General features: G+C 43.5%; 1 protein-coding gene and 1 long non-coding RNA gene across 5 annotated transcripts; one reads left to right on the top strand and one right to left on the bottom strand.

The window, feature by feature from the left end:
* Positions 1-32,063: 32,063 nt before the first annotated feature.
* LOC128145284 (uncharacterized) lies at positions 32,064-41,337 on the bottom strand. The gene is made up of 2 exons (XR_008236411.1): positions 41,204-41,337; positions 32,064-32,917 (listed from the first exon to the last, which is right to left on the bottom strand). It is a non-coding gene; the product is annotated as an uncharacterized LOC128145284 (long non-coding RNA).
* A 443-nt stretch (positions 41,338-41,780) lies between these two features.
* On the top strand, positions 41,781-88,965 carry WARS2 (tryptophanyl tRNA synthetase 2, mitochondrial). Of its 4 annotated transcripts, none has more exons than XM_052794671.1 (6): positions 41,781-41,872; positions 63,063-63,320; positions 75,160-75,240; positions 76,981-77,066; positions 79,712-79,830; positions 81,917-88,965. In XM_052794671.1, exons 1-6 carry the CDS (start codon positions 41,819-41,821, stop codon positions 82,363-82,365), a joined length of 1,047 nt encoding a protein of 348 aa, XP_052650631.1. In that variant the 5' UTR covers positions 41,781-41,818; the 3' UTR covers positions 82,366-88,965. The 4 variants fall into 4 exon arrangements, with proteins under 4 accessions (XP_052650631.1, XP_052650633.1, XP_052650634.1 ...); XM_052794673.1 differs by lacking the exon at positions 41,781-41,872 and adding an exon at positions 42,184-42,584; XM_052794674.1 differs by lacking the exon at positions 41,781-41,872 and adding an exon at positions 42,622-42,920.
* The last annotated feature ends 13,848 nt before the right edge of the window (positions 88,966-102,813 follow it).

The raw sequence follows: 102,813 nt of genomic DNA, 5'->3' as shown, positions 1-102,813 counted from the left end.
GTTTTAAGCTTCAGTGGAGACAGGAGTTTCTAGATTTTATTCACAGAATGCCAAGGTCCCATCTCCACTGGAAAGCCAGCCAGTCACTGGGAAAATTTCATCTCCTGCTCTGATCCATTGCTTTCAAGTCTGACAGTTTCATAATGCTTCCTGTAAAATAATATAGAAACTATACACCATATCATTCAATCCCTGAAAGCATATAATTTCACCTTTGTTTATCACTTAGTTTATTTCTTTATCAATGTATTATTGCTCTTGCAAACTATTTGGCAGCACATACTGTCACTCAACTGGAAAGAATGACCATCTTAGCAAAGAGCTGAAAGGTAAGGAAGATCCTTGTCTGCATGTACCCTGAGGTTCAGTTTTCTCTGGACCAAAGCTATTATAAATACATTTCCTGCAAATCAGCAGCGGCTGGTTTTGGCCAGACCAAGGTCTTCTGCAGCATGATTTTTTCCTTAATAGTGACTTTTACTCTCAGATACGTTCACTTCAGCTTTGCAGTTTAAAGAGTGTTTGACTCCTGAATTCTGTTCTTGACTATTAGTGGTTCTTTCTCTGAATGTGTTAATTAAATCTTTGCGTTTCCTCCCGCAGAATAAGTATACTGTGTTTCCATTTTCCTGTCTAGAAAATGACACTGATAATGCAAGAAATAAAAAATAACGTAAGAAGTTACCCATTATTTGAAATCATCTATATTCCTGGGCAGCCATCCTTCCAAGGGCTAGACTTTCTGAGATCTAGTTCAACAGCTCATGCTCCCTGAATGGTTTGCCCTTCTTTCTTCCTTCCTTCCCCTTTGAAAAACAGATTTTAAAGAATCTAGGTTAAGCATTAACTCATTCTTCTTCCTCTGATGCTCTTCCCCTCTCCCTTTGAGTCTCAGGTAACTCTTCCTTTGACGCTCTCTATCCCAACATTTTCCTTTACGGATCAGCTGCAGTTCAAACCTCCCATCTCAGAACAGCCCCTCGTTACATATGCTGCCTGCTTCTTGTTCTCTGAAAATGTTTTTTTCATAAAGGAATGCTTGCTCTTTGTGCTGTAATTACAATGGCTCTGCAAGAGAAGACTCTGGGGAAAGCCAAACTCTGTGAGGATGTCTTCATGGTGACTTCTTAGGAGGGCTATGGGAAGGACGCAGCTCTCCCAGCAAGGAAAACGGTTCCTCTCTTAGAGCACATGAATCCTCAGGGATATACTGAAGGCCATCTGTGGAAAAGCTCTGGATTTCCCTGCTCCTACACATTTAACACTAATGGGAGGGTGTAAAAGTGAAGACACTGATGGCAAGAACGAGCTTTTTGTCGGCCTCACTATGTCCATTCAGAAAAGGATGATATGAATGCACATGGCTGCCCTTCCTCTTCCACTGAGGATCCATTTTTTTGGTGCTTGTTCTCTCATCTGCTAGAATCAAAATTTCAATGGCCCAATTCCACTTTACTGTGGTTTTATTCCTATAAATTCCCATGGAAGTCAAATGGAGCCAACTTGAGTAAAAAAACAATGAACATGGGATTGAGGGCTTGGTACTACATTTCCTAATCTTCTTTTATCCTCTCCATTTTTTTCTTTTTTCTTCTCTTTCTTTTACTTCTTCACTACACTAGTGAATTCAGTAATTCGCTCCATGTCCTCTGTCGGCAGAACCTCCTGGGTCCTGGTGCCAAACTACTCTCTGCCTCCCTCATCCTCTCCAGCCCTCTCAGATGGCAAAGCAGATACCAGACAGTGTCTTCACTGACTAGACTCCCTCCCTTCTGAAAAATAAATTTATTTTTCCCATTCAGATTAGGAAACTATTTTGTGCTTCTTTGACTAAAGGAAATTTCTGACAGTTATCAACATACATAAAGCTTACACTCCTCCCTAAACTTGGCATTTTGTGGCCTTTGCTGGTTTGAGAACATTTTGTTCTTATTCTCTTCTGCCTTGGCGGTTAGCAGCAAACACACATTTACATTTGTTTGTTCCCTTTTCTTGTGTCCTCACTTAAAATGAATCGGTACACTTTTCATTGCTGAGTTGTAGCCAGTTAAAACTGCCTCTACCCTCTTCTGTTCTGTATAGTTTGTACGCCTCATGCTGTCCTTCCAGTTTTAAGTATCGCTTTATTAAATTTCAAGATTTGTTTACTCCATTATAATATACATCCATTAGCACAGCCTTATCCTCAGAACTACTTATCTGATTCACAAGCTCCCTGTACATTAGTACATTCAGATGTTCCTATTTTTAATGTTTAAAATAACTCCATCTTTCAGCTTTTGTTTATCTTCTGATGTTAGGAGAACCCACCAGACTATTTGTGTTAAGCAAAAACTTGTGCTTCTTATCAGGTTTAGACATATACTGGAGGAGCAAACTCATCCATCATGAATCATTTACACCTGTACATGTCACCAATTCATGATCATTCACGGTGCTTTGGTAACACGTGTACATAATGCCAAAATGAGGTAATCTCTTACATGTTGTTTCCACACATGTGAAGTCCCTACATGTGAAAAAAGAAATGCAACTATTAGTTACAATTGTAATTTTGCAAAATTGAACAGAGGAATTAACACTAGCCTGACAATCAGACCCAAATCTTCTCTTTGAGTCATCGCTGACAGGAATATTTTGCTGAAATCCCCAAAGTCAAAGCTCAGCTATACAAATAAATACTGTAGCAGATCCTGACAGGAAGACGTTCAGCCCAATCTTTTCCAGATGGCAGTGATGGATGGCTGTGTGCTTCTATTTATTTGGTTTCCCAGGCAATGGTGTCCTGCTTTCACTGGCCATCACTTGAAGTGCTTTGGCTTACAAACCAGCACAATGGTTGTGTACACTGCCAGACAGGTATTCTGGTGGGCTTACTCACTGCTTGGATGTCATGACTGCAGAAAAGAAGCTAAATTTTACCACCTTGCTGGGATTAGCTTTTCTAAAAACTGCATGTCTTAAACTTGTGACAAACTCTTGGCACAGGACTCAAGGAGCTCCCAGGTAAAGCAGAGACCAATCATAAGTAACTTGCTGATTGCTGAGATATGCCAGTTCTGAAAACAATACAGTGACCTAAAGAGAAGAGAGACAGAGGAAAGACATCCAAATCCCAAACCACATTGACTGAAAATGTGGCTGTGACTATTGTTCTGTTCTGTAAAACACATGGTACTTTACATAGGGCTATAAAACAAACGTCCATAGATCAGGGACTTACGTTACAGAATAATGTGTGGGGAAGAGTGGAGCTGGGGTACAAAGGCTTCGGAATCCAGACCATTCATTTTGCCTGCCCATGCTTGAACAGTGAACCAAAGTTATTAGCAACAAACACACATGTTTGGTGGCCTAGGTAAAATGATCCATTGCCTCCAGATGATGTTCATTTTGCAGGCATCCATACCAGGGATAAAATGAGAAGAGAACTGCTTGCTGCAGGGGTATGAGTTGTGTGGTGCTAGCACATTGTAAGCAATTTGGGGAAGAGGCTGTATTTTCATGCGTTCATATAACATCAAGCATAACACGGCCATCTTGATGACTGGGGCTTTTGATGCTACTGCTAACATAGCAACGGATAAATGCAAATTCTTGATACAAGAACTTCCTGGTGAAACCAGGTGCCAGCTGAAATGTGCAGACACCCAGGATTGAATGCATAGTGGGAACAGACACAAAGAAATGCATGCCTTTCCCATGGTCTCGAGTCACAAACTTACACAGTCATTTTTCGGAGGGCAATACAGCCAATACAGTGCAATTATGATAAAGCCTCCTTCTAAATGAAAGCACACACATTAACATCAGTAAGTGGACAGATTAGGGGAAGGTTTCTTAAAAAAAAAGCTTTATCTGGAATCCAAAGACAGCAGGAAGTGAATGAAATTGGTTGAGGCTGTGGGGATGTGGTCACGCTTCTCTGTGTAGATGAACAGATGGGCAGCAGAATTCGGCATGTGCTGGTTTGGACAGCTGGGACTCAGGGAAGCCATAGGAAGGGCATGATAAGAGTACAAGAAAATGAAGGCAGACTGAGGATTTCAGCAGAGGCTGAGTTGCAACACCAGCATGCTCAGGTGCAAGTCTTGCAAAAAGCAGTCACTACCTACTAGATTCTAGACTGAAGTTACCTGCGGAGCTGAACCATACTATTCAACAAACAGAAGAACAAAGTTATAAAAACAGTAGTAGTCATTGTAATGACAGAAGTCAGAAATAAACTAGTGTGCCTGGTTTTTATGATGCCTACATTAATTAGGCTCTCCTGTGGATGCACACTATGGTTCTACCTTTAATTACATGACCATATGACACTTTTTCTTTAAAAGTTTCACCTTCACACTGAAAAAGTAGGACGACAAAAATATGGCACACTAGTGGCACATGTATGGCTCACCAACAGGATAAGTGATTTTTTCAACCAACCCAGCTCGAAGTTGTGTTATCAAATACCTGACAGCAAGATTAGATTGTCAGCTTCTTTAATCCTACACATAGAGATTAAGCCCTCTCACAGTATTATTCACAGGTAAGTGAATAAAAAAGGAATTTGTGATTCTCAGTTTCCGAGCCAGAGCCTGGAAAGGAATGAAGACTTCCTTTTCCTTCCATTTCAGCCCTTTCAACCCATCCTACTATGTGTCTCTGTCTTGCTTCTTTCTCACCTTGGTCCTGCTCCCCTCATCCAGCTGTTCACAGCTGCCTGCCTCAGAAAAATTACCTTGGCCCCACACCACGACAGAGCAAAATCTAGCCTCAGCCTTTCAGCTAGCCCCTTCTGATTCCTTCTCTCGCCCTCCTGCCGTCACGTGCCAAGTTGCAGTCTCCTGCCCAGGTACACCCAGTCCCTGCCAGCCTGCCAGCGATGGGCGAGCTGTCTAAGGAGATGCCATAGCTAAGGAAAGTGAGGATTTAGAAATGGATCGTGGCAGTAATTTATTTTATACATACTCTTGGCAATAAATTCATTGCTCGCACACAATATGCTGCTGAGTTCCAGATCATTATTTTCTTAGCCACTCAGCACCAACACAACAGCTGCAGCTGGCCCAAAGAAACTGAGGAATGAGGTGAAGACACAAGCAGCAGCAGCAGCAAGATCCCAGTTATTTGCCAAACGTGACATTTTCATACAAGAACAAAACTGAAATAAGCATAGGCAAGCTTCTTTGTTTATGATGAGAATTTGAAAAATGATCCCAGTGACTTTAATTCACTCTTCCTGTACATTCTGAGTAGAAAACTATCTCAGCTTTCAGGATTGTGCTCAAAGCCCACCACAAGGGAGACTACGCAATCCCACATGCCAAAGAAGCAGATGAGCAGGTAGGCATATAGATTTTATGGCTAAAAAAAGAAAACTGGGAGGTTATCTTGACTTCCAGTGCAATCCAAGACACAGAAAGCCTATATAAATCCCAAAAACTTCTTGCTGAGCTGGAAGATGTCTCACAGGCAAACAGCCAGCCATAATGTAAATTTACTCAGTCACTTCAAGTAGAGAGGAATACACTGCATTTGCTGATGAGTTTTCTCCAGCAGCTCTTTGGCCTCACCATAAGTGTCTGAACTTGATTTTCAGTGTGAATTTGTCTATCTCGCAATGTGTAAATTTGCAGTCTCTTGGTCATTTCTGCCTTTGTCTGAGCTGTTTGATCAAAATCTTCGGTCCGTATAGTTACCTACAGACCATCGTTGAGCTTTCATCTAACTTCCATTTGAGTTGCTCTGTCATTATGAAGGCTCCCTTTGCGGTCATATTTGTAATTGTTTCTAAACCCTCGTCATTTTCTCATCACCTTTTTGAAGCGTAGACAGCAGAACAGGGCACACATCTAGTGCCAGATACATATCACCAGTGCTGTTTGCAGAGGAAATATGATCTCTTTATTCAGTGTTGTCTGTTTATACACCCAGTGGTTACCCAGCCATCACTCACTGGGCTCACTCAGCCATAGCACTGCACCAAAAGGTCATATTCAGTCATTCACCACAAGCTGGACTTCCCTTTCCAAGTTACTGCTTCCCAACCAATAGACTTCATCACACCAAGGCTACCTACTTTCTTTGTCCTGTTAGTGTATAGCATTCCATTAACTCCAAACGGCTGAAAAAAAAAGACTTTATTCCAGCAGGGTAGGAGTACTCTGTGTCAGCCTCATGCGGAACTTCACAATAAGAGCACTTTGACAACTCACTCCTACAGAACGGCACTAACTGTGGGATTTAACAGATCTAGCCGGTTCCTTTTCAGACCATATATTTAAGTTGCATTTCCTGCTATCTAAGGAATATCTTTTATGTGAGAGGTCAACAAGAATTCTGCAGGCTGCACCATTTACATCCTAAGAGAGAGGGAAACTGGACATGAACCTAAAAGGAAGAAACCTAATAGGTAAGGAGGAGTCTAGGAGAGATCCCAGTATGAGTTATTTCTAGATACAGAATCCTACCTGAGTGCTCAGCTACATGCAGAAAAAAATAAATTGATGACATTCCATGCAGTCATGCTATTCATTGTCTATGGGTTATGTTTGTCATGGAAATTATGTTTATTCACCTGACTTTTGGCCAACTACAAATGCAACACCTTTCACCACCTAGGGATTTCTACTTCTACTGACATTCCAGCTGGGGATTGTGGAATTTCACTCAAAGAGCTCACCACAAAGGGCATGCTCTGTCAAAACAGGAGCAAAAGCATAAATAAGCTGCCTTCCAAATACCCTATTTAACCTTAGTGTAAGGTGATGCAATTCATCTGAAGACAATGTGTTACTAGCTGATGTTAAGGCCAGCATCGGCTTTGACTGTCCATTCTCAGCACATCTGAACAGGCTTGTAGGCACTGGCTGAATATATATTGGGATTCTATGATTGATGTTCTATTATTTCTGCCAATACACTGTAGAAAAACATTTTTATTTCATTCAACTTGAGATATTTTAAGGGGGAAATATACAGAAAAAAGGCCAAATCCCTAGAGACCGAAATCAACAGTTCCAGGAATGGAGAATCAATATCTCCCTATTTCAGAATTTATTGGACCAGAGAGGAGGTGCTCAAATTTGCACAAGTTTTGTGCAAAGGGACATAAACTTAGGGAACTCTATGCTGCTGACACTCTCAGCAGGGGCTGAAGACTGTTTCTGGCTGAAGTCCACACTGATTTACAATGCTCAGCATCCTATCAAGACAGCAGCATATGTTATTCCTATTATCTTGCATTCTTTCTTTCCACTCAGTTGTGGAGTATCAACTCCAACACCATATAGTCCAGTGCTAGGAGAGATGGCAGTCACTAAGAGTTGTAATTATATTAATCTAACAGTGCGAAGGACTCTCTGCTGCAGACACATTTTCCTGACCAGAACTGTGGACTAGAGTTTTACCCATGTAAAGCCCAATTACTTGAACTGCTCTCAAAACGCCATGCTGCTGGTTGTATGAAAACTATGCTGCATATACTTAGAGCCTTTTTAACTAGAAAACTAACAACACCTTTGACCAACCATTAAAGCCATTTTATCTATGAGACAAGAGAAATTGACTGTGTTCACCACTGCTATTCTAAAAATAAGTTAGGAGATTTTGTTCTGACTTTGAAAGAAGGAAATGAAGAGACAAGCTTTCTCCCTTTTGATTTCTCCTGTTCACAGGATTCTACTTCAAATAAACAATCAAACATTTAGTGGGCCAGAATGGGAGTCAAAGTGACTCCCATTGACTCCAAATGACTCACTATGCAAATTAGAAGAGATGGCACTTGTCCGGTGCAGGTGAAACCAAGGTTCAAGTCCCTGCTCCAATTAATACTTAATCATAGAAAGTGGCATTTGCCACATGAACTGTTGGATTTCTAGAAAAGACCCGACAGCTCTCTGGCCTGAGTTCTCATGGGAATACATGACATAAGGACTGCAAGTGTGGATCAGGCAGCATGGGGACTTTAAGCAGAGTTTCCCCCAGTGTGGTTGAATCACTTAGCCTACAGGTCTTCTAGAGAAGGTGAAGATACATCTCTCTGGTTTGCAGAACAAGTCTCTTTTGGAGACCTGTTCTCAGCTGAGTGTTTCATTTAACCTAATCTAATACTGGCCCAAACTGAAAGCATAGCATCTGTTTTCTATTAAGAGAAGAGAAGAGAAGAGAAGAGAAGAGAAGAGAAGAGAAGAGAAGAGAAGAGATCATGCTCTTGACTCCCTTTCACACAAAATGAGACCAACAGCCTAAGAAAAAACTCAATGAACACACACTACCCGTATTCCCTGGAAATGGGTTGAATCTTGCAGGCAAAGCTCCTCTGTGAGCTCCTGCAAGCTCGAGAGCTCATATTGGCTCTAGACGGTGATCAATTTAGGTAGAAAAATCTATTTCCTGATAGAAAATGTTTTTTTTCACATGGGCTAGTTCAAGCAGAATTCAAGCACATAGGAAAGATACTTACAGAGCATTTTGTACAGAATAAAATTTCATCTAAACAATGAGCCAAATTTCTAACTACCCCTACAGTATTTTCAGTTTAATAGCTGTCAGGGCCCTGACTGCACTAATAGGCCTTATTTGTCCTGACCAGCCTTACCTGTAGGCCTCTCCCACACACTCTGCCCATGGGCCCAGGAGCATCCAGTAAGTTCAGCTCTGGGCTAACTTCAGCCCTTGCTTGAGTGTTGTTTTAGGACTACTGGTGTCCAGAGCAGCCACAGTCTTGCTTGTGCCTGATCTTGAACCCCATCGTTTTGGACATTGACCTTTCTTGTCACTACAGACCTTCCCCACGATCACTGGACTGTCTGACCCTGGTTACCCTCACCAGACCCAACCTTGACTTGTGGATTGACTTCCTGGCTTGACCTTGTACTTGCTTCATCATCACAAGCTTATCAGATGATCTGGACTCTTGGTTGAACATCGCCCTGGTGTGCTCTGCTCACCTCATTTGGGTATGGTGGAACTAGACCTTGCTTGGTAAAGCTGTTGCCCTGCCGGGCATGTTATTGTCCTCAGCTCCCAGGTCCCCATCCCTTAGGGTGCAGCTGGCCCTCACTGCTCCCTGACAATACTCAGCTACTAAGAACTCCTTAAAGATGTGCTTCCCAAATTTTAGGTAAATTAATCCAATTGCCCCTACACATACTGTTGAAAGACTCTTCATTGTAATGGCACATATTTAGTACATCTCCCACCTTGACCTTCGTCTCTGAATCAGGAACTCGCAGTCTAGGCGATGGGAAATGCCAGCGTAGCTCTTTACAAGGACATTCTTCCTTTGTGGTCATAAACACTGTAATTCTTAAATATTATTACTGGAGTCTAGTACGTCCCACCAATACAAACAGAGCATCCATATTGTATGGCTTCTTATTATTACAGATGGTCTACAAAATCAGGAAGATGTATCTTAAATTCACCTTGTACTTTTGAAGGCCTTCTTCAAAACTTTAATAATAAAAAATAAAAAAACTTTCAGACTCCCCTAAATATAAGACAATTTGTGGGATGGCAGAAGAAAGAGTTTCAGAAAATACACTCTGAACTCCCACTCCACATTAGTGTCTCGTTCTATATTGAATGCTTATAGACTCCCCTCCCTGACAGAGGAGGGCAGGCATGACCCCTGCTTACAGCCAGCTTCCCAAGGAGGCATGCTTCCCAGCAGAGAGACAGAAGCAGTTCAAAGTAGCGAGCTTGCTGTGCTGGAAGACTGGACAATCCTGACCTAGTTTGTAATCTGAATATAGGGAAACACCTTACTTTTTGTCTTGTGTGCAAAGTTAAACATCCCATTTCCAAAATTCACACACAGAAAAGAAAATAATGACCATCTTCCATTCAAAGTTGCCTCATGTTTGGGTAAATGCATTACTTACAATTTAAATGAAAGGTAAGACTAGGGAACACTCATCAAATCTGCCTCATTTTCCTGTCTTACCTCTGTTCCAGACAACTACTTCCAATGCTGCCTAGTCCCCGCTGCCTGAAATGGCCTTGTTTTGGGAATCAGCAGCCTAGAACTAGCAGAAAGTCTGGTGAATGTTTTCCATATGCATGAGCAGCCCAGAATAGACTCCAAACAAAGCTGTAACATTTTGAGTCCATAAGGAAAAATATTCTGTAATTCTGGAAAGTCTTTCAAAGGCAGAAGAACTGGTCTACAGGGAGTGGATGTGCTAAAACTCACCATGCCCCATATGATACTGGACACACATAAAAATCTATATCTTCATTGTGCGTAGACATTGGGTTGATCAAAGCAATATTTCTTCAAACACTGAAAGCGCCAGAACTGTGATGGCCCCTGCAAGCCCCTGACCACTGAGAAGAATGCACTAAAAAGCTGAATGTAAAAACCAAATCATGTGAATATGAACAACCTGAACAGCTATTTGGTACAGAAAAACTATTTCAGATAGTACCTCGTGACAGTAGTAGCTTCTGAATTGTATTATTTCTTAGAATGGTGACTGGGATAAAGATAAATCTTCCCCCTTAAGCAGGGACACTAGACAGGTAGAGGTGCACAAGGTGACTGTGAGACAGCAAAAAGGCCACTGGTTATTTTCAAGCTTTCTGAAATACGATAATGAAGAAAAGCTTTCCCAAAGTAAATGAAAGAGAAGGAGGAGGTAACTTTGGCTATTATGTCTCAGATACAGGGAGACTAGATAAGAACATGAATCCATCAGGTATCCATGACTGCTGAATAAATGCATGAATTAAAGTGTCCCAATATATACCAGAGCCTGCCCTGAGCGCATCACCATGCTCTGTGACCTACCTCTTCCTTCCCCATCCAAGGGGCTTGGCCACCTGGATCAAGACCAGTTCTGGAATGGCACAGCTGTGGAACTTGGATCAGATGCCGTGCAAAGAGCTGTAAGACGCCTTGTCGGAGGCCTCCCAGCTTTGCTCAGGGACTGCACCAAGGCTTATGGCTTCACCTTTGGTCCCTGCCTGTGCCTGGCCTTGTACCACATTAATCCAGAGCCTGACTCACTGACTTGACCTCCTGGCTTGACCTTGCACCTGTCCTGTCCCTATGGACTTGTGTGGCAATTACTGGATTCTTGGCTGAGCCCTGTTACCTTCACTGGACCTGCCCTGCTCACCCTGTTTGGGTGCTGTGGGACTGTGCTGCTTTGTCGGTGAGGTCCCAGCCCCTGCCTGCCTTGCTGTCACCCTCAGCTCCCACTTCATCTTTCCTTGCAGGGCAAACCACTCTTGCTGAGACAGTACACAAAAAAAGTCTCAATACTTTGAAACATCTCGTTGGTGAGATACAAATACTAGGTTTCCTAAATATAAGCATTATGATTAGAGTAAACTGTGATGAAAGAAAACGTCTTTCTTTGAGTCTACGGAAAATTACATGCAAAGGAGCCCAGAGTTACTGCTCCATGCAGAAAGCAGCCCATGTAATGAACATTCCTGCTGGCTGAAGCACTGTACGTCGTGTAGGTGGCAGGCTTACTTCAACAGAAAGTGCCAGCCTACGGCCCACAACTCCCTTCTGAGGAATTCCCTAAGCAGAGTAACTGGGCTACTTGCACAAGATCTGAGTCATGGCATTGCCCCACCAGTACCACGGCACAGGGGCTCTGCTTTTTTTTTTACAAGCTCCAGGAGAGGGCCCATGTGAATCTCATGAGGTTCAAACAAGGCCAAGTGCAAGGTCCTGCACCTGGGTCAGGGCAACCCCCAGTATCAATACCGGCTGGGGGATGAAGGGATTGGGAGCAGCCCTGCTGAGAAGGACTTGGGGGTACTGGTGGATGAAAAGCTGGACATGAGCCAGCAACGTGCACTCACAGCCCAGAAAGCCAACTGTATCCTGGGCTGCATCAAAAGCAGGGTGGCCAGCAGGTCGAGGGAGGGGATTCTGCCCCTCTACTCCACTCTGGTGAGACCCCGCCTGCAGTTCTGCATCCAGCTCTGGGGTTCTCAGCACAGGACAGACACGGACCTGTTGGAGCAGGTCCAGAGGAGGCCACAAAAATGGTCAGAGGGATGGAACACCTCTCCTGTGAGGACAGGCTGAGAGAGTTGGGGTTGTTCAGCCTGGAGAAGGCTCCAGGGAGACCTTATTGTGGCCTTTCAGTACTTAAAGGGGACTTATGAGAAAGACGGGGACAAACATTTTAGTAGGGCCTGTTGCGATAGGACAAGGGGTAATGGTTTTAAACAAAAAAGGGTAGATTTAAACTACATGTAAGGAAGAAATGTTTTATAATGAGGGTGGTGAAACACTGGAACAGGTTGCCCAGAGAAGCTGTGGATGTCCCATCCCTGGAAACATTCAAGGTCAGGTTGGACAGGGCTCTGAGCAACCTGATCGAGTTGAAGATGTCCCTGCTCATTGCAGGGGGTTGGACTAGATGATCTTTGGAGGTCCCTTCCAACCCAAACTATTCTATTATTGTATGATTCTATGATTTTATGATTCTAAGATCAGCATCAAATGGATTCGCAGAACAGTGGAGGAGGCACAAGAGGGTATGTATATGAATACATATACATATGCATATACATATGAATGCAAACTAGCCCCAGCCAAAATCACACAGTCCTGTTGTGAAAATGTTAACATCTGAGGCCAAATACAGTTCTGGCACACTGTGAAGAGCACTGCTGTCATATAGCTGCAAACAACAACAAATGCAAACGATATGCTACACAGCTATAAATCACAGTTTATATGGTAAAGCAATACCAGAAGGTTATAACAGCTCAGTCACATCTGTACTGCTACTGCCTAAAGCGCAGTGTCCGAGACGTCCAAGGATCTGGGATTCCAGGAAATACAAAATTACACTGAGAGATGACTCTGCCCACTAACACTTAGGCCATATGATAATAACAGTGTAACAATAAACATCTCCCAATTAAGTATTGTAATACAAAATGGAAATTCTTATGCTTCCCTAAGAAAGTAAGTTACAGCACAAATGAGGCTATGTTTTGATCTGCTCAAACCAGTGGAAATGTAGAGTAATTCCAGTGACTTCAGCAGAGCTCCAGAGGATTGACACACCAGCGCAGGTGACATCAGAAACTGGTTAATTGCCCTTTCCATCACTTTGCTTGTTAAGTCTCCATGCAATATACAAAATTATCAGACTGTGGCAGAAAAGACTGTTCCGTGGTTTTGCTGCTCAGAGGGTAAACTAAAACACTTCCTGAGGAAGCAAGGCTTGTAAGGACATGTGGGCTGTCGAAGGGGAATGTGGAAGATTGTGATGTTAATTTGCTTACAATTTCCTTTCTATTCTCTTTCTTCTCACAATGTTGCTTGAACAGGTTAGCCAGTTTCAACTATACCTGACACAAGTGACAATATTTCAGAGATATTAACTCCAGATAGTTAACATGACAATCACTAGCTGTTGAGGAGAGCCCTTACCAGTGCTTCCCTGCTGATGGGGAGATGGCAAGGCAAGCTTAGCTCTTCACTGACCCCAGAGAATCCATTCAGGAAGCCATTCTTGAAGCCAATTAGAGGAAGAGCCTCAGTTCTTTGGTGTCATTACTAGACACCAAAGTTAAACTACCACAGGATGCCAACCATGTTCCCTTAATTCCAGAATTCATGGAGTTATTTGTCTTCTATTGTGTTTACTGCTATTCAGACTATATTCTTCTGTAATCATTGACCCATGATAGGCTTTAGCAGGGGATTAGCCAATTCAGACAATAGGTCTGCAAACTGGAACTGAGAAAATAACAGCCTCTATTCAGGGAATGCATTTCCAGAATTAGCACTAGACTGTAAACTCTTAGATCTCATGAAATACAACACAATGCTCTCCAGGGACCCCATGGAGAAGATGTCTCTTCCTCTACCAACAGCGACAATTTCCTGGCTTTCTTGATGCCTGAGTGGATTGTAGTGATAGTTTCATGTTAGTGAGAGAGAAGGAAAAAAATGGTGGGAATATGTTTAACAGATTGTTGGACAACAGTTTGAACAGCCTATGCATCTCAGACTCCAGCTGCTGAGATGCAGTTCCAGGTGTCCATCTTGCCTTAATCTAGGCACAGGTACCCTTTGCCTAGGTTGTCTACAGATCCTACCTGCTCTGAAGGCCCTTCTGGGAAAGTCCATGGATTGAATGTACTGGGTTCTTGATGTTGTTGAAGGGCCCAAATAATACATGGAAACAGCCGATCAGACAGGAAATACTAAGTACATTCATACCCCAGGCAAGTGTATACTTGAATGTATTTCAAAGCGCAATAAACGCCTAAGACTTTTCCTTGGCTGTAACAACTGAGTGAGGCCTCAGCCAGGTATTTCTGAGCTCACTTCCATAAAGAGGGTGGACAAATGCTGGAATCAAGCTTTGAGTCTCAAAGCTGTTCTTAAAATGTAGAGTATGTAGAAGTTCACCCACAAAGTTGAGAGAGGCAGGAACCAGGAACTTGCAACAACAATGACCAGCTTGTGAAGGTAAAAACACTGTGGGCCTTGGACTAGGAGTATGACACAGGACCCTCTCATGACGCTAGGAACTCTGAGGTATATACGGAGTTTGAATCTTTTTTTCTGCCAATTAGTGGTAGGTTTTATTTATTTATGGCTTTTTATGTGTTAGAGACCTTGGACTCTACTTCAGAATGCCATGTCCTGACAATCAGCTGCGGTTACCTCGCTCTTCAAAGGATTTGTGTGTAATGGCAAGAAAGCTGAATGCTGCAATCTGACGACATGAGTACAGGGACTGGGCTATTGGTTCTGCAAACTTCACCTTTCGACTCCAGCCATAAACTGAGCTAGATGGAGACACTTGCCTGACAGGTGACTGTGGGTACTTTATACTAAACCCAACAATTAATTCGGATTCTGGATCACTCAGCTCTGGCTGAGCTACCCTGCTCAGTGACTTACGCTAATAAAACTTTAATATTATGTCAGAAGCTAGTTAATTTATCCCTGCTGTAGAAAAAATACATAAGATCTTGTGGAATGAGTTTGCTGGTTAAATGGCAGGCAGAAAAATGGTACAATGGCAGCTGAGAGAAGCTTGAAAAAATCCCATATCTGAATAAATTTACCAGTACAAGATTGATTAATAGAAGCTAGACTGAAAAAAAAAAAAAAACAAACCAAACCCCTCATAGTTTTGAGAACAGTTAAATCTGCACAATATTTAGAGGTCAAGTCCATGAAGAAAATTAAAAAAGATATGCAGCCACTCATACTGTCTGTGTGCTCGACTATAGCAGCTAAATTTTATTTCTTATAGTCTTTCATCAAATTCCTGAGCATTCCTCTTTAGCATGAAAAAACAACAGACAGTTTTCACACTTCTTGTTCAGAAACATGCTGAATACGTTTCACTTCTTTGTTCAAAGATTGACTTCACATGACCTCTTCTGCCCTACTGCCAGAGTCTGGGGATAATATGGTAAGTGCTTTCTGGAATGAAAGGTGAGCAGAAAGATTGGGCTTGGATGGGTTAAGCGAGCTAATGGCTGGGTTATAGTTCTCCAGAAATTGATCAGAACAATGCTCAGCCTTGTTTCTAAGTATAAAATAATGCAACAAACCACCTTGGAGATGATGATTGCCACAATGAAATCAAAATCTGATTGAATAAGGCCCAGATTTCTAGATACTTGCAGCTAAGAAACGGAGTTATTAGTACCTATGTTTTAGGAGCTGTTCTGGAAGAGAAAGGAATGCAGAAGAACTGAGCATGCCTACTTACATGATAATTTGAAGTTGGATACCATTAGATGAAGGAGTACATTCTGTTCTGGAGAAGATGAGGTTTTTCAAGGCAGAAGTTCCCCCGCAGATTTCCTCTGTCCTGACAGGCTCTGCCTGACTGTTCTTTGTCCGGATGCTGATGTTTTCCAGGTGCTGAAAACAGAGAGATGACACTATTTGCATACGAGGTAAAAAGATGTAGAGCTGAGACTTGCCCGTCCTGCTTATAGCTCCATCCGTGGTGCTTCAGCCTTGTTCAGTTGCATCAAACATGGTGTTGGCAGAGAGCGCAAAAATTAGGGGGATGCAGGAAGAGTCACAGACTTCTTCAGTTTAAGGGCACCAGGCAGAGGACTCTTGACCTTTCAGGAGTCACTTCAATATAAACGTCTTTCACCTTGCTTTTGTCAATAGTACAGCACCTGCTTTACAGGTACTTCACAGAATCATAGAATTGTTTATGTTGGAAAAGACCTTTAAGATCATCGAGTCCAACTGTTAAGCTAGCACTGAACATATGGTCACCTTCACCATTATCCCATGTAAAATACATTAGTATAAAAGCATGGGCCATGTCTGGGCCTCTTGCTTGGCTCCAAAACCATGCTTTACTTGTGTGGACTTTGTTTCAAATCAGGAGTATTCTGGGGTCTGGGACTGGTTTTGTTTTGTGTCTTGTTCAACACAGAGCATGCTGAGACTGCTTAACACATAATAAAATAAATAATAACCCTAAATGAAGAGGAAGCCTTGAACTATGGAAAGAATAAAAGCATTTTCAAAGGTGTCCTGACAATGTTTTACAGGTTTCAAGCAGCAGTTCGATGGCTCACGATCAAGGTCTGCTCTTTCAGACTCGGCATCTCTCACCCCAACACTTTGAAGTGCATCTGAGCCGAAGAAAGCGTTTTGTTTGTTTGCTGCCAGCGCTCGCGGTCACAACAGCAGCATCCCCTTTCCGAGGACAAGAGCCCTTTGTCTCGCAGCACATTCAGCCACAGTAAGCGCAGGGGTGAGACCGCACCTCACCTTTTATCCCAATTTCACACATTGGCTTCACAGCATTAATAAATTGGTTTCGTTTGCCACACATTTGGCAGGAGAATTTTCTAATAACATTTTTATCCCCTTTGAGAACATGAATCACTCACACGCTGAGTATAAAATTACTTCCCTCCCTCTCCTTATTAAAGGCACCGCGCGTTAGCAGGGGTCAGGCACTCAGCCTTGCCAGTGGCAAAGTCAAAACCAAGGGCACGGCTGGGAGGCACGGTTGTAAAGCTCACTGCTTTTCTTTCTTACGGATGGCGGACAACCTATTTAGCGCTCAGAATATATGGTTTTCTCCAGCTGTCAATCCTACCTGCTTGGGGGACAGATTGAGAAAACGTGTCAGATTTACCGCGCCACTCACACGGCCGTTCCAAACAAGAAATAAATCAAACGTGTGCAGCAGATGTCCGCCGCTCCCGCCCTCGCAGGGGCCACCAGAAGCTTCCCTGTTCCCCCCTCCCCTCACGCCGGCCCCGGCCGCCATCACCGTCTGGGGAAGGGCCGGCGGCTTCCCGCCACCAGGGGGCGGCCGGGGGCAAACCAATCAATCCCCCCCGCCTGGGGAAATGGTGCCTTCCCCGCAGTGGGCACGCCGGGCTGCCCTCGGGTTTCACCTGAAAGCGGGGGGGGGGGGGGTGTTGGGTGACGAGCAGCAAATGACAGTATTCACGAATTTATAAATGCATCTGGCTTTGATTTCAGGTTTAAAAAGGGAAAAAAAAAACCCCACCCACCCACTTTTTCTGATTTTTAAAATAATTTTTTTTTTTTTTTTAAAGGGACGTCCTTGTTTCAAAACACACTTTAGCCACCAGAGCCGATTAAGTACAGGACTGGAGGAGCATGGTATTGCGAGCGCCATTTTGTTCCAAACCCACACCTCGGTCAAAATGCACCCCTTGAAAACACGGAAGATCTGTCCTCAGATTACCTTTTCTCCCAAGTTTTTTCCAGACCCTCCCTGTGACAGATGAAGCTGGAGGAAAAGACAAGTAAGGAAACGGCAAGAACTAGCGTGGACGGGGAACTACGAACTAACCTGTGGGGCCAGGTGGGATCACCGGGGGGGGAGAAGATGGGACAAGCACGCCCGTAACCTGCCTGAATCCCAGGGACAGATTTCTGTGGTATCACAAAAACCTGAGGGGGTGCGCAGGGGAATGAATTCCGCTCACGCCACTCCGGTTTTCCTCGATCACAAGGAGCTTTGCTGGCAAAGGTACAGCCCTGTGAGGAATTTAGACATCTTCAGGTTTGGCGGCAGCTTTGCCGGCGTTTTGGCATATCCTCGAGCGATCTAGATGTTGATTCCGGGTGGTGGGGTTTTTTTCTGTTTAATGCGGCCTTTGCTTTTCATTTCTGAATTTTTCATAGGAATATTCACGCAGGAGTGTTACATGGGTATAGCTTGAAGCTGTTATTTCAGTGATGACGTCATGCATCCCCCGTGTTACACAACAACACTGTGACACCAAATGTCAGCACATTTTTCACCATTTTGTCCTAATATCCTACTTGTTGTTGCATGGAACTTGCCAACAGTTCTTTTAATGATTTTGAATCAACTTGGGGGGGGAGGGGGGTGGAGTTCATACCCAGCACAGCATGCAAGTTGTTCCCTATCAACATATTCATATTTAAATACATAAATGAAAGGCCAAATTTAGTGAATACCACCAATAGGCAGTTGTTCGGTAAGTGCCAGTCTTAGTGGGCTCTTTCACTTTTCATATTTGACCCTTCAAGGCAGGTTTGTGCTTTTTCTAGCTTCTGAGTCATCAGCAAGAAGAGCCGAATGACCAGCTCACAACAAAAATACAATCATCTGAAGCATCTAGCCTCTTCTCCTGCCGGCATGGAAATAGCAGCCAGCAGGAGAGCCTGCGCTGCAGCTGTCTGGGTTAGGTTTGATTGGTCAGATAAATCACATTGTATTGTTTCCATTCCTTTGGCTGAGGGAATGTGTAAGCACTTCAAAACTGAATGCTTATGCATGAGAACTTAAAACTAGTTTACTTAAATGCACACATATGTATCTTTGACATTGACTTTTTACAGATTTTCTTGTCAATAAAAGTAAATTGCTTGACTGTTCACAGAAAGTTAAACATAGTCAAAGCGAATTCATATTTTAAAATTGTATTTTAGCATGTGACTGCGTTCAGTGACAACTTTGTCAAAAGAAATGATAAAGTCTTTACTGCTGTGACTCTATGCCAACTGCTGCACTGAAGTAATTTCTCTGACTGAGAGCCCTGAACTTTAAGGAATAGCAGAGCAAACACCGAATGCCTATTTTGGAGCAGAAGACCTGCTGATTTACAGCCAGTTGTGGGTAATGGAATTGTCTCAGCTCATCAGAGGACGCAGACACTGTCCAGTTACTTCCCAACTGTGCGAACGCTTTTGTTTTGGGGCTGACAACTCTATACCTTTTCACCACTTCTTAGGTCCTTCTTCAGGTTGATGGAGAAAGCCTTTCGGCATACAGCAAAAAATCATGCCTCGCTATCTTTCCCAACTCTTGCGCATCCTCGGGAAGCAATCACAGCTGCTCCACAGAAGGGGTCCCAGCACCTCCTGCCTACCCACCCCCTCAGCACCATGAAGACATTAAAGGAACAGGGGAAGAGAATCAAAAACCTGAACATTTAGGAGAGTGGCTGGTACAAAACAAGCAAAAGATAGGGGACCATAAGTGGTGTTGGAGTTTTTAGGACAATTATTGATAAGGCATGTATGGGAGTACTGATGAATTAACTCAGGACAGAATACTTGGTGTGTTTCTAGTTTCTCTGTCTTTGCTATGAGTCCCACTTACATGAAGTCCACATGGCAACTCCTCCTCCAGCAGACTGAGCCCAAGGGCACCATCAGCTCCCCATCTGCCCAGTCCTCCCATATGGCCACTGCTAAGTGAGCAGCTCCAGTGCAGTGTCACTCTGCACTGCTAGCATCAGACCCTGCTTGGTCCCCCATGGGTTAACCATGACAGGCAGCTTTTCTGGATGCGTCAGTATTGCTATGACAGTGGCCACTAAAGGGACAAAGGTAGGCAGGGGCTAATTCAATTTGTGACATTTAAGATCAATTCTTTTTGCCTGGAGACTCTCGCAGACCTGACTGATGGATGGGGTCTAATTCGTGTAGCTATTGTAAGGTTACCTCAGTCATGATCTATCCTTGATCAACATGGCTGCTTCAGTCTCTGCTTCCCTTCATGTGTGAAGCAGCTGCCCTTGTTTTCTGAGGATGTGGGGTGGAACTGACACAATTAAAGGTCATCCTCCATCTGGGAAGAGAAAGTTCTGGTCTACAGTGAAGCACGGGGGCTGGTTTCCATTTTGTCAGAGTTATGTAATCTCTAAATAAAAAATAATTCCACTGTTCACTACAAGATCTTGTTGCTTAATGCTCCCTAGAAATGGCTGCCAGATTCCTGTGCGAATGGAGCGTGTACACAGTGTTTTAAAACCTGCATAGATTGGAAGTTCTTTAAATTGTAAATGCAAAGCGTTATTTTATAGAAGGGAATCTGTTCTTCCAACTGAAAAACATTAGTGCCTGATTTTCAGAGGTGCTGAATTCCAGTTGAAGCCAAAGGCAGCTGCTTCTGGTTTTGTGCTGCCCCTCTGAAAATTAAGTCTACAGTATTAACAGTACATGTTAATAACAGGCATGTTACGTGCAGGTGAGAGACGTGGAAATAAAGTAGGGACACACAGGGTACACACAGAAGGAAAACTAGACAAAAGGGGAAGCAGTCAAGCCTTTAAAGAAAAGCATCTACAACAACCATTTGCCATTCAGATTTCATAATTCCCGATTCATAATCCAACTGAACTATGTTGTAAAACCTCAACCCAAAAGCTTTGGGTTTTCTAATTTAAAAACATATGCTCAAGACCCAGTGACAAAAACTACATTTCTGCCCAGGACTAGGTGAGTGTACCCTTGCTTATTTTAGGGAACAAAGTTTAATCAGCTATTTTTTCCCCTATCCTTACGTATGTCAAAATGCACTATTGTTCAACAAAATGACTAGGCTGCGATGTTACCTCTTCATTCTTCATATTTGTATTTCAATCTTCAACCCAGATTCATCTCTTGAGGATTCATTTTTTTCCTTTACTCAGAAAAGTATCTTTTAACTCCTACTGATTTCTTTCTGATTGTGCTGAACCAGCATAGTGTAAAGTAGGGGGGACCCATGTACAAAACCAAAGGCTGTGAGTCACTGTGGCCTCTGTACCAGGACTGGAAGAGCGGCAGAACTGAGTTGGAAATCCCCAGGACACAGAGGAGTTTCCATGGCACTGCTCACCTGGGCCATCCTGCTTGCTTGAAGGATCTGGCATAAGGGCATGGACAATGTGCTGGAGAAGGCACAAGGTATAGCTGGAGTGCATTACGCCTGGGAAAGCACTGACTCCCCACCTCTCTGCTGAGGGCCCTAGGGGACATTTTGGGGTTCTCTTTAGCTTGAGCCTTTCTGTTAAGCTCCCAGATATGTATCTGTTATGTGATCAATAGCTGGATTTCCATCACCTGATGTGTCCTATCACGTGGCATCATGTCACTTACATGTGTCTTTGGGAATGAGGACTGCAGGGATTACCTGGTGGCACTGCCCATGAGAACACGCCACAAAGCCTATCACCTGCCTTCTGTACACACGCCTTCAGAAGAGGATGGCAAGAAATGGTCTGCATGCTGGACTAACCGTGTGTCAGAAAATATTTATCTTGCAAGTTTGCACAGTTTGGCCATTCTTACGTGTTAAAGAGAGGAAGCTAATGGTTCTCCAGAATCCATCAGGTGAAGTGCAAAGCTAGCAAAAAGAAATATGTTACTGCACTGAGCTCTGCTTGTCCAGAGTAGGACCTAAATATATAACAAGTATGTGCAAGCCAGAAAACAAACCAGCTATTGTGTGGTTCCATTTCAATTTGTTGATCTAAACTCAACTATTGTGCTTAACTGATGTGTGTTAATATAAACTAGTGTGCTGTGGCATCATTGAAGGACAAACTTGACCCCATCAGGGATATTTTTAATTAGCTTCCAGTTTATAACTATACCTTAGTTTCATTCTGTGCATACACACCATCCAGTATCTGTGGATATCCAGCATTAGTTAAGGTATCTAAAGTCATAAACCTACAAAATTATGAGTATGTATTTATGTGGAGAATCAGTTAGGTGCATCACATGGTATACATGTCATAATACCTGACTGCAGAAAATCACAAGGTGTTTTGGGAAGGAAACAAAACCAAAAGGAGATCTGTCAAAGAACCCAGAGGTCTGCTATTTTGAAAAAATACTTTAATATGCCTCTAATCTCATTACCAAACTTCATTTTTCCTAGGCCTAAGCCATGGATCAATGACAGTAAGATCGTAAACCTGCACTACATAGGTAGGTTGTCTGTGTGGTCAGCTTCCTTAATTGGTGAGGATTCACTGGTAGGAGGCAAACCACAAAGTCTGTTTCTCCTTCTGCAGCGATGGAGATAACTAAGCTAAGTGGAGTTTACAGAGGTTTGCAAGGAAAAGTTAAGATCTTCCTACAGGTAATGGTGCATGAAAGCTTTTATTACATCCATTGTGCCTGGCTGTCACTTATTTTGTACTGAATGCATAAACAGCAAAAGAAGCTGTTTCTAGAATACAGCTGCCAGAAACAGATGCAATCACAAGCCCTGAAGAAAAGGGGCTTAGGGGTGCTGAGCAAAGCTAGGATCAAATGTTAACATGGTGGCTGAACAGACCATAGTAGCACTTTGACCAAGAGACAGGGTGGAAGAAAGAAAACACAATGGAGTGTCCTTCAAAGGGATTAAATAGGATCTGAATTAGAGCCCAAACATAACTGATTTACAGTAATTTGCACAGGGTCAAAAAAATTTCATCTCCAAATCCAGGACATGTTTGTATCTGTGCCTGCTCTTGTCAAGGAGGTAACTTTCACTCTTCAATGTCAGCATCTTTCCTGTGCACAGATGTCATGTCCAAGATGGCCTCACACAGGAATTTGGGCCAGGTACAGCCTACTTCAGTTGCAGGGAACCAACGTATTCCAATCTAATGTGAGCACCCCTTGTACTGTGCATCCTTTCTTTCTGCATGTACAGGACACTCCTGAGAGGTTCCATCAACCCACAAAGTACCAGCCACCACGCCCCTCTTGAAACAGAGAACTGAAGGAACCTAAAGATTAGAAAACTGCCACAAATTTAAGATTTCAATCCCCTGCTTCTTTCCATGAGAAAAACCTTTCATCTTACTTTCCTGCCTGCCCCAGTGGGCACGCAGACACGCTATCTTCTTTAGAAATTTCACATACACGGATTACAGCACAGCACACATAAATTGCTTTTCTTTCATAGACTCTTTAGAAGCAGTCCCCTGATTTCCAGAAATCTGTGGATCACAAGTTGAAAGCCACTGGCATAAGGACACTGCGCCTCATGGGGAAAGATGAGAAAAGCAGTGGATTAAAGATAGAGAAAAGAAAGTTAACAGTGGGCCAGTCATGTAACAGACTGGTAATCATCAAGTTGGCTTTTAAATCAAGGTTTGCTTTGTTTCTACGTATGTGCTCTTATTCAAACAGGAATTAGCTTGGGAGATCCCAGTTGTGTAAGTCAGCCCTCAGGTAAGACTCAGTGGTCCAGTTACTCCCTCTTCAGGCATGGAAGCCCATTAGAGTGATGATACCTGTGCCCAGTATTTGCATGCTTGTAACATTTTGCCCCGTTACACCTAACGCTCAGCAAGGCTAGATAATAAAATGCTTAGGGGCCTTTGGTTTGGCCTTCTTATACTTAGAACTGTAAGTTGATGTGCACCTATAAGCACCCTGAAGGTGCTCTATATGCACCATCGCAAAGAGAGCTCCACTCTTGCAGCCCTTTGACACGAGACATTCTCAGCAGCTAACACACATAGCCAGGAAAGCGGTTTTCCTTTTCCTTGCAGTACCGTCCCATCACTGGCATCCACTGTACACATATTGAACCCCTCGCCCTCTTTACTCCTATTTACTGGGAAGGTTATGCTTAAAGGAGCTTTACTGGGGGAACGAAAGCATGTGGCTCTCCACAAAGAGATTACGAAGACAGTAAACATCCAGCAGTGTAGAGGGAAATCTCAACAGTCTTTAGACAGCTGTACAGCTGTCATTAATGAAAAGGAGAGGAAATCTTTTCAAAGTGAAAATATGCCTAGATCTGCCCCTGTACATTAGGGAGGCAGGAGATCTAAGCATTGGTTTTTAATGAGGTAGAGCCTGAAAAGAATTCCATATATGTTAGGTGATGTAAGAAGCATTCTGTCACAGAACAGAAAGTGTTGCAACCATGCCTCACTGCATGAATTGAATTACTAGAAAAACAGCCAGAATCCAAATGTGGAAGATACCTCATCATTTAAGACTGTTAAACCAAAACATGCACTGTTGCACGTAATCTTGCACTGGCAATCAAGAAGTGGACTAAATTATCTGATGCTTGGGTTCTCATTCATATGCATTTGTATTTGCAGAGACAGCATACTCATAGAGACTGAATCTGAAAGGGCACCCTCATATTGCAACTTCTTAGCATGCCTAATGTCAATGTCACTAAGCAAGAGATCAGTGTGATTCACTTATCCGTGCTGCAAGTATGATGTTTCTAAAGTGAGTAAAGAACCTACGATCTGATCTAACCGACACCGCTTTGCTGCAGGCATTCCAGATATCCTGTACTCCAGCCTGCTGCACCCTTTCAAAACTGCCACCTTTGGTTTACTGGATTCAAAGTGAGATAATTCATCTTAAAAAAAAACAATGGAGAGTGTGGGGACAAGAGAAACAATTCACGCTATTTAAACATGGACATTTTGTTTCTCCATTCTGACAAAGGATGAAGGATCCGGTATCTTGCATTGCCAGTGAGGGCTCACTAGAAAAGCCTGCCCTGTGTGGCTAAGAGCATAGGTGACTGTACTGCTTGCAACAGATATAAGTCTCCAGCATGGACTTAAATCCAAAGGGATCCTCTGGAGGAACCATACTAGGAATCAGAGGTATTGAAGCCATGACCCCTGGCTCAAATGCAGCCTGCTCAAAGTGTCGTAGCATCCCTGCGAATAGCTGACAGTAGATCTGCCTCACCATCACTTACTGAAAAGCCTCGAATCTCTCCTAAAGCACAGTATTGGAGTAGGGCAATCAAAGACCTAATTAGCAGTGGCTGCATCAGGGAGCAGAAGGTGGAAATGGGGCTGAGCACAGCGCAGGGACACATTTCTCTTTCACACATACCCCGTACACTGACTCCCAGTAGCCACCCAGAGTTCACCTTCAGCATCCGACCCAGACCTCCAGTCTTAACCCAGGTCTCAGAGGGAAGGCTGGACACAAAGCTCTGTGTTGTTGCTCCATCTCTGATAGATGTGCTGCTGTACATAGCTGAAAGCCTGACAGTCGTGTTCCCCAGGGGCATGCAGGCTTCCAGCATCAGCGAGGTGAAAGGCAGCTGCCATTCGCCCCAGCACCAGCTGGAGAAGCCACAGCAATGTGTAAAGAGTGCCAGCAGTGAAAGCCTCAGGGGCGAAGAGGGAAAGAAACGACGTCACTGTAATGGAACCCTTCCCTGCCTGTCTGTCTGTCTGTCTGTCTGTCAGCAAGGACTTCTGAGTCAATAAATACCAGTCAGAACGCACAATTCCTGCTGACCTGCAGTCCCCCCTTCATCTCTGGAGAAAATAAACATGGGCTGTGGGTGCTGAGCCGCTCTGCCTTCTTCAGAGCCTCCATTGTATTTGTGTTAGCAGCGTTTCAGCCAGCAACACTGGGCAACGTTTACTCGGTACTCCCAGGAACTTGGAGAAACTCCCTGGTTATTATGAGATTACCCCTTCACTGCAAAATAAACGGTTCTTTACAGATACCCTCTCAGGGTGTTCCCTCACAGATGTCCGGGAGTCAGGAGGGGTCAGGACAGGAGGGATTTGACGTTGTGTATAAACCCTCTCGGTGCAAGCTGCAGCCCCTGGAACAATGCCACTCACTGTCCAAAGCGTCCCCGGGAACAGGAGCTGTCTCTGGAAAGCCTAAAGGCGGCTCTCTGTCCCACCCCTCAGCCCGCAGCAGCACCTTACGCATCTGCAGGCAGCTCAATATCGGATGCGGAAGGGAGCTCCTGATCACTTCTGTCTGAACAGAAACACCAGTTGCCATATCCCAGTTTGCCCTGTTCCTAGGGGAAAGTGTTTTGATCTGGGATTCTCTCACTATCTTATTCCACATCTTTAATAGAGCCATTTGTCTTTGCTATCAGTCAATGTTCACAGTACAGTTGTGGATCTACTGATTTAATAACAAAAGGCCCGGCATTCCTCATGCTTGCTATTTGCTTGGGGGGGGGGGGGGAATGAAGGGACAGAAATGTCCCTGTTTCTCAATTTGCCCGTGGGCTTCACGGGTACTTGATGACAAGGGAGTGATTCAAACGCTGTCTGGATTGTGTTCCACCTTCTCCAAATTGGACCCGGGTGGTAATAGATCCCTCCAGCCCTATTATCCAGGACCATGATGCTGCTTGCTACTAGCCTCATCCCATTCCCAATTTTCAGTTCCAGATTTTCTGTGCCCTTTTCTTTGAGACTGTAAGCACATTAAGGCAGGGGCTGGTTTACACAATGCCTGGAAAACACCTGATACACTGAGATGCTCCATCAGCAACTTACTCAAGCTGCTTTTCCTCCTTCTTCCCCCCACTCCCTCCAAACACTCAGTTAAAAGAGAAAAAGATTTAAAGATATTTCAATCTGGCAGGGAAGGTGCAGGATTATTTGTTTGCTTCTTTGAATTTAAAAAGAAAGATTATTACTGCCAATTTTTGACAACAGAGAACAGAGGGGATTTTCTTCAGAAAAAACAGAGTATACAAATATTCTAGCAGGTTTCAGGTCACTTTCACCCCCCCACTAATTGGGGTCATTCCAAAAGCCAAGGCTGCTTCACAGTTTGCAGAATTTGCTTTCTGTGTTTTCACCTAGAGCACTGTTGTTTACAAGGCAGTCCTGCAAGCCTGAGAAACCATCCGAACATCACACCAGTGTCCTGAGGCTGAGCTAGTATGAAGGCGAGACATGCTTCACCAAACGTCCGACAGAAGAGTGGCCCAACAGGACACAAGGGTGGAGAACTGGTCTCGCAGGTGACGTGCACAAGAGTGCGTGGCAAAAGGCGTTCAACAGAAAGCTCTCGGAGGAAAGGGCAGAACAGCGATCATGAGTGGCGTGAGCTGGTCCGGGGGGCACAGTCTGTTCTGCTGTGCAGTCGGAGCCCCTGCTTCCCACAGCTCTGCGGCCCATACAGAACTTACTTACTATAAATCACACTATAGAAGTCATAGCTTCTATTTTTAAAAGCTTCTGACAACTGCAGTTATGGAAATAACTGTGAGAACCTGAGCTAGGGGTAAAACACTGCAGTGATGTAGAGCTGCCTCAGAGCTGGAAACAACAGTTCTCGCAACACCTTCTCGAAGCATTTCAGTCACAGCTTCATTAACTCATTTATTCTGCAGCAATGGAATTTGGGACTTTCCCATAATGCGTAAATACGGTGTTTTACCGATATCTGTAGTCAGGTACCTGACATCGGTTTCTGGCCAGCTTGCAAGCCAAATGCACACAAAGCCAGGGAATAGGCTCTTCGCGGCAAGGGAGGCAGTCCTGGCACATGGCAGCAGCAAGGCTGAGGACTGTGATCTGATAAGCTGCTGAAGCCATCTACAAGTTAACTCCTTCCCGGGCACATACTGGAAAAAAAGTCCTGGGCTATGCTTCTTGAAACAATACTTCACTAAACAAAGGCCCGGAGATAGATTGCCTGGAGACATTGTGAGGCCAAGAAAAGATAAAAGCTTTCTTAAAAGAATGGTTGAAAATATTCATTGCCATATTGTGGTGATGACTATTTTCAGCAGATATGGGCCACAGCTGCACATGTTTGTGTGAAGAAAGGAAGACAAGAATGAAAGGATTTTTTTAATATCATTACTGTTTGGTCCCATCTCATTACAGAATACACAGAAGCTGGCTTTGCAAAGGATGCATTCTTTTGAATCCTTGTGGCTTGGAGCCAGAGCTAAGGTAACTAGTTGTTAATTAATTTAAGGCATTCATGAGATACAGAATCTAACTCACTTTACAGCAGTGTAGGTCCTGGCCTATATGCTATACCAGGTCTATGTACTGTATAAATAGCATTAAGTTAAGAAACTGTTAACATGGCAAAAAGTCAAACATTCGGATGTTAAGGATCATCAGCAATAAGCCTGACCTTATTTCAGCCCTACCTATGGGCTACCTTACTGTCTTTAATTATATAACCACATAACAATTTTCCACTGGATCTCTGTTGAAGATCCTGTATATTTTAGGTCTTCTTTTATACTCATTGTTCAATAGGTGGTTCATGTCTTATTTACTGCACATCATCCAAACTCTGCTCTGAAGCCTGAATCATTAATTTTCTAGTTGGGTTTTTTTTTTCTGTTATATTTAATTTTTTAATTTCCAATGTGCGGAAATTCCTGTTCTCTTTCTGGAGACAAGCATCTGAGGTCCATGCCTCTCCCCCATCATGTTTCCAGTCCTACCTGTAAGCACCCCACCCTTTCTCAAAACATCAGGATATTGAGGCCAGCAGCTGTTTGTCCCAATGTCTTCGTTCCCAGTACTTCGGTCCCAGCTCCCTACCTTCTGCAGTCTTGTCAGAAAGGTTCCTTCTCTCCCATGCTCTGTCAGACAAACACTGAAACCACAGCAGAGGCAGCAACACCGTTCATCTCCTGTGCCCTGAGACACACAACCACACCACGTACCCCACTGCTCCGGTGGGAGAGAAGGTTGCCGTCCACACCTGGGCTTGAGAACGGGCAGATATCCCTCAGAGAACATGCATTTCTAATGTCTTTGTGCGAAGCGGGACTTTCTGAGGCTCATAACTTGAGTAAATGTGGGAAAATTTTCACGGAAATAGGCAAGTATACATTCCTGACATCAGAGGGATCCTCCGCCCCAACTGCTGATCAAAAGACAAGCCTTTCATCCAGATTAGGTAGGGATTATTAATTCTTACTGGTATCCCTTTCAGGTTTTTTTTTAGCATATACATGAGAATAAAGTCTCCCTGATTTTTTCCTGAAAATTCAATTAATTATTTTTCCTCCCTTTTTCAAAGAAAGGGGAGAAGAAGGATGTAAGGTACAGAGATTAATCCCTGACATGGGAAATTTCAGCTAGTTTATTTCAAATGTAGCAAAGTTCATACACAACTGAAAACAAGGCATTATAATGATGTGGCATAAATTTTCAGCATACTTAATCATAAACGTTTCCTTATACATTGCCTATAATAATCAGTTTCCAGGAATATTTCTGTTAAACAGAAAACAAAACTCTGTTTTGCGCTCATATTGATTAAAAGGTGTGCTAAGATCTTGCAAATATTTAGTCAAAAACTTGTTAATAATCCTTCCTATGTTGTATTGAAAATGTTCGGCGCAGTCTGAGCAACCTCTTCAACTGAATTCCCACAGCCATCATAATGCAGAGTTTTACCTTCCTGTCCCAATATACATGACACGGATAAAACCAGAGCAGTACAGCAGGGTGCCCAATACAAATTAACCAGGGGATCATTAAAGACTCCAAGCTATCAGCTTGGGGACTCGCCTTCCTCTCCTTCTCCTGCCAGCAGCCCATCCACCTTCCCAAGCCCCACGGCCGCTCTCCTTCAGCCCCTTGTCCGCACCACCATGGCACACCTTGGTTTCTGCCTGGGGTGGGCAGTTGGCCAGGGTCCATGCCAAGCAGGTCACCTGGAAAATAGGCTGGAGAAAGTCAGGAAACCATCGTTTCTTGTGCTAAAGAAAGGAGTGATGAGAAGTGAACGAGCAAAATGCTTACGTCCCTGAATCCTGTGACACTATGGTCAGGGTGAGCTCCAGCTCATTTTTTTATCAGTCTTAGCATCAGGGTTGAGGACTGATTAGAAATTTGAATTGCCTTCTCCCCAGTAAGGCCGGAGGAGAAGGTGATTTTTCTGGCCTGGGTGAGGTGCTTTGAAAGGGGACCCCACGGCATGTTGATAGGGGCCTGGCAGTTCTGCTGTTTCAGTGGTACCTGTTTTGTGGACAAACAAATGACTTCAGTTTCCAATGCCGTCAATCTGGAACTCCTCATCACCACCAAATTAATAAAAACATCTTTAAAAAGTGAATAAAAAACATGTAAAAAGCGCTAAGTAGCCAGCAGTCTGGCCCTTGAAGCCCAAGATCGGATGGTAGAGAGGGAGCAGGGGGTCTCTTTCTCACCTAGGTAATGATTATACGAGCCCCATAAGGACATAGTTAAATCAAGTTTTAAGAAGACTGCACTTAAGAGGGGGAAAATATGTCAATCACACTTTGCCTTTGACAAAAGGAAATTCCTTGAAACTGAGAATGGGGAGAGAGCGGGAGGGAGAGTGTCTCGTCATGTGGGTGGCCAGGAAACTGGAGGCCAGAAAAGTACGAGAGAGAGAAAGAGTAAGAGACAGGGGGGAAAAAAAACCCACCAGACTGAATTCTAATCCAAATGCTGTGAGGCGTTCACACCAGGCCTTGTGAGAATATTAACAAGGTTACAGGAGAGGGGCCTTTAGCCTCGGGAATTATTAGTGAATATGGAATTATATTTGCGCAAACACAACCAGATGCAAGCAGCTAAATGCTCTGCAGATGTGAAAGGAGACGGAGTGTGTTCCAAATGGGCAGCAGCTTCGTGTGTTTTAACCCTCCATCGCGGTGCCTGGTTGCCTGAGAGGGCTGCTTTTCTGAAATGGCAATGGGACAGGAGGGACAGGGTCTTCTTTTCTATCAGAAATTCAAACATGGGTACACTTTAAGGATTATTCTTCCCCAGAGCCACTAGCATCTCCCAGCTGACTGAGTACCACGCTGCAGAATATGTCCTGACTACATTCTTTTTTCTCTCTGTGCCTTAGATTAATTTCCTGCAAGTTTTCATTTTTCTTCCATTTTGCCATGTCTTTTTCTAAAATCTCCCTCTGTCCTCCTTCCCTGTTTTTCCTCATCGTTTGCTCTCTCTGGTTGCATTGTCTAACTCCATCATGGCCTGAGCAGTTAGCCCGTACGCACGACATAGCAGGCTGTTTCCATTAGAATGAGAAATTGATTACAAGAGCCAGGTATTTCTTTGAAGTAATCCTTTTTTACTACAAACAAAGTCCCGCTTCTTGAAATATAGTAAGATTGAACAAGAATCCGTTGCTTTGCTCATGATCCCAGATCTGCTTGCAGTCAGGGCTCTGCTCAAAAAGCTCCTTCCTTTGGCTTGCTTTCAAGGCCATTGTGTATTCACTTCATTTCTCGTACCATGATTTTTGGGTTTGCTCCCTGCCTGTTTCCCTCTCGCTTTCCACTGTTTCATTCACTCAAATCGATCCTCTGACCCTGCATTCAATGTTTACTTTGGGCAGTAGCCTCCATTGTTTGTTATTACTAAACACAGGGTGTTCCCTCTTTTAGCCAGCGTGGAAGGCAGCGAGCACACCTAGCACCCTGAGTGGGATGTATGGACGATTCGAAACCAAAAAGCTGCCTCTCAGCTCCCAAAGTCCCATTATTAGGTGCATAATACCAGTAACTCAGTGTCTCAGTTGAGAATGCAGCTTCATCGTTCTAGATGAATCGCTACTTCCAAAGTTAATTACAGTCCCTACTCTGAAGAGGAGAGAACATATACTGCATCTTTAAAGATCGACTTTATCGATTTAAGTACAGAGCCACTGAAATGGCCGTAGGCATAATTATAAAGGCTTTTAGTGGCGCTCTGTGGCAGGGTTAAGACTTCTGCTGAAGAGGAAATTTTCTGCTATGAAGAATAATGGCAGCAAATGACTGTTCATCCTATAGAATTGTAAATGTAAAAGTATGGAGATCTGGAGCCTTATGTACGTGGGATTTTAACAGATGACAGTTTGACTTGGGTGAGTATGCTAATTGCGATTTAAATTACCTGAATGGTTTGAATTCCTATTAAGATCTTGCCCATTTATTTCCTTGAATTACAATGCTTGTTTTCGAAAATAATCACAGCATTCCTACAGTATGGCTTGTGCAAAATTATTGATGATGTATGCCCTTAAATTTCATCATCCTTTAAAGTATTTTCTATCACTGAATGCGTGTTTTAGAGGCAATTAAAGACTCTAGAGTCAGAGCAGAATCTTCAAACTCAGGCATGCTTTACTGATTATTCTTTAGTCTGTATGAAAAACACAGTGTACTCTCCTTAACAGTACAATATGTGTGGTTGGATTACAAAACAAATTTTTTGGTAATTTCAAAGATGTATTTGAATATATTAATTTGCTTAGAGATTAAAAATCAGGCATTTATAAAAATGGACCACCCATTATTAGATCTCTTTTTGTCTCCTATCTTGGTAAAAAGAACACAGACTCCAGCGACTCAAGAGTGTATGAGGTAGGAGGCTGCCCAGTGAAAACAGAGGGTGGAAAAATATCACATCTTCATAGACGAAACGCTTATTATTCTGTGACAAAAATTGCTTCCTGTTAAAGCTGTCAAATAAGGATTTGGGTCTCTTAGTATTTAAGGGGAAGTCAAGGCATCAACGGGAGAGAGCAGCAAAAAGGACTTCAACCTCCCCTACAAAACTGGCTAAAAGCTCTGCTAGCTCCCACATAAGTGGAACTCACTGTAACCTTGCACGAAGACTTTACTTCACTTCCTTCTTGTAATTAAGCTGGTTTTGTTTGGGTAGTTTTCCTGTTGCATGTAATCTTGTTTTCCCCTCAGGCAGGGCCCAGAGGCTGCTCGGTGGACCACCGCCTCCCCTCAACGTGGCTGCCGCTCCCCCGTGCTCCGGACGGGCTGAGAGCGGTGGCGGGCCTCAGCTGGTGGCCACGTTGAGAAGGCTTTTCCCCATTGTTCCCAACGGGGTCTGTGTTTTATGATGCCTCACAGTATAGGCAGCCACCATCTCCCCCGAGGGCAATGGCAGTTTCTGTTTCATGGAGAACAATGGATGATGGTGGCCAGTCCAAAAGGGAACAATTCTGCATGGGGGAAAAAACAACAACAACAACAAAACAACTTTTAGTTACAAAAAATAACAGCAAGTATGGCCATTCATACTAAGCATCTGGGAGGAAAGCACCTATTGTGCCAGCTCCTCTTTATAGACAAGCTGAGAGGGAGGTGGGAGGCAGCGTGCTCGTTTTCTGCACTGAAGGGGAAGCCAGGAGCACCCTCCCTGGAGGAGTGATGGAGACGAAAGCGGACATGTGGAGACAGCTGGCTCCAGGCTTGTAAGCAGTGTGGGCAAAATCGTATTTTGCTGCCCGGAGGAGAAGGGGCAGGGTCACTTCTGCCATGAGATGGAGGAAAGAAAGACGAGGAGCTGAGGCAGAGGGCTCGGGGAAAAGTCGTGAAGAGCTGATCAGTCGCTGCCGCCATCACCAAGAGGCCAGAAGAGCTGGAGACGTGGACCGATGCTGCTCGGCGGTGCCGCTCTCCTGCCCAGCCCAGCCAGGGCTGGTGCCCATGCAATCCCCTCGCTCCCTCAGCAGCGGCGGTCGGCCTGGCTCTCCGAGTCTGTGGCATAAGAAAAGCAAAGTGGCAGAGCAGGCAGGTTTTTCTGTCACCCCCAACCAACCTGATGCTCTGGGCTGCTGGTGACTCTGCCTGAATTAAGTGCCAGTTTGGCACGCAAGGGGAGCGGGATGATGTAAGCCTGGGGAATTTCATACATTCACAGGATAATGCCAGGCTAAGGGAACGCAAACGAGGGGGCTGTGTTTGAAGAATAATTAATGGTGGGAGGTGACAAATCAGCAGGGATTTGGAGTGCAGAAAGTAAAGGGTGCTAGAGTCTATTTTAGCAACTTTTCATTGCTCTGGTGAAACAAAGCAGCTGCAAACCCAAAGTATCCCATAAACCATTGGTGTTCTGCGTTCCCCAGATGGGAACACAATGGTCAGAGCATAGCGATGAATGTGCATATAAATGGTAAAATAAAAAAATTAACATTGGAAATCTTTATCTGGGAGTGTTATTTAATATTACATTAACTCACGTGAGTGATTTTTTAGAGGTAATAATAACAACTCTGCATTTTATGTACTTCAATCTTTCTGGTATCTAGAAATACACTTGGCTGTGCCATATCTACATTTTTGTAACGTGTTTAGTTTGGTACTTCGTGACAGTCTTATTTTTTAAATTAACATAAAACAATCAGTGAAGCGTATATTGAACTGTACATTAAATGGATGTTAAATCATTACCAGTTCAACAGGTGTTAAGCCCCTGATCTCATTTTAGCAATTAGTATTTTTATTAAGTACATAGAAGAAAATAGGAAAGCACTGCTAGTAAAGTTTGCAGATGATGCACAGCTTGGTGGAATGATAAACAGGATCACGAAAGAGCCAGTTATATACAGCTGGGTTCTTTGGTAGGAAGGGGAACACATTCAAGCAATGTGTTTGAACACACATAAATGGGGAAGGTCACACACCTGGAAACAAAAAAACTATGTCACTCTTACAAGTTGGGGGACTGTGGAAACCACTGACACTGAAATTGGTAGACAGAGATCAGATGATAGAAAGAATGTGAGCTCTCAGCGCAGTGCAGCAGCTAACACTATTCTCAGATATATAAATGTTATTTATTGTTCTATCAATCTGTGCATCATCTGCAAACTTTCTTAGCATCACTTCTATATTTTTTTAGCAGATGGCTGAGTAGAAGCAGACAAATGATATTGAGAATAGCAACAGTATTGCGGCACATTTTGGTGCTTACCCTGAACAGAAAAGCTTGAAAAACTGAAAAGATTAAGGAGCCACAATTGTAATTTAAAATGTGTAAAGCCTATTTTATGACAGTTTTGAAAAAAAGCAGTCCATGCCATTTCTTTAAGGAAAAAAAAAATTAAAAAAACTTTGATTATAAGAGGTGAGATTTCTGAAAGTAAGACGTGTTGCAGCTTAAAAGGCAATGAGGTTATACAAACTAAGATTGGAAAGTGAAATTAGACTAATTTAGATTGGAAATAGGGCATATTTTTTAGGAATGGAACAATTTATAAAAATAAATCATAGGTTTTACATCAATGACTTTTCAAAAGTGTCTGGTGCCTAATGACCCCTGAATTAAATGAGAATTAGGCAAGCAGATCTCTCTGTACCCTACTCTCAGATCTTCAAGATCCTTATTCCAATAAGCAGGTTGAGGGAATCACTTCATTAGTCTTTGTAGAGTCTCTTCTGAGAACCTTGGACAGATGCGTAAGTCACAGGCAAATGTTCACACTGTAATATATCCTCTAGAGAAAGTGAGAGAGATGTCATGCTAATTACCATTGTAAAAAGGCAGCTGTGAGGTTCTCTTACTAAACTGAACGACCAGAGTTACAAAGCAGAGGTTCAGACCGTGAGAATTCCTACCTATTCCTAAATTTTCCAAATCTGTTTGCTTATGAGATTTTTCCTAATAGACAATTTCTTAACTTTGCCAAGCTTGTTGAAAACTTTTAGGTTTTCTTCATTTTTCTATTAATTCTAGTAATAATATTTGCAGTCTTAAGAATCTTTAATATGTTCACAGGTATGGAAATACCACCATCAGTTGGGTATACCCGAAGGAAGTTTGGCAGATGGGGGAAATGATTAGGAGACAGAAGACCATCCTCACTAATAATGTTGCCCAAAGTAAAACTCTAGTCCATGAACTGTTACTTGAAGACGTGCTTTTACTTCAGAAAAAGGAAGAATCGCTGCTGCATACCAGCAAAAGCCTCCTCGGTGCCCAAGACGATTATGACTGAAGAACCAGTCCAGATCACGATTTTATCAAACTCTTTCCCAGATTTGTTCCAGTTTTGCATACAATTTAACAGATCTTTGGGTACAATGGGGTGAGGGAGTACATGAATCTAGTGAAATATTTTCTGGGTGGTATTTGCACTGATGCATATTAGTATATAGAAGTTTTAAAAGGAGGGCATCTATGTAGGAGATAGGAAGGTCTCAGGGCAGCATCTAAAGCAATAAATTTCCTTCTTTCCAGGGCTAACTTCCTGAAAGAATACCAGAAAGCATGAGAAAGTACTGTATATCTGGCCCCCAGTGCTTCTTACAACATCTTTTCTCTCCTTTTCCAGTCTTGTGTTCTTTAAAAGCAGACAGATATGGATGACACGTCAGCACTAATTTTTTTCTTTGTGAAGTCCATTGACATAGCCATTTTTTTCTGTCTGTGGATTTCATTTAACTTACAGAGGGTAAGTATGTCCATTCACCATTTCTACTGGCAGTCCCTAAGAACACTTATCTGGACAGCAATATTTGCATATACAATTGAATTTCAGATAAAAAAGAGAGGAGTTACTAAAAGCAATGCTTATGTTACACCCAAAAATATGTTAAGCATTTTAGAGATATAGAATAAGAGAGCTCTCTGCTGGGAACAATGATCGAAGGTCTCCTCAGACACCCAAGCTGGATTAACCACCGGAAATAATAGCAGAATTGGGTTTTCTATTTACTGTAGTAAAGCAACCTTGTCTATAAACTCCTTATTGCTGCAAACCAAAGGTGTGTGTCTGGGGAGGGCAAGCTTTTCCCCTTGATGTTCCAGGACATGGAAATACAATCCTTTTTCAGACACAGATGTTTGCAATAGAAAACTTTCACTCCGCTCTCTTCTGTTTTTAATCTGCTCATGACAGGAAACACAGATTCAAAATGAATGTAAAGAACACAGTCACCATAACTGATGATAATACAAAAGAACATGTCGGAAAGATTTCTTTTTCCCTAACATATTATAGGGAGAAAAGGTTTACAGATTTCAGAAGATTCTAGGTGTTTTTATTTCTCAGTGGCTACCAGTACAGTGTTTTTCCCTGAACTTCACAGGATACAGGTCTCTGCAATGCTATGATAGCATCAACAGTTTCAGCATACAAAAGATAATAAAACACTTCATGCTCTCTGCCAGATCTTCAGCACTTTCAAATGACTACCCTGCCACAGCTTCACTGAACAGACAGATGTATAAAAATGGTCAAAGATTCTTCCATAGCACGTGTAAAATGCAAAATGAAACAGGTAAGAGTAATTGATTCACCCTCTTCAGCCAGTCTTGCTGCTAACCTCTAGGCTCTCAAGAATTTCAAAGATGTGCTTTTAAACTATGCCAACTTGCACATCTCAAGTGAAGTTCTTTATGCATGACAATGTGAAGGGTTTGACTGGACTCTTTCCTGTGCTTTCTGGTTGCCTGTTCCAACTTCTCTTACTCTGTTCTTCAGATCCCACCCTACCTGGTGTCCCTTCTCTGCCTTCTCTAGTTCGCCTAAATCCCCCTTCCTTGCTCTTTCATTCAGGTAGTACCTTGCTAATGATATCCTTCACTTAAAAAACAATGGCAGTCACAATATTTACATGGAGATTTCTGCAAATTCATTTATCATGTCATGTGTCATACACTCTTTGATCTGTGTCCATTTTGTGTGTTCAGACTATGAGCTATTTGGAGCAGGGGCTGTCACCTGGTGCGTGCTTGAGCAATGCATAGCACAAAGGGATCCTATTTTAGACAGTACCTGAGCAATACTGAGGCAAACAATAAAAATTGTAATTAGAATTACCCCTCCCCCAAGCTACATTAAAAAACACGATCAAACACTCAGAAATTGAGAAATGACACCATCAGCTCTGTGATGTGATTTTAATTTCTTTCCCTCTCTTCTGCATAAATATTATGATACTGTCTCTAGCTATATGATAGCATACTATTTTTTTCAAGGGTCTTGCTTCATTGATTAGTGTTAATTTTTTAAAATATTTTTTATTCAAAATGGTGTCCTAAAACTTTCTTACTATAGGACTTTCTGTCATAATCCCTCAATTGAGTAGAAAATTACTAATTTCCTTCTACATTATCCTTTGTTACTTTTATCAGAGAATGTGAATGGTTCAAGAGTATTAGTGAAATTATTTTGACAATGCTGACTTGAATAGCTGTTACTCTTACCCTATTTTAAAGATGGGAGCTAAAGCACAAATACGTTAAGCATAGAACATAAATCTTACTTGTTAAATTAATAGACATAGGTTCTAATATTTTAGGCTGTTTCATGTTTTTAGCATGTGGTATATTAGAAGCACAGTAGCAAAAAAAAATAGCTTTTAGCTAAGAGTGCACAGGATTTCTGCTAATTTTTCAGGTGAGGAACACAAAATATTTTAGTACATGTGATTTTTGGCAGTGGTAAGGAATAAAGCCAGGCTTTCAAAATTTATTCAGCTTCTTTAACCATTCTTCCTTTTCACAATCTGCTGCCAACAACCAACCAACAAGATGAACAGGCTGTGCATAAAAACTCTCTACACATCCCTAACTAATTCCCAGGACCCCTTCACATTGTACACCAACCAAGGCTGGGTCCTGTGTAAAGCACTGCCTCTTCAAGGCTTCATGCAAATAGAAGTTTTGTGGGTTGTAGCCCAACTACAGGGGTCTTTCTACCTGGAAAAAAAATCACAGACTTTCTGTTCTGCTCCTAGCACAATCGTGCATTTTCACTAATCACTTATTTGAGCATATGCCTAAGTCTTCTCTTAAATTATTTTATGGCTATTGTCTATAGTTTTTCCTTGATTTTTCAATACCTCTTTTAAGCACAGAAACCCAAAGTGGACTTAGGATTTACTGACTGGTACCCCAGTACTAAAAAATCACTTAATTGACCATTTCAGCAACAGGACTGCACTAGCAAATAGAGTTGCTTGTCCAACACAAACTCTAGATCTTTTGCAGAATCACCGTGTCCCAGGAGAAACACACACACACATCTGAAAGACACGGTCTAGAACTCTTGTTTCTAAGTAAGTCAACAGTCAATTTGGCAGTATTAAAACCAGAGAATTGCACTAGTGATATTTTGACTGAGTTCTGGTTCACGCTCAGCAATTAGTGGTATTTTCCTAATTTGGGCTCAGTAGCAGATTCTGCACATCTAAACAGTCTTGAATGGATTCACAATGTGCATTGGGGTAATATGGGTAGGGGAAAAGTGTAAAGGAATCATACATGAGAAAGGTCAGAAGAGTTTTCGGCAGCAATGGGAGATTTTAGAGGACAATAAATGTGAGCAGTGAATCTTTCTCCTCCCCTAACTTGGCCATCTCTCAGGATGCAAGCTGTCTTGTCTTCTCTGGGATTCTCAAGCCAACCTCCTCCTCTTCTCACTCGCCTTTCACATTCACACCACTCTCCCTCTGCCTGCACCAAGAATACCCCGTGCTTATTCTTCTGCCCCTACTAGATTTCTGTCATAGTAGTGGGCTCTTCTTGTGTTAAAGAGCTATCATAAATATTGTATTGAATTTTTTCTTTCTGTTCAGCTTGAGTTTGGGCTCAACAAAGACTTCAAAGTAATAACTCAGGCTCGGTTCTGGCTAAAGAAAAAAACCCCCAATTTTAATTCAAGTTTTTACTTTGGTTTCAATTTGATTTTAAAACATGCTTTGTTTTAATACACTCCTATTATCTGAATGGTCCGAGTGATCACCATGTTTATAGCATTATTTACAAGTCTGTCAATATTTGTGTCAAGGGCACATTTCAACATAAATTATTCACTATCTATTTCCAGATAACCGGTAACAGTATTGAGTAGGGCAAAGCACGGGTCATCATAGGACTCTGCTAGAAGTCTCCCAATTCAAATTTAACAAGTACTTTTGGAGAGCTGTCAGCTAATCAGCCTTTAGTCATTTAATGTGTGCTTCTCTGGTACGTTTAATTTGAATGCTCTGTGATACAAAAGTATCTTAGACAAAAGTCTAAAAAGTATCACCTTTTACTCTTCCATTTATTAACTCAAATTCTAATAACCTTGAAAATTAACACTAATACTTTTTAAGTAGTATTAACTATACCTTCATTCTTTAGTCTTTTATTACTGAATCCCACATAGCTTTATTCTTCATCATTTTGCCTCAAACCAATGTCTGACTTACTGATTTACAATGACATTGTAATATTTATATTTAGTAGATGCTGAAAGCTTTCTCCTTGGTAATTACACACTGGAAAAGAATTTGTTTTTAAATTCTTTACAACTGAAAAATTGTCTTAACATTTCCTTATCACATTATCTCAACTTTCTTTACAATTTTTGAAGCTGAATTTATATTCCATTTGCCTCTTCAGCATCCCTCTCTTCACCGTGTTAGTTTAAGACAGCTCCACCTGCCCCAATTAGTCTCCAATGGAGAACAGTTCTAGTTGTGAGAAGAGGCTACGGCATCTGTGCATTCCTCCCACCATCAGGGTTGTCACCTGATGCTCCACTCAAAGCACGTCTTCAGTCTCACATTAGCAGAGCAGTCACAGGCTCTTGTCTAATATTTTTTGGCCTTAGGACCAGAAAATCTCAAAAAATATCACCTGGACTTCTCCATTTTTCCACTTCTTCCCTGATGTCTCCTACAATTCAACCAGCTTCGCGTGATTTTTGCCTAGTTATGTTCTCAAAAATGGCTGACACATTTTTGCTGAAACATAACACTGAATAAAAATGTCAGACAAACATGAACATTGCACATCACAGAAGTTTTCAGCTCAAATTTTAAACAATATCTATAGTGTTGATGCAAATGATGAAAAAATTATATGTACAATTTCTAGGTTCAAGTTAAAGTTGTTATTGACTGTGCAAAGTACATTTTTTACAATTTGTATTACAGTAGAGTCTGGGGAACTAAATGAAGATTAGGCTCCAATGTACTAAGCACTGTACATACAGTTTTAAAATTTGAAAATTGTTATTAACCAATGCATCAAACTGAAAATAAATAAACAATTACGTAAACTTACAGTGGTTTTCGCTATTAAAATTACTTTCAGGATTTTAGTTAGGAACATTTTATGGTAATATCCTCAGTGACTAACCTTGCTCAGTACTGAGTTGGCTACTGGAAATGATCACCCGTACAATGCGTAGTGCCACTGATCACAGACCTACAAGTACACCTGCTTTCCCGATTCCTTGTTTCCCCAAATCCTGCAGTAGCAAGTTCCCACAGTCACTGCCGCAGATGTTTCCAGCCCTGCAGTTGAGCCGCAGTTCACCTCCCCTGAACATTGGTAAAAAGCAACGTTGTGGCTTCCCAGCCTGGGAATTGAACTGGGTAGAAATTAACTGGGGAGAAACCCGGCACCATTCCCAAAAGAGCCGGCACACAGGGTTGGTGTACAAGGTCTTCAGGAGCATGTTAAACCTCATTTAGAACTTCAGTGTTACTTGTTTTGGTTCTGTTACCTGGTGCATCAGAAAGGACACCAGAGGCCAGACTCGGGGACGCGCTGTATCAGGGGTGAAAGATGACAAGAGCTGTTTTGGCCTCAGCATTCGGGACAAAGTGCAGCAGTTTCAGGGCAGAGAGCAGCTTTTCAGGGTTTCTGTGGGGATTGGCTTTGGTTTGACCAGCGAAGAGGAATGAGACAGGCAGAAGCGGGACCCTGGCTGTGGACCTCTGAGTGGAAAAACTGCCGGGAGCAGAGTCAGGCGGCCTGAGGGGAACAGGGGCCAGGGAGACCTCGGCGGTTACACAGGGGCGGGGGGGCGAAACACTGCTGAGAAGGGCAATTTCAAGGGCAACCTGCACATGAGGCAGGACCCGTGGGAGGAAAAAAAAAAAAAAAAAAAAAAAAAAAGAGAGAGGCGAAGCGCTGGCGTTTGCACCGCGGGCAACGCCGAGCTGACAGGACCCGCCCGCGCTGCAACCGGCTGCCACTGCGCGACTGCGCATGCGCACTCCGGACTGCGGGGGGGGGGGGCAACACCACTGCTGAGCGCATGCGCTGATCCCTCCGGGCTTCTGCCCTGTTTCCCTTCCCCCTCACCCCCCCCACCCAGCCCCTTCCCGCCTTTGCCATGGCGACACCGAGTGGCCTGATCCGGGCTTTGCACCGCGGGACCCTCGGCCAGGTAACCGGCCGGCGACGCGCGGTCCCCTCCCGGTCTCTCCGGTTGGACCGGCCCAACCGTCAACCCGCCCATCCGTGTGGCGGGCCGGCTCCGCGCATGCGCGGTGGGGCGGCGGGAGGAGAAAGGCGGGCGGGCCGGGCCGGGCGCGGTGGGCTCCCGCCGCCCCTCAGGCCGCCGGTCTCTCGGCCCCGTCGTTCCCGCTGGTTGTTTCGCAGCCGTAGGGGCTTTGGCTCGGCGGGGCACACGGGGTTTAGGGGCACGGGAAGGAGGGAGGTCTGAGCCAGCAAGCGGGGAGGGGGGGGGGGGGGGAGTTCAGCGGCTGGTCCGTGTCTTGGTGGTCGTTCGAGCGCTGAGGTACCAGTGGAGGTTGTTCAGCTTTGGTCTTTAGTTTTTTCCCCTAGAGCATTATCTTCCTATTTTTAATGTAGCTACAGGCTACAAACTTCTGTATTCTCCAAGAGAAAAAAAAAAAAACCAAACTGCATAGGTGTCTGAACATTAGTTAGAGGATGTACGTCAGCCCTCTGCCTTGGTATTTACACAGCTCCGGTGGGGTGTAGTAGTGGTTAAATTTCCTTCACGCATTTGGGATTTTCATTGTCACCATAAGGAACAGGAACTTGCCTTCCCCCAACAAATTCTGTTACAAAATCGAAATAAAGGAGCAATTGATTGTGTTTGGGAAGATACCCTAAGCAATCGGCCAAGTCAGGTAGGAATATATTTGGTGAGCACGTGGTTGTAGGCAACCTCTTTCATAGTGTTTTCTGTCTTTAAATTATTTGTCTCACCAATCTAAATTTTTATGTAGCTTGTAGTCTTGTTTTTAAAATGAGTCGAAGAATTATTTATTAAAACAATCTGATAACAGTAGTACTAATGTCGCATCATTTTAGTGAATGTTTGTTTCCCTTAGCTGGACAATTGGCTTTTTCATGAAAATCATGCTCACATTCGTATATCATCCAAATCCTGAATGGTATGCTATGTTTCTATAATGGAACACTTTATCCAGAATGGGTGTCAGTTGCTTGTGAGCAGAAATAGGGTATGTAGAAGATCAAAGATGGCTTTCGGTTTCTTGGTGTTATCTGTGCTGTCTGTGACCTTGCAGCAACTGAACTCTGTTACCCTCAACCACGGAGTTGTTATTCTGAGGATTTCAAGCTAAAACATACGCTAATACACAAAAAGTTGATGTATGTAGTGGGGAGTCTGGGTAAACTACAAATTTCAGGAATATTTGAGTTACTTCAGAACTAGGATTCTTAAGGTAAACTTAAGAAATTAAGGCATATTTCAGTTAGTTGTCAGGACAGCTAATAGCATGCAAATTACCTTGATTCTGCCCTTTCTCTTGAGGAGGCAGAGTGAGAGGGAAAGAGGGAGAACCTGTTATCCCATATGAAACGTTCATAACCGATATTTTACTTAGTAACTGTCTGCTTCCTACTAGGTGTTACTGTGAGGCAGAGGTAAGGTTTCTGCTTATATTTTTTTGTTTCAGAATTCATTTGTATATAAGACTACCTTGAATTTTAACCATATAGAAGACTTCAGGAGTCTTGACATGGCATACTCAATGAGCTTGTTGGGTGTTTCCATTCCTTCAGGTGCTTTGATTGCATTTCACTTATGTGTACCTAAATCTTGCTAGGTTTTTAAGACTTCAAATCTGAACAGTTACACTGTCCCTGTAATATGTTTGCCAAAGCAAACAACATGCAGATCTTGCAAAGATGCCTCAAACCACTCTTTTTTTTTTTTAGAAAAGAACTACAAAGTTCCTTGAAAAATATTGAGAGGGTTTGTATATGCTTATTCTTCCAGCTGCTCATGGTGGCTCTTTGGGATCTGTTCAATATCCTAGCAGGTACCCACCCTCCCCTGCCTTCATTCCTCTAGCAAAGGGTTCTGGTTTATCTTGCGTAATAGAGAAATCTGCTCTGAGGGAACTTGGCTCTATTATATCTTAATACTCACTCTGACATGAACTTCCTTGCCACCTCTGAGATGCCTGTCAGGTCAAGATTACTCATCAGGTGCTTTGTCACCTGGTTACTGTTACCTGATGTCCTTTAGATGTGATAGGTCTAAGAATGTACTTCCTTCCCATTACTCTTTAAATGTTTTAATTTAAAAAACAAGAAGCCCAAAGTTAGTCCTGGTTATGTAACTTCATACCGCCCACCCCCAGATAACAGTAGTAATTTAAGTTGTTTCTCTGATTTTAAATTTGCAAGTCCAATATGCTGTGAGCTTTTGTCACTTTCCTCTCTCACTGTAAGTGCCCTCTTAGGTCTATCTGAAAAGAACTGCACTGGAATTGAAGTGGTACTTCAGTGCTTCTTCAAAAGAATTGAAGAAAAAAAGCTGTCTTCCTAATTTATGCTGTTCCTGTTGCCAGACTGGACTTCAGAGTAGTTCAGCTATTATGGCAGGCAGCTTGGAGCAGATCATGTATTTGCTGTGTGCTAATGAGGAATATTCAAATTTCAAGCTGGAAATGTGTTTGTCTTCAAGCTTGAGCAGTATATATCTACTGGTACCCTTACAGTTTTGATGTTTAAGCGTTTGATAATGCAGTCATAGTTATTAGAAGGTGTAATTTCTGTGGTTTCAGCTTTGTTTCACTGTAGTGCATAGTTCATCGTTATGCTGGATTTATCATGCTGTGGAAAAGTTCCTCTATAATGCTCATACATATTTCTAGTGCACAACTAGAATATATAGACATGTGGTTAAGAAGAAAGTAGTATTTTGTTGGAGAGATTAATTATGTTTTGGGTATCTTGACTTTTAAGAGCTTATTTTCAAATTCCTTGATTTACTGTTCTTCAGTGGTCTCTAAGCCAGGGTTATAGAAAGTCATTTCATCAAGTCTGTTCCTTTGGTAACACACTCTTAAAAATGGCAACTAACAGGTACTCCAGGGAGTTACTGATAAAATTCTGAGAAATCCAGCTATGGCATAACCTGTCAGTAGGAAAATTTAATCTAAGGTGAGTCAGTCAGCTGTTGGTCTATGACCTGATAAAATATGAATTAGGTTTAGTCCTGTCAGCAAAGCTCTAGAAGTTGTTGCTATCAGTGTAAGTGTTCAGTTATATCTTAAATCTTACTAAATCAGGCCTCACATTGTGTCAGCAAATTTCCTGGGTTAGCTGTTACATCAGTATCTTCAACTGATAATATCTCTGTAGTCTCATTGTTGCAAAGCCAAATCATTTAAGATCAGAAGTGGCCAGTGGTTGAATCCCAGCCTGTGTAAGCTTTTTTTTCTCCAATTCAGACCTTCATTCCTAACTGTAACAGCTGCTGATGAAAAAAAAAAAAAAATCTAAGTGAATGAAGTAAAGACAAGGGACTGTTTGTGCTTAGGTGATTAGGGAAGAAAATCTTACCTATCAGCAGTACTACAAATGCCAGTGACTAACTGTGGAGCATTTCTGTATTGGTGTGAACTCAAGCTCTTGGACAGGGTATCTCTTTTTCTCCTCTATACCCCATAATGGACTTCTAATTTGTTCAGAGAGGAGCCTAGTTAGCATTGCACATACCCCCTTCAGACTCTCTGATCTGCATAGCTCCTGCTGCACAGTATGTTTGAGACATACCAGAAGGTAGTTTACTACCTTCACTGTTAACCCAGTGAAGCAGAAGAATGATGAGTTCTTGCTTTTGATTATAGAGTGTCATGCATCACTAGATGGCTTTCCAGGCTCCCAGCTGGAGGCCTGCTTTTAGATGTTACTTGCCTTCAAGAAGGAGACAGGAGTCTTTGGCACCATTTTTCTTTTCTAGTAGCAAAGTAGTTATCACTGTTACAGTTATTGTAAGAATAATCTAATATCTATATTGCTTTTCTTCCTGAGAGCATCTTTTAAAGAAAGCATAAACCTCTCATTTTGCTGCCTTTTCTCCTACCCTGGTCTTCCCTCTTTGATGGGTAAGCCTTCCCTGGCCTTCACACATGATCTATTACAATGGCTGTATTGTTGTTGCTAAGCTGTGCATTTTGATGTCCCACAACCTTCATCCCTTGTCAACTTTCACAGGAGTGATGCATTGGGACGTGGATTCTCTTTTAGCTTTATGTGATGCAGAACTGCATCTTCCAGCCACAAGGGTTGGTATTTTTTAACACAAAATAGTTCCCTTTCCTCTTTGGTGCTAGAATTTGGTTGGTTTTTTTCTGGCACTCAGAGTTGAGTTTGCTGTAATGAAATTCAGGACAGTGACCCTAGCAGGCACTGTTCAGGTTGTACAAAGAGAAGATTGGTTTGAGTCCCACAGCCCCAAGAATGCTGCTTCTACCTTGTGGTGAGTGCTGCACAGAAGACATCTCTGGTGAATGTTTAGTCAGGACCACTGCAGATACAAGACCTTCAAATCCAAGGAATCTTAGCCAACATGTTGGTAATCTTAGCAGCTCATTTAGGAATGTTCCTGTTTCTTTACCTGAGTTAATATCTGAAAAAAAAATGCCACAGGATAGATCCCTGTAGGTAGTTTCTCTAGCTTGCTTTACAGTTTGTGACCAAAGGGGGTGCTAAAATCAAGATGCATTTACTGCGTCCTCCTGTACTGTGACAGCCTAGTGGGTCTCGAGGCCAAAGTTGGACTAATCTGGCATGCTTTGCTCTTAACAAATCTATGTTTGCTGTTGTTTTCCTCTAGTTATCTTCTAGGGAATTGCAAAAGATGTTTTTTGTTCACTGAGAATTGATGCTAAGCAGACTACCTCCCAGACTGCTCCTATTTTCCTGTATTTTTGGAGACAGGAATGACATTTGTCCTTTTTTGGTCTTCTGATCCTTTGCTAGGCCTCTGCGAACCTCAATGATTCTGGCCAGTATTCTCAGTACTTTAAGAAGAGATCTTCAGACTGGTTGGCTCTGATGAAATTTGATTCATTTTTTGAGGAAGTATTGTTCTTTCTGTATTCAGGCCACCTGATCACTCCATTGTTACTGTGCTAGTCATGTTAATGACTGGTCATGTTTCATATTTTTTAATGAAGATGGCTGTGAAAAAGGCAGTTAGATAAAAATTGAAGGGTTGTTTTGGAGGAGACCATTAAAATGCTTTTCCCCAGACTGCAAATTTAAAATTTTTAGCTATAGTTACCATATGGGTTCTGGAGAGAGGAAGTAACTGAAATTACCAGGCCTTAATCCTTAAGGATTTCAAAGATTGTAGTTAAAACTATAATGGGAGAAAGAGCTCAATTTTTAGTATCATTCAGATGTATTATGAATGAAATGCAAACAATTTAAAAGCATCCATGTTCCCATCTTGAATTTGTTGCTGTCACATAAGGGTCACTTTGTTAACCATTAATGAAATGAGTCCCCAGATGCATGTAACAGGCTGCACACATACACAGGTTACTGCAGCAGGTCAACTTCAGAACGTCCGTCCAGGCAGTCGTGTACTGAGATTGATGGATGAGCAGACAGTTTTTTAAGTGCCTGCCTTGGATTTATGATTGTGACAGTCCCCAGTGTAGCATCTTTTTCTTCCAGAGAGCATGAAGTTTGGAAGTAGCAAAGTGCTTTTGACTCAGAAAAAAAGCTGGAAATGCAGATACCTGTTAGGCAGCAAAGACCCATGCTGTTTCCTGGTGTCCAGTATGGGGTTGTTCAGTGTGTTATAATCTACAGGACCTTTAGGAAAGATCTAAGTGACTTGAGAAATGCTTTTGAAATACAAGTAGCCTCTATGTAGATTCATGTGTAGAAATCAGTAACTTTGTTTTTTTAAATTCCTGTTTTCCTGAATTTTAACTTTTTTTGACTATTGTTGTTGGGCAGAGATGCTAAAAGTTATTTCGTTACCTGACTGCTCCTGAAGCCAGCTGGATTTAGCAACATGTTCCAGCCTTTGGATTAAACCTCTAGTGTCCCCAGTCCAGGTGGGAATGGAATTCTTTCCTAACCAGTCATTTGTTTTTATTTTAATCACTAAATAACTTATGTTTAATCCTTTAGGGAAACCGGCTTATCTTTCAGATAAAGCCTTGGAAGTGTTCTCTATGCCAGAATGAAACCATTAGCTTGTGTATCATTTTCAGAGCTGAAGGGAAGTTAGTATGCAGTGAGAATATACATTTCTTGGGTCTTCACTGGGTTTGAGAGAACTCAGATTTCCACACAGATTTATTAGACCTTCCAGTCATAGAGAGCCTTCTCCTAATCTGCCTTGCTTAATGCCTTGTCTCTAGTGAATTTTGGCCACTGTTGTAGCTGCACAGGAGAGAGCCCCCATTGTAGACAGAAATGAAGGATCTTTGAGGCGTGAACGGGTCCTATTCATTTCCATAATGGAGTTCTAACAATGAAGTCTGGCAAACGTAGATTGTTTTAGCAGGAAACAGCCCTTTATTCTGGCGTCTTGGCAGGGCTTGGGTAGAGTCCCACCATTCTTTCCCCCTCTGGTCCTTGCTTTCAGTCTCTTGGCGGAGCCTGGTTTTTCTCTTGAGAGACTTCTGTTTTTATTAACTTGTTTTTGTACAGTGAGTTTAATGAAAGATGCTACTCTGGCAGTCCTGGATGTTGAAGTTTTGTGTAAATTTCTCTGGTGCATACGTTGGACAAACATACTGTGAATTGTACAGTCTGTAGTGGATCACCTCTGTCTCTAGACCGCAGACTGGGGGTCTTGTTTTAATGCTGTTTCATTGGCAGATAGAATTTCCATTTACTAATACAGCAAGTGCTATTCTAGACATTCAACAATTACTTTTTCCATGACACAAGTTGTGGTTTATGCTGGGACTCTAGGGTTAGATGAACAAACATTTTGTGGAGTTGACTCGAATTACAGTAGGATCAGAACTTGAAGTGAAGAAACACATTAAGTCAGTTAAGTCACCTTAGATCATATATTTTTTGAGCTCTGCTGAGTTCGTAAGTAGTGAATTGGAATTGTTTTCCTTTTGGTTATTTGAGCTGTTGACTGTAACAATACCATTCTTGGAGTCCCCAACTCAGACAAATCACATAGCAGATTTTTATCATTTTCTCTTGTATCAGGCAAATCTATGTATCCATTGGACAGGATTACAAACATTTTTGCCACAGAGATGTCCACCTTGAGAGTGTGCTGAAGTCCTCACTGCGAGGGAAAGGAAATAGATACATATTTGTATATATGTATACACACACACACAAATATACAATGAAGTATATATACTTACTTTTTCATTTCCCTCATTCTTTTGCTGAAATGTGATGATTGCTACCAGAAGTGAAATGTCTGCTTTTACTTTTAACTTTGAGTTCTTCGAATTGTGCTAGGGCTTGGTTCCACTTCTTGGAGCTGGCAGAAGTAATGGAAAGGTGAAGTTTACCCAATTGCTTTGGTGATGTCTGCACAATATCTGAATGAAGAATTAGTGTTGTGTGGAGGGAGCACTAATAGGGGTTTCCTCAATTTTCATGGTCTTGCACGTAGGTCATGTTATAAACTCCTGCCAGGATGCTGATGTTATCTTCATAACCAGGCAGATAAAACCCTGCTATGCTTCATTTGTATTTAGATGGCACCTTCATAACTGTACAGACTAGGAACTTTTTTTTTGTTTAGATTACCTTGTTTATAGATAAGGGATTTGGAGCCTTACAGTGCACATTAGAAGGTGAATTAAGTGCTTCTTGTTGATATTTCCAAGTGGGAAATAGCTCATCTAGTTCACCTACTTAGGTGGGTGTTAATATTTACGTTCCTGCGCAGAAAGATCCCAGGGTTGGATAGTGCTAAGTTTCCATTTTTGAGGCTCAGAGCTCCTGTATAACTCTTCTAATTCCCAGAAGTATTCAGAAGCTAAAGTGAGATGAAATTGTATACATTCTCCCACTCTGACAGATAGAGTATATGTGGTTTTGAATCCCATCAACTGTCATTTCTGGTCACATACACTCAGTGACAATCAAATATTATACCTTGGTCTTCATAGTGTCCTCCTCACAATCTGGATGCTGAACTATTAATCTCATTTGGAAGGTTGTTGGCCAGCATCCAAAAAAATGAATTGCTAGCATCTTCACAACTTCCTAGGCTCACATCATCTTTTTTTACTTTTGCCAGGTGCATAGTTCAGACTTTGGAATCTGCCATGTTAGCTGTGCCTTGGAAAAGATACAGCAACATTTCCCTGTTAATAAAAGACTCCAGGCTTCCTGATGATCTCACCAAAGATTCACATAGCAATTATTTCTGTCACTTGCTTTCACACTTGTAGGTACTCTAATATCCCTGTCTTTTGGCAGTGAGATTGCTACGTGGCCTGTTTTGAGCTTATCCAACAGCAGGAACAGTTCTTTTCAGGGATTCTGCCTTAATCCTAGGTCTCATGGGCATTCACTTTTCTGCTTACTAGCATGGCTTTTTACATTAACAACAGCAAAGAAATATAGGGAGGTACAAACTTTTGATGACAGAACCATGTTATGCTATCCTTCCTAAATATCATTTTTTATAGCCACATCAAAGTTTCTTTCAAAGGTGGTCTTTGACTTCTACTTGAATTGGGTTATCCATTTGCAAATATTTTTCTTGAAATCACATACTTGCCAAGATGTGGAAAGACTTTACTTAATAGGCATCCATAGGGTGCTTTCCGTTTGCATGGAAGAACAAAACCGTTTTAAACATTTCAAAGCCTCTTTGTTGCTTATGTAAAGGGAATGAGGGGTCCAGCCCTCTGAATTCCTGACCGAATCTCATTTTGCATCTCTGCTGGCAACAAGTTAGCCCATGTAATTGCTGCCACCAAGAATGAGTACACATTCCACTCTTCATACACTTCCACTGTTTTTTTGGTTTCTTTTTCTGCAAGATAACCATATTGGAGATCTTTGCAGAGTTAAAGCAATGTCAGCACTTTGCATGTTCAGCAAGCATTAAGCCAGGTCAGAACAGCCAAAGGTGCTGTCACTCCCTTCAGAGGGACATTTTTACAGTTGGCCATGCAACATTGATTGTAAGTCTCTAGTATAATACTTGCCAGTACTCAGAGGAAAATGGTATATTACACAACTCTGGGATACCTGCAGTACAAATAGTCAGCTTCTTTTACACTAATGTACTCCAAAGGGTACGCCCAAATTGAGGGTTGGTAATTTGTCTGGCTTCCTGTGGGCCAGTTTGAATAATACAAGTAAATTAGCAAGGGAGAGCTCATCTTTAAAACAAAGCAGTGAGTGTCACACACGAACTAGGGAACTTTTCATTTGACATTTCTGGGCTCAAGGTATGTAATAAGTGGGACCGTGACTACTGTTTGCTGTGACTTGGGTGGTGTGTGCTGTGGCTGTTCTAGTCTCACAGGTAATGTTCTATAAACTTCTACGTGCTTTAGGTCTCAAACATGATAACCCTTAATTGTACTGCTACAAATCCTAACCTGTATTGCTTTTGTTTTTACATTCCTTAGATGTTAGTGACCAAGGGGCAGACTTTTTTAAGCAGCATTTTATTGTGCTAGTGGATGAAGATGCTGGTGCTCGTTAGATATCAGTTCTACAAGAACTTCTTGTGTAAGCAAAGAATTTGCTCTGCATACAGAAAACTTCATCAGTTGTAAATTCAGTCTGCTTGTTCAGTGGAAATACAGACACTACACTCATCCTGTCTTCAACTCAACCTTAGATTGAATTCCTTAAGAAGAGACTATAGCTTTTATTGATCCTTTACTTTTTGGGGTCAGTGCTTGTATCTAAACTAGGGCATCCAGATGAGCTTCTGTGCCCCTGGACGCAGGAACGTGCCTTGGCTACATCCTCTTGGAGGGCAAGACCTGAGCACAAATGAACCTCTCTCTCTCTGTCCCCCTCATCCGTTCCTCATCCATTGTTTGTCCTTTCTGTGGAAACAGCCCAGTCTGGTGATTTCAGGACCAACCTGCACTGATAAAACCAGTTTAAATATAGTCTGTAAGTATTGTCTGTCTTCAGAAGAAGTTTTTTAAATTCTGTAAAAGTCCCTGATATGAGTATGATTATTATGTCAAAAACATTTAAATTGATAGAATTCTCTTCAGCATAGACAAGGAGGACCAGCTGTAGCATTTTCTTTGTGCATGTGTGCACCATTAGGGAATTTACTGAGACTTCCACATCCTAAGGCCTCTCAGCAGCCACCAGGTGGTTTTAAAACTTTCCTTTTCACCTGAGATGAATTTCAGGCAGTGACCACAAGGTGAAAGTTTTTGAACAGCTGTGTTAATTTTGGCCCCATGTGAAATGAAGCCAACTTTTCCTTGCTACAGGAAATTGCCAAATAAAATAATGGAGAGGAAATGAACTACTCTTTGAGTTTCTAGGACAATATTCTGAAGAAACATAGTAATTCCAAACAAAAAATATTTTTTAAAAAACATCCCTCTAGATGTAAGTCGATAGTCTTTGTTTATATCCCATAGGGCAATCTTGGTAGCAAGCAGACTCCTCACTTGAACAAAATATATAAAAAATATAATAAACTCTCTTTCAGCTAGAGGTCAGAGAAGGAGCAAAAGTGATCAGATGTTTTTAAGAGACTTGGATACTACTGTGATCAAAAACATAAAAATTCTTTAATTTCTCTGGGAGGGAAGTATTTAGTTATGGGGGCATTCTTTAGCTTTTTGTTTTGCTTTAAGATTGTGATGTTTTCGGTACTTAAAATGGTTTCATCTATTAACTTAAAAGCAGATCAACATTTCATATATCAAATAACCTATGTTTATAATTTAGGAATACAATACACTTTTCTTTACATTTTGACAGTAATGCCTGTATCGTAGCAAAATGAGCGCTAATTCTTCACTTGTTGCTATCAGTTTTATTCTATTAAAGTAGTGTATGCTTCTGAATGTAGGTGTATACCAGTTTACAAGTATTAAATGTTCACCAGTATTTCACATCTCTTGACAACATGGAATGGTTTTTCAAAGCATATCAGTGTTCAGCTGCTACCTGTGAGAAGGCCTCAATTCTTAAATTTTGTTAAATGCAGGTAGAAAGACTTTAATCATAAAATGCCATGAGATCTAGCCTATCTAAATAGAAGTCTAATTTCTTTTCCATCCTCTTTGGTCATTGCACTTTGATGTTAATCATGCCTATATTAGGTCATAGGCTCAGAGAACCAGAAGAGACCCAACTAGAGGTGATCTGGTGCTTCCCTGGCCCAAAATAAAAATCAGCTGCCCCTACATCTTTATCAACACTCTCATGTATTTTTTATTTTTTTTAATAAAGAACCTCTCTAAGCATTCTTCAGAAATGTTTTCTTACTGTTGAAAAGTTTTCTTTACATCTGGTCTGAATCTTTCTTACTGCAACTTAAGCTCATTGTTTCTTACCCTATTAACCATGGTCGCAAAAGTCACATGTGGAAGACTGCATATTTAAGGCATGTTTAAGACCTTGTCACTCCACAGTCTTCCTTCCACTGGACTAAACCTCAGTTCTTTCAGGCTTTCCTCCATAGTCTTATTTCTGAGGTCTTTCGCTGGACTTGACTTTACTTCTATGGCCTCTTTCTACCACTGTTTTGAAACACAGGACCTAAAACATCTCCCAGTGCTCCAGCTTGAAGCCATCCTCATCCTGAGTAGGATGAGTAAATTGTTTTGTGTCTTCTGGATTTAAACCCTATTCATATATTCCTGTGCAACTTTTGCTGTATTTTGTACAAGTGGTGGTTTTGCAGCAGCATGATACTGATTCATACTCACCTTCTGAAATGGTACAAACTCCAGATCCCGTTCTGCAGTTGTTGCCTGGACAGCTGTTCTCCTTCCTGTGTTTGTACAGTTGAGTAGTCCTTTCTGTATAGAACCATGTACCTTTGCTGGGGAAATAGCATCCTGTTTTTTTAGACTATTTCTTCACTTTGTCAATATCATTTTGAGCTCTTATCATCCTTCCACCTTGGTGTCATCTGCAGGTTTAATGAATACTCTTTATTTCATCATCCAGATTACTCATGAAGATATTAAAATATTAAATAATACTGGACCCAAGAGAAAACCCTGTAAAACTGTGGTATATCTTTCCACAACCACTATAAGTCATCAATAAGTGCCATTTGGGGTTTTTTCTGTCTGTCCAGTTCCACCTACAGCATATATTATGTTTGAGGTGCTATTTCTCTAGCTTGTGGGAAACTGAGATAATATTGGAACTTAATGAAAATCAGTATATAACCTGTAGTACTTCTCCATTCTAGCATCTCTTGTGCTATAGAAGGTTATTAGAGTGATCTGACATCACTAGTTCTTGAGAAATACTGCTGTCTGCTGTTTATAGCTGTAATTTCTTGTAAGTTCTTTATTTGTTCCTGTATTTTTCCAAGAACTGAAGTTAAGCTGACTGATGGGGAGGAGCTCCACTTAGGTGAGGTCCCGGAGCGGAGCTTGAGGCTCTCTGCTCGCTCCCTGGGCTGCTGCCGCTGTGCCAGTGTGCTTTCTGCCAGCCCATGGGGCTGCAGCTGGATCAGGAGGAAGGCAGACCCGGTGGGTGCTTCGAAGAACTGTTTCCAGAAGGCATCTGTGCCCTCAAATTTTAATTTGGTTGCTGCTACTTCAGCCACGCTGTTCCATGAACAGTAAACTAGTTTTTCTATGGATTTGTGTCTTAGGGGTGTTCTCTACAGTGTAATAAGCCTGTGTCTCTGCTCCCTCTCCTTTTCCCTTGTGCCACCTTCTCCAAGCAATGCCTACAGTACTGTAACTATCAAATTTTCAGCTTTGAGCATTGTGTGTGTCATCTAATGGATTTGGAAGCAGCACATACTGAACTGGCCTGACCTTCATTCCTTGCCTGGCTGGCCAGAACGTTCCTGCTGGTAGTTCAGCACACTTAGCTCCTGCTGCAGCCTCCTGTCAGTGAGGCACTAATTTGGTTTATCTCTTAGCACCTTACTTGTGTGGTAGTAAGAACATAGTGTTATTAAGTCCTTTACCCTTTTACTGAGTCTGGGTGAAATGGATTGATAAGGCCTGCAGTTAATGTTTGTGGTTAGGTAGTTTGATTGGAGAAGCTTTATTGCCTTAGCTTAAAAAAGGGAAGTAAATGATTTGAGGATCGTTGATGCAGGGTTAAGGCTGATAGGCTGCTGCCTGTCTTGGACCATCTGAGACCTTTAATTGCAGTTCTGTGTAAGCCTTTGAAAGCCAGGAGGTGCAGAAGTAGTGCATGTGTCAGTGTGCGTTGGACCTGCTCTGTGACTGCTTCTTTTGGGTATGCCTCAGCTTTGAACAAGAGCTGTAACATGCTGTCCTTCCAGGCGATGTGGAGAACTGTAGGGAGGGAGCACAGCACAAAAAACCAAGACTATTAGGCTGTGTCCTTGCTAAGGAAGACATTGTGGTTTAGAATAAGATTGGTGAGCACTGTTGGCTGCATGCAGACCCAGTGCTTGGTTCCTTCACCGGCTGTGCACAAACCCTTCCCGCTCTGTCAAATGTTATCACCACTTCTTGTCCTAGAACCTCTGCAGAGTACTTGAGCCAGCTCTTCTGTTTTGTAGACTGCTGGCTGCTTAAAAGTCCCCTAGCCAGAGTTTGTATAACCTATTTCACTCGGCACGGGAGGGAAGGGTCCGTGGTTGCCTCGGGTCCAGAGGTACCTTCTGTCGCGTGGCGGTGTGAACTGCGGCAACCTGCTGTAGATAATCCTTGCGTCTGTCAGTACAGCTGTCACTAGCACATTGAGTGGCACGTGGAGCTCATAAAGGCAAATGAGAGAATACATTTGCGGGACGCAGCATACCACATTAAAGGATCCATTTGCTTAGTCATCTTTAACAAGGCAGCATGAGAGGGCAGCCTAACCCAAATGCAGTTATACTGTATTCTTTTGCTAGCCCTAGAGGGCAGAGTTAAATTTATAGGGTGGGGTTAGTATGTGCTGAGAATGTTCCTCCTTTAAATGTGTTTCTCATTTTAAATATAAATATTAAAATCTTACTTAAGTTTAAATATAAATGCATTTGACATTCAAGAAAAGGGTACCAGGCAGTGCTGTTTAAATCTTAATATAGTTCAGTTTCTGGGCAATGAGTTAATCCTTTCTCAGAAGCTATTTATCTGAAAACTTGCTCTGGTCTAAATATATTTCTTTCTAATTTGACGTTAGATCTTTAATCCCTAATTTAAGAATTAAGCATGACGAAATAGCGTTTGTACCAGATGAATGTGATGTATTGGATTACCAGATCAAGATAAACACGTTTTAAAGTTTTCTACAGCAAGTCTGCTGAGAAGTAATTGCTTAAAAAGCAATAAATGAAGCAAAGTCTGTAGTACATAGACTGCTTCTAAGTTTCCCTTTTCCTTAAGTTTTTTTTCTATCTCTAATAACATTAACACTTAAATTGTCCCAATTAGGCTTTAAAATTTATGCTTTAGCTAGTAAAATCTGACTCGTCTGGTTTCCCTTCATTTTGCTGCTTAATAGCTGTCTGAAGACAGGTTTTGCTAAGCCAGTATTAATAGGCGAGCGTATCATTTTAGGAATGAGAGCTCTGAAGTTGCAAAGTATTAATGAGGGAAATAAAATAATTGTAGACAGATGCAAAAGATGCAGTAGTTGGGGAACTTTTGTCAGCCAAAGAATTTCTTTTGTCTCTGAGGTTGAGGCAAGTTTCTGGTTGGGGGGGGGGTTCCTTCCCTTTTTGATCCTTGTTGGGAGGATCTTCATGTTTGAAATTTCAAATTTTCCAATTTGTATATTTTACTCGTGTCTGTGTTTGTTTAATGCTGGTCTTTCTTCCCTTTGACTTTCACATTTTCTTTTCCTCTGGCAAATTTCAACTTGCTTCAGTTTGGGACAACTAGGGTGAAATGAACTGCCACGGATAAAATTATAACAAGAAGAGCAAAGTCTGTGAATGATCCTTTGCTGCTTCCTGAGTCGTTCCAGTCTCATTAATCAGTGCTGGTGCTGTAGAGGCTGTGTGGTGTGGTATGTCGCCAGCACAGCAGCTTCTCCGTCCCTTTCCCCCACCCCCTGCGTGCCTACACAGTGGGGAAAACTAGAGAGGGAAGCCATCAATCTTTCCTGTCGTAGATGTCAGCAGTGATTCTCCTGTCGACTTCCTGCTCTCTCCGTCGTGCCCACCACCTGTGTTTAGAATTAGCTCTGATGCTGCAGATCTCACTTGGCTCTTCACCTGTTCTGCCCTGACTAAATAGCTGTTAAAATAAAGCAGAGCGGCTAAACGCTATAGCATGTGAATAGTAACCACCACTGTGGGTTGTGGGGTGATGTCTGTTGCAGCTGCTATTGTACAGCTGCTGTTGTAATACTGTCATAATTTTCTGTAACAGCGTATTTTTGGGGTCTGAAATCTCTTGCATGTGTTTCAGCCCAAAGGTGAGCTTGTGAGCAAGTCTTTTTTTTTTTTTTTAATTAAAGATGGAAATATTTGTTAGATACATTATAGAGGCATAAGCCTATCTCCCATCAGTTAGCTTGCTGGGATAGATTTATGAACAAAGTCCAAAGAAATTAATTAGTCTGAAGCTTTGTCCTTAACCTTCAGTTACTCAAAGGATACAATTAGCGAAAGACTCTTTGGGATTTGATTTTTATATCTCTATATCTGGCTGATGGGAGTCTTGAAAATACAAGTGTCCGTCTCCCCCATCACTGGGTAGATTGAGAAGCTGAGATGTACTGCCTCTGTACTTCTAGGGCGGGATTAATGTCATCATCTTATGGTCTGTTGTGTTAAATAATAGGTTTAAACCGGACTCTAACCAGCCAAATGTTTATGTATACTTTTACATAATTGTATAAATGTTTTCCTATACCAAATTAAAAGGAGAAAGCAATCCTGAGAGTTGCCTGTCTGTTGGCAGCTTTCTCTTACCTCCTTGCATGGGTGCTAGCTTTTTCTGTTTTTAAAACTCACAGAGATGAAAGCGTAGGCATAAGGTTCCCTTATAATTGTAGCTTGTCTGCTGTCATTTCAAGTGTATGATGGCAATATTTATGTGGAGTTATAAAGAAGAGAGGCTCTGAAAACTTAAGTCCTGTGAATGCTTTCACTTGATTTTATTTGTGTAACCTCTTTGTGAAGTGGAGGAACTGTATTATGACTGATTTTACTACATATTTGAGAAGCAGTTTTCTGTTGACTGTGCCAGGCAAATACATGTATTCAACAGGTAAATACTTGTATTCAGCGCTCACAGAACTCATAAAGCTAAACATGAAAGGTATAGTGAGGGTACTAAGAATTGGCTAGTGACGTGGGACGTTTTGATCTGCGTGGGTCTTTTCCTTAACTCTGGCAACTTTGGTGTGTTCTCCAGTTCTGAAACATTTGTCTCATGAGCAGGGAATGAGTGTGGTTTTGACTGCTGAATTGAGGCCTTGACAATTGTAGCTCTCCTTACTACAAGTGTGACATACTGAGAAAAAGTTCTGTTTTGGTCCAAGAGAGCAGCATTGGATTTTGGAAGCTATCATCTTTTCCAGTCAACTCTTTTGCATTGAAAATGGATATGGCCACACTGCAGGGTGTCGGGGCCAGACTTCAGCCATCCTGCTCTGGGACAAGCATGTAATGCTTATTCCTGATTATTTGAGAGCATTTGGAAGTTGACAGGTTTTCGGTATAAGGAGCAGCAGTCGTTTATCTCATCATGAACAAGGAGGTTAGGTAAGAGAACACCTGAATCTTAATGAGTTTTGGGCCAAGCTTCATTTAGAAATGCTGCTGAGAAATGCACTGTGGCGTTTGGAATTGCCATACAGAAGCCTTATTGAGAGAAAATAAATAATAGATGTTAAAACATCTGTCAGATACTATGCTTTTAACAGGAGTGAAGATTAACATGCAGCACTGCTGGTGTAGGTGCACACACCACACAGAGTTAAACATACGAACAGCAGGCTCACACTGTGCATACTACAGATGTCTGAATGAGTGAGTGCCTGTGGGCTGGAGCTGCATGTCTTGTGGCTTTCACTCTGCTCCACTGGGAAGTCTTCACTCCTTTTGTTTTTATCCTTTTCCAACTCCAGTACTTTCGAGCGCACAGCTCCCATCCCCTGACCTAACAGCTCCATTGAAGCACATTCCAGCCCCATGATTTCATGGTACCAGGCAGAACTCCCCTGCCACGCTGCTATGCTGCCCGCTGCTTCTCATGGAGCGAACAAACAGGGAACATAAACTCTCTCCAAAGGAGCAATGTTCTCTGTATATTTTTAGTGCTAGAAATCCAAGATTCATTTAAGGGTGTTTTGTGTGGGCTTTTTTTAATATAGACTTCTGCTAACACAATGGAATATTTCATACCACCCTATTTGCTGTAACATCTCGTACTTTATGTTGTTAAATGGAATCAAAGGAGTTAAAGATGAAAGACTTCTAGTCAACTGGTCCCTCAGCTGGGAGCCAGAGTGGGTTTGTTCTTTGTAATGTATTTGCTAGTGCTTTACCCAGATCCAGCCCAGCTCAGTTTTCATTATTGGATTTACTTGTTTCTGCAAATTCCATACTTTAGGTTAAGTAATTGCTGAGCTTAGACTTAGTATAATACTGCTACTGTTTGTTTCTCATGTTTAACTTGGTATTTATTGCCCATATACTGAACAAACCTTTTATGAGTAGTTGTTTACCATTTGAACATACAAGCACCATTAAAGATGCCATGCTTGCTTTCACAGGTATTCTCTTTACTGGATAGACAGAGAACTTTGTTCTCTCTTCATATGAAACTGTGCCCATTTTACATTGTACTTGGGTGTTTTCTTTCCAACATGGAGTGTGTCACCAGATGCTAACCTATGTAGTATTACAATAAACCTATCTTTAATTAGCTCATTGTTACCCTTCAAATATTTGGAGTTAGTACAGAATTTGAATGTATGGTTTATGTTGAGACATTGATCAGTCTTGTATTTTCTTGGTGAAAAACGTTCTCAAACTGCCTATTTAAATGTCACTATTGCATTTGTACCATCTATTTGAGTATATTGTACTCAAAGTAGGGGATGTAATTTTTCGAATACATCCAATTTCTTCATAGTGACATAATCTACAAACTGGGCAGTGATCCGGGAAGGGGAAAAGGCAGATAACGAACATGTTGTGGGAAGCATAAGAAGCAGGGACTGAGGGGGGGAATGGAGTCTGCGGGACTTGGGACCGACAAGGTTTGTAGACAGAACTGTCCTCCACAGGCTCAGTGTGCCAGCTCTTTTTGGGTGAAGGTATTGGCACATGAGCTGATCTGTGCTGACTGCACAGAGATTCCTGCTTTCTGGTATAACAGTTACCCCAGGGGGTAGAGCTGTTCCTGCACTGAAGTAGCACTAGCTTCAGGGTTCCAGGGAGAAGAAGCAGTAACATCAATAGACATTTCAGGTGATGCTGTCTTTGTCTAGACTGCAGTTGAAAAATGTGCAAGTTTCTGCACCATGCTTTAGCGTGGTCATCCTAACATACTTTATTTGATGCACATCCATAGTGGATTTCTAAAACAATATGAAGTTTCTTAGCTATTCTAACACTGCAGGTAGGAAATATATTTTATATAAAATCACTGGATTCAAGGCAGTAATAGCTTCCTTACCATATGGCATTTTCTGTGCCTCCTTACTGTCTTGATATACCATGCAAGACCTCTTCTGGGAAGCAGGGGGTGGAAAGCACAAGTGGAGGAAGAAGAGAATACAGGAACACAGGAGGGATTAAACTGTCTGATAAGAAAATGGAAAGTAGGGCTGTAAGAAGCTATAGCCTGTGTAAAAGAGTGTGGTTGAACAGGCATATAAATGGGCACTGGAAAGCAGGCAGCACTGTGGGGAGAAATAATTGTGGGAACGAGCATCAGGATTTGAACTGAGTGAGGGGAGACAGGGAGATGAGAAGAGGAAATGTGCTCTGACAAACAACCAGCTGTTCTGAGATCCCTGTAGGGGCAGAACACCCTCTTAGTGATCATCTGTTTATAGCCTTGTTTTCTTCTTGAGTTCTTATTCTTTTCGTGAAGAGCAGGAACATGGGAAGCTAAAGACAAATGTTATGCCTGTAAAGTACCTGTTGCATTGCCTAGCAACTGTTCTATGCCCTTAGTAATAGAACTACAGCTCTGAAGCCTAGTGAATCCTGAATTTCTCGAGTTTCTGCAAGACTTCATTTAATTTATGTATGTTGGGATGCTGTATGCCTCCTTCTCTAGGTGAGCACCTGCCCCTTGTCAGTGTTATCAAGAAGCTGGCTGCAGTTCTTGGGCCAGGTAGTAGCTTAGTGGGAGGTGAGTGAGTTCTGTGAGTGGTGATAAACCCTCTGAGGTAGGTTCCTAGGAAAACAAGGCATCAAATGGCAAACAAGGAATTGAGTAGCATCATTTCATTTTTGTGTAATGGAGAAAAGAGGTGGTCAAGGACTGGAGCATGGGAACTGGAAGTTAGAATTGCTGTTGGAGCAGATGGTGTGCTTTTCATTGCAGTGACTACCTTGCAGCTCCTGTTCTGGAGGATCTCCAAGAGCACTTAGAAACTGACTCAAGAATATACTACAAGTCAAGAAGATGTTTGGGATGGGGTGAGGGGGTTACCACCTGGACTTAAATGTGTGGGCATTTATGTGAGCAGGAGAAATTAGCAGGCTGCCAGCCCAAACCTGTTCTTACCTGTCAGCACAAACACTTAAACATTGGATAAGAAAATTGTCTTGATCTGACAAACAGGCTTGATTTGAAAGCAAAGAGAATTTTTCAGCAAATTTTGAAGGAAATGGGCTAGACTTTTCTGAACTATAGATCATGTTAAAAAAAAAAATAAAGGCCTATTCTACTTGGAAACACTTTCTCATTAATTATTCTTGAGTCTGAGTCAAAATGAATTAAGTCAATTTGAAGTCCTTTTTTTAATAGTTAAAAATAATGGTACTTGACTCTTGACTTTTGCTGCCATTTTGTGTGGTTTTGTAGTTATATGACTGTATTTTTTTTTCTCTGCCATACATTTTTAAGCAATTCACAGAAATGAAAATGGACTACATGAGTAAATGAATTCTCTCTACTTTGTTAGAGATGTTGCTTATAAAATTTAGCAGGAAAAAAATCATGCAGCCAGAGGCATAGTGAAGTTGATGTTCCTGCTGCACAACAGAGTTCGAGGGTTTGTATTGTGCAGCTTTGTGACTGGGACTCCCTGCTGAGGTTGGTGGGACCCTCGTTTATAAGTCGAGCAGTCTTGCATGCTCTTACAACTTGGCTTGTAACAGGCATTTTCACATAAAGCATTGCTGAGTTACTTCTGAATATGGGGGAATTCTTTGGAAAGGTCGGGGAGGTAATTGATCATATGCTGACAGCTTGGGGCTCTGAGAAAATGGTCAGATGAAGGGCTGGGATGCAGGAAAACAAACTTTCCAAGGTGGTAACTGTCACTTAGCCAAGCTCTACATGTTTTGAGCTTTTTAATCTTTGCTCACAACCTCAGCTTCTTAATAATTTTTTGCTGCTTCTCTGTGAACTCTCTTCAGATGTTGATATTTTACTGGTACTGATGCATCCACAGTATTCCAGGTGTGATCTTGAGCTATAGCAGTATTTCTTTGTAGACCCCTTTTCAAAACTCTACTGCTGCCAAGATGGGTAGTTTTAGAACTTTGATAATCTCTTTCATTATTCTTTGACCTTTGGGTCAAGGACTAGGTTTCTTTCAGGCACCGCTCAAAATGTTCTTTGCAGCTAGAAAAATAAGACTTCAATGTTCATGGGAGTTAAGATGGCAATCTGCTGGGATATTGCATATGTTTACAACAAAAATGTTTGCATTTCTCTGTGCTGTGACCCTAAGTTTCTATATCAGAGTGGATAATGTACTAAAGAGAAACATACAGCTTTGGAGCAGAAAAGGATGAAAGAATCTACCACTTGGTTTCTGAGATCTAGAAATCTTGTTTACAGCTTGTTTACAGCTACGTTTGTTTGCATATGCCATCTGACAGCTTAAAATTACACTAGTTGTCACTCTCTCTGCAGTAAGATAGAGTATTTTGACTGACTTTCTGCAATTATATTTAGTCAATCCTGAGGTAATTTATACATGAATACACTGAAAGTAGGAGAGAAGAGACAGGCATAAGTGAGGCTTTATTAATGACTTTAAAATATAAAAGAATCTGTCAAAAAAATGCATGTGTTAATTTTACCAATGCTTTGTAACAGAATATGGTCGTGGATCGGATTTTCTCTGGTATCCAGCCAACTGGGACGCCTCATCTGGGTAACTACCTTGGAGCCATTCAGAACTGGGTGAATCTGCAGGAAGAGTGCAGCTCAGTGCTGTATAGCATTATGGACATGCACTCTCTCACCATGCCCAAGGAACCAGCTGTCCTGCGCCAGAACATACTGGACACCACTGCTGCCATCCTTGCCTGTGGTATTGACCCAAAGAAGTGTTTCCTATTCCGACAGTCGCTGGTTAGTGCTCCTGTTATGTTAGATTTGTTTCTCATTGAGTGGCTTTCCACACGTGTTAGTGAATGAGCATAGCATTACTGAACTCCTTCATCATCTTTGTGTCGGTGGTCCTAGAAAATGTTAGCAATGTTGGACTTCAAACTTAGCCCTTGTTGGTGTTTTGAAGTGGCTGAAACCATGATTGAGGAGTCCGTTCAGGGTTAAGTACATTTTAAATTTCTGAAGCAGAGCTAGGAGTTTGTGAGAGTTGTGAGTAAAATACTGAAAATAACCTGTTAGGAGAGCATTAGTTTAGCTCTGTAAGTCTCACTTTAGTCACAAAAGGTTAACTCATAAATGCATAAACATAGTCTGTGTAACCATAAAGGCAAGTAAAACGTGTTTCTATGGTTTTGTGTTGGCACTTAGCACTTAATCTTTCAGCTGCACAGTATCTCCAACAGGCGATTGGCATGGTAAGTTTTGTGTCAGTTCCATCATAATCACCAGGGAGTTACGTCTACTCTGGGATTTTTTTTCCCTTCTTTGCCATAACCTTTTCACATGCACCTTTTTCCACCTGATCTGATAAGTCGTATGTGAAATATTTGCTGCTTCTCTTGACCACGCCAAGGGGTACTGGGCTTACCTTCCTACTTGGCATATGTCAGCCTAATCTACTGCATGCTGCATTTTCTTGGAACATAACTTAGTTTCTTGCCTGGTTAACTTTCTGTTACTGACTCTAAACTGGCAACATTCTGTAATTTGCCACAGAGGCAGATGTGGCATAGCTTCTGGTCTTGTGAAGACATCTTTAAATGGATGTCTGACTTGCAACAGAACTGCAAAGGTGGTGTGCACAGGGTCTGAATTTTATCGATGTGAGATGAAATCATGGTATTCTATTCCTCTTTTGAACATGGTTCTTCACAGGCAGAGTTTCCTGTGGTTGGCAATCGTAGCTCCATATCCCTGGTGGATATTGAAATGATGAAGACAGATACACTTCCTGCTTTGCTTTTCCTCTGTATTAAAAAACCAATCTAAATAGATTAGCTCAGAATTCTAGTGGAGATATGTTTAAATTAATTTATCCTTTGTTCAAATCTGTTTATCCTTTTAAATAAGTTACCAGCTTGGGTTTTAATTTGGCTCTACTCTGACTTAACTTCTTTCTCATTGAGGCTGACTTTAACTGGAAAAACCTTAAGGTGAATTACAAGCCTGTGATGCAGTAAAAACCAGTCTGGAGTTTTGTTATTTCTTGTTTTCAAGCAACTGAACAATTCAGTTAGTTACAACACAGGATCAGTGACTAGATACACAGAGAGGACTCTTCAGCCTAGAAGAGAGATGATTTGCACATTACGGTTAGAGAGGAATAAAGTAAAGGTGTATAAAACTGCAAGTGAAATAGAGAAAATAGATAGGGAACAACTGTTTTATCCACTGAAGAACATGAACTAACGGGTGTCAAAATAAGGTAACACCTATTAGATTCAGCATGAGCAAAACAATGCTGCATTTCATGAAGTCCACAATTAGGCTACAGAACTCCTTGGCACAGGGTACAGTGCATGCTGAAATGTGTATGAATTCAGAAAAGGACTCAACAAATTAATCTGAAAAATCTGTTGGGGACTGTTATATACCTGAGGTGCCACCTCTGCAGGAAGCGCTGCAGTCACAGTTGGGAGAGTATCTATGCTTTTCCGTACTTATGCTCTTTTCTGTTGGTTGCTGTCAGAGATGGATATTTGATCTGTCCCAGTGTTGCTTTTCTTATGTTCTTGTGAGTCTAAAAGCTAAACTACTGCTGTTCCAGGTTTTGCTAAAGCCAACACGCAGACTTGCCTTGAAGCCAGCAGATTATCAGTGAGGATCTTAGATTGCAGTCAGCCACAGAAAGCATGTTGTGTCTTTCACAATATAATAACGCAGAGATTGAGACTTTGAGTCCCCAAAGAGGAAGTATCAGACTCGGGAAACGATGGGAGGACAGGGCTGTAAGCGATGCTTCTACAGAACCAATACAGTCAACAACCAATGAAAACTTTAGATAGCTAGAGTTGAAAAATGTTCAGCTTTATCAAACAAAAGTTTCCACCAAAGATGATTCTGGTTTATGTTATGGTGGTTAGGCTGGCCTCTGTTAAATAGACTACCTTTTATCTTAATTTTTCTGGGTATCCTTATCTGTCCAGATCCAACGGTGGTTGTTCATATTCAATCTAAACCATTAAGTATTTGCTTTCTGTGGGCAGTGTCTGATGATGTCTTGAACCGTATTTTTACTAATACTTCTCTCACATGTATCAATACAGCTTTCAGAAGTAGCTGATTCTAGCACATTTTTGAATGCTCATTGTCACACTGCAAGCAGAAGAAGGAGTATTACAGTTGTTTGTGGATCCAGACTGTTTCAGTAATGGTTCAGGCTGAAGTGGTTTGACTTCCCCAAAACAAGTCTATTCAAGCTGTATGTAGTGGTCAGGTATACCCAGAGATGCACTGTGGTCTGTTACAATTGCGTTGGCAGGACCAGATGTTTCTCTGGAAGCAATTAAAAGGAATATCTGCGTGTAGCTCTTGATGCGAGGAAAGGAGACGGGAACCTTGCTAATGTGATTATTGTTTTAGTATGATAATGAAATAGTACGTTATGGAATGTCATAATATCGAGATGATTGCTCCTGAAAACAAAGGTGTATGATGGATTGCAGCTATTGCTAATCAAGAAAGTTTATTGCTTGATTTTTGGATTGCTAATTGCTCAGTTTTTAAAAAAGAGCTGGCCTCTCTTTTTCAGCCACTGTAGCAGTCTCCAAGGGTGGTCTAAAAAGCCACAATTTTGTTTACAAACATTTGCTGAGGTGTAAAGCAAATTGACCAAAACAGATTGTATACTGAAACAGGTTGTACTTCCAGAGGTCATCAGGAAAGCAGTGAAAATCCAGCTGCAAACAGAGAACTGGTTAGGTATTTGCTTATTGGCAAAGTAGCTTTCTCTTTTCAATAGCAGATCAAACTGATAAATGAGAGAGTTCTCAGTAGATTAACATGCTACAATTATTGCTGTATTTTGAGTTCTATCTTGAAAATTACCAAATCTATAGATCACAGAAGTGCTACTGCAGTTACTTCTGATTAACACTTCTGTCCATTTTTTTTGAACAAACATCATGCGACAAAATTATTGTGAAATAAGAACTTTTGGTTTTTATCACCAAAACCAGCTACAACTAATGTCTGGTAGCACCCTGATTCTGTAGCAGTAAAGCAGAATGAAATTCTTGCACTGGAAAAGTATGCTAGTAATGGTAAGCCCCATTAAGGGAATTGCTCGTGCAGTCACTATTGTAAATGCTGCTGTGTCCTCTTACTTCTCTGGATTAACCTGGGCAAGAATGGTCTAGAATTGCTGAAGAGGGGGATTTTTTTGTTTGTTTGTTTGGCTTACTCTTTTTGTACTTTCTTTCTGTTGCTGCTTGTGTTGCTTCTCTGGAATATGTTTGCCATATGTGAAAAAAATATTGATACTTTGTTTCTCGAAAGGCATGTGCATTTGGTAAGGGTTTCACTGTCACTAGGCTTTTATTTACAGCAGGGTTTATGCAGATCAAATCTCTAATCCAGAGCTATCTGAAATACCTGCCTCCAGAGTTTTCCCACATTTTATCATCCTTCCCAATACAAGCAAGAGACAAAAGGCTAAATAATATTAATCACAGATTGACTGCTGGGAAAAAGTGTGGTGAGAGCAGATACCTCTCATGTTTACACCAGATCCAAAAGGTGCTGCTATGATAAGGATACGGGTCTTGGAGTCCCAGAACTGATTTTAGTGATGTCCTTGCCTTGCAAGTAAAATGAAATAAAAGTGAGAGGAATTTTGTGTAGGCTGATTTTTATTGTATTGCTTAGAGGGTATATGGCCTCTGTTCTTATGAATCAGGCGTACAGCTAAGTTACCTATAAATGGAAAGTGCTAGTTTGATGAAAATTAGGTTTGTATGCTTCAGAATCTACCATTTGTAAATTACATTTTTTTTTATACCATATATGAACAAAAAGTTAATGGCTGGCTGTATATTTGGTCTCCAGACATAGCAGTTCACCAGATACCTCCCACACTCATATTACAATATACAAACTTGAACTCCAGCTTAGGGAAGTAGTGGCTACAAAGAACAAGTGATAATAACTTGGAAATATTTAGAAGCAAGCAGGATGATGATGAATATTTAGGGTAGTGTTTGGAACCACATTGGTCTGTGAAGGGTTACAAACAAGCACATTTAATTAGAGTATCTAGGAAAACACAATTGTGGAATATGTTGGACACTAGAATGGCCTCCCAGTGAGAGAAGCTCTTTCATTACAGCTTGTTTAATTATATTTTCCTAAGTAGGAAGACAAGTCATAGAAGTGACAATTTCTGTAAGAATAAAAATAAATGCATATTTCAAAATTATGCATTTTTATTTGGAGCACGCTGCAAGATGTATGAAACCCTCTTTGGTCTTAGAGAAAATAATGTCAAGATATGCTTTAAGTGGCTGCCTTTGCCTACCAGGCATAAAAAAGAAGTAACAGAATAATGACTTATACAACATATCCTGAGAATACTAGAAGAAAGAGCAAATATATTCCTTAAATTATACCATAACTGATAAAAGCTGTAACAGTCGACTTTCATAAAACTTAGAATGTTTTATTAAAAACAAAAAGGGCTACGGGGGGGAAATAATGAAGACACTAAGCAATCTACACACATGGTAAGCTTATATGGTATAACCCATTTTCTCTGATTCCTGGTGGGTACAATACACATTTCAGTTCTTACCCATAACCATCTTGTATCTCATCTGCTTCACAGTCAAAACAATTTTAGAAACTGCTGTTGCTTTTATGTGGTCTCAGGCTGTTCTTCCTGTCCACCTACCTATCGTAGTAGACACATGCTAAATATCCCAAGAGAAACTAAAAATTCCATCAGAGTTGATTCAGCAGGCAGTGCTTGATATGCTGCACTAACACTTCTCTGAGGAGTCCTGCGAGTTTCTGGACAACGTAACGTTCAGTTTCTGGGCGGAAAATTGCAGTTTTCAGCCTTCTGGATGGGGTGATTTATTTTCTGAGTATAATCAGCTGCAGTATTCTTGCAATGTGCAGGCAAATTGAAGCAGTAACTCTGGGAGGTGGGAATTTGCCAATTTGTCTTAGCCTTAACTCCAAAAGCCAAAATACGACAATTTAAATGTGTGCACTAACTGTTTCACTGCTATTATTTTCCAGAAATATCCAGCTGCTTTGTTTTGTGGGCAGAGTTTGAATGGATTCATGCTACTTCTTGTCCAATTTTCAGAGGGGCTTTAAAGCTTCCATTGCATCATAGCTTATAAATTCATTAAAGTACATTAATTTAGCATGGTCCATTGAAAACTTCCTGTCATAAGAGGAAGTATGTGACTGTTTAATTTAGAAAATTATTCTGCTTCTCTCGTCCCTCTGTTTTCTCCCCCATAGGACTAGGCTAGACATAACTAGAGCTCAGTGGGAAGAAAAGTCATGGTTCAGTAAGATTTCTTTTTTTTTTTTTTTTTCCTTCCTTAATTTACCTGGTTTATCTCATACTATTATATAGCTGTTATATGTTCCTCTCTCCACCAGTCTTCTGGACACACCAAACTAATTACTCAAACGATATTGTGGGTTAGACTAGGAGAATGTTTCTGAAAATAAGTTCGTTTCATAATGAATAAAGAGAGGGAAAAGGCTGCCTTGGCCAAATTACTGTGCTCTCTCTGCATTTATAACCAGTATAACCTGATTCCAGTAGGCGTATTCTTGGTCAGGCTCTTTGGAAAGGAGAGACAGATCTTATTTCTGTAAATTTTAGCCAAATATGAATAAGGATAAGTTATTAAAATCTTCAAAGGTAATAGTGAAAGCTGTAAATACTGATAGATTTAACAATGACAGCTAGATAACCACTCTCCAGTTCAATACATCACTTAACATGTTATTTAAATCAGATGTTGCCTTTGTAACCATGAACTTACTGCACCCACACTTGAATTATTTCTTTGAACAGGAATTTGGGATACCATGTCAAATTTTCTGTCATAAAAGTATCTCATTGGGTGTTCAGTTGCTGTGTGCATTTGATTCAAGAGCAATCTATTTTGTCTTGTTTATGGCCCCGTTATTCTCTCTAGCTGTACAATACAGAGATGCATTACCAAGTATCTTGAACATATTGCTTGCAAGCTTAGGCTTTAATAAAATCTTACCTCTTATTCACGAAAAATAAATGTGAGCAGCACTTTCTTCTGAGAGGCCTCTTGAATTTTTTAGAAGCACTAACTGGTACTTCAAGAAGAGACAAAAATCCTAAAAAAAAGCTTAATTTCTTTTGAAATTTAGGACACTTTCCCTTCTCTGTTCACATTTCTTTTAGTACACAGCTATCCAAATTACCTCCCCAGACTTGTTTGTTTGTCCTCTACACTGTCAAAATCAAATCTTTGAAATTTATTGCCCATTTAAAATGTAGCCCTTAATGAGGTTACACTGCTGAGGGGAGGCTGTTTCCACATAACAGATATGCAGGAAATTTGCAGTCCCTTACAGAGAAGGGCTGTAAGTTGCAACTTGAGGAAATCCATCTTGAAAATGAAACACTGAATCTCTTTTTGCAGGAAGCCACTTCAGCTGCCCACACACACACAAAACTTCGTATAATAAGCCTCAGAAAGCTGAGTTCCAGTGTTGCTGATTTGCCTGCTTTCAGATCTGCTCACAGTATCCATGCCTTTCCCTCTGTTATTGTTCTTGAATCTCATTGCTTGCTGTCCTCCTCAGCTGTATGTCTCAGCATGAAAAGTCATCTAGACTTACTTGGACTAAAAGTAGCTATTGGTTTTCCATGTATATATCATCAGCTGTGGCTGTGGCCAGGGAATAGCAGCAATAACTTGGTAGGGAATAGCTAGGATTAAGGACAAAGTAATAGATCTGCAGGGAGAAGCCCTGAGGCTGTACTTCAGCATATAACGCCCCAGAGGTGATCCAAGTGTAAATTGTGATCTGAGTTTAAGAATGTCAAAAGGCCGCACAAGTGAACAATTAAGAAGCTATTTGTCTGTAAAGAGGGAGGAGCAGGGCACTCAGCCAGGTGAAGAAACAGAGATGATTGTGCCTTCTAGATAACTGCTCATTATCACTTAGAAGTGGTCACCTCTGTTAAATAACTGTGCTTTAAAAAAAATAAAAGGAATCTGGCTTTTGCAGAACTCGGGCTCATTGGGCCACAAGGAAGGAATGGAAGTACTTTGTTCTGGAAATAACTCTTTGATTAGTGATTAGTAAGCCAGGTTGTGGGGGATGCTTAATGCAATGGAAATGGAAGGAGGAAATGTGTCGCTGGTAATAGCAGAGAGATGACCATCTCGACCCCTTGAGAAATGTTGATGGTTTTTACAGACTTGTTACAGATTAGGAAAGAAAACTGTGTTAAAGTGGGTGAGAGCACAGAGCAGGAACAAGGAGAGAAACTTGATGTATTTACTGAGAAAAGGAAAGGGTATGATTTGGGCTGTCTAAGGAGGGGGTGTCACTAAGTGGATCTGGTTAAGCTTTTTTGTGAAAACTGCTAAATGGGAAATAGTTGGCTTTGTAAGGGAAACAATAAATAGAGGACTTGCAAGACTGTTAGTCCTCCAAATATTTTCAGCCAAGCTGCAAGAAATATTTCCTGACAAAATAATGTTTATATTGAAAACAGGCTATTATATTCTTTCAGGACACAGAAGTAGCTGGAGTCAACATGAAGGATTTAATAGATTAGATAGCTGTTTTTCAGACTTACCAATGATTGTGACATTCTTGGAGGCTGGTTTGACATACAGTTCAGGAACTGTCACTGGTTGTGAGTTTTGATTGTTGGAGATGTAATTCTGTTTCTTCATGTTTTGCAGTATTTTTATACTGGGGTATTTGGGGAGAGGTCACTGCTGAGAAACTGATGTCTTCATTGGAGAAGAGCTAAGCTTGTTATTATCTGTTCTCGTTCAGGAAGGTGGGGCATTCCTGAAGTACATCATAGCTCCAGAGGGTACTTCTGTTGTCAGATTTTTAAGTACAAAACAAATTAAGTACTTTACTGGTTCACATATGCACAGAATAACCTTAATTGATTGGAAACTATTAGGTAAAGATAGGCAGTTTAGACACCAGATGGCATTCAGCTGGGAGTCTGAAAAAAACTCCGATTGAAATGGCAAAACTGGTGGCCAAGGTGTGCAGTCTGCCACCATAAATGGTCGGTGTGCCAGAGAAGTAGTAGATTGAAGTCATGTTGGCAGTACACAAGCAGAGCTCTAAATGGGACCCCAGAAATTACAGACTGATGATTTTGACTTTCATCTTACCAGGGATGGTAGAGTCTTCAATAAAGAATAGAATGCTGAGTGCATGAGTAAATTGTCTCTTTTGAGAGTTGTTATGGTTTCTTTAAAGGGAAATCCTGTTTCACTAAACTGCTGGACTCTGTGAGGGTGTCATTAAGCATGTGGATAACGGGCATCCCAGGAACATAATGGATTTGAATTTTTTGAAAAGCCTTTGACAAGGTTCTGTATCAATTCTTATTTTAAAAAAAAAAAAGTAGCAATGTATTGAAGGAAATGTTCATTACTAGTCTTGCAGCTGGCTAGACTTGAAAGCCAAATAGGGTATAGTGATCACTTGTTTTTTGAACGGCACAGACAGTAGTCGTCCTTCAGGGATTCCTGCTGGGAGCTTTTCTGGTCAACATCTTCATTCATGACCTGAAGAAGGTAGTGAACAGAATTTTGTTGGCAATGCTAAGTTCTTCTGGGTAGTCAAATGATATGCCAAGGAAAGGAACTCCAAAAGAACTCATAAAATAGAGTGGGTAGGCAAATTAGTGGTAGAAGAGCTTTATATGTAAAGTAAAGCATCTAGGTAAAAGTAATCTAAACCTTCTTTACACAGTATTCAGCTGAGTCGCAATGCAGGAAAAAAGTCTTGGAGTCATCATCGGTAGTTCTCTGAAATCATTGGCTCAGCACAAGTAATTTTCAAAAAAGCCAACTATGTCGTCATCACTGTATCACCAGGAAGGGTATTGAGAACAAGACAGAAATGATGTTTCGTCACTGTACAAAACCTTAGTGTGCCCGTATCTTGAATATTGGGTAGAGCTTTAGCGTCTGCATCTCAAGAGGGAAGTAGTGAAGTGAATTGGAGATGGTACAAAGAAGGGGGGTTAATGCTACAGGGGACAGAGTAGCTGCCTTAAAAGGAAAAATTCAGAAGTCTGGGATGCTTCAATTCGAAGAGGAGAAGGCTGAGGCGTAGATGCCATCAAAGTTTACAAAATCAGAAAAGCACTGGATAAACCGAGTGTGGAATTGTTCACCAAATTGTGCAATACAAGAAACAGGCGGCATTCAAAACTAGTAAACAGAGAGTTTAGTGGGTAAATGAAAGTACTTCTTTCTACATCAGATTTGAACCTTTGGAGCTTGTTGCTGCATGAGGTTTTGAAGTGGGCAGTATCAGCAGGTTCAGAAAGGGATTAGACACATTCCTGGGGAACATGGATACTAACAGGACTGTTATAATATCTTCTGATAATATCTGTTAATATCTTCTGATATTCCCTAGTACAACAATTATGGATGCTTGAGAAGTATAAAGGGAAGATACTGTAGGAAGCCATAGGCTCATGTGCTCGGCCCAAATGCCATCTCTTGTTGCTACTCCTGGAAACAGGGCTAGGCTACAGCTACCTCTGTTGTGATCCAGTACAATATTATTTCTTACGTTCTTATGTTTTGGTTGTTTAATGAAGACGTTTGCTCAGAATTTTAAATGGACTCAGGGGCAAGAGACTGACTGAGTTTGTCCGAGAGAATGGCTTCTTCTAATTGTGATCCATTGGTATTGCTCAGTGCCGGAAAGGAAGAGTAGACTAGGCCTTTATTTTACTGGTATCATATACATCTTCACTTCTTCCAGTTTCTTTGTATCCAAAGTTATCCAATCAAAGTGATGGAGTACTGTAGCTTAATGAGTAACCACATTTGAGCTGATGCATGGTGACCAACCAAATGCAGCAATTACCTGCCCCTCTTGCCAAGTAAAACACAGTAGCTTAAACCATGATTTAGTCTGACAAATGATTTGTGGTTTAAGCCTAGTACCTCCTGATTCACAGACCAACATACAGTCAGTTACTGCAATTTGGGTGATGAATGTTAACTCATTATGCTCCAGTACTGAAATTTTTTCCAACTGAAATCTCTACCCTTCTGTGCATTTTTTTTATATTTTCTCCCCTTTTATCAGGCTTTTTCTTCACAGTATTCAGGACTCTAGCCTCACTTAGGAAAGGACTGTGTGTGTTTGAGGATTAGAAGTGAGTATAACTTGCTAGGACCCAGAGCGGACTCAACTCAACAAATGTTGTTTAGATCACTTGGTGTTTTGGTAACTGATGTAACGTCAAAGCCACTGATGCAGTGAAACACACATGCAGTCCTGGCTGTGGAAGCAACGTCTGACAAAGCTGGATCAATGACTGCATGGCTTTTAAAGGGAGTCCTTGTCAACACAAGTGCAACAGAGCACCATCTCCGCTCTATCCGTGACTAGAAGAAAGGAATGAGAAACCACTTTGAACCAGATGGTTATTCCTTCTAAATGAAATAGGGGTCTTGAGCTTAGTATTTTCTATAAAGTTCAGTTTACTCTTTGTATCTTGCAGAAGGTACATTTGGTGCATCTTGCTGCACTTCGTCTTGTGCACAGAAGTTTGCAGGTCAAATAAGCATGAGGAAATTAAAAGAAAAAAGAAAAAAAACCCAAACCTCTGGGAACAGTGGAAAGAAGGGAGAGAGAATCAGCCTGGAATATTTAATATCTCTAACCGCTGAGCTGCTGTCTTGAGGTCAGATACCTCTATACAACATTGACCACCAAAATAGTCTAATGACTGTTAGCTAGGAAATGACTACATTTGAAATATGACAACAAAGGAATTGCCATTAACAATGCTAGTAATTCTTACTTGTTAACAAACACTTTTTACTGCCTTCTATCTGGGTTGTTGCATCATGTTGCAAGCATGAAGCTTTGAACATCTTTGAGATGGTTAGCATGCTCTTAAACATCCAAACCTGCCAATATTGAAAACAGTGAATCAAACATGTAAGCAAAGGAGCAGAACATAGATCGCCTTTTTCTTTTGATGATTATCATATATACAGCTAACTGACAACAGACAAAATTACAGGAAAGAAGTTAAAGAACATATGCATCAGCAATGCCTGCCTCTTTTACTAATTCTGAAATGCATATTTGAAATACAAAAGCTGAAGAGCATATATAAAGAAACTAAACAAGGATCCATCCAACAGAGGTTGTTGCATAGCACATTTCTTGTCTCTGCCTATAGAAAGTCTTCCTCTTAGGAGGAGGGGGGCAATCACTGTGTCTGATGTCTTTCTGAAACTATTAAAATTCCACTATCACCACAGTCTCCCCAGAATGTTAAATGAAGAGTTTGTTGTATGAGTTTAAATGGGATCTTCTTTCCTCTGTCATCTTTTCAAAACACTCTTGTAGCAAAGGGTGTGAGGAGGCCTGATTCTTCCCTTTCACCTGCACATCAGTATCAGTTTTGATAGGATTGCAGAACTGAGGGACAAATTTAGCCACAATTTAGGCTGTACTGTAGTTTGACTTCAACTGTTATCCATGTTTTGCAGACAGGTCAGGGTCCTTAATTTTAAGATTAAAATGGATTCTGACTTTGTACTTCCAGGTTCCTGAGCATGCAGAACTTGCCTGGATTCTTGGGTGCTTAACTAACGTCCCACGTCTGTTACGCTTGCCCCAGTGGAAGGTATGGACAGTTTCATAAACGGAAAGGAAATATATGGGAATTCAGTAGAACTGCAGTCCTTGAAATACTTGCTATTGGTGAAGTACCACCTGTGTCATGGTTATCCTTGCTTTAGATTTAAGTAATTCTCTAGTCCTATGGTGGAAGGAGGAAAATGCGTCTTTCCAGGTCTGTTGCTATCAGTGAATGTTTTCCTGCTGGAAGCTACAGGATAGTATTTTTGGCAGAGACTTGCAGAAACTGTACTAAATAGGAGGCTTGTTTAGTGTTGTTAAACTGATTTTGCTAGAATGCTTGGAATTATTTCAGTGTTTATTTAATAATGCAAAACAACTGCATGATATTGCGGTGGAAACCTTGAGCCTTGCTGATTAAAGAGTTCCATAAACAGCTTTTCTTTTTCCACTGTGAAGAGTGGCTGTTCTGTAGATTTTATGGAAGAGGGTGCAAAAGAAGCATATGTTGGAAGGGGAGTATAGGAATGATAAATATTAAAAATGTGCTGAGTGATAAAGTTAAGGCACCTTAAATGTTTGCTGATACAAATTTCAAATGTTCATCTTCTTGATCTTGGTCATGCATCAGCGTGACTGCATCAACGGAGTTCTTGCATTTAATTTCGTTGTATTTTACTTTGGCATTTAGTAAGCAGAAAAACCAAAAGGCAGGAGAAAGAAGTATCAAAAGGGGGGGGGGGGGAAGAGCAGTTTGGCTTGCAGAGTTCAGAGCACTCTTAAATACCTCCAGATGTTTTCTTTTTTCCTGTTTTTCTTCTTAATTAAATAAAAACAGTAAAACTTAAATACAGCAACCAGCGTTAATGCATGGCATAGATTAAAGCCAACCTTTTCAAACCTAAGGTTCTAAAGTTAAGCTCTTAAATCCAACTTTGACTGGATTGACTTTCCAAATCTACAGATAGGTGTTACAGGTGCTAGGCTTTGCAAATTAGGTCCCCTGAACCCTTAGGTCCCCTGAACCCTAGGCACTTGGGGACGTAGACAGAAGACAGGATCTGTATGAGAGGGTGAGAAAAATCTAAAGGTATTTGAATAGTCTTAATGAAATAATTAAGATTTCAAGGGGTTTAGCGTATTTAACTATTGTTAAAAGCAAAAAGTAGATCTGCCACTGCTAGAACAGAATTAGTATCTGTAGCCTGACTATCTTGATTTAAATGATCCATGTCCTAGAGCGGTAAAGGACTTCAGGACAGTGGGTGGATTGTGGGGAGCAGCGTGAACTAATGGAGAGAATGCTGGACTCTGTAGTTCTGGATTCTCCTCTGGGCTGTCACCGACTCTCCTGGTGACTGTGTGTGATCACTGTCTTGATCTCTTTTCTGTGAAACACAGGTATTAATGCCTTTTTATATCTCTATTATAAAGTGTTTCAAAAATTTATTGCTGAAAAAGCTATTTTAAAAGTGTTATCAATAATAAGTGTAAGAACCCAGCTTGATTGTTTTGTGTTTTCATTAGTAAGATTACGAACAGAAAGAAAACACAAGCCTATGTTTTCTCCTCACTACAATATCAGAACAGTGTAGGGAAAGTCATGAATATAGGACACAAAATGGGATGTGTGTATTCACAAGGAGTGGATTTTACATGGCACACTTTTCTCTAGAGTTACACAATAAGTTACTCAAATTAGTTAGAATTCTAATTAATTAAAATCACAGACTTTGATACTGTTAACCAAAAGCGTGATTCCTGTCTGTTTTTCTTTTGCAAACAGATGAAGCGTGCCAGCCAGAATAACGAAGGAACTGTTGGTTTGTTGACTTACCCTGTGCTTCAAGCAGCAGATATTTTGCTGTACAAGTAAGAGGCAGAATGTGAGCCCATGGGCAATGTCTGTTCAGCTGCATTAGAATAAATGTTCGTCAGGTCAACATGCTAACTTATTAAGTGGGGGAGCTGGGTGTGATTAGATCAGAAGATTGGAAATGGATGACAGCTTTTTGCCTCTCAAGTGGCTGGTTGAAATCTAGCCTGTTTTGAAAGCAACTCACAGGGCTGTAAAGAGAAAAAGCTGGTCACTTCAGAATAATTCTTAAGGAATTATAAGACATTGATGTTTAATTATACATATTACATGTTCACACACAGACTTTTTAAGTAGTTATGCTTTATTATATGCAGTGTACTGTAGCGATACTTAAACTGGCTGTATAGAGTATACCCATGTTAGTGTGGGATTCTGTGTAGGCCTGTTGATACTGATAAAAAAGTGAATAATTTACTGCACCTTGTGGCACCCAGGCTAGTTCAGTTTTCTCTGAGGTGGACTATGTGGTGCAATGCAAACACATCCTGATGATGGACTGGTGACTCAGCATGCCTAAGTTTGTAGCCTAGCTGATAGAACTTGTAGTGCATTGTCGTGACTGGTTGTATTTCATAATATGTTTTAAACTGTCTCAATAAGTAAATGTTAGAGACAATGCAGTACGTATTATTTTTATATTCCAAGCATATGTACTTTGTGGAATTGTTCTGAAGTGAAGTTGTGAATATTTGTTGGGACAGAGAAGTAATACAGAACTATGAGGATAGAGACTTTAGGAGGACGGAATAACCAAGATTAGCCAGTTGTTAACCCGGAAAAATGTATCTAGAGAAATTTATTCCTAAGTGATCATTAGTAGGGGAAAACAGTGATGTTAGAAGACCAGTAGATGGTATTTCTAATTCACTTGAATTTTAACTGAAAATAATGGGAAGCAAGCAAAAGTCAGAATGAATTTGAATGTTAAAATGATCTTCTAAGCAGTGAGTCATGTTTGATTGTCAAGCAGTATTTAAGGGTGAAATTTAGACAACTTTATGAGAAATCACCTTGCTTTGATTGAGCTCAACCATGTATGTCTCTTCCATCTCTAATAAGATCATGTGATTCATCATCCCTTAGTGAAGCCTGTGGTTTGTTTGCTACCATGTGTATTAACAGCAGGCTGTCCAGACAGAACACAAAACAAGGAAGTGAAAGAGAAACAATATCTCTGAAGAAATTTGACATAATATCTTTAATAAGACATGTTTTAGTGTAAAAACATAATCTAAGAAACAAGAATCAGGGAGAAATGGAAACACAGGAAGGGAGCAGCAGTCATGAGGAAGAATTAAGAGCTGGAGGAAAGGGAGAAACAGTACTAATTCAGATGAACCAAGGATCAAAGAGACAGGAAAATGGACAGAAGGTAAATGTATGACAGAAAGGAATAAAAATAGCACCAGGACAGAAATATTAAAAAAACAGCAAGGAAAAAGGCAAAGAATTATGCGGAGTCATTTACAAAGACAATATGTTTTCTGTTTAATGGCAAACTTTGTGAATATGGTACCATTCTGGCATATGGAAACATTTCTTTTGACCTGCTTAAAGTATATTGATTACGGTAACTGATTTTCTTTCTGTTAGTTGTAGGCCACTGTGATTTCCTATTGGCTACTGTAACTGTTTTTAGGTTGCCTTGCTGACTGTTTGGTGGGGAATAAAGGTGGACAAATTGATTCCTGGATGTCAGCCCAGTAATTCAGAATCGGAAGGAAGGAGTACCGTGTTGAACTGAAATTTTCTGGGAGCTTAAAAGATGCATAGTGAACTTTCTTACACTGGAGCATATCCAGGATTCAGAGCTGAATACCCCACAAGCCTTAGAAAAAAAATCCTCTGGGAGAAGGGAGAGTAATCAAAAGCTGGCAAGACTTCAAGTCTGCCTCATCTAAAAGATTCATACATTTTTAGCGAGTATGATTAACTGTGGGAAAGAATCGCCAGGGGAAGTAATGGATTCTTCACCTCCTGATGTCCTCTGATGCAGATCGTGTTTTCCTCCAGAACTGCATTCAAGCTATTAAGTTCAATACAGAAGATCAAATGATCCTTTGATGCTAACAGTTCTAATCTATGAATGATAACACTTGTGGCAATAGAGGCACTGGCCCACATGATATTTATACAATGGTGACCCACGAGGAAGAACCACTCTCTTCTTTCCTTCCCTTGATAAATCCACAGTACTAACTTCTCGACGACAGTTATGTTTTCCTGAGACTTGACAAAGCAAGGTGCTTGCGCTTTATGCCTTGCAGATCTTTCTTACTTTGTTCGCACACTGTAACACGTGCTCTTTGATCTCTAAAGAGACAGCAGGAGATGCTACAAAAACCTTTCTCTGAGCTGAGTTTAATGATTTGCTCTTATTGGTATCTTTACCGTATATGTTTTTGCGAAGGGTTATTTTTGCCCTTGGAGATGTGCTTCAGTTCAGCACAAAAAGCAGACTCATCCTGGGATACAGTCAGTTTGGGATCTTGTTCCCACAGCACCTATATCTAGCTGGGACTGAGTGTTTGGCTCAGTCTGGCCCTCGGTCATGGCAGAAGCTGTGACAGTCTTGAGTAACATTTCAGCAGAACCAGAGAGCTTTGCTGAGTTTCCTGTATCTGTCTTTTATTAAAAGGTCGACACATGTTCCCGTTGGAGAAGATCAAGTCCTGCACCTGGAACTAGCCCAAGATATAGCACAACATTTCAACAAGAAATATGGAGAATTCTTTCCTGTGCCCAAAGCCATTTTAAGTGAGCTGGTCTTGGTTATTTTTTTTTTCTTCTCCCTTAACTGCAGTTCAGTGTTGAAGATGGATTTAAATATTGTGGAGATAGTTTCAGGGACCAAGAAAAGGGAGCAAACTGATGCTAAGGGAGTGGAAGATTAAAAACTGACAACAAGAGACTAGAGGCTGTGAAATTGAACTCCCAAGATAGACATAAGACTTTACAAATCCCTGGTAGAGGAATGTATGTGACGTCTGGTATTCTAGTCCAGGGGGCCAGATGCACTCTGCTGCTGCCAGTCAGCCTTGCTCTCCGAGTATTGGACCTTTTAAGAGTCGGGTCTCTGCTCCACGTTGCTAGTTCAGGAGATACGTAAGCAACAAGACAAGAGACCTCTAGCAAGCAGAATTCTTCAGTGTCTGAATGGTAGATGTTTACATTAAGCATGCTAAACAGCTTGTAGGCTTATTGGTACAGTGCTCAAAAATCTTTTAAGAGTGTTTAATATATACTTGTGTATTTCTGTAAGGGTCTCTTACAGAGCTTAGACTTCCCATTTTTGATCTTGGACTCAGGGAGACTTATAAGGAAAATCTTCTCAGCCATTTTTGAGCTATAAGGTCATAGGCCGGGGGGTGAGGAGGAGTCAGATGGCACGAATGGCACGTTTGTTAAGAAACGTGAAGAATTGGGTAAGGAAGAAGCATTGCATCTTTGTTGTAAGTAATGTAGAGGAATGCACAGCAGAGACCTTCGCCCCCAAAAGGGCAAGGAGCCCTCACCTTAGAAAAGACAGGCAGTAATAAACCTTTCTCAATTTTCAAGCCTCAGTGACAAAAATGGTGTTAGACCCAGAGTGGAGCTTAGAGAATACTAGGTATTGCAAGCTCTGCAGTTTCTAATGAACAATTAAATACTAAGCACTGTGATGAGGAGCTGAGTGTAGCCTATGATGCAGATGAGACTGTTTGCCAGGAAATAAAAAGCTCAATCTGGGGGAAAAAAAAAAAAAAAAAAACAAAAAAAAAACCCCCAAACTTTTCAATTCCCTGATGAAAAGCATACCTTCATAAGTTCACAAGTATATGCAAACCAATGAGATATCCTAGACGAATGGAGGAGTTAGGGACCTATTCAGACTCACTAGCTGTAGGCAGTTAGATTACCTGGACTACTTCAAATTTACAGGAAAGAGACAGACTCTTCCAAAAGATGGTTCAGAACAGAGCACTTTCTGGGGCAGTCTGAATTGTACCCTGGAAGAACACTTATCCTTTCACTGAGTACACAGGCCATCTCGGAGGTGTATGCAAGTAATTTAGTTGGCTGTCTTAGGTGTCTAAAAAACAATTGGTGTGAGTGCTTCCTAGATCAGTGGTACTTTGTGTACTCCATGAATGATGTTTCTTGGTGAAAGACTGAAACAGTTTGGGTTGATGCTGTTAAAGAAAGTACTTTGCAATATTCCCCTAATGCTACTATTCTATTTCATGTACCCACATATATCTTAGTAGTTTGTACAATACCCACACCTTTCTTATCTGAACAGTGCTTTCCCTCTAACGGACCTGGTTAGTGTTCAGTTAGGGAACTTTTATTAACCGTCTTTACTGATGTTTAGGAGAATAACCAAGAGATTTGGGGTGGAAGAGTTTCCTAAAGTAAGGAGATTAACTGTTCTGAGATTCTTTTTTACTGGGGGATTTAACCTGTTTCTCCACTGTTACAGAACCTTTCAGTAATGTGCAGTCCATGCTCTCTAGATAACTTGTCTCCAGTGCCAGGAATACAAGGGAAGAGAAAGTCTGGGGGGAAAATCAGCATGTAGCCACAGAAAATATTGGGAAGTGTCCCAGCAGAAGTTTCTGCTTAGCGAGAAGGGGAGAAATGGAGCAGGTTTTCCTTTTGTTTATGGGAGGAGAAAGGTGGCTTAGAAGGACAGGAAGGACATAAGGACTAGAGGAGCATACACGATTCTGCTCACAACTCATTTTTAAGCAAGGATAAACAGAGAGCTTCATCATGCTGCTTGCTGCAAAGTGTTCTTAGCAATTGTCATAAGAAACCATTGTCTATGTGTGTTCATAATTATTCCTCTTTTTTTGTTAAGGTACAACAAAGAAAATAAAATCCCTCAGAGATCCAACAGTGAAGATGTCCAAGTCAGACCCACAGAAGTTAGCTACTGTTACCATAGCAGACAGCCCTGACGAAATAGTGCTGAAATTCCGCAAAGCTGTGACTGACTTTACCTCTGAGGTGACCTATGACCCAGCCAGTCGCCCTGGTGTCTCCAATCTGGTGTCCATTCATGCCGCAGTAACCGGGCTTAGCATCAAAGAAGTGCTGCACCAATCGACTGGTCTCGACACGGCTCACTACAAAATGGTAGTAGCAGAGTCAGTTATTCAAAGATTTGCACCTATCAGGAATGAAATCAAGAAACTCCAGGAAGACAAATCCCATCTGGTGAAGGTTTTAGAAGATGGAGCAGAGAAAGCCAAAGAACTGGCTGCCCCTATCTATCAGGAAGTAAGACGACTGGTGGGATTTCAGTAGAAACTGCTGAGTATTTGCAAGGACTTTTGTTTCCTGGGACAGACATTTTGTTATTTGTATCTTCTTAATCATTTTGGTTTGAAACAAAACGTTTTTTTCCTGGAAAATCCAAGTAGAACATTGAAGGTGTTTGCATTAAAAAATGTGCATGAAGCCAGATATTTCCAGTGGGACCAGCACTGAGCTTTTCTGGATAGTCAAAGAGGGAGGGCAGAAGCAATCACAATTCATGAAGAAATCACACAAAAGCAGAATACAAGGTTGCCCAAATGGGGTTTTGGGTTTCTCCATTGACCGCTGCAAGAAGCTGAGGTATAGGCGAGGTGATCAGAATCTAGCAGAAAGATTTGTAATCTTCTCAAGAACATCCTTAGCTGTGCATGTGATCTTGTTACAGATGAACAACTCATCCCATTGGTAGTTATTCAGCTTCAATACGGTGATTGAATGTGTTTGTGGATAACCAGCATAAAAGCACAGGCTTACAAATCAAAATGCTCAGGGTGATGAAGAGAGAACTTGCTGCTTCTCCCTCTCGTGTCTTCAAACTCAGTGTGATTTTGTATCTGAACCTAGTTTGTGTGAAGTGAGTCAGTGTGTCTTACGCATATGTTTATCCATACTCTAAAACTCACTGTGACTACTGTGCTAGATGGCCTCTTTGATAGTCACTCCAAAGAATCCAAGAGTGGACTTGAATTTCCCTTCTGCCACCTGTGCCATCCTGCTGGTCAGGTCTAAGGTACTTCAGTGAGAAAAGACAGCTTCAGCTGCTCCTATTCCACCTGCTGTTCAGTTTAGCAGGGAGCTCCAGGATTTCCAGTTCAGCATCAAGTCTAGGAGTCCTTTAGAAAAGGTGCAAGGGAAAAGATGTAATCCTGTGTGAAAAAAAATCTTAGGTTGAGAAATCGGAGAACTTTCTGTAAAATGTACAAAATTACTTGTTTAGAAAATTGTGCTGAGGTCAGAGCCAGAATGGGATTAAATAGATCTTTATGAACTCTCACTGCTGAGTCTCAAGAAAGCTCAGTGATGCGAGAATGGTGTTAGTCTGCGCTGATCTTAGGCCTCACAAGACCCACAGACTGGGACCCACGGATCATGGCGTTTGTTGGGGAATGTGTGGCAAAGGGCAATTGCCAAAAGGAGACACCCTCTTCTGAAGAGGGGAGAAGTAGTACATGTTAAAAGGTAATGAAAGCCCTACTGCTCCTGTGCCAGCATATTTAAGTATATCATTGCACTTAATGGTGCTGTGTTTGAAAGTGCTATACTGTAATGTAAATTGAGTTCATCCTGTACTCCAGCAGCTCATAACCATTACATAGCTATGGCATTTGTCTTGAAGGATAGCAGTCTTACATGACTGAGTTAGTAAAACTGGGGGGGGTTCTATGTAGTGCAGTTGTTTGTTTGTGTTTTAAAAAAAAAAAAAGCTATTTAGTTTTAAATTTAGTTGATGATCGTAGTGAGGTGATTCAGAAAGATTTATTTAATTTTGCAAAACAAGAAGTTGTGGACTGAGCGTCTGCGAATCTGTACTGAGACCTGTATTTATTTGTTAGGGATCTGAAGAAGAGAACTGCCATGCAAGAACTTGATGATGACAGAGTTTCTAAAGTTAGTCAAGACTAGAGAAGCAGAGTGGATGGAGACAGAATGGTGGGAAACCAAACTCAGTGTAGACAAGTCCAAGGTAATGTCCTCTGGAAAGAATACGTGTATTCAAAAATAGTCCCTGGTTCCAAATTAGCTGCAGTGGATTAGGAAAGGGCACAGTTATAACTGTGCATATTCAGGTAGTTTTACAAAACTTTTGTCGGTGTTTAACAGCTACATTAGTCTGCATGGGAACTAAGACAGAAAAGTAAGGCACACAGTTACTGCTGCTTACTGACTTGGCATAAAGTGTTCTTTGTGACACTTTTTAACATGGGTTGATTTCTGCAAAAGTCTCATAATAGGTTCCTTAAGAGAAGCTAACACAGCACTCATGGAGATGCCAGAAATCTTTAATGTATCTAGTTTCTACCTGTTCCTTTTTTTCACTAGCAAAGATAGGAGCATGTATTCAACAGACAAATCATAGTTTCAAGGTGTCTTTATGTTTCTGATGCTCAAATCACCTAACGTACAGGGTTGGCATTCAACACACCTCCTTTGCAGTGAAAAGGAAATAAGAGTATTCATATGTCTTCAATACAGTTTATTAAAAAAAAGTGGGGAGGGGGTGACATCAACAGGCAGTTCTGGCTCGTTACCCAAACTGTTCTGAGCTCTCTTTCCAAAACTTAGATTTTTTTTTTTTGTTTGTTCAGAAAATCACATAGGTGAAGCAGGAAGAAAAGCTTCCAAAGAGCCCTTTTTTCGGGGTAGGGGTTTAATACATTACATATTTAGCAGTGTTTCAATCAAATTTACTATTTTCTTTCTTTTTAATTCAAGAATAGATTGGGGTTTTCCCCTTCCCTTTCCCCTATCAGTCAAACAAATCTTAACTTGCCTGACCTTCAAGTAAGGAAATATGCCTGTTTTTCGTCTTCAGGAAAGTGAAATGTGTGAAATGAGTATGTTCACCTACTGATTGTTGGCTTAGCTTTTTATTTTAGTAGCTCCTGTGGAGGAATTCTCAAAATAAAAGCTGCGTCTGCCCAGTGAAATAATCCCAATTCCACTAACAACCAGGATCACTAGAGTCCCCTGAGAGGAGACAGCTGTAATGTAGAAGTTTGCAGGTTTCTGCTGCCTATTTCAGTTTTCTTAGAGTGTGGCTTTTCTGGGAAGTTAACCACCTTGGTATTCAGGTTAAGAGTCTAGCTGGGCCTAGCCTGGCTGCCTCTTTGCATTCCTTGAGCCATTTACTTGGCATCTGGGATGAGTTTGTCAGGCAGAAGCTGAGCTTGAAGCAATGTGTGCTCACTGCTGTCAGTGAGCAAAGGTCTCTGCTCTTCTACCTCCCTGTTTCCTCTTCAGAACGTTTTTGTAAGCACCTATTCTGGATGGTGTACTGTGGCAGTGTTTACTTTAGCAAAGTAGTGCAGATGAGTTAGAGCAGCTTTTTAGAGAACAGTTGTTGGAGAAGGTTTTATGCTATGTATTTCAGAAGGATTGGTTTCCCACTAACTCTAATATGGTGTGCCAGGGTTTTGCTGTTTGTTTACATCTGGAGTCCAGTAGGTGCACTTCTGAAACGTGTTTTCATGTTTGGTTTCATCCAGTTCATATTCCCTGAGACTTCTCTGTGATAGTTGCTGAAGTGCAGTTAGTGGGGATGGTGGGGAGTTTCTGCAGAAGCACACTCGTGATCCCAACCGCAGTGCTAGTGTAGACATGCCCCGTGGTGCTGCAGAAATCATTGTAAGGTGTTCTTCCAGGACTGGATGGGAAAGAGATCCAATCACATCTTTCCTAGTTGAAGAAAGAAGAGTTGAAAGGTGGAGAGGTATCCTCACCCCTTGCTGTGTTGCTCTTTTTTTCAGCTTCCTTTTCTTCAGCGATCCTTTTATTTGAATATGTGCAGTAATTTGTGTCTTAGTTTCAAAATCTCCTCTTCTCCCATTCCTGTATGTTTAGTGCATCTGAAGTACATATGTAGTGGTTGGGATCTGCAGTATTGGACCTAGCATCTCCAGGTAACTGAAGAAATTCACTTACCTTTAGAGATAAATATCAGCTCCACAGTGAATAACTTACTAAGATCTGACTAAAACATTTATACGCTTGAGACATTTGTCTTTGCGGCCAATGGTTCCTAGGAAGTCATCTTATCACTTATCAGAAGATGCTGATAGTGAGTCTCAGTTCTGTGCTCCCAATTTAGAACACAGAATTTACTAGGCATTTTAGATGCAGGAACAATGTTTTTTTCAGCAGACTCCAGATGATGACTGGCCTCATAAATTAACTGTGGCACTGCTCCAGCATACATCCGTGCCTTAAATAACTGGAGTTTATGTATATTGTACATTATACTGGAATTTGTTTGTAACTCTTAAAGATGTGATTGAAGTATACTTAGTTTTCAAACACCACGATCTGGGTTCTCAGATTCTCCGGAAGGCTTTGTGCATAGTTCTGATTCAGCGTCTGTTTGTCTACAAACAATTCAGACAAAACTCCTTAGCAGGGTTATGGTTGCCTCCATTCAAGCTTAGGGAGTTCATACGAGTGAGCTGAAAGCTTGAGGACAGTGAAATGGGATCCTTTGGGACAGACCTGCATCTAAATGTTTTGGGACTATAGGTTATCAGAGCAAATACTCCTGATGAAAGCCTTTATGTCAGTTTACGTAGGAACTCTGCATCTGATTTGTTGAGGACTGTTCTATAACATGAAACGGTAACTTTTCTGGTCTCTACAGTTTGCTAGATGATTGTGTCAGCAGAAATGTGTTTGGAAACCATTTGCCAAAGCCAAATCTAATCCTCAGTTCCAAAGCCTTTGGATGTTTTCCCAAAATGGGATTTCCCAAAACAGCTTGTTTTTGATAAGCTACAATACCAACTTCAGTAGTTGCTGTAGGATCAGTAAGAGCCAAAGGTCCATTCCGAATGACTCATTCGTATTTTTCATTACTGCTCTGATGTACATTCTACTTATCCATGTGGCTCAAGGATCATGACAAAACTCAAGAGAGGATTTGTGTGTGGTTCTGGCAATAGCAACAATATGGACGCAGGTGGGTCTGAGTCTTGAATCTAATGAGCATGCTCTTTCAGTGGTCCAGCTTGGTTAGATTTATGTTCAGAACAACAGACAGCTCTTTCACCTGTACTGATGTCTCTGCATTTGAGTTCCTGGATGCTGCCTACCTGTTTGTTTATGACTGATTGCTTCACAGAGGGAATGAAACTAGCATGCTAGCATAGGGAGTCTACTGGAAAAGGTTTTCTCTTCAGGAAAGGTGTTATGTGTTCTTGCCAGGAAAACAAAATCCCTCTTTCTGCTGTATTGGACTATCTAATTTCCTTTAAATGGTTTGATCTGTTCCTTCTTTCTGGGTAAATTTGGCAATAATGATTGTGCTGCAAGAAGAATGTCACTTTATTTTGTAGTCAAAAGTCTTGGAAGGACCCAAGCATCTCCTCTCATCATCTCAGAAGTCCATTACATTGTGGGACTTTACTAGTTGCATGAGCCAGTTTCAGGGAGAATGCTGCAGCAAAACTGTGATCTTCTGTGACACTCATTGATCTAATTAAAGCTTTTGTGTTTTCGTTTGGTTTTTTTAACTCACTAGGTTGTGAGAGAAGACTTTTGTTAAACTTGAATTTCCAACCAAGCTTTCTATTGCATAGTCCTTTGGTGACCGGATGACAGCTGAAATAATGGAAAATTCTCTTTATTGTCACAAAAGATTCTGTGCTGATGCCCACTGTCTTTTCTTCGCGTTTTGTTGGTTGTGCTAATGGTCATATTGTGGAAGCTTTGACAGAAAAGTATTTATTTTGTTTTGTGCCAATGAAAAATCATTCTACCTGCAACAGTCTCACATTATTATGCAAATGGCAGATTCATTGATCATTTTGCTTTTGGGCAGCAGCTTTGGTTTCACAGTTATTTTATATAAACCCAAATGCCAGCCTCCTGCACTGAGGGATGAGCACATGTGCCCAGTTACAATAAACGGTTTAACATCTGGGAAGATATTTTGCTACTGTGGTAGATTGCTGTCACAGAACACCATGACTGAGGGTGAGATTATCCACTACATGAGTGGTCTTGTGCTGCCTGTGGACGTGAAACTAAGCACTGAGCTTAATGTCTGTTGTGCTGTCGTGCTCTCAGCACTCCAACGTGGCTGTGAGACAGGAACAGCAAATCTATGCCACACCAGAAGGCTCGATCGGTTCCAGATGTGCTATGTTTGGTGTATCTGCAAGATGAAATGTCAGAACAAGAGTTCCAGCACCGAAATGTTTAGAAGTTATTAAATGTTTGGTAGTAACAGCATGCTTGTAAAAGGCTGGGTATGATAGCATGGTCATAGTCTCATTCATATGGCCGACATGAGAAGTCACATGGCTGTATGTGATGGTGGAGTAAAGCAAGCCATCTGCTTCCTCAATACAATCAATGTAAAGACAGTATGAGTCTAATTTGAAGGGTTAATGGATTAACCCTTACAGGTGGGAAGCAACAGCTTATGACAGAGCAAGGTGGTACCAGATCTCTCCTGCTGTCCTAAACCATTCTGAAACAAGATGCTCACAGGTCAGGTAGGGACTTCAGGTCATACAAAGCACAGGCAAGATCCTGCATGGAAAGTGTCACTTGTCCCACATGCTGTTGTATCTACGACTCGTCCATCAACGTGAAATGATGGTTACGTGACGATAAAATTAATGAAAATTCTGTCAGAAACATTGGATGTATGTTCTCTGCTATCTTTGGTGAAAACTTCTTTCGTGATGCCCCAGCATTTATAGAAACATCTTGTTAAGCTAAATGCAGATGAAACTTATCAAAACAAGGCTATTCTCTGGCATTACCCAGAGTTTCTGGTGTAGGTGGTCTCTGGCTTCATTCACCCTGTTTACTGTCATGTTTCCTTCCCTAAAGCACATCCCTCTCAGAGTGAAGTAAAATCTTGTATGTTCAGCGTTGTGAGACTGACTTTTTATTGTGACTGGAAACAGTTGTTCAGATGTATTTCAAGACTCTCTTTGTGGTGTTTGCTGAATGAATAACAAAGATCTCAATAAGTGCCTCTTGAGTATTCAAGCCAAGAAAGATCTTTCTGAGTGGGCTGGAGCTTGCTTTGCCCACACTTATTCCTTCCCGGCCTGTCTGGCAGATGTTCCTACAGCGAGAATGGGAAAAAGCGATTTTCTATTTAGGCTTGTGGGCCAAATGTAAGTTCAGGGTGGCAGTGTGGCATCCATTCTTTTTAGGCAACCCTCATCAACTTTCTGTTACTGACATAAGTGCTTGCAAACCCCAAAACTGAAGTTGTGTGGATATTCAGGGGGGAAAAAAAAGGGTGGGTATTTACCTTACAGTAGCTGTGGTTCTTCAAGACTTGTTATCCACATGTGCTGTGTCCTGCCTTCCATCTGTTCTGACCAGAAAGTTACTCCTGAGATTCTTGCTCTTAAATATAGGTTACACTTCTTTCTTGCAACAGGAAGCAAGGTGTGCAGAGTAAATGCTGGGCTTCAATGGCTGTGTCTCTTAAAAGAATCCAGTCAAACATTCCTGGGGCATATGTGGAATCCATGTTGCCAAGGCATCTCAAAGGGCCACGGTTTAACTGTAGTTTTGATGCACAGAAAGCTCCTCCCCGTCACATCAAGAGCACTTCTCAAGAAGTGCTGGAGTTACTGGCTAGTCGCAGGCTGAATGCACTGGATGTGAACGACTAAACCCATTTCTTTCTCAGAGCTAGTGCGTTCGCTAGGCATGCACGTTGACACCTGAGGAAGAAGGGCCTTCATGGACCTTGGGAAAACTTTGGTTGGGAGAGGATTACTGCTGCCGCTGAGACAACTGATCTAAGCTGCGACACTCCTGGCTTATGTTCAGCAACATGAACCCCCTAGAAGGAAGCTGAGAAGTGGATGAATTTACTATGTGGGCTGCATGAAGGCTGCAGGTTGCATGGTGTTGGTGTGACCTGTTGGGAAAGTATCATTTTGGTGTTTGATAACCATCGGAGAAACAGCTCAGGGATGTGCTGGGATTCTAAAGATCTTGGATTCAGGTGTGTTGCTGGCTTCTATGTGGGAGCAGGTTGTTCTGGCTCCACTTGAAGATGAAATGTGCTTTTGCGGGAGGCTTCTTTCTAATGGGCTTAATTCCTACAGAAAAACAGTGGTGTTAAAATAGACTTCAGAGTTACAATATACGTGTATAAAAGAACAGCAAAATTGGGGTGGTGAGCACCACTGATGTTTTAATCCATTTTGCTTACAAGCATCACATGCTGGCAGGGATAGAAACTCCATTTTTTTTCTTCTTTCAGCCAGCAAAGTCCTGGCTCAAAGGGCTTCACTCTACTCTCTGCTTGCCTTTGAGGAGATGGATTAGCTGAAGTGTGAATGTCGTCTTTGTGGTTTATGAGGATGTTTCAGTAGATGATGAGTGGGTTGTCAAGGGAGATCTCTGGGTGGCCTGAGAAGGTTTAATGGATGCTGGAAGGTTGGGGGGGCAGGGGGTGTTTTAGTTCTCTTTAGTTTAAAAAGTGTAATGTGTCTGCAGCTGAGGATCAGCAGCTGAGAATTAAAATAAATAGAGAAGATTTCCTATCAGCTTTGTAGAATGTTTTGCTACAGCTTCATAAAAAGCAACGAAATGTGCATCAGCAAGGCCATTTTGGTCTGTTGTTTGTAATCTGATTTGGGTCTTTGTTGTCTGCCTTGCAGTTTTCTTTTCCCTTAGTATTATTTCTGCAGGAAGAGTTTTGCTCCTTGGTTAAGCAAAGAAAATCTAAAAATATGGTTTACCTTCTCTTTCTTCGATGGCTTTGAGCAAGTTGCTTAACTGTGCTTTGCCTCAGTTTCCTTCTCTATAAAATGAGGCGTAGGAGACTTCATTACACAGGTATTGGGAGGCTAAACTAATATTTGCTAAGCATTTTGAGCCTTCCAGTTGAAGATGCCCTCACTTGGTGCTGAGTTACAGTATTTCTTCCTGAGACGCTCTATTAGTGGTGCTTGTGGCATGAATAAACATAGTGAAATGTGCTGGAGGGCAGACAGTTCAGTCCAGGGTAATAAATAACGGATCCAATGAAAGCGTCAAAAGTTGTCTGATTCGCAGAAACCTGTAGGCTATTGCTTTCTAACTTGATACTTTTTGTTCTGCTGCAAAATGCTTGGAAATATCCTGAAAGAAACTTAGGCTACGGTTTCTACCGCAGCTCCTTAATCTTTGTCTCTTCCTTGCAGCCTGAAAGCGAGGGCCTCTGGCAAGGATCTAATATCAAAAGAAGGGTAATGCCACTACAGGGAGGGGAAAAATAATTACTAAATTTCCTGAATAGTAAACAGTTTGGGTTGGGTTTTTTAGGGGTTTGGGGTTTTTTTAAGGAGCTGGTCCCTCTGCTCGTTTGCCCCTCGCTCTACTGGTGGGTGTCTCTAGGGTGGGATGCCCCTGCCAGCCCTTGTCGCAAGCCTCTCCCCCCTCCCCACCCCCCAAAACAGCAGCCAAGGGCGAGAAGAAGTTTGCCGGGGAAAACGTCCCCGGCGTTCCACAGCGGTGGGGAGCGTTGTTCACCCTCCGTGGGTGGGAAGGAGCTTCCCCTCTGCGGGGGTCCCCGTCGTCGTGGTGGGTGTGTGTGTCCCCCACAGTCCCGGCGGGTGGGGGGAGCGCAGTGCGGGGCCGTGCGCGCCAGGGGGCGGCCGTGGGTTCGGGGAGGGCAGAGCAGAGCGCCGGGGTCCCGTGTGTGTCCCCCCCGACTCCTAAAGGACCCCCCCAACACCCCCTCCCCGGCTCAGAAAGCCCCCCCTCCCCAGCCCAGGGCCCTGGTTTCCCGCAGGACGGAGGCGGAGGTTGCTTTTGCGTGTGTCCCGCTGCTCTGGCCGGGGCGAGAGGGCGGACTCCGAGCTCCACGGGTACAAGGAGAATGTAGTTCAGCTCTTCGAATTCAAACTGGTCCCCACGGGGAGGGAGCCCGGCTCAGGGCGTGTAATTTGCGGGGTCGGTCCGGGAGGTCTCCCATCTCCCGCGGCTCCGCGCAGGGGCCGGGCTCTGTCCCCGCGGGCTCCCCCCGTGGCCTCTGGGCACCCCCGGAGCCCTCCGAAACGTCAAAACCAAACAAGAGGCGTCTTCACGCTCAAGTTGCGCGTCGCCTTTCCGAACCCCTCGTCCTCTGCCTCCCTCCCTCTGGGACGATGCTGGCTTCACTGCACGGAGCAGAGCCCCAGCGCTGAAGGCCAGCCCGAGGTGTCGGCGTCCCGAAGGGCTCTTCCTTCGCCCTCCCGGGGATTTCAGAGCAGAAAAGGGGGCAGACCCTAGCCCACCTTCGGGGTAGCGAAGCCCTGCAGGGGAAACGATGGTGACTCCAGCTCCTCTCGGTCCATCCCCCTCCCGGCTTTTTATTCCCCAGCACTTTTCCCTCAAGCGAGCGGGAGGCTGGGGAGGATTTCAGTGGCCGGGTGGTTGGAAAGCGTACGGGAGGGGATCGAGATTTATTTGCTGAGCCCTCCCCGCTTCCCTAAACACGAAACCTACGAGCCGAGCCGAAGATTGGCCCGAGCCGTCCCCTCCGTAACGTGGGGAGGGAGGGAGAAGCGTGCCGCGCTGCCCGGGAAACCTTTCGTTGCTTTGTTTTCGAGAGAGGGCAATAGGATCGACAGGGCAAAATACACCTGATCCCGCTCGTTGCAGCGAGGACGGAATGAATGTATCGGCAGATAAAGCCGCCCGCCGCTTTTTGTTGCAGTACGAGCTCCGATACACACGACCTTTTATCCTCTTGGCTTTTAGTCGTTCCCCGCTGCCTTTGCCGGGGCTACCTAAATACGCCTTCGAAACAAGAGCAGAGACGTGGGGTTCGGAAAGCCACGTCCCATCCCGGCCGTGTATCCCAACCTTGAACCTCTTGCGGACTTGCAAGGCGATGCAAAACCTCGCGGGGCCCTTCACCTCCTCGCCTCCGCGGAGTCGGAGCGTTGCAAGAGCCGCGGTGTGACGGGAGAGGCGGTGGAGGAGAGGGGCTAATCCGGAGCCCTTCGCCTCTGCCGTCTTCCTCGGGCCCCAAATTCGGGGGTGGGCTGTGTCCCCATCACAGGGGCTTTCGGGGTGGGGGGGGCTTAAAGCAAGGCAACGATTGCCTTCATCCGATTTCGGCCAAAGCCAGCGTGTTTTGCTGAGGCAGGGAATAAATCTGCGAGTTGCCGAGCACCCCGTCATGTAACGTTCCCCGCAGCTGGAGCTCTTGGGGATGAGCGAGAGGTTAAACTCCACGTGAAAATACCCCGGAGACAACGTGCGTGGGGGAGGCGGGGGAGGCAGCAGCGGCGGACCGCAGTGCTTTTTCTTTTCAAGCATCTCAGCGGGGAAAATTGCGGCAACTTCCCTGCGACGAAAACCAATTCAGGGGAGAAAAGAAAACGGCGAACAATTAGAGAGTTGATACGTTTCGAGAAACGAAGCCTTGAGCGCCCGGCACCGTTCCGCGCAGGGTACGGCGTTAGTCGCCGTAGCTAAATCCCGCTGATCGTTTTTAGTCTTCTCTCGGCAAAGCCCGGAGAGTCCCGCCGATCTCCCCGCCGTTTCAGCGGAGGCTCCGGCTGCTGGAGTGCGGTACCGAGGACGGGCAGAGCATCGCTCCTGCGGCTCGGAGCGGCCGGGCTCTCCCCCCCTGCCCCTCCCGGTGCTCACCCCGGGCCGGAGGTCTCCGCTCCCGGCTTCTCCCGGAGTCCCAGGGGTCAGCCCCGCCGAGTGGCTTCTCTGCCTCTTATTTCAGGAGACTCGGGCGCCTACCTCAGCGGTTAACGTTGCGGCTCGCAAACTTTCCCCAAGCGTTGTTGCGTCCGAAATAAATTGTTCTAAACAAGCATTTGCCTCCCAAATACAGATAGCGTCTTCCTGGGCTTTCTTTTTAATGACTTCCATCGAATCGATGCTGCAAAGCTCTTTATCTTATAGTGCAATACGGAATGTGGCGTTGTACACATATGGTTTAGTTTTTTCCCCCTAATACTTGCGAGCTGGGCAGCTTTGAGCCGGGAAAGGCATATTTATACGTATTTGACTCCTTCCACATTCTAAGACGCTGCAGTGGTATAGGGTGGTTTGGGAGATCCGTTTGGGCAGAGAGATTAAACTAAGGCTCGGGCAAATGCACGTGAAAGCGGATTCTGAGGAAGCGAGTCTATCCTTAAGACAGAGCTAAAAATGCCCTGGGAAGTCGTTATTGCTGTTGCTGAAAATAGGCTAAGCACGGAGCGATCAATTGCCATGGCAAACACATCACGAATAAGAGTTAAGATCCCGTGTGAAAGCAAAAACATAGAAAGGAAAAAATAATAATTAAAAAAAAAAAAAGCGAAGGAAGGTAAGGTGTAAAGCCGCTGAGAAAAGAGGATTTGTGCCCAGCCGGGAGGGCTGTGGGGTGTGGGTGCAGGCAGGGGCCGCTAACGCGAGGTCTGCCGTGCGGTGCGGGTGTACCCCCCCGGGGGGAAGGCAGAGAGCAGGCAACGGGGGGGGGGGGGGAAGGTGTCGGGCAGCCTGCCCGCAGCCGCGCTCAGGTACGGCCTCCCCCCGCCCCGAGGCGGCAGGCCGGCCCCCGCTGCCTTTCCCTGCCGCCCTCATGGAGCCGGGGACTCCCCGCCCGGGGGGGGAGGCGGTTTTGGGAACCCCGCAGCCGGCACAAAATCACGCCGCTGGGGCCCTGAAAATATTAACACACACACACACCCCCGCCTCGTCCCAGGTCCGGGCGGGCAGGGGGGCTGCGAGGGTTCCCCATATCCCTGCTCGGAGCCTGCACCCAGGGGCTCGTCTGCCTCTGTGGGTGGGTGGGTGGGTGGGTGGGAGCGCCCTGTGGGGAGGGGGGGGGTTAGGCTGCTGTGACCGTGCCCGGTTTCTGTTTGAAGGCATCTAGAAGTGTTGTCTCTGGTCTCCACACGACCCGCTGGCAAGGCAGAGGGGGTGAGTATGAGTGATGTAGCCCCTTGGTTGTGACCCCTCTTTGTGCTGTGTCTGAGTGGCCAGGCCATCTTGTCTAGAGTACGATTTTTATCTTCCGCTGCTCAGGAAGAGTTTACTCCGCGTTCTCCTTCTTGCTCTGAACTTGACAGGGAGGTGTCGGCGCGGTTTTATTTCGTGCAAGGCAGTGCCTGCAAAAGCGGTATGTGCTTCCATCCAAAGAAATAAATCCGAGTGAACTCCACTCTCTGAACTGTGCCACCCCTTTCCAGGCTGAACTCAAGCTCCTTTTCTAACTTGCAAAATCTGTCTGTGTCCCTCCCCGCCGGTCTGTCCATGTGTCTGTTCGTCTGTCTACCTTTGGGGTTGGGCTTTCTGGGAGAGGCAACCTGGGTCAAACCAGCGAGTACTCCAGTGTATGTCCAGTCCTTTAGTAGTTTGTTTTGGGTGGGTTTCCCCCCAAGCCCCCCCGAATTCGTTCTTACGTGAGTAATGAGACAAAGAAAGACTCATCTCCTTCCTGAACAGCTAAGGCCCCCGAACCAAAACCCAATCACAGCAGTCAAAATTCAGAGAGCTTCTCTGAAGGAATGGTATTTGTATTTATATTTATATACACGAACATAGACCCGTAAAAAGCTCCCGAGCCGAGCCAGCGTGTAAACGAGGTGTCAGCCCCTATATTGTGTGGAAAGAGATAACATTCACCTTCTTCTAGACGCATTTGAAATAGGTTACCAGTTTATTGTTGGTTTGGGGTTTTTTTCCTCCAGAAATAGCTGATGCCTGAAATCCCCCCCCTGCCCCCGGGTATTTCCCCCTTGTCTGCGATGTAGCCGCCGTTGCAAACGGGAGGTGAACAATTTCGAAATCTCGGATCGCGGTTAGAGGACGAGAAGAGTTAACGCCGCCAAGCCAGCTCTGTTTTTAGACAGACGTCTTTTGGAAAATGCCAGTAACGCTGGAGAAAAGGTGCTCTCCGAAAGGACGAGCCGCTCGGCGTTTAGCCCTCAAACTACGGAGGAGGGACGCTCTGCAGCTGCGGAGATCCCGACCCCGAAACGTTTGCTCTGGAGCCATTTACGATGATTATTCGTACCGAGTGCGGGAAGGCTGGAGGGTCGAGCTCTCCCTGCAACTCTTACTCGGGTTTACGGCCGCGAACCGTAAGGGGACCGGGCTGTAAAGCCGAGGTCCTGAGAGCCTCCGCTTTGGCAGGGAAACACCCCGAGAGCTGGTGGGACACCACGATTCCTGGGGTGCCGCCGGGGGTGTCTTCCCCCCGGCCGGGCTTTGGGGTTTGTGCGCCGGGTCGGTCTCTGGGGGCTGGGGAAGTGTTCGCTAAATCGTTTTCCGATGCCGAGGTTAAAACGAAAAGGCGGCCTTGGAAGAGTCGCTTACGGGACGCGCCGCGCAAACCTGGAAACTAAAATCGCCGGGGATCGGTCGTGAAACCTAAAGAGGGGATGGGGAGCCTGGAAATCTTTGCGGCAGCAAAGAGAATTAATCGCATAACACCGGCTAGACGGCGTCCGCCCGAGCCCGTGCGTTTAAAAATCAAAACTGGGCGGGGGGGGGGGGGGGACGAAGACACGACAAAAACCCCAAGGCGAAAACCAGATAAGAACGCAGCTACAGTAAAAGCGGGTCCCGTTAAAACCCGCACCGCAGAGGCCGACCCGCCTGCCCGGTGTCAGGGCGGAGGGAGGACGGTGTGACCCAGATGTGTCGCATCTGCCGGCGGGACCTTCGCCGGGGTCCCCCGCGGCCACGAAGCGGAGCTGAGGGTCGGGCAGCTCCGTGCCGTGGGCCTTTGGAGGGGAAGGATCGCCCCCGGGGGCAGACCTGCGACTAAAGGCCCGGAGGCCCTGCCCCGGGTGTGAACTGCTTTGTCGCTCCTGGTGACCCTGCTCGGCCTTTTTTTCGGTGCTGGAGGAGAGACTCGGAGCTGCTCTTGTTTGCCCGAGCAGAAGGCAAAGCGCGGCGATTTCTCCTCCGCGGCTCTCTGGGGGATTCCTTCTCCCTCCCTGCTTTTACACGCTTGTCCATTAACTTTCAAAACTTGGCGAAGGTTTCTGTTTCCCGGGCCACCAGGTACGTCTCCTGACACTGAAGAGTGGCGATCGGCTTTTCCCCTTTCGCAGGAAACCGCCCAGCCCGTGGGGGTTTCTTCTCCCCTGCTCCAAGTTCAAAGGCACGGTCCTGGAGTCGTTAAGGGGACAAAAGGGACAAGTGCGGGGGAGGCAGAGGGTCGGGAGCGCCGAAGCCTTAGAGCCTCCGCGGGCTCGTCCTTCTCGGCCTCGGCACTTCGCTGCGGGCATCGCCCCGTCCTGAGGACCCGGGGGGGGGGCTTAGGGGACACGGGGGGGGAGGGAAATGTCACGGTATTTCTCTTTGGAAACGCTAAAGAGAGGGCACTGAGGGCTCCCGCAGCAGTGACCCCGGCGGGGAGCGGGGCTTGAGGAGAGCGCGGTTTCCCCACCCGCTCTCTTCTCCCTTCTTGGGATCCGTGATCCCGAGGGTCCCGGGGCAGGCATGTCCCTCCTGCTAACAAACGGCACAAACATTTCTCCGCCGCTCCCGGGACCTGCCTCTCTCCATCCCCTGCATCCCCTGTCAGCCCCAGGGCGTCTGCTGGTGAAATCTTCCCCTCGCCGCCGCCCTCTGCTCCTTCCCTGCAAGTTCTTGGGTTACTCTCTGCTGCTGTGTTCGACGGGGCATGTGCTGGGTTGTTAGAAGCCTCTATAAAAGAATAAAGCCTTAGTGGCAGCCCGAGCCTGAAACTCGTTTCCCTACACGTTATAACACAGTCCGCAGACGCCGTTTAGTAGCGAGGGGATTGGGGCTAGTAGAAAGACGAGTCTCGTATTATTATTTCTATTTGATCGAAAGAAGAAAGCCGTGTAAGGTGTTTCCCGTCTACTTGAGATTTTGTACGGCCCTTTAGGCAGGTTATTTCTTTGGAAAACAGCCACGGAGCCCATTGTCTTTATCTGATGCTTGAAAGATCGGGGAGGAGAGGAAGGAGAAAAATCATTGTTAAAAACCACTTTGAAGTTGTGCAACTGTTGCTGCTCCATTTTTTTTCTCCAGTCTCCAGATGCACCAGAAATCGTTACTTTGATCTCACAAAGCAGCAATTTATATTTTTTTAATTTTTTTTTTTTTTTTAAAAAAAGGTTGGGTAACTCAGAGCGTAATGGCAAACATGCCGGGAATGAGGTCATCGGGCAGCGCGGGGAGGGCCCGGGGAGGCGCAGGAATGAGGCGGCGGGGAAGGAAGGGGCTTGCTCTCCGAACCAGCCTGCTTGCCGGAACATCTGCTCAGGGCTAGTTTTACATCCCCCCCCCCGTCTCTCCCCTCTTCGTTCACAAGGGAAAAGTCTCTGCCAGCGCGCATGGGGCTGGCTGCAGCCTGCGAGGGGACCTTCCCTTCCCTGCGCCGGCCCGGGGGGGGCGGAGGGGCGCGATGCCACGGCGAGGGGCGCGATGCCCCGGGGAGAGGCGCGCACACGGCGGCTTGCTAGGGAGCCCCGGGAGCTGTTGAATGCGCGGCTGGGGACGTGGCGAGAGCCAGGACCCGGCGTGGCAGAGGGTCCCGACCCCTTTTCGTGGGAGCAGAGGGGAGATGCGGGGGAGCCCTCGGCTTTCGCTGGGGCACGGCCAAGTCTTTTCGAGCGCTCCCCCCAAAATGGCTCGCCCCAGACAAAAACCGCCAGCCTCGCGTCTCTTGCAACGCTCCCAGCTCAGGGTTGCGTGGGCTGGTGTTAGCAAAGCCGACCCGACCCGGTGCCTGCGCCCGTCGGGGTGGGGGCAGCTCTCTTTCCTCTGCTCCCTCCTGCCCGGAGGCGACTGGACCGGCGTCCCGGTCCCTACGGTCACGGCCACGGCCACGGCCACGGCCGGCCCCGCGGTGATGACAGGGGCAATGCTAAAAGCACCCGGGCGGGAGCAGCTGCCTCCCCGGGAGGACCTGGGGGGGTTCCCCGGGCCGCCTCCCTCCCTGACCGAGCCACAGCCACCTGCCTAAAGGCTTGACTCCGGAGAGAGAGCCGCCCGTGCGGAGGTCGGGAGTTTATTTTGCTAAGAAAAATCAAAGGCGAGGAAGTTGAGGGGAGACGGACCCGGACTCGAGAGACACCGACCCCATCGCTCTCCCACTGCAAACCAAACAGCGTCGTGTCCCCGGCGTGGGTTGTGTTGAACCCGGCGTTGAACGCGGGTGATTTTCTTGCTGGGGAATCGCTGCCGCTGCCTGGCTTTTCCATCCCGAAGGGACCGACTCGGGTCAGCCCGCTGTCCCTACACCCCACGGAGAGCGTGAGGTGGCTGTCTCGGGAGTCCGTCGTGTCCCCGTGGGAATGTTGCCAGAGCCTGCCCCCCCCCCGGCCCCTCCCCGGGTGCCCGCTCTGGGGGGAGCTCGGCCCGGGCTCTGCTTTTGCCGTGCCTGGGGGAGCGGAGGATGCGCGGAGGATGCGCCCTTCTCCCTGGCACACGCCAGCGGGAAGGCGAGGTGCCCACGCGGGGACAGGAGAAGACCTGACGGCCAGACACACGGCCGCCTCCCACCGCAGCCTCGGGTCGGGAGCTGCGGGCGGGGAAATCTGCGGTCTCCAAGGGAGGGAGCAGCCCGGTCCCGCTGGAAGTGGTCCTCCCCCGGGAAATGGGACCGTAGTGACCCGCGGGTGAGGTGGCGGGATCTGTCGCGAATGTTCAAAACCCGTGTTTTTAAAACGGGACTAATGGGGGGGGGGCGGCCGACAGAAACGAGATGCTGACACTGAGGAGTCGCTGGGAGACATCAACAATTGGTGCCTATGGACCACATCAAAGGACTGCAGAGCAACAATAAAATGCCTTGAAATACTTCTTAATGCAATGTTTGCATTGGGCAAGTCCACAAGTGACGCCGAATTTGCCATCACAGGGGAAAGAAAGCAGCAGATGAGGAGGTTTAGCCAACATTCCTCTGAAACCCGGCTTTAGACGGAAAAGAGAGGAAGGGAGAGATTTTTATAATCCTGAAAGGCAAGAGCAGAAACCACATCAACGCAGAGCGAGCAAATGCGGCCGGGCAGGATTATCAAGGCACAGGGGGATCTTAACAAATGCACCGATCTGCAGCAATGCATCTGTAAAGAAGAAAACTTCCTATCAGGATCGCCAGGGGGGCATTTTTGAGTCCGAGGCTGTTATTGCTCGGCCCTGCGATTTTAAAAGAGGCCACACTTGTCCCCTTTGCGCATTCCCCCCACAACCGGGGGCGGGGGGGGGGGGGGGGGAATTTGGAGGCACCCACAGCCTGAGGCTCGTCCCGGTCGCTGGAGAGCTTTCCCGTGGTGGGACATCCCGGTACGGCACGGCTCTCTCACCGATGGGGAAGGAGGGAAAAGGGGACAAATGTGTGTGCTGGCGAGGGGAAAGCCTCCAGGTTCCGGTCAGTCTCTGCCAAACAAGCAGTCACACTCAGATGAGCGCTTAATTGCTATTGTGTTTTTGTTTTCCAAAGGCAGAACCCCTATTCCCCCGAGCGCGGCTGCAGTGTGGCACAGGCTGGCTTTGTCTGGTTGCTGTGCGGCCGCTCTCCTCACGCTGGTCCCGCTTGACTGAAGCCCAAAGTCAGGAATACCTATGTAGCCGCCAGCCACCCACGCACGAAAGAACCGCAGGATGCAGGCAGCTGAACCCCCCCACGCAGGGGCAGCGGGTCCGAGCCCAGCAGCGGGTCTCCCTCCCTCCCTGACTGCTCACCCCCCGAGGGAATGAAACCGCTCTGCTCCCCGATATGTGCTGAACTGCCAGATCCCGTTCTAAATTGGCTTTTGTTGCCCCTTCCTCCCGTGGGCCGGCTGCCGTCCCCTCTCCGCAGCCGGATCTCCCACCTCACCCACCCGAGCTCCACCGCGGGCGGCCGGCCGTGCCAGGCGAGACCCGGCTCCCGGTGCCAGCAGTGCCTTTCCCAAAGCCGGAGCCCGTTGCGGCTGAACCCGACCGCTCTGGTTTCACACGAAAACCTTCCCGGTTGTTGCGTCCAGCCCGGGTAACCTCGGGAAGCGCTCCGCTCCCGGTCTGCCTTCGCTTCGGCTTTACCGAGCCCGGTCTCACGGTCCCAGCCCCGCAAGCGCTCGGGAGTGGGCTCTCATGCTCCCCGGGGGTGGGCTGCGAGCTCGGCCCCTCGGACTCCTCCTCCTCCTCTTCCTCCTCCTCCTCCTCCTCCTCCTCCGGGGATGCCACACGCCGCTCGTTTGACCCTGGGCGACTCCGTGCCCCCTTCCACGGGGACGCGCCGGGGGCAGGGAAAGGCCTTGAGGCGGGGGGGAACATCCCACACGCTGCCGGGGTGGTGGGATGGCGAGAAGATAAATTCACTCCTAGTATCAATATCGCGATAGAAATTGACCCCGACAAGAGAGCAGCCAGCAGCGAGGGCGGGAGCGCGGGGTGTGTGTGTGTCTGTGTATCTTTGTAGGTTCCGTGCCTTTACTGGGAATTACTGGGATGGGCTGGGGGGGGGGTCGAGAAGGCTGCGCCGTGCAGGGGGGATAAAGGTTCAGCTAGATCAGGGGGTGCCCCACGGCGGCATCGCCCGTCGCCCTCCGTGCGATTCCGAGCTTTCCATCTTCCAGCCGGGGAAAAAAACCTGCGAGGCGGACAGGGCGTTCGGCAAACGTGGAGCAAATCCTCCCGGCGCGGCCCAAAATTTCGTCCTGGGATAACCCAGTTCCCGGCAGCTTTATGTTTACTAGAAACAGTATTAGAAACTAATAAAATGATTAATCTGGGTAAATTCCGGGCGCGGAGCAAGAGCGAGCGAGGTTTGCGCTGGAGAAAGAGAGCCCGGGCCGGGGCCCGGTGGATGATGGCTGTTTTGTGGGGAGAGGAGCCGGGTTTCTGGCGTGCCTGCTTTCCACAGCAGTCGCGTTTGACGTGGGGCGAGGGGCGAAATAAGCCGTCTTTGAAGTTCCCGGGGTTGTGCCACGTATATTGCTCGTCGTGGAGGCCGGGGACCGCTCTCCTGCTTTTGTGGTGGTACCCAGCGCTGACAGCCCGGCGGGATCACCACCTCTTTTCCATAGCAGGATGATCACATCCCGCAGCCACCGCTCTTTTGAATAGTCCCGTTAAAATCTGCTCCCTTTTAGGATCGGCCCTAAACGGGATTGTTTACAGTCCAACACATCATGTATGAGGTCGGGGAGCGCACAGACCTCTCTTGGTTCAAAGAGCTGTGCCTTGAAGAGAAAAAAAAAAAAATCCCCTTATATTTATTTTTTTGACTGAACACACATTGAAATGCTGTGCGCAGCTCGGCTTTCTTCCCTGGAAAAGCGGACTTTGGAGCCCGTCTCGGTAACAAGGGGCCGGTTGTCCGCCTGCAGTGCCCCATACGAGACCCATTGTGTGCAAAACCCGCAGCGTTTTCTGGGGGACGCTGCTTTTTTTCGGCGTGTGCGAGGTGTGGGGACAAGGGGGGGGGACACACACGACAAGGGTGGGGGGAGCGTGGCTGCCAGGTGGGTCCGGCCTGGCTCGGGGGGGAGGTGAAAGCAGGCTTGGCCGCTCCCGTTCCTTCTCCTCCTTCTCCTCCTCCTCCTCCTCCTCCTCCTCCCAGCCGGGCAACCTCAAACTGGGGCGGCTGCAAGGTGGTGTGAGCCCCGTGTGCGGGTGAAGTCCCGCATCTCCCCACCCATCACACTCCATCCTGCGGGTTTGGGAGCCGAGGGTTGCATTGGGGCTGGGGAAAAAAAAAAAATCAAAACATGAAAAACCACCAAAGCTTCAACCCCCTCAATCTATCCCAAATTATAATAGCGGCGATAATCTGCGCAGAAGTAGCTCTTCAACACGCCGCCG

Source organism: Harpia harpyja, chromosome 8, assembly GCF_026419915.1.
Source record: "Harpia harpyja isolate bHarHar1 chromosome 8, bHarHar1 primary haplotype, whole genome shotgun sequence".
Lineage (NCBI taxonomy): Eukaryota > Metazoa > Chordata > Aves > Accipitriformes > Accipitridae > Harpia > Harpia harpyja.
Note: the sequence above shows the minus strand (reverse complement) of the source record. Positions and strands in the feature narration are given on the sequence as shown.

What these genes read in the sequence shown, in the direction of transcription:
- WARS2 (XM_052794674.1), top strand. Translation starts at nt 42,849, where the DNA reads ATGGTATGCTATGTTTCTATAATGGAACACTTTATCCAGAATGGGTGT. An exon ending in TACGCTTGCCCCAGTGGAAG is followed by an intron (nt 75,241 to 76,980) that starts GTATGGACAGTT and finishes TTTTGCAAACAG; the next exon opens with ATGAAGCGTGCCAGCCAGAA. An exon ending in GCAGATATTTTGCTGTACAA is followed by an intron (nt 77,067 to 79,711) that starts GTAAGAGGCAGA and finishes TTTTATTAAAAG; the next exon opens with GTCGACACATGTTCCCGTTG.